Source organism: Clytia hemisphaerica, unplaced genomic scaffold (genome assembly GCF_902728285.1).
Source record: "Clytia hemisphaerica strain Z4C2 unplaced genomic scaffold, Clytia hemisphaerica genome assembly, whole genome shotgun sequence".
Classification (NCBI taxonomy): domain Eukaryota; kingdom Metazoa; phylum Cnidaria; class Hydrozoa; order Leptothecata; family Clytiidae; genus Clytia; species Clytia hemisphaerica.
The window spans coordinates 1,937,313-2,067,934 of NW_027103674.1; the positions used below are offsets into that span (position 1 = coordinate 1,937,313).

Sequence of the window (130,622 nt, forward strand, 5' to 3'; positions counted from 1 at the left end):
TAACATCAGGTTCGCCAGATCCATCAATTCCAATGTCAGACTCGACAGAACCATTATCTCTAAACGAAGATACAATAGAACTATCAAATCGTCAAGGAAAGTCATCAGATCCATCAACTCTAACATTGGGTCCGCCAAATCCATCAATGTCACTGTCAGATTCACCAGAACCATTGAATCCAATAGTATTATCCCCATCATCAGCTCCGTCAGATAAATCAATTCCACCAGTAGATTTGCCAGAGCTATCAAACTCAAAAGTAGATTCACCAGAACCATCGGTCCCACTAGAAAGTCAGCCAGAATCATCAATTCTATCAGCAGACCCTTCAAACCCAGCATCAGATTCACCAAAACCTTCAATTCCATCAGCCGATTCCCTAAAACACTCAATCCCACCATCAGATTCACCAGAGCCTTCAATCCCAGCATCAGATTCCCCAGATCCTTCAATACCATCAACAAAACTATCAATTCAACCAACAGATTCACCAGAAATGATGGATTCACAAACATCTTCTACTCAATACACCGAAGAGATAATGAAAGTAGTACTTAAATATAATCACGAAATGAATGTCCTTGATGTCAAAAAAGCAATCGAAGAAAAATATAGCATCAGATGGTTTCATATAGAATTGTCATTTAATGGAAAACTTATCAATGACAACGAAAATATGTTTGAATTGTTTGTCAAATCCAATCCAACGTCGCGAGATGATCTTCTTTGTTTACATGTGTCGGTTGTCAGGCGTCCGTTTCCAATTCGAGTCATGATGGATTATGAAGAAGATAGTGTTTTTGAAGTTGAAGTAGAAGAAGATGACACCATTGAAAAGGTTGGAATTTTTGACGGCTAAAAAATTGTTTTCGAACAATTATAAACGCCCCTCCCCCTATGAAAAATGCAAAATTTAGTTCCTCTACTTAATGACAAAACTCGTCAAAATTCTCACCGAAATTGAAATAATTGCTGCCTCGGGGGAATGCAGGATATAAATTTTTTTTTTAATTTACCCCGGGACGGCAGGTCTAACCCCCGGACAAGTATCAGTTGACCCCCCCCCTGAACATTTAAATTACCCTCAAACAAAGCAAAAATACCCCAAAGCAGAGCAAGTTTACCCCTCAGACAAGACATATGTAGATTTTCCACTACCCCGGACACCTGAAAGAGCCCAATGTCCTGAGGAGGGGAAAATAGGCAGACGGATTTTCTAGGCCATTAAGTTTGATGTCCCGAAGCGGCTAGTGACGAATCTGTTGGTTGGGTAATGAAGCTTTAAACTCGATGCGAATTAGATCATGTTCAGTCGTTACGATTCCGTTTTGCTCCGAAATTAAATGTTTTACCATGACAAACGATAGCCCTTGATCCAATAAGTATAAATAGCGGCAGTTGCATAAAGGTAGAGCATCCAGCTACGGTGTGCAAGGTTGAGGGTCATCAAAGATTCTCAGAATGGTACTTGATGCCTCTCTACTTGATGCTCAGCAACTAAAGAGACAGATCAAGTTAATGTGGAGAAATCCGGGGAAAGAAGTGGCGCCCTCCTCTACCTTCAGGTAGACAGCTAGAGAAAGGGGAGCCCTCGGTTTGCTATCGACTGTGGTGACAAACTTACTTACTTAACCCTATTTTTATCAGGGGGGGGTGTTTTCCACCAGGCTGGCACTCTTTTGTTAATAGCTCACTGAAAAATTTTTTTAACACTCTGAAAGTTCTTGACTTTTAATATAATCTTATTAGCAGCATGTATACCAAATTTTACAATTATACACCGACCAGATCAGGTTTTATGACTTTTTTGTGCAGGCATATCATAAAATCCAGCTAAAACCCTGTAAAATCCAAAAATCTTAAATTTAGCATAACTTTTGACCTAGTCATCCAACTGACTTCAAATTTTGACAGGTTTTAGGTATCAATAATAAAATCTAAAAAATATCAAAAAAATTTTCAAAAACTGCTGACGTCATCAAAAATGACGTCATTGTTTTTTGAAAAAATTTACTCATTTTCTGCATGGATTTTAAAGGTCAATTTTGTTAGTATGTTTAAAACCGGCAAATATGTTAAAGATATTTATTTTGGCTTTTAGAAATTCAAAACAGAATTGAAAAATCTCCATTTGTTCAACTTTAATTGCTGTTTTATTGAATAGTACTTTTTCATTAGTAAGCGATAAATGTGAAAGTTTGTGATGACGTCACCACCTTTAAGATGATGTCATCAACCCAAATTTTTTTCTATGAACTCCTTTTATGGTAGAGAACATTTATGCCAAATTTCAAGTCCATATCTTTTATAGATCAAAAGTTTTGCAAGGCTGGTGGAAAACACCCCCCCTTGAGAATACAAAATCCGAAAAAGCCTGATAATAATAGGGTTAAACATAAATATGGTAAAATATCAGATGATCAAAGCAAATTAGCTAGAATACTAAGTAATCCCAGGGCTGGCCCGAGAATTGTATTTTCTTCCATTTAAAACAGGTGAAGGAACGTATTACCAAATTGAAAGAGTTTGATTTCGAATTCGAGTTAGACATTGATATATGTGAGTATCTCAAAGACAGCAGTAAAGTTCAAGACTACAAGCTAGAACCACAAACAAGAAATCCGCTTAGAAAAGAAATATGAACTTCATTTCCATCTTATTTTCAAAGATGATCCAAGTAACAGGGAAGATATTGTACACCGTGAGATTTTTCCAGTCATAGTATCACTGGACTGTTTGCATAGGAATGTTGGTGATGTTGTTAAAGATATTCGACAAATATATAATATAGGTGATGAAATGGTGATTCAATTCTTACATGCTAAACATAAAGTCTCAAAAAGATCTATCATGAAAAGATTTATCTACGATAAAAATTGCCGATGCTTCACCATTGACTTTTGCTGTTATCCCGAAAGCTGGAGATGAAGAAATAGGAACTCAGGGATGTAATTTGCTATGATAAATACACGCTTTTTTTTATAAGAATGAGTATACCACAGATTTTTGCATATTTCCCTACGGGAAATATTGGACTATCTGTGCCTACCTTATTGGTATATATTTTGGCGTGTTACAAATTTTCGCGGGTACTTAATTTCGCGAGATTTTTGGTCAATTTTCGCGAAATTTAATACTGTTTAAATTTTTCAAAATTACAAAATCGTGAAATTAAATACACGCGAAAAAATTTTTCTTAGTATTTTGTTAGTATTTTTACATCAAAAACGTTGTGTTTCAAAAATACCTAGTTTAGTGAATCGCGAAATTTAATACACGCGAAAATTTTCCAGAAGTCGGCAATCGCAAAATTTAATACACGCGAAACACGTTTTTTCGAAAAAATTTCGCGATTCGCGAAAATTTGTAACACGCGAAAATATATACCAATAAGGTAAGTGATACCAGGCTCAAAACTATTTAACAAACAATCGTATCCCTGGATTTAATACTTTAATCGGATAAATTTTCTCTGGGATTAAATTTTCGCTGGGATTAAATTTCGTGGTTGAGCTCATTCGCGGGGTTTTATTTACGCTGGTGGCATGATATTGAGAGAGACAATATTTTCACAATTTGGTGCCATTACTTACTGCCAAAACATGCAGGTTTGTTGTTGAAATACGCATTATTAAGGTATCTTTGATGCCAGTAAATATTTAAAAGATGGTTTATTTAACATTTTTGAGTTTTGTATATATAATATAAAAAAATTTTGCGGATAAGGCCTTTCCAAATTTCCATTGGGACTAATTTCGCGGATGAACTCAAATCTGCGAAATTAAAACCCCGCAAAATGTTATCGCCATTAAAGTCAAGAAAATATTGACCGATCAATGATCAGTAAAAATGATATGGAAAAGTAATCGGAACCTAGATTTATTATACCCATGGACTTATAAGGTCATAGAAATCCATATGAATTAGGAGGATATTTATTTAAATGTATTACATTTTTTTATACAAGAACCAGTAAAATTTTGCTGAGCATCGGCTGTTTTTATTTTTTGGCACTTTGAACCTCAAATTGTTCTTATCCAATGGGATTTTATCGAAGGGGGGATCGGTACAAAAAGCTTGGACATCATGATTTTTAGTGACGTGGTGGTATACCCAAAAAAACTTAAAAATCCTTTGCCACGGGGTACCAAAAAGGTGGTATCCAGACTAAAATTGGAGAAAATTTTAGTACTTTGTACTAAAATTAGTGATTTCCATCATATTTTTGAATCTTTTCAGAATTTTTTGTGATTTTTCAGAATTTTTCAACAAAAAAAATTGAAATTTTTTCACTTCAAGAAAATTTCCTGAGTGCATTTATTTTTGCATTCATTCATTCAGCCAAAGTATCAATTTTTGCAAAAAGAATATTATGTTGCAAAAATCAGCACTTTTGAGAAAAATGGTCCCGAGAAAAAGACAAAATTTGTCATACTGAAAATACCAAAATTGGGTGATCTCTACTCTCGGGTACCTAATAGCCGTCCCCCCCCCGCTAATTAATTTTTCGAAAAGTTTCCACCCAGGACATTCTTATTCCAACCCCCCCGCTTATTGATTTTGGGGAAAATGTTTTTGAAAGTTCCCTCTTTTGTCCTAATTCTGCTGTATTAGCCTCATTTTCAAAAGTTTTCCACCCAGGACATTTTTATTCCAATCCCCCCCGCTTATTAAGTTTTGAGATTTTTTCCAACCCCCCCGCTTATTCCAAACCCCCCGGCTATTAGGTACCCGAGAGTAAGCAAAAAAGTCCCCAGAAATTTTAGTACATGGGTACTAAAAGACCATTTCTCTAAACTGGGTTGGTGTATGCAAAAAATTCTCGAAAGCCCTTTTGGTACTCATATATGTCCAAGATTTTAGTACCGACCCCTTTTAATTGAGGTATTTTAGGTTTTATATCCCAATTTTACTACTTTAACCCCTAAATTGCTTGAAGAATGACATTCTTCTATGGAATTATTAACAATTTAGCCGCTTCGTATTTACGTAACTACCTGCCAGTAAGACTTACAGCACCAGGTGGCCTTAGAACAAGAAATCCTATTTATCCTCCTTAATATACGAACTGAGCGCTTCCGTAACACTTTTTTTCCGTACTGCATATCTCAGTGGAATGTTCTGGTAGGTAATATACGAGATCTACCTTCAATTAAAACCTTCAAAAAAGCAATCTATGAATTTTTGAGACCCAAGCAATCTCATGTTTTTGATGTTCCTGACATTCAAGGAGTGATCTTTCTTAATCGACTTCGGGTCGGTTTCAGCCATCTCAACGAGCATAAATTTAGACATGGCTTCCACGACACTTTAGACCCTTTCTGTGGTTGCCAAACTAACTCTGTTGAAAACACTCAGCACTTTCTTCTGCACTGCTCTATATATTCCCATGCAAGACAATCTTTGTTCGACAAACTTCAGACCCTAGGCATTATTTTCATCCGCCACTTAACCCTCCTTTTTTCTGTCGGCTTTTATTATATGGGGATGAAAGTTTGACTTCAAATCTAAATAAATCTATTCTTTGTTCTGTTGTTGAATTTCTTAACGAAACTGGAAGGTTTAGCGGTGCTTTATTTTAGGCTTTTACATAACAATTGTAGCTTCCTTCTCCAAGATTTTTTTTTTTTTTCTTCTTTATTTTACTTATTTATTTATTTTTTAAATAGTCTAGTACCTCTGGCGATATAACGTTAGTTCCTAGCGGGGGGAGGGACTATATTTTATGTGTAAGTAATGTTTTGTAATATATGTTCGTAGTGTACACGTGTTTTTGTTTCAATAAAGAAAAAAAAAAAAATTGCTTGAAATCGAGGAATGAGGTCTTCCAAAAATATAAGCACAAAGTTTACGCATAATTCCACCCAAACCAAAGGAATCTCTTCATATCACGCTAATTATATAGATTTTTTTGATCGACAACAAAATAATCCATTAACCAAAATAAACGCCCTTAAGGGCACTGGACCTGGTCATGAAAAGCAGTATTTCCATTGTTTTCAAGAAGCTGTTTTTCTATCCCATTGCATTTCTCTGACCGGACTTAAGATGAAGAACTTGAAAAGAGCGATGCTGCCCACTAAATAAGTGCCACATTGTTAGAATAAAGTTTGATACACCATAATATTCTCGACTATGAAATCCTTAAAAAACAATGGTCATACAGTGTCTACTTAAAGAGGCCCCCGTGGTAACCGATCATACGCTACTTTAGGCGTACAAACTTTCGTGAGCAGAAAGTTTCGTGATTTTCGAGAATTTTAGCCCTTTTCGCAAAAGTAAATGTCTTTGAAAATTTTTGAAAGGGCAATTCGCGAAAGTTTATACTCGCGAAAAATAATCTGAAAAGAAAATTTACTCGAATTTTCCTCATTGCTGATAACAAGGGTTAAATTTAGTGTAGAAATTATGCAAAAGTCCATCAAATGTGGCTAGTTTTATCTACCGAAAACTTGAATTTTCTTCATCATTCGCCTCATTCGCGAAAGTTTATACAGATTGCTCGCGAAAAAAGTTTTTACGTTAAATTCGTGAAAGTAAATGTCGCAAATTTTGCGATTTTTCGACCTCGCGAAAGTTTCTGCTCGCGAAAGTTAGTAGTACCCAAGGTATCACGCAACTTTTTTCTTCAATCACGATCACTCAAATCAGCAAAAAACAAATGGACATTTCAAATCACGATCACGTTTTGACCTCTCATCACGGCAATCACGAGGTAAAAAATTTCCAAATCACGTACTCTTAGGTTCCAAATAAACTAGGGGGGGGACATTTTCGAGATTTTAATAAACGAGAGGGGGACCTAATTGCCGGAGGTTGAAAATTGTACTTCTGAAAACCCAAAAATAAGGTAAATATAGGCTAAAATCAGGCTATTTAGAGCAAAATAGGGGCCTTCTCGTTGCCAGCTGAAAGTATTCTTAAAAATCAATAAACGAGGGGTCATAATAATTAATAAGGTCCGGGCGGGAGGGGTTGGAAAATTTTCGAAAAATTAACAAGCGGGGGGGGGCGTATTGGAACCTAAGAGTAATCACGCTGCAGCAAAAAAGTCCATCACGTCATCACGAAAACCGCTTTGAGGGAAAGTTTCATTTTCTAAAAAATGTTACGTACGACTTTGTCCTTACCTTGTCTGTACACAGACCCGATATCTACGGCTAATTTCAAAATTCATTTCCGTAGAGGTAGAGAATGTACTACGAAGCGATAAACTGGTACAGTGTAGTCCTTACCTTGCCCTCTGGATTTTCAAGGTCCATAAGTAACGTAAATTAATAAAGCCTGGGATACAAGAGGGGGGACGAGGTAGGTTGGGTCTTCTTTGTCAAAATCGTATCTGTATCTTTGCGGCTCTTGTTGCTTTGTCGCACTTTCGTTTTCAATTTCTAAGAATTTTAGGAATAATGCTATTTTCCAGAACAAAAAGCGCCCATTGAATCTTCAAATTATCGTTGTTCCGTAATATACGAATCAAAACCAAAACATTCGAAACTTCAAAACAAAAACAAAGATTGCAGAATTTCTTGCACTGATCAACTCAACTGACTGTCGCCTCTCGTTCAGAAAGAAAAATTAATATACCAGTCCAGTCAGTACTCCACGCACAAGATGGGTTTAATTGCATCATCAATGAAAGAAACTATGGAGGATAATCTCAAAAAGCAGCAAGATTTCATGCTACAAACACAACAAATGCAGGTATTAATGATGTCAAAATTTACAGATTTCGCGGTATTTTATATGATTTTAACACCTGTGACCTGTTGACCTGTGACCTGTGTTTCGAACTGGACATTTTATTCCTAACCCTAAAGAAGGTGAGGCCGAATGCCTTCTTTATAGCACTTAGGGGCACCCGTACCCTGAGACCTAACTTAGGCAGCCTAGACTAATGTTAATTTTTCTTTCAGAAAAAAGACTATAAATAAATTGTTTACCTTTATTCCTGCAGCTTCCCAACATCCAAGCTCTCGAACATAACAAGCCGAATGAAATTACTTTCAATTTCCCGTAGAAATTATGCGATGAAAAATCCGGGGGTCGAAGAATGAAGATATTTTTATTTCCGAACAAGTTATCTTTGCTTATAGCGAAATATTACTTTTCAATATATTTGCTGAATATAATGTTTGATTACAAAAATACTTTACACTGTATTTAAAGTTTGAAAAAGTCGATTCTACTATTCTACTAAGCTCTTTGTTTTCATGTCAAACCCCCGTCTCAAAAGAAGTCCCAGAATAGACCTTTTCGCCTTTGCGTCCGCCATCTTGAATTGTATGCAAAAATACAGGAACGAAAATGCCGTGGTTGGATTTAGTTGGAATGTATGCAAAACATATGCAAGTTTAGACAAAGATTAAAAAGACAACAAAGCATCTTATAAATAAATATTATAATCATTAGAACAATAAAAGATGGAATTTCTTAATCCAAAAGGAAATATTTACAGAACAACAAAAGCCTTTTAGGAATTTGTTTTTAAAGACATTCCATATTCTGTTTTCATGCCATAAAGAAATTCCACGAAGACGGAGTACACACATCAAACTTTCAAAACACGCAAACTGAAAGCAGTAATTATGACGTCACACTTTCTCAATGTTTTGATTTGATCATTTGGCGGCTCTATTCCCAGGAGAATAATTTGCCGTCAGCCGAATAAGGATTGTTTTTTACCTTCGCGGGTGATTTTTCAGTTTGAGTTTCTGTCTAATGTTATGGTCTTTTGAAGTGCTTGTTCTAAGAGATGAGTGAATATAATTGTTTTTAGTTTTCAAGAGAAGCAAATTTAATCTTTCTTCTACAAGATTACACTTTAATATAATGCCAATTATGCATGTAAGTTTTTAATTCATACTTTCTTTTTGCATATGTTTTGCATACTTTCTAAGGGAATTTCACCACGGCAATTCGACCACCATAATTTTTGCATACAATTCAATATGGCGGATGGAAAGGCGAAAAGGTCTATCCCGAGATTTTTGCAGTCGGGCGTTCAAAACAAAAGCGTTTTTATTTTTCCGCCCACTTACGAATTTTTCTTTATAATAGGCATTTAAAATATCGAATTTAAAAATAGTAGTATAAAACCTTATTTTTTACCGTATAGTATTTCTTCTAAAACAAAAAAACAAAATACACTAGAAAAATAAAGAATTTACGAGTGTTATCAAGCCACCCAAAATGAACTTTCATTCGTCCGCGTCATCGAATTGTTGTATACGTCACGATCTATTGTCAACCATTGTCCAATCCCGTAAGCGATTGAAGTGCCGTCAGTAATAATCTGAGAAGAGAACAATAACATTATGACATCACACAAATAAATTACGCTGGGAAAGTCCGCGAGGACAACATGCGGTCTTAACATTTTTCCCTCGCAAGTTTGGGGGGAAAACGAAAGTACTCTATATTTTACATATGGGGAAGTGTAAGAAAGATTTACAAAATAGAAAAGTTTCGTTTTGGGGTAAAGAATCAGTATTGTGAATTTAAACGAGTTTCTATTTTGCAATTTTTATACAGAGCCAAATAAAGATTTTTTCTATTGTTCTTGCTCGATTGCCTCTAACGATAAGTTCCGTAGTTATGAGGTTATCGAGACAAAATGTGACGAATTTGCGCGGAAAAGAAATTTAACATTAGTCTAGGCTGTTAGGATCCCGTAGGGATCTTTGTAGGGCACCGGTACCGGTGGTAGGGTTGGGAGCCTTCTTAATTAATGAAGGTCTGTAAATTACACGCTATAAGTATTTGTGAATGACAGCTGTCTTCTGTCTCTTGTTGGCGCAAGCAGTTAGGCATTGGGTTCAAGCCTGGGTCGGAGACCAGCAGCCAGAATATCAACCAACCTAAATTTTGTCATTCAATTCTTGAGACTTTGATTTTGAAGGCCTTGTTTATACGCTAAAGTAAAAATGATTCCACACATGTAAATGGATTAGGCCGATGAAATTTACATATGAGTTTACCGTTGTGAACTTACCCAAAAATAGATGCGGCATGATTTCATTATTCATTATTCATTATTTTCCCAACAGCACCTTATCCACCATTTCTGCCAATCATGCTCTCTCAAAATAAAAAATTTTGCTTCGCTTCAACCCTTCGCATCTTTTGCGAATGAAAAATAAAGATCGATTGCTACAGTGGCGCTAGATTTTGCAAAAAACTAAAATGGCGGTCAGGGCGGTTTGGCAGATATATGGGCGGGACGCCCACTGCAGTTGTAGGATTGAGGGCGGCAGCATTTTCTGTAATAAATCTTCTTTGTTTACCCGTGTAAACATGCGTAGAGACGATTTTAACAAAGATAGAGGTTGTAGTTGTAAAGAAATATGGAAATAATGAAAAATTTATGAATTTTGAAAATAATGAAATTTTCACGTGGGTGCTTTTTAGAGATGTGGGCGGCCGACGGTAAACTCATATATAAATTTCATCGGCCTTAGTGTTTGAGGTCCAGCAAAATTTCTGGGAAATAGCCTATCCGGCGGTGCACGGTTCTGTCTCCCCCTCAGATCTTTTTCTTGGGAAGTTGATCTTCAAATTAGTTTTTAAGGTTGGCTTGCTAGGCTCAAATTTTTTTATCTATGGCTCAAATTTTAGGCAATTTCTCATAGTTTTCGAAAATATTCCACCCGTCGCGCGTCGGGGAGAGAGCGCAGATCTGAAAAGCCGAAGGGCTAGATAGGCAACTCAAAGCTTTCTCGAGCAAAAAAAATTGACTTTTTAAATTTCGTGCCGATGGATAGGATCTAGCATTTTAATTGTTTTCAGTGCGCAAGATCAAAAGAGTAGGCGGCAAACGCTATTTCACATCTTTCAAATTGGTGAAATTGCATGATTTTAGTCAAGTGTCTAGCCCCCATCAGGGGCTTTACAGGTCTGTGGAAGAGAAATGGAATGTCGCCCTTTGAAGTACAGCTATTAGTGAGGTAGATAACTCAGGACGACGGACGAAAAATGTAATAGGCTAGTGAAAATACGAAATCTGATTGGTTGAAATATTCTGATTGATTATTCTAGCTTTTCTAGCTTTAATTAAATTCAGAAAATAGCACAATATTTCCAAAATGTTTACAATTATTTTAAAAATAAAAGGTCTGTAATTTACTCAGTAAAGTTTCCCGCGTTTGCAGTTTCCCGCGTTTTAGCATTTTCCCGCCACTGAGTTTCCCGCGTGTTCGTCAGCGCCCTCTGCGCCCATGGGCGGAACGGACCACCTTGGTCGTTCTGGGTTGTTCCGGGTCGTTCTGGGTCGTTCCGGGTCGTTCCGGGTCATTCTGGGTTGCTCTGGCACGTTACGGGTCATTACTACTAGTTCCTACTTATACAAACGACCTGGTCAAATTTACTCTTGGAAGTGTACAAAAAACATTCCTAAGTCATATTTACAAAAAAATATGTCAAAACTGTTTCCTTTTAGTCCATTAACTTCAGTTTGGTAAAAGAATACAAACACAAAAGTAAATAAAAATAGACTTTATGACATCATGATTTCATTCAACTTGGAATAAATCCTCAATATCAAAAATAAGGCTAAAAAGTACACACTTTATCAACATTTTACTCATTTTCTTGACGATGTTACTTTTCTTGTTTAATATGTTTTCTGTAATGGACAGGGACCGCTAAACAATTTACAATGTTAAAAAAAGAACCTTGCACCTAAAAATGGTCATTGGAAATTCAGTACACACAGTGAACTTTTTATTGTATTTCTTGCTTTGGCGTTCGTTTTTTTTTCGGGGGAAAAAGCAATAGACGATATCGGCTTTCCGAATTCTCCCCAAATGATTACCCATGATGCATTGTGCAAAAAATTCACGGAAAGTCAATATCATCCGTGAATTTTTTGCACAATGCATCATGGGTAATCATTCGGGGAGAATTCGGAAAGCCAATATCGTCTATTGTTTTTTTCCCAAAAAAAAAACGAACGCCAAAGCAAGAAAAGTTTGTTTTGATTTAAGTTTGTATTTTAATGACCATCCAGGTCATTCATTTGAGGGCTATGCAAGTTTCCCTCCACTGGTGCAATTTACCCGATTTCACGGTACAGATTTGATAAAGTAGATAAATCTTATTATGAGAAGCAGATAAAATTCAGGGCACCGCAGGGGGGGGGGGGGTCAGTACTAAAATGTAAGACATACATGAGTACTAAAAGGATTTTCGCTAATTTTTGACATACCCCCACCTATTTTTCGAAAATGTTATTTTAGTACACATGTACTAAAGTTATTTTGAGCAATTTAACATAGACACCACCCATTTTTTGCCCTTTTACGGCTTTAAATTTACCAAAATGGGGTCATTGTTACAAACCTAGTCGAATTTAGTGCATCAATCTGCAAAATAATATAAGTTTATTACTAAACTGTGCTGAAATTGTACATAAAAATATTTTTAAAAAATTGGAAAAATTCTGAAAGATTTCTGAAGATTTTTTCGAAAATTCCTGAGAAAAAAAAATCAAATTTTTTCCAAAATTGTTAAAAAAATGCCCCATTTTGGCTGATTCTGGCTGATTTTAGAACAAAATACTAAGATTTTTCAAAAATTTCTTTAAGGGACCACCCTTTTTGGTATTTTAGTACACATGGTACTAAAATTATTTTTGAGCTTTTTTGCAGTACCACCACGTCACTAAATGTCATGATGTCTGAGATTTTAGTACCGACCCCCCCCCCCCCTGGGCACCGTGGTGCCTTTATGCTGTAATTTCGTTAGCTGAGATGAATGCTGATGCTGAGATGATTTCAATTCTCTATTATTCTTTTCAAAGCTTTTTCTAGACACTAATCAGGGCAAAATAATTAAGTTAAATTTCTCATGAAAATGGTTGAAGACTGTTTGAAGAGAAAATAAATTATAACCCTGGTAAAAGATTTAAATGCTACATAGAAAGGCGTCAGACATATGACTATTGGCAAATATTACTATTGTCAAATATTGTTCTCCAATATGCTGTTCTCTCCCTCGTACGGTTTAAGTAGATCTTAAGTCTGGAGTTTCTGAACCTTTAGGAAGTTTCTAAGTTCAACTGAGTCATTTCTAGAGTTGACATTTTTATATGTGAAATTTGATGAGTCCCGAGTGGGATTTGAACCCATACATGAAAAGTAACCTCGATTCAGAAACTCCGTACGCTACAATTACTCCACGAGGCCACGGCAATCAATTGAATTCACAAGCTACTTATAATGTGTATTTCAAAGACCCATATATATTATCCTGTTGGCCCCCATCCTACCGGTCCTACCAGGGCCCTTTGTTTCCCTACAAATGCCACTGTCCCAACCCTATTAGGACTCGAGCTCCAACCCTGACCCTATTTGATCCTGACTGATAAAAAACGAATTTCACCTGTATGGATTGAAAAATTGATCTGGAAAATTTGTTCTCTCGTTTGTGTTTGTTGCAAAGATTTGGAATAAGTGTGTATAGCTGCTATATAAGTCTCGATCAGAAATCCTATCTTTCCTATTTTATCTATCTTTGATAAATGGTTTACAAGGTTTAGTTTTTAAAGAAGATGTGAGATATCATTTGCTTACTCATCAATTTTTATTCACAAGCTTTATTTCATTGGATTGACACGTATGTGTAGCAAGATTAGTCAGAAAGAGAGAAAAACATTTTTTTGCTTATATTAGCATAATATAACAAAAGGCAGACACTGCCCTTATATGAAATATGTGTCTGATATGAAAAGGGAACACTTATGTAAAACTAAAATCTTTAAATGAACTAACGGGTTTTTTATCAAAACTTTCCCCTTTTTTCCACAGCTTGGGAGACAAATTGCAATGCAACATATGATGGCCAAGAAACAAATGTCAATTCAAATGGCTCGTCAACGAGAGATGTTCAATTGGATTGCAAGTTTCACTGGTACTGTTTCGTTTTTTGCTGTTGTTGCGTAAGTAGTAAAAAAAATAACCTTGTGCACTCACTTCAGTTCAACTAAAATGTCTGTCTGTACCCTAAAAACTTTGTGGCAGACTGAGGACTTCAAAAATGGTCAGATTTGGCTGAGATTTACAAAAATTTCAAGAAGTTGCACCATAAGAGTCGATTTTTCGCCCAAATTTACTCAAAGTCGGATAAGTTTTCTCTTCACTGTATGGGTCCAATTTTGAGACCCCATTTTTTAGCTCTCAGGCTAGTGTATCAGGCTATTCCACCAGAAATAGTCTGTACCAATGAAGTATAAGCCCGAAGGGCTAGAAGTCAATCTCCTTGGTAGGATTTGAAGCCAACAAATCCTACCAAAGTTGCGCGGCCTTGAGCGGCTCGCCTGGTTTTTACACAAATGACAGATTGAAACTAAAATTTACCGCTAAATTTCGAAAAATATATCAATCGTAAACAAAGGAATTGCTAGATTCAATCTGTCGTCAAAAATGCGGCGCATTTTTTAAGGCTTCACTTTTTCTTGCCTGAGAAAGGTTAGAGATAGAACTCTAGCCCTTCGGGCTTTAAACTCAATGGTCTGTACCCCCTATGTTGAGGAGTTGTGAAGTCCAGGGTGGTCTAGAGAATTAAAAAATCCATAGGGTCTGGTTTTTGTTTTTTTTTGTCAGTAAAATGAGGCTGAAAATCCAGGGTGGTCAGTAACACAAGGTACAGAAAATGGGAAAAAAATCTATGAGGCCTGAAAAATTGAAATAAGAAATTCCAGAAAAACCTTTCAGTAATAATCTAGCTTTGATATTTTATTTTTATTTTTTAGAGCAACAAAATCAAAGAATCCAAAATTATTAGCTCCCATTCTCCCGCTTGGATTCATCACCGCTTACCAATGGGATATGGCACATGGCGACAAAATGCAAAGGATAAAACGTTAGTAAAAAAGTTCCATGTAAAGTCAAAAATACCCTCATGAAATTGTTTTTCAGTGTATTTAATCGATAGCCAATATCTCTTGTGTTTATTGTCTATCTATCTGTGTACTCTTAGGTTCCAAATAAATTCTTGTTAATTTTTCGAAAATTTTTCAAATCCCCGCCCGGACCTGATTAGGACTCCCCGTTTATTAATTTTAAGGATATTTTCAGCAGTTGAAGAGAAGGTCCCATATTTTACTCTAAATAGCCTGATTTTAGCCTATATTTACCTTATTTTTGGGTTTTCAGAAGAACAATTTCCAACACCCCCCCCCCCGGCAATTAGGATTTATTAAAATTTCGATGTTCAAAAATGTTCTTTATTAACAAAAACACCTAATGAATTACCAGCATTGCGATCTTTGTGATTGATGATTTTTTTTTCAAATTATCAGAAAAATCTTTGTGCTTATTTGTCTCTTTGCTGGAATATTTGCTAAAAGTCATATTTTTTCTCATTAGGAGATGCTGAATTCATTCTTGACGAAACTGATCGTACAGAACTACCTCATGGAGATCTTAACCTTCAATTGATCGACCAGTATCGAACGAAGAAGTAGATTCGAGTTGATTAACAATTATGTGGATTCAGACAAATTAGACATTAAACCTTAGTACGGTTGCTTACCGAATCTTAACGTCATTTCGGGGTAATTTTCATAGGTTTGGGGTAACTTTCATTTGGTGAAATTTTCTATGACTCAATTTCGGATAAACCCTATGAAAAGTAATAAAATCAGTCATATGACTAACCAGGAATGATATGATATTTCGTGAAATTAGGATTAATACCCCTCGTATCATTTTGAAACACTTTGAAATAGCCCTCAAGTCAGAACATGACTTGTTTAAATAGCCCTCACTTCGATTCGTGCTATTTGAAACTATTTCAAAATTAAACTCGGCTATTAATCCCTGATTTCCCTCAATGTCATATCCTTACTATTAGTAAGTGTGAGGTATAAATTTCATAGCCTCAAGTCAGAACATGACTTGTTTAAATCCTTTTCTATCAAGCTAGTGTACCCAGAAGATTCTGCTATGAAAGTTACTTCCTACTTATGAAAGTAATCAAGATTCTAATCCCCAGACCTCTCTAGATACACATTGTACATTGTTATCCTCCTTGTCAAATACGATTGCCAATGTATTAGCTCAACAACGTAATAGTTTGTGTTGTGGACATTACACTGGTGCGTCCAGAAATATTGGATTTTCATTATTTACAATTTCCTTGAAAAGTTTTCTTTTAATTATTGACATCCTCTTTACATATTTATGTAGTTTTTAATTTGGATTAATGCATTATCACTTTAGAAAACCAGCCACGCCACACTTCACCACATCACATCACGCCACCCTTTAAGGCCGGTGTCCACTTTCTCGCGAAATGGGCAACAGTTTTTTTCTTAGCCTTTTTCACCTGAAGAAAAGATTACGTCATTAAAAAGTTTCGCGCGAACAAAAAAAAAGTTGAAGGAAATTCTACTTTTTTCACCCGTTACGTAAATTCCGACCAATGGAATTGCTTCATTTTTCAACCGACCAAACAAACCGACTTTACAAAAACGTCAAAAAAGTTTTCGCTCATGTCGCGCGAAGGTGAAGACCGGCCTTTACTAACCAGGTAACCGCTGGAAGCCTCTTAAGTCCTGAGTTATTTTCACCGAGTTAAAAAAAAAACAAATTACGAGAGGGCTCTTGATACCCCTTGATATATGTAAATTGAAATTAAATCCATTTTTTCGTTACTCGGTGAAAATAACAAGGGATTTCCGAGCTATCGCCCCTTCAGCATTTTTTAACGATTAATAACTATTCTTGAACTTGAAATCTCCTGCTTTTTTATCGGACCTGGAATCATTTATAATTTTTCATATAAAATTTTCAAAATATCTTCTTAATGTCGACTCGCCTTCCTATCATTTGATTGGAATTTCTTACAATATTTTGACCATTGCCATATTGCCGCGTTAAATAGTTAATTAAAGGATGAATAATTTTGAAATTTAAACTGATAAATAGTATAGAATTTAGAATATGCATGCAAATTTTATCTAAACTTAATGAAATTGTACTTTTATTAGATGAGACTATTTTTTTCAGTGTGTATTGTTTGTAATAAGGCGAAAATAAAAAAAATAAAAAAATGTTTCCAGAAACCGGCTAGGGCTTACTTTGTGGTGTTTGTATATAAAAGTTATCTTTAAAATTCTATTTCAATGATCTTAAGTTATCAAAAATAGCAAAACAAAATTTTTCCGGCCGGCCGCATGAGAGCTTTTTGCTTTCGCCCGCATTCTGGAAATACTACATTTTTTTAATTTTCGTCTAACGATATTTTTATTTTTAGGATATTATGCACTTTATTATTATTTTGAATGCAAAAGACATTTTAATGTTAAACCTATATTACTTGACACCTCTTGGAGTAAAGCAGCGAAATTGTCATGAAGTCAAATTTGATGAATAAAGAAACGTAAAATTTTCACTTAGGGTATAAAATTAAAATTCAAAACCTCAGGTGAAAATTTTATGTTTTTGCTTGATACAAATGTGTATATGTGAATAGAAAAAAATGAAAAATAGGGACGTTTCATTTTTAGTACAACCGGTATTTCCTGGACAGGGTTTACAATCAAGGTCGAAATCTATTGAGAATTAAGCTTATTTCTTCGTTTTTCGAAATTTCGAGTTCGGCGAGAAAGTCGATTTTGGGCCATCTCTCAATTTAATCGGACATTTCAATTTGGCTCGGGTTTATAGACCTCCAGGCTATGTAATGAGCCTTATTGGACCATTTTTGACCATTTGGATCCTCAGATCCTAAGGTCCTAAGTCCGGTATTTCCTAGACAGGGTTTAGTTTTAATTTAAGTGTATTTTTTTGTTTTTGAGCCTTTTGATGTTTACTGATTGAAATATTTGCAGACTTTGTTTTTAATTGGATTCTCATATCGTTTGAATGGCGTTAGGTAGGGCTTTGTAGAAGATTTGGGCCCCCAAGTACTTATTTTGAAGAAGAAGAAAGATTTTTCTATTCAATCGATTGAAAAAAGAATATTCATGAAAAATTGACTTTTAAAGCATAATACCTGAGCGACGGGTTAGAATAGATGCAAAAAAATCATAGAAAACAATCCTCAACGGCTTTAATCTGCGATTTGGTCTTCGAGTTGGCGTCATTAGCAGAATGTAAGTTGAGGGTTTTGTTCTGAAGTTGCTTTGTGAACTGTTTTGACTTCTCATGCTCAATGGGTGCAATTTCACTGGATATATTCTCGAGATTAAGTATATGAGGTAGTAACGCCAGCAATTTTTTCTTTCCTTGTTACCATTCAACTGGTTTTAACTCTTCCATTTCTGGAATTGTTGGTAAGAAACAAAAAACGATGTTGGTAGCCATCAACCTTGTTCCCTGCGCATTATCAGCTTTTTTATGCTTACTGATAGCGCTAGATAATACCCTGGCATTGGCTGGTTTTCGAACGCGCAAGATTACGTAATTCAAAAACAAAACGTCAGATTTCGTTCGTTACTGGGTTTGAAACCATTGCAATGCAGTGTAACTTTGTAACGTCAGATTTTTTTATGACGTATTGTTTTGAGAAGTTCCCCCTCTGAGAGGGGGAACTCGCATCAGCCAACGCCAGGGTATTCTCTGGCGTCAATCAGTAACGTAAATAAAGCCTGGGATACACGGGGACGAGGTTGGGTAGCCATCAGTGTAACACGCACAAGCTTCTTATGGTTGAGCTTACTGAGAGATTGTTAATTCTTGAATAATTTCCCAATACCATTTTTCCCAAAATCATTAAAATCGAAAATTGCCCTCTCAAGCAGTCACGATTTCTGGAAAAATTCGTCTAAATTTTTGACATAATATTTAAAAAGAAATTTTCTCAAAGGGTCGGAAAAATGTCAAAAGTTTTTCTCTCAAGGTCAAAGTCAAAGGGTCGATTTTCTGGACTTCCTCGAGATGAGCTTCTTTCACGATGAGCCACAATTTTGTCGGTTGTGGGAAATAGCCAAAATGGGGGGCCAATAGTCAGACTGTAAGCAGTATGGTCTGATCCCGATTGCATAAACTGCCATACCAATTGAATCACCGTGGGTAGTTTAGTTGCTTCATTTGGCGGTTCTTCTCTGTGATGCAGTGGCATTCTAAGTAGACGATGCTACCGTCCGTTTTGATTAGAGGGTCAGCAGTAAACGCGAGAAAGTATATGCGTAAAGTGCCCTGATTTTACCCCCCCCCCCCGGGCGTCGTCTATATTCAAAGTTGGTGACGAATGGGCGGAAAACTTTAGGCATAGGCGGCATATTGGCGTTTTTAATAATTTTGAGATATTATCTGCGAAAGTGATGTCCATTTCAGACGATCAATAAATGCCAAAAGACATGCTATAATAAAGACAGGTGTTCATCTTCACTTGAAAGATGTGAAATAATTCGAAATCGAAAGTTTTCTGTGCGGACCAAATGGACCAAGCAAACAAGAATTTAGACCATTTTCTCAACTAGTCAACTCAACTGCAGTGTTACACTTCATGCAAAGTCAAAAGGTTTCCAGAGGGTGCGAGACAAGACTGTCGAAGGATGCTATCAATTAGAGTGAAGGTAAAAGGACTTTTACCCATTTTACTTGTTTTCATTTTTGTGTGATGGCGTGATCAGTGACAGAGTGACTCTGCTGCACCAATGTTTAAGTGCTTAGGAGTAAAGTTTTGTCACCAAACAAGAGGGTGCTAGGCTAGGAGGAGCTAGGAGGAGCTATCGTCATCATTAAACAGTGTTATAAATGAAAATTATGGCGGAAGATGGATATCCAGGTAGGTGGTGTCAATCGAGAACAAGTTTGAACAAAAATCCCAAACGAACCAATCGAATGACACAACACATGCACATGTGTAGCACATGTGTACATGTACATTGACAAGTAATCCCTGAGAGAAGTTTATATCGAAATCTGCAATAAAAAACGAAAGTGGTCTCTTCTACTGATTGCTTCCCAGCGCTCCTTTGCAGCTGTTTATCAAATTTCCACTAATGAGGTTGCCACATTTCAAATGGTCCTTCTTTTGGCACCCACGTAGCCTCTCAGTGCCTTGCACGACGAAGAACAGGTGCAAAAAAGTGAAACATAGAAAAGTTTCATTTTCATTGCATTAATCGAAATGGGGGATTTGGAAATCTTTCTATGTTTAGTTTTTTGCACAAACTCCTGTAACTATGGGCGATCACCCTGTTGCTAAGATATTGACTTGAAATAAAAAATGAAACCACTCAAAACGAAAGTAAAATCGGCCCGTACGCGAAATCCTGTAATCTTGATATACGAGTTTGAGTCTATACTGATCGAACAGCAAATTCTTGGTAATATTCTATTACGATTCGATTGCATTATATTGATTTGGCATTCGATTGGTTTGATTGACACCGTCTGGGCTGGGGATGTACATGATGAAAATAGCTACTAGACCTTTTCAGTGTAGCTAGCTCTAACTCTTCATGCAAATTCTACAAGAAAGCGAGAAAGGAATATTTGGACTTGGTTCTTCAAACTTAAAAATGGAAATAGGGTGCTGTCAACTGCTCTAACTTGGAACGATTGGCAGTATAGACCTAACTCTTCGTACAAAAATTACGGGAAACGCATACACTTTGTACCCTATGCTGCACACAAACACTTTAAGGCCAAAGTCCCGCAAAGGCGAGACAAAAATCAGTTTTTGGAAGTTTGCAAAAAAACGCCACATAGAAGATCTTTCAAATTCAGTATGTGAATAGAGCAGTAAAAAATACAACTTTTCTATTTCTCCTTTTTTTTGCAAAAGTTCTAGGAATGAAAATAAGGGGATAATGATAATTGAATAATATCCACTGATGATCCGTGGCACTATCGTAAAGCTAGAATCGCTTCGCATACTCTTTGCTTGAGAAGTTGATTGACAGATTAAATTTTTCACCTGCGCGGGAGCTCGCTGGCATTCTGCGAGCGTTCTGCAAGTATTCTCGGCTCAATCCTCGAACCGTGATAAAAATGGTAGACTCAGCTGTGACAGATCATTTCGATGGAAGTTGTTGGAATTTTTACAAAACAGCAAGACTCTTGACAGAAAATCCTTTGTTTTATTGTCAATGTTGACAGTGTCGTTATTAATTTTGTTAGATCTGACATACAGTATTGATGTTTGTAAGTGCACTTTATAGTTTTGATTCCGATCAAAGAATGATTTTCTGGTTTTCATGTTATTAGATGCTGTTTTAGAGCTTTAGAGCAAGCCTGATTGGTCAAGGCATGGTACTGTTGATATCTGGCCTGTATTTTCACTTACTGTTAAATCTCTTTGACAACAAATTTGTTTTGATAACTTCACAAAGTTTATCAATCATACTTTCTATCATAACATGTCACGATAACTTTCACTGATAGCGCGCAAGCCCTTTTTAACTTTTTTGTTTTCATTCAAAATGACCAGACACTGATTGACACCGCCTAACCGCCTATCACCCGATGGGATTAACAAATAACAAGTGTGTAACTTGCCGCGCAAGTGACGTCAAACGCTCCATTGTTTGCCACTAATTTGTTCTTCTTTGTTCCAGACACTCGCGTACGACTCCACTATGGATTTTTTTGATATTTTGATTTAAAAGCCTACCGTAAGTTGGTCTAATATCGACATACCTCGTCTAATTCCGACACCCTTCTTTAAAGACAGGAATAATATGAAAGCTTGAATCACTGATTGAAAAAAGATTATTCCTCTTTGACCACTAAGCAAAGAAAAACGGTTTCAACCTTTCTATCAATTTCAGCTGATAAAAAGGTGTCAGAATTAGAGGAGGGGTGTGCGACATTCGACCAAGTTATGGTACTCGGTGGGAAAGAGAAATCGTGTATTTTTTAATACGCCATTCATTAACTCAAATAAAATTTGAAATGGTGAAATCAGTGAAATGGTGGCTAATTTGCCGTCCCATGTTTTGTCAGATAGTCCCAAGTTAGAGCAGTTGACGGTGCCTTTATAGCGTCAAATGATAAAAATAAAGGATGGGAAATATTGTTTATGTACGAGTTTCTGTGTTTCTTTGTGTTTGTTGGTTTGTTTGAAAGTTTGAAAGTTTAAAAGTTTGGCTGAAACTTGGCATCTTTGACAAATCTATGGGAAAAGTTTTTTCATTTCTTCAAAATTTTGATTTTAAAGGGGTTAAGAGGAGCTTTGGCCAAAATCAGGCCTTTCAAATATGTATTAATGTCAAAAAATATTTTTCTATTTTTTCAAAGTTTTTAATGTGGACTCAATCATTTGAAGATTAGGTAGATTTTAAAGCATAGACAAAACAGAAATTTTAGTCCGTAGCATGTGTAAACACCTCTTTAGTTAATAAATTTTTGGCCCCACTTGTTTGAAATCAAAGTGCTGACTGGTGCTGACCTTATCTAAGTTTGTTTGGTATGATTGTTCCATTATTCAAAAAAAATTAAAAAAAGCTTCTATAGGCTACGTCATATCTTCCTTCGTTTCGAGCTTAAAACTCCTTCGTTTCAGGATATGAGTACTGACACTCTTGTTTTGAATATTGAAATTCTCTGTATAAAATTTCAAAACCTAAGCCAACCAGTTGTGTTTTTTTTACATTCTTTTATTTAAAATCTCTATTATTGTTTATTGATAAACATCTTTTGCCCCTCCTTTGTGAAAGTTGTCTATTATGTTTAAACTTATTAATAAGCAATTCCCGGTGGGGGTTACTAGTAGCCGCCTATAGCAGTGCCTATAGACCAAGAGTAAGGCCTAAAAGCCTGGAGCTGTCTATTTTGTAGACTAAAGCTTCTATAGCTTTAAAAAAGATCATTGCAAAGTCTCTAATTCATGAATGAGCTCTTTGCTGTCTCCAGTGAGTAAATACTAGGATCAGTTAGGCAAATACACAAATTCCGAATCTGTACTTTACTTTTTATTTTTTCTTATAAGCATCAAGAATGCTAGAAAACTTTAATTTTGAAGTAACTTTCACTTTCTCTATTTTGTTGTAATGTTTCAACTTTCAAATGAAAACTTTGTTGTAGGTTTAAGAAAATATTAAGAAATTAAAAAGAATAGATTCGTTTTGTTTTTCTTTGTACAATTCTGTATTTTGTGGTTCAGGTAAAAATCATTTAATTGCTTTGTATTCCTGTTATTTGTTTTTAGTTTCTTAAGATAAAAAGAAATCAAAATAAAATCTTTATTTACTTTTTGCATCTTATTGTGTTTATTTAAAAGTAGTTGTTACTGATTTCATTTAAAATTTGTTTTTGTTGGAGATGGTGAATTTTAATGATGATGTTTAGGTGGCAAAATGTTATTGCCTTTGAAAAATAAATTATTTGTAATATCTAGAAGAGCAGCTATTATTTCTGTAACACTAATAGTTATTTTTATTGAATATGTTATTATATATATAATGTTTTTTTACTGTCGATCTTGTTTGAAACAAAAAAGATCTTATAGGTATAAAGATTTCACAGTTTCACTTGAAAGTTAAAAAACACTTTTTTTGTTGGTCCACTCAAAAAAGGCAAAATTATGTTAAAGTACAGGTACACGTTTTTTTAATAAGGAACACCTAGGAGCTCGAGGCTGAAAGTATTCCGAAACATAAGGAATTGTTAAGGAACTGCTCAGGCTAAGAATAAGAAAATAAGGAATAAAGAGTTAAACTTGAACTTGCACACATCTACAAAAACCTAAACAAAAAGATGACAAGATATTGAAAAAAAAAATTCGATAAATGTGTTTTTCTGTACTGTAGTCCATTGTTATACTTATAAAAACGTTTTATAGTAAGCAAATCCGATCTTAGCAGCTTAGTAAATAAGGAACTCAATAAGGAACTTTGAGGCTGAAATTCTCTGGAAAAAAAGGAACTCCAGGCTTGGAGCCAAGTTAAGGTTCCTTCTAAAACAATGTGTATTGATTTGGATAAAGGGTTAGATTGATGATATGAGCCCTTCCTCAGGGGTCACTTAAATTCTGCAACCTACCGTAGATGTGGCCCTTGAGAGTACATTTTTCAGGTTTCCCACAATGCACTATAAGGTTGCCTTGAAATGGACAAAGATTTCCGAGAAGATTCTCTGTAAGGTTCAATTTTCGCCTGAATTTACTCAAATGTGGCTAAATTTCGTCCGCATATACTGTATACCTTAGATTTCAGATTGAGTGCATCTTTTTTTTAGATTTTGGTTTACAATATTATTTTTAAATCTTATTAAAAATTGTCTTTGAAACAATGTAAACAGTTTTAAAATATAGACCCCCTGATCACTAAAACTTTACGTAAAAGTATGGCTACATACACTGCCATGCAGGGTAATCCTTCCTTTACGCTGTAGTTAGTATCTAATTAAGAAATTTTTTAATCTCTTTTTTTAAAATGTTTAAAACTGAAGAGAGAAATCAATTAGACTCTTTTAAAGGTGTTCTCCAGTACATTTTTTTATAAGATCAAGGTACATGAGAACATATGGCTTTGAGATCAGACAATTGTAGAATGTTGCAATAATGATTCTGAAGAACAATAAGAATTAAAAGGCCCAATTCTTTGGAAATTAAAATAAAATGCCGATAAATAAGAACAATTTAAGAACATTTTTAGAGAGGCCTAAAACCCCATAAGTTGAGAAAGCCCAAAGGCCTTAATAGGAACTTTTTGTTGTTCTAATGAAAAAAACAATGATGTTTTTTGGAAAATGAAAGTCGATTTTGATGTTTATAAAGTCGGATTGTAAAAATTTTGAATGATAGACATCATGGTCCTCCCTTTAACAGTTGTTTTTTGTTTGACTTATACTCAAACTGACTCAAATAGAAAGTATAACCGTTTTGTTTCTTAAGTAAGTGAAATGGCGTGCGTACAACCTTTTTCACATTGTGTTATAGGTTTATCTTTCAATACGTTGTGGTGTTTGATACGTTACAAAGGGATATCCCTTTCCAATAGCTCATGGTTTTATTATAGTGTCAAATACACGTTTTTTTATAAGAACATCCAAAAATTTTGAAGCCTTTGAATGTTCTTAATTTTTTCAGTTTCAAGCTTAGAAATATTTTAACATGTTCTTATTTTGACTATTTTCTTAAGAAATAATGGTGTTTTGAGTCCAAAAGCCTTAAAATGTTCTTAACTTGTTCTTAATATTTTGGCTTTCGAAGCCTTATGTTCTTATATAGTTTGTTCTTATAAAAAGCAACGTGTTTTGTAACTAATTTGAATACAGGAAAATATTACTCTACACTGTGTGATCAATTTGGTTTCAAAGTGTATTTTGTGCACCTCTAAAGAAGGCATTTTGTTTTCTGTTATTTTCTCTAAATAATTGTCAAAGTTTTTGAAGTATCAGAGAAAGGGGTAATAATTTGGGAAATGATTTTGGAGAATCCATTTAAATTTGGATTTTTTTTTTACATTGAAGAGTTTCCTGTTCATTACAGGCTGGTTGCCAACTATACATTGATAGCTTGTTCTACTCAACTGTGCCTAATTGGTACTACATATTTTGGTCTGATTTCAGACTTGTTGGACAACAATTTATTATTCTTTTTTTATACTTTTTAGAGTTGTGTACATGTTTATCATTTTTTGTAGTGTTTGTGACGTCTAACACTTTTTTGTCACTTTGTCACTTTTTTTGTCATTGTGTCACTTTTTGTCTTTGTTATTGCCGTTTTACTCTATAAGAACATATATACAATATTTTTGAAGCCTTCTGATGCTCTTAACTTTTTAAGTTTTAAGCCTAAAAATGTTCTTAAATTTTCACCATTTTTTGAGTATTTTTTACCATTCTCCTAAGAAATCTGGTGTTTTAGAGTCTGCAAAGCCTTAAATGTTTTGGCCATCAAAGCCTTATGTTCTTATAGTTTGTTCTAAAAAAAAACGTGTAGTTTCAAATAGAATTTTTTGTTTCTAGCAAGAACATTTGGACAGTACATACGTAGTTCCATGAATATAATGATATTGATGATAAAGAAATATAACTGATACTTAGATATATGATGACAATTCTGGACAATTACAGATCCCTTAATCTTTGCTCTGAAGATTCTATGTTGAAAGGTACGTGGAATATTGGTAGAATTTGAAGTATTTGTCTCTAAGTAAATTTATGAGGAACTGTGATATTCTCATTTTTATATAGGATGATGTCGTGTTAACGATACTGTGTCATTTAATACTGTAATTTTCATGTTTTCATAAAAGACATTTTAAAATTCAAAATTTATTTTGGTCTTAACTTAGAATGGTGGTAGATATAATATTCTCAATCATTGCAGTGCTACAGGAAAACGATATTATTCCTATCTGTTCCTATACACCTTTTTTATAAGAACACTCAAAATTTTTGAAGCCTTTGGACGTTCTTAACTTTTTGAGTTTTAAGCCTAAAAATGTTCTTAACTTGTTCTTGGCATTTTGGCCATCGAAGCCTTGTGTTCTTATATAGTTTGTTCTTATAAAAAAAACGTGTAAAAAACATTGTGAAGTTTTGTCAATGAAATTTGTCATCATTGTCACCCTATTGATAAAAACGGATGACGTTTCACAGACATGGCGAGAGGAGGTATTAAGAATGTTTTGTCATCGTCCTATGAGTCGATTGAAAGAGAAAAAAAGTTGTCATTTATAGCATTGATATGTTGTTTGAATTAAGAGAGAGTGAGAGTTCGTTAAAAAGCTTGTTTTATGATTTTGTTTTTTAATGATACGATGCTATATTATGATTTGTTTGTTTGTTAGGTAAGTAATTAAAAGTAAGTTTAATTTTCTGAGGATAAAATGTATGAAATATTTTTTCAAAGGTTTCTCCTGTCATCTTTCTAATGTTTGTGAGTAAATTTATATTTTGTTTGAATTTTTATTGTGTAGGTGTATTCGGAGTACGGTTCGTTTAATTCTTTTGACGATATTTTTTATGACTACATAGGTATTTAAAATGGAAGTTGTTGCATTATCTTAATAATGTTATATTGATAGGGCTGGTTTATATAGCCATCCGTATTGCTGTTTACTTTATTAAGAGACAGTACTTTAAGGTACTTGAAAAAGTGGTATCTGAGATCATGTTCGACTATTGTTGAAAGGCATTATTTATAGAATTGATGTTTGCAAATTTCTTTTGTGGTAGATCGGTGTAAAATTTTGACGCCAATTCTGTTATTCAAATTTGGAACTCGTTTGAACAAAAATCTTTGGAGGTGACTTATAGTCCAGTAGAGTTTCATCAAAAATAGGGCCAACCTCTAGGTTGTGTTCTAGAGAAACTATACACCGTTGGAAAGATAATTTTATCAGCTTTTGAATGTGGGGTAGAGTCAATTTTTTCGTCATGGACTTAACTGGAAAACTTATTTCACATGCTTCAAGAACACATGTCATAAGTGATGACTTTCAAGGGATGGATACTTTTTAAAGCTGTTTTTGTAGCTTTTTATAGAAACACTTATTGAACGTGGGTTTTTAAAGTGTGCACGGCTTGTCAATACCAGTTTTCTGCTGGTTCAGTTATATTAAAACATTTGGTTTGAATCGGGACAAAAAAGGACTGGAACGGACTTGTAGATGACTTTAGATACTTTGGACACTTTTATGTTTTACTATCAGCAAGCGACATTACATTTTAGAGGGGTCTTTTTCAAAGAAAGTCATAACTTTCTTCAATTAAACCCCTACTATTGTTTGAAATCTAAATAATCTATTACTAAATTTTAATGAATTTGATTTATGGATTGTTGGCTAGGGGTTTTCTTTTTTATTTTTTCCCATAGTGAATTGATTTTCTGAATGTTGGCAGAAAGTTTTTCTTTTCATTTTTCCCATGATGGATTCTATTTCGTTCGTTATGGCTTTCATTATTATTGGTTTAAAAAAGATTTTCTGCTACCTTCGCCCTTCTTATTGTTGATTTGTTGAAGTTAAGTTTAGACGCTTTCCATTTTAGAAATAAGAACAATATGTTTTCGGTATGGCCTATTCCCCCAGTAAAACGTGTCTTTTCTTATCTTTTTGTATTGGGTTTAACTCTGCTTTGGTTTTAAACACAACCACATAAGTCAATGAGCTCTTTTAACAAACTCTTTTTCTACGTGCAAAAAGAGTTTTTCTCCATTTTTCTCACCAACTTTTTTAGCGGTTTTAAAAGATCTTGTAAGAGATAACCTTGTCTCTAGTGTATCATTATCGAAATTGGTCAAGTTCATCTGACGTTGATAGCTTTGTAAAAGCTTCAAAGTTTGGGATATCTACTATGGAATGGAGAATTACTTTAGGTAGATAGCTTGCCGAATTTTTACCAACACATGGATTATGATCAGCTAAATTTAGAAGGTAGTTTAGTGTATAGAATAAGTTTACACACTTCACAACCGTTTTAGTTCCTGTGTGTTATTCTTTGGTGTGCTTTATCTATCCTACTCGTGCTTTGCCAATACACTTTTTTTTAGACGCCTAAAATTTTGCTGAGCCTGGGATGTGCTTATTTTTTTTAGCAATTTTCAGCCTAAAATGTTCTTAAATGCGTTCTTAATTTTTCAGACTACTCTAAATCGACAATATCATGCAAAATAAAGAGCACTTAGAATTGGTAAAATTTGGACAATATTTGTTAAAACTGCTTGAAAAGAGGAAAAAATTGTTTTTTTCCTTTTTCTTCCAAATTGACGCTGGACATGTTCTTACGATGTTCTTAATTTTTCAGCCTAAACGTTCTTATAAACTGGGTTCTAATTAAAGAAAAAACGTGTATGCGCTCACTAAACATAGCTCTATAAGTGACTTCACCCCTTTTTAAAACATTCAAAGTTTTGGTGAGTATAATATTCACCCATTTAGGATGTTTTGTTTTGTTTTTTGAGTCTCATTTGATATAGATTATATAATGGGCCCTTATGTAATGTGTTTTTAATTTGTCAAACCACTTTTGCTTTCATGCTATGAATATTAAGAATGGTTGCTAAAGTTGTATTTGATCCTTTTATGATGGATCGGTTGGCTGTTTAGTATGACACTACTGTACATAGCTCCTTTCGGCTAATATTCTTTGATTTCGCAAAAGAAAGGGTATACAGTTTACTCTCGCTAATTCGAACTCGAACGAGAAATGTTTTTTGTTCGAATTACAGAGAGAATCGAATTATAGAAGACATTTTAAAAGGGTTCCTTCTTGACGGGGACTGAAAATAAGTTCGAATTATAGAAAGATTCGAATAAGCGAAAGTTTACTGTATCTACCATTTCAGGTAGTTGATAATTCTAATAGGGTTTTTTAGTGAAAATTCTTATATCTTATTATATCTCATTTTTATAAGGTACTCATCAATCGATTGGATATGTAGTCGTTTCTCTTTATCCAATGATTTATAAAGGCAATCCAATAACCAGTCAAAGGAAGTCATCACCAATCTTGTTAATGTCTTCTATAGATGTTTCACCATCTTCATATTTGATAATGATGAGATTGGTCTTTTACTTTATAGCATAGAATATACATCTCTTAGTAATGAATCGCATTTCTAATGTGAATCGCTTAAATGAAGTACTATTCTATATAATCTACAGTTTTGTTTCTTATTTGGAGTGATGTCTTTCAATAAGCTAAACATTATACGATTTTTTAGTTTGAAAGTCTTAAATGGAGTCAATATTTCCCATGAATATCCAAGTGATCTAGGACTTTTGACACTCTTTCGATTGTTTCCACGGGGTCCACCACATGGATTTATAATGTCGTGCTTTAAGCCATCGCAGGCAAAAAAAAAAGTGAATATCGGAAAAAATATTGTTGCTATTGTTTTTCGAAAACCCGCGAAGCTTCTGATTGGTCAAGCGCTGAAATTCTATTGTAATGTCACGTGACTTAAGTAGATTTCCTGTAACCACGGCACACTTTTCAGCAAAAGTTTGACATCTAGCCCTTCGGGCTTTATAAATCTATGGGTCCACAACAAGCCGGCTCGGCTCTCTAAGAACGGAACGGACGGAACATGGAAGGAGTGAACCACGAAACCCTAGTTCAGTTGACCACTTAGCCATCACTTAAATAAAATGAACTACGAATATGTATGTTGTATCTCGCTGTCTCCATTTCATATCTACGAGGGAGGAGCTTAGCCTGTAAATTGTGAAGTCTTATAAAAATTTGATGTTAAAAAGGCAACTCAATTGCCTTTTTGTTACATCATAACCCTTTTTGTCTTTACATAAAGTTCATTTTGTAACTTTCGTGTTAAATCTTAACAGGTTATGCTTGAAGTGGGTGTTGTCTATTATAATGAAAATCACAAAACTCTCGATTTGTTTTCTCAATGCATCCCTTTACTGTGTATAAAGTTAATCCACTTCGGAAAACCGCTTACTGCTACAATTTTTAAAAAGCCGTCTCGACCGAGAGCTTTTCAACTGTACCCATGGACCATACGTAGGCATGTTTTCCAAATATTTACACCATTACCCCCTTTTACACAGAGAACAATAGACATACCGTTTGGCCAACCCTCTCTCCCCAAATCACTGTGCCCCCGGTGCAATTCGAAATGATTTTAGACTAGAATGATATGCGCTTTTTCTAGGAGATCAACTTTTGCCTGCTCAATTTTGTCAAAATTTTATCTATAAAAACTACTATTACTGAGAGGATGAGAGTTTTTCTCACGAAAAAAAAAAACGGTCTCAGAATGGTTCTCGCCATAATTAGATACTTTTAGATAACAATTAGAATTTTAGCGCTGGGATGCCTATTTACTAAACTGTCGAATTATTTTTAATCTTACTCATCAAACGAGTTGTCTCCATTCACGGTTTGACACGTTATTTTTTTTAAGAACAAAGGCTTCGATGGCCAAAATATTAAGAAGTAGCCAAGAACATAGTCTGAATCGCAGACCTCTACAAAACCGCAGGTAGTATAGAACACTGTAAGGTTTCGCGGATTCTGCAACACCCAATTTCTTAGGAAAATCTACAAAAAAGCTCACAAAGCGGTGAAAATAAGAACATGTAAAGAACATTTTTAAGCTTCAAACTCAAAAAGTTAAGAACATCTAAAGGCTTCAAAAAATTAAAAAAACGTGTATTCTTTTCCCATAGAAACCTTTTTTGACAGTTCTAAGTCTAAAAGGTTAAATAAAAATGCTACACTAATCTTAAATTGGCATAGTCAATTCAGTTGTCTCTCTCTAACTCGAAATGTAATTTGTTCGAATAACAGAGAGATTCGGATTCCAGAGACCCGACTATTTCGAATCATAGGAAAAAAAACGAATATGTTCAGTATTCTGGCTTTTTTAAAGAACTAAATACTCATTCTTCGAATTAGAAAAAACTTCGAATTTCTGAGAAAGTATCTCTTGTTTTAGCTCAAATTACAGAAATACTCTCGAATAACCCATTAAGGACATTTTTTGCAACATTTGATGAATAGGCAGGCTTTCTCAGAAAACACCAATGTTTTCAGCATTTTCTTACAAAATACACAATTTGGAATTGTTGCTTTCGTTCAAAGAATAGCAACAAAAAAAGTCATTAAAATTCTTTTTTTAATGACTTGTATCCTTCGCATCGTTAATTGGTTCAACTTCCTTTTCTTAATGTCTTTTCGCTGGTCATTAAGTAATTTCTTTCAGTTTTGTGTTTGTATAAGAACAGCTCCAAATAAGAATAATCTGGATTTGGAATACCTAAGAACATATTAAGAAGAATGTTCAGAACATTGTCTGCTTTATTTTTGGAGGTCAATCATGATTAATATTCTCATTGTAATATGCAAGTATCGCACAACAAAATCTTTCAAAATTCCTCAAATTCTCCGTATTAGAATGATACTAGAGAAAAAGAACAAAAAATGTTCTTTAGATAAGAAGAAACATTTCGTGAGCAAAAAATAACTCTAGTTTCGACATGCATTTTACATTGTGTTTCGTGTCATTTTGTTAATAAGACAATAATGATAAACATTGTAAAGACAAGACAAGGGTGTAGGTGGTTTTTCAGATAAAATTACAACAATGTGCATTGGTTTCTAAGAAATACTGGGTTTTGGCTTAAAAAGCCTATTTTCGATAACTAACACTTCGATTCCTAGTATAAACTTAAGCATCAGGTTGAAAAACTGTTCGTGTTTTTGAACACTTCTGCGCGCGCTGAATCTTTGAATTTCAGATCATTTCATCAAGTTGCGGGAACTTTCAGGAATAGAAGGGAAACTCAATGAAACTCAAAATTAGGCTATGATTTGAAATATACATTTGAATGACCGAGATTCGGTGACACCTTCCGAAAATTCCGAAATTTTCATGAAAAAAGGGGGTAGCAAGAAAGGGGGGGGGGTAGTTTAAGAAAGAGGGCTTACATATATATTGTAGATTATTTTCAAGCATTGTTATGAAATTTGGTCTTCATGAAAGGAAGTTTTCTGTTTTCTTCTGAGTCAAAAAGAAGAAAGAAGTTTATTATTTTGCTTTTCTCTCTCTAAGATATTTCACATATATTTGTTAGCTATTTTTGTCCAAAATCCTTGGTGGATAGGCATTCTTAAAGGTTAGGGGGGATGCCAAGAAGGGGGGATCATTTAAGAAGGGGGATCAGACCCCTTTCTGCACTATGCTGACCGAGAGAAATTTTCATTCATACTTCTCCATTGTGATAATCAATAATGTTGATGTTATCAATATGTGTACCTCTTCTTTTCAGCAAAAACTAATAAAAAACAACAAATAGATCACACATGCACGCTGGAATTATATCAAGCTAAAATGACTGGCTGATAAACCGTCCAATGGAACCTCTTGGAACCAATGAAATATATTTGACGTCACAACTGTAAATAATGTCCGAACGTGGACGTTCGTTTTCAGGTAACAGTTTTATCTTCTATATATATAATTATATTAAACACTAGGTAGAGCTACTCTTTCTTTTCCCAAGTAAGGACAGGTGAAGCAAAATAATCCGCCATCTTTGCTGAAAGTAGATCACAGTAGGCCACAGTTTGGTACCGGCAATTTGTTCAAACAAGCAAAAAAACCAAGTGGTGCGAAGCGACGAGGCGAAAGACAGGCTTGATCGATCAAATTACCGACACCGAACTATTGTCTACTTATCAAAGATGGCGGATTATTTCGCTTCAAATACGGACGGAGTAGCTCAATCTAATGTTTTATATAAGATATCTGTGGTATCTTCCCACTTGTCATTTTCTAACGTCTAATTTTATAAACGTTATACAGGCAGGAAGAAATATAAACGTTATTATGACGTTCTGTACCAGCTTGGTCTGAATTCGTGATCTAAAAATCTCACCGGGTAGAGGTTTTTTCACCTCGATTTTGACGAGGACAAGAACGAAACTTTCTATCACTCTTAACAAGTCTGCTTTGACTTTTTTTAATTCTTAGCTATAAAAATGTGAATTTAGTGTGTTTCTGGGTTATTCGATTGTTTCGCTTGTGTCAAAACTTAAGCAGTTCTCCTTACAAAGGTCCTATTTTTTAAGTATTGTCCCCTTTCTGCTACTCTCTGTGCATGCGACAGTAGCGTAGACAGGGGTGAAGGAACATTTGCTTAGGAGAGCAGATATCAACGTCAGAGTAATTATGTTTTTACGAAAATGTAAGTGTTTTGTTGTGAAAATCTGCTCTCCTACGCAGATCGTTCTTCACCTCTGTCTACGCTTCTGTGTGATACCACCAAAATTCAAGATTTTCACTAAAACTTAAGTTAGAGTAAATTGCTTATCGCAAAAAAATGAGAGCGCCACCGTACACAACAATATCTTTCATACTCTATTGCATTCTAAATAAACACTAGATATTGGTCAAATAGCGTTTTGTTCGCTCCCTGATCCGGAAGCCCTGCAAATTGCATCGAGGTAACATCTCGTGTCGTTAATTGCCATAGGCGATGGTTCCTCGTATTATAAAAGTAAACTCAGACCATAGATTTATAAAGCCCGGAGGGCTAGATGTCGTGCTTTACAAGCTTTCGCATGCAAAAAAAAGTGAATATCGGAAAAAATATTGTTGCAAAACACGAGAGCGCCACCGTACACAACAATATCTTTCACACTCTAGTGGATTCTAAATAAACACTAGATATTGGTATTGCTATTGTTTTCGAAAACCCGTGAAGCTTTTGATTGGTCAAGTGCTGAATTTCTATTGTAATATCACGTGACTTAGGTAGAATTTCCTACCTAACCACGGTACACTTTTCAGCAAAAGTACGCCAAAAGTGCCCCTCGGGCTTATAAATCTATGACTCAGACCTCTAAACGTGTTTTTATTTGATGTTTCAGGGGGTTGGAACCATAAAGATCGACCCAGACCACCACGTATTGCAACTGTAAAACCAGTCTCCAAAAGTTTCTCAGAAGCTGACCTCATGAAGTTGGACGTCAATGGCGAGCGGCCGAACATCTCACCGCGCGTCTTCAGTCGACTTAAAGTTCAAGATTTAGCGTGCCTCAAGAAAGATAATCTGATCAGTAAGTTTAATTTTTCCTAAACCCTTCATGAATAATTTAGTTGAAGATTAATGCCTACCGTATTCCACTGATTATGAATATTTCCCCTCAACAAGCCCAAGATTTAGATGCTAATCTATAGATTCCACAGGGGGTATTTTTTTGCAAGGTAATTTCTTTTTCCGTTTCTGAGTCGTCAATTACCTGTTTAATTCTTCTGATTTGGGATAATGACAACAGGAATGCCCAAAACATGAGAAACTCTCTAGCTCATCCAAAGTTTCCCTTCAACGATGAGGTGAAATGCTCAAGGGAAGAGATACCCACCACGGGGTTTATTTTGGCTCAATAACTCCAAAGTGTTAAAACTTCTTTCGTCTCATATGGATTTTCGTCTTAATGATGTAAATACCGAGTTTATGTATCGGAGGATATTGAGGGCGACGGTAAGTGAAATCGATACAAAACAAAGTCGATAGTTGATGTACGGCTCTATATCGCCTTTGCTCACCTAAAAAGACGACGGTATCTTGGTGTTTTTACCGTCGTCGAGCAAAGTGGACGGTGATTTCCGTCCCCTTCGATTTATCTCGAATACATAAACTCGCTAATGAAGAGGATTTCCCGTCTCCAAATTCTGCATGATTATCCGAAATCTCTGGAATATGTGCTATTTTTCTATGTAAAATCCATTTTCCGTGTCAAACGAGAAAATCCATTGGTTTGACCATTGTAACCATTGTAACATTGTAAGTCTTTTGTCTTCAAACCACCAGGTGAATTAGAGAAATGCTTAGGGGAAGAGATATCCACCATAGAGGAATTTATACTAACCTTGTTAAGTTTTTTTCAAACCACCTAAGTTTTTTTGTCTTCAAACCACCAGGTGAATTAGAGAAATGCTTAGGGGAATTGGAAGAAGAACATGACACGACGAACAAATTGGCGGAGGTTTACGATAAAGTGGAAGGTGAACGAAATCAACTGTTAGACGAATTGGATGTTGCTTTTCAAGATCTTCATGAGTACATGCAAAGACACGTAAGGGTAGCTCTCGGGTACCTAATAGCCGGGGGGGGGGCGCTAATTAATTTTTCGAACATTTTCCACCCAGGACATTCTTATTCCAACCCCCCCGCTTATTGAGTTTTGGGAAAATGTTTTTGAAAGTTCCCTCTTTTGCCCTAATTTTGCTGTATTAGCCTCCTTTTCGAACATTTCCACCCAGGACATTTTTATTCCAACCCCCCGATTATTAAATTTTGAGATTTTTTCCAACCCCCCTGCTTATTCCAAACCCCCTGGCTATTAGGTACCCGAGAGTAGCTCTTTTTGAATTTTTTTGGAGTCTAGTACGCTAGACGAAATATCAAATTCTGTAAAAACTTCAGTGAGTTAGTTTGCGACCGCAGTCGAGGTGTCTATTCGAAGGTAGTGGAGGGCGCTACTCCTTTCCCTGGATTTTTCACTTACCCTCCATTCTTTTAACTACTAAGCATCAACCAGAGTGGCATAAGGTACCATTTGTGGAATTTTTTAAGAAGGAGTCTCCATACATATGGTACTTATACCTACCTTTCTCTCTGTTAACTTTCTTATTTTCAATGAAAACCCCAGGCAGTAATGTCCAATTAGGGTTGGTTTGAGACTTCAGCCCAAGGTCACTACCGCAGTGGTGGTGAGTTGTAATGAGCTAAAAAGGTTTTAAAGTAATGATATTATAATTGAAATGTAAACAAAGCAGAATCGTTTTCTAAAAGGTCGCTTATCCATACTAATTGCTTTATAAATTGATCTTTTGATTGTAATTCAACTTAAAAGCATCGTCAATGGGTTGGTTTACCTTTTAAATAGACTTTTAAAAACATAGACATTTTTTTTATTAGAACAACTTTGCAGGGACGGCTCGCGAGGTTCGATTTAAAATAAAGCAAATGAATTTCAGAATGCATTAAAACAGGACATAGTTCGGAAGGGGGTCACTAACCCCTCTAGGTTCTACCCCGTTCTACCCCCATTCAAAGTTTGATGGAACCCCCACTCAAAATAGGGGTGTCAGAAAGATATACACTCTATTCGGAACTCTGAGTGATGTACTTTTTAGTTTTTTAATGAAAGACAACTTTTAAAATAGGGATTTCATCCCATTCCAAGACTACAAAACTAGAAAAATTTTGTCCAAGACTATAAAAAACTAGAAATTTAGAAAGATGGGTTCAAAGAACATTGTTAACGCGTTAACCCTCCCTCATCCTTTTTGAAAACTTCCCCCTTTCTACAAGAAATTCTCTTAATTATTATTACAATGAGCCAAACCCCATGTTTGATGATCCGTCCTTCACCTTGAACTTGTAATATTAAGGAATTTTTAAGAGGAATGCTTATAGAAAACTTGCGTTTTATGGTTCTGATTACTGTCTAAAGTTTTTTAATTTATTGATAATAGTCTAATCATGATTTGCGATGCTGATGCGTACACGTTTTTTTATAAGAACATCTAAAGTTTTTGAAGCCTTCGATTGTTCTTAGCTTTTTGAAATTAAAACGTTCGAATGTTCTTAAGATGTTCTTAATTTTACCATTTTGTGAGTATTTTTGTGCAATTTCATAAGAAATTGGGTGTTTTAGAGTCCACAAAGCCTTAAAATGTTCTTAACTTGTTCTTTAAATTTTGGCCATCGAAGCCTTATTTTCTTATATAGTTTGTTCTTATAAAAAACAACGTGTATTAAAAAACCTATGAATGAATTATGGACGTTTTTTCTCTTGTGTATTATAAGGAGATGTACTTTTATATCGTTGTATATGATTTTTTTCCTGTTGGCGAAAACGTATATTCTGCACGATAATTTGGATGTTTTTTGTCGTAATACAATATTTTTACGAATGTGTTTTATCGATAAAGGAGCCTTGCATCACCTTGCAGTTGGGTTTAATTCCCTTTTTTTACATTGCTAAATGTTTAAATGAATTTATTGTTGGAAGTTATTATTGAACGGTTTTGCATTGGAGCAGATAAATCGCACACTTGGCAACTATGAAACAGGCAAGACTGTTATTTATTAATTATTGCTCGTTAATTTTCAAGAAAATATTTTTAGAGCCAAGCCTTTTGCTTTGACACACGTATAATCGTTTCCAGTCCTTAGAATTTTCTTTAGAGTGAGCTGTGTGAAATTGGCTATGCATTTGATAAAAAGGTTGACAAAAATATTCCCCTTATTTCTGCAATTATGTTCTCAAAAAGTCAATGTAGAGTTTGGGCTCAATTTTTGAGCAAAATAATTATTCACGCTTAGCCCCTCTGCTTTCGCCATTCCTAAATATCCTGACTAGGTCGGGCACTACGTCCCTCAGGCGACCCTTACAACTATACCCATATGTCTACAGTAGACCCTCGTTATTTCGAACTTGTACTATTTGAATCTTTCTGTAATTCGAACTTATTCCTAGTACCTTAAGTGGATTAAATTTCGCGTGGATTAATTTTCGCGGTTTTCGCGATTTTTGGCCGTTTTCGCGAAATTTTGTCCACGCGAAATATTTAAAATCTAAAAATTGGCCAAAACCTCTAGGAAAATGAAAGAAATCGGATGAAAAAGAGGCTGATTCGCGAAATTTTGTCCACGCGAAATTTTTAGATTCTTGATTCGCGAAAAAAAGTCCACGTGAAAATTTATCCACTTAAGGTACCTGTCAAGGGGAAATATTGATCTCATCAGCTGGGGAGTGGTATGAAATACTCTCTGTAATTCGAATCTTTCTCTTATTCGAATAAAAGAATTTGGGTCCCTTAAAGATCGAATTAGTAAGAGTCAACTAGATATACGAGGAAATTCGTTTGATATGTTTTCGAGCGATTAAAGGATTTCATGATATCTTTTAATCTAGTATATGTAATCGTTCGATCAAATCAAAAAAAAAGTTTTTTCATAGTATTTTGAAAAAAGTTGACAACGTTATCACGTATGTAACCTTTAATGTTTTAATTATGATGAAATTTGTGTGTTGGAATCGTGAACTATTTTTGCATCGTGGCTTTATATAACTGAAACACACTAGATTGTTTTACATTGCCTCCATCATTATAATCTAAAGTCCCCGTTGCAAGTCAGCCTTACAAATTATCTTTAGCCTGTGGTTTTGGGTTCCAAACTTCACTTACGCATCGCACCAGGGATTTTTCACTTTGTGTTGGGGCCGTTTTTGTAAACTTAGATTAAATTTCTAATATGCCTGACAGGGAACTTGCTCGACGAAGCTGTATATTGATGAAGCTGGGGGTCTTGTGGGTGTTCAGAGGGCTAAGCTTAAGCTTAAGCTTAGAATTTAAAATCCTTAGCTGAATTTACCATCACGAAATTTGTCCCCGGAAATTGCTCCCTTCCTTCTAAGCGGAATTTGACCGAAAGAGAACCCCCGGTTTTGTTGCGCATGCGCTTTCAACCCCTTTGCTGTTGCACTCTTTAAAAACACTTTCTATATCACCATTGCTTCATGGTCACGCGCATGTCTCCTGTATTGACCACAAAATTTCCTTCAGCAATGTCTACAGTTTAATCTTTGGATGTGATGTAACCGCTTATCGCAAATACCCTTTTATAACAAACATAATAATGGGTTAACCTCGAGTTTATCTTTCCTTCCAACCCGTTCAAAAATCCTTGTTTGATGCTTTTGAATGAACCCAGCTTCATTGCTCAAAACTTAGCAGCAATACCAATTTTTAAGAAAACTAATTTGAGCCTCTGCTATTCGAATTTTCTATAATTCGAACTAAAATATTGGTCCCTCTAGCTAGAAGTCAGTTTAAATTGCTCTCTATAGTTCGAATTTTTCTCTAATTCGAAAAAAATTCTTGGTCCCTTGAAGATCGAATACATGATTTTCCTTATTAGCAGATTCATGTAACGAAGTCACGAATAAACGTCGAGTAAAGCACTCATTGGCTGAGACATGCAAAGATTACCTCCTACTTTGGATATCTTGATAAAAATATGTTTATATGTTAGCACTTTTTAGCCAATTAGAGCTTTGCTCGACGTTCTTTCGTGATTTTTACATGAATCTACCAATAGGAAATTTGCGTATTAGAGAGAGTCAACGGTATTTTCAAATTTTTACGTTTTTTTTTTTCTTCCTACAGAAAGAAATGGAAGAACAGACGAATGTCATTGAAACAGATCGCGACGAGCTCATCCGTGAAAATGAATACCTGAAAGCTGTGCTCTCCAATCGCACTGAAATCCATGATAGCAAGCTTGACGAAGAAAATCGTACGCTCAGCGAACGCGTTAAAGAGTTGGAAGAGAAAAATACGGAGCTTGTAGATGAGATCAATAATTTGTATGAAGACCGACAAACACTTATCTCCAGTCTCCTACATTTACGTTCTGAGGAGGTTAGTTTGTTACTTGGAAGTATTTTTAAATCACATGATATTTTTCTTCCAATTATATTAAAACATAAGCAATCTTCGCTAACAAGTTGACACAATATCTTTGTTTCAAACTCGGAGTTTCACTGTGCTCAGGCACCAATCTTCAGTGAAAAAATCATTTTATAATAATAATCATTTGTTGGTGACGACAAAAACAGTCATGTAGGTCCAACTTGCACAAGGCAATCGGTTGCCTACTTCACTGTCATTCTTCTTTATCCCTCTTTTCAAAACTCGTCGTTTCTCTGCAACCAAATCCAGTGACTTGCTTTCTCAGTTACCTCTTCTAATTCCTTTATCGACTTGTTGATTGTGCGTTTGAAGAGGCCGATGTTGATGAGCCACATCTTCAATCTATTGCCAACGAAACCTCTGCAGCCAACTTCTACTGAGTGATGAGTTGCGTCTCACCCTGCATCTTCGCACTTCTCTAGGAGCTCTTCGTAACGATCATCTTTTCGTACTTGAGCAGCATTGATATTGTCCTCGTGGGGAACGGTCAATTCAACTAGGAACACAACCTTCCTTTCTGTGCACCAAACAACGATGTCAGGTTTTTTCGTAGTCGGGATGACGAAGGAACTCTGCTGCCCTGGTAAATCTGCTGAGATATTCCAGGTCCCTGTCCATCTTTTGTCATCAATCATTTTCTCGGCAGGTCGAATGAAGTCTTTTTGCCCTGGTCGTACAAATTTGATTGAACCACCGATTTTGGTCTTTTGAGGTCTTTTGCCATTGTTTATTGCATCAAGCTGCTTTGCGGTCACATCGAACAAGATTTTGAGTACCTCGTTGTGCCTCCAGGTGTAACGGTTGAGGGCTAGAACACAGTTTGACAGAATATGTTTCATTGTTCCAGTTTTTCCGCATCGACATGTGTCATCAGTTGCCACTTTCCATCTGACAAGGTTTGCTCGGGATGATAACACGTCATAAGTCGAACGAACAAGGAAGCTTAGACGTGATGTGCACCAATTCCAGATTTCGTTCCAGCTGATTCTTCGTTCAACAACATTCTCCTCCCACTTGGTCATCTGACCTTGCTGTGCACATTGAATAATGTGTAGTTCTCTTTTTTCTGCTTCCACATCTTTGATTTGGTTGCAGACAGCAGCACGTCTTTCTTTTCTGTTCATTGAAGCAAAGGGCTTGAAGGCGTTAACTCCAAGACCTTTCATGTCCGATTGTGTCGATCGAACAATATTATAATGAGATTATATTATAATCTTCAATGAAATTTATCTGAAACTTGCTTGGAATTGTCCGTTTGGGGAATTATCGGTCGGTGAATTGTCCGGTCGGTGAATTTTCCGGCTAGATTGTCCGGTCAGCGAATTATCCTGTTTGGGAGTTGCCCTGTCAGGGAATCGTCCCGTCGGAGGATTGTTCTTTCGGGGGATTGTCCTTTCAGGGAATTGTTCAGTGTGAAAGTTGTCAGTCTGGAATTGTCGGTCGGGAAATTTTCCGGGGTTCCTCATACTCAGTGGCTAGATAAATTGATTACCACATGCAGGTAGAATGAATTTATTTAAACTTTTCACTTTGAATAAATTCTCAAAAGAGTGGTATATTGTGAGCTCCAGTTTTCTCCTTAAATTGCCAAATCATTTTTAACATCATATTAAACATTTGATTAACAGGTTGATGACGTCATCAAGCGGTCGCGTAACAGCTCGCTCGCATCGCGTGACAGCTCCAGTGACGCTGAACGGCTTCGCTTGTTGAGCGAGGGCGTGGACAATGATGTCGAAGCAGTGTTGGCGCTAGATGACGATCAAGTTAATGAACAGTGTAAAAAGGTAATCTTCACTTTTTATTAAGGGTAAATTGACTCACACTACGTACACGTTTTTTATTTAAGAACAAACTATAAGAATATGAGGATTCCATGGCCAAAATTTTAAGAATATTTTACGACTTCATGGACTCAAACACCCAAAAAAACTTTGGATGCTCTTATATAAATTTCATTTTAAACTAGTCCCCAGTCTTTGTCAAATAGCAAGAACAAAGAATGGACAAAGAATTTCTTTCGAATTACAGACGACGAGTTGATTATTTTGATGAGTTTTCCATATATTGGCTGGACTTCTGTTTCTACGATCAAAAGATTGGGACACATTGGAGTTTTTATAAGCTCTTTTTTAATTTGGTTGATCGTTAACCTGTGATAAAACAATTTGTTGCTTTTTCTAAAAAATGGTCGTCTCCATTAATTCAAATGGCCAATGAGTGAAGTATCTTATAAAAACTCCTGCTCATCCCAAAAGATTAAAAGCGTCTTGAAAACTTGGTCAAAAACTTGTTTCATGATACAGTACTTTCAATGTACTTGATCTTTAAACTGCTGCATCATTCGCTCTTTTGATTCTGCACAGGTATTTTATCCTTCTACATTTCGAGTTCGAGTTTCTTTTTTTTAATTTGAAAACTTTTGTTAATGATGGTCTTTAATAAGCTAAGTCTTTGGAGGGTCTCCAGGCCTGTTGAATGGTTCAATCTCAATGGTTCAATTTTTTATAGTGTTTAAGATTCACTTCTCTTTCTACACGTTTTTCTTTATAAGAACAAACTATATAAGAATATAAGGCTTCTATGGCCAAAATTTTAAGAACAAGTTAAGAACATTTTAAGGCTTTCCAGACCCTAAAAACATTAAATTTCTTAGGAAAATGGGTAAAAATACTTACAAAATTGTGAAAATAAGAACATGTTAAGAACATTTTTTAGGCTTAAAACTCAAAAAATTGAGAACATCCGAAGGCTTCCAAAATTTTGGATGTTCTTATAAAAAAACGTGTTTCTCCCTTTACTATTCCACACCATTTGATTGGCATACTCGGAGAAGAGGGTTTTTTTTACTTTGATGATTCAGTTGACTCACCAGTTCGAATTACAGAAAGATTCGATTTACAGAATTTCGAATTACAGAAAGATTCGATTTACAGAAGTTCGAATTAAAGAGAGTTAACTGTTATATTTTCAATCAAATATCCTTTTACATTTCTAGATCGTTTCTGAGTTGAACGCGGAACGCCACGAATTGAAAGAAGCTTTCCTACGTGTGAAGAAGGAAAGAGATTCAACGGAAAAAGAGTTGGATCAATGCAGAGAAGATAAAGACAAGTTGGAAAATCATTATGCTGATAAAATAAAAGAATGTAATGACCTGGCTGAGGTAAGTCAACTTCTGTAGGTCATCTGCTCAAACCACAGTAATTTCTTTAATAAACAGAGTGAACTTCTAAAGGTCATCGCTTCAAACCACAGTAACTTCTTTAATTAACGGAGTGAACTTCTAAAGGTCATTGCTTCAAACTACAGTAAATTCTACAGTTAACAGGCTTGTCCCTGTGAAAATATTGCTTACGACCCTAGGTTTTATGGAGAATTTTCGATGCTAGAATGATTTTAGTTTATCAAAATCTTCATCCAAAATAGGCAACTGATAAAGTTTTTGTACCACATTTTTTTTCTAAGATAGACATGGCATGTTTTTTGAGTTGGGCTTTTCGGACGACGGTAGACTAATTTTTTGAAAGAGAGAACCCCAAAAATTCCAAATTTTTAATTAAAATAAAAACATTGCTTCATTCTATTTTTACCTTCCAAAAACAACAAAAATCTGGCGAACTCCTTTTTTTACAGACCTCCTAAGCGAAAGCTCAAAATTGAGGAAAATACCATATACTACCGGGCCATTTAATTGGGCCATTTAATTGGGCCATCCAGTATACCAAAAAGCCTTAAGGGAACCCTTTATCTAGGTTTATATCTTGCTCACGTTTTTTAAAAAGCCAGTATATCTATTCATGAGTCTGTTTGCTTATTCTGCAAAAACATTCCACAGCTCCATTAAAAACGTAGACAATTCATTCCAGTTCTTATTGGACACTTTGCAGTCAAACATTTTGAACTATCTGGTCATTAAAATGCTATACTAAAGTGAAGACATTGTAGTGTTGAACATAATGTCAATCGGGCTTTAATCTTGATGTTTTGTAACATTACTTTATCAATTCTTTTGTTAGGAGAGAAACGAGAAGAATGTTACAATCTCGGAGTTGAAACTCGAAAAACGAACCATTCAGCGACAACTCGATCATATGAGAGAGAACAACCGCACCATAGCTTCTAAGCTAGAAAGCGTTGAAGAAGAGAACGACGATCTGAGAGCTAGTCTAACTGCGATGGGAGCACAAATGGCTACGGACAACTCGCAGGACGAGGAATTAATCCGAGTCAAAGAAGAATTAGAGGCTTTGAAAAAACAAACTGATAACCCACAAAATGATGAGTTGAACCGAGTTAAAGAAGAGTTGGAGAATACTCGGTTTGATTACGAAAAGGAGATAACTGCTTTACAAAATAGTGCCCTAGAGCGGGAACAACAGTTGACCGAACTGCGTGAACAAGCGGAAAAAGGAAACTTGGAGTCAGGTGATGTAGTCAAGGAGCGAGACTCCCTGAAAAAGAGCTTAGATGATTTGAAGGTGCAGAACGAAGCGGAATCTCTTGAAAAGGAACGATTATCTTCTGAGTCAATGAAAGAGAAAGAGAGACTTAATACTCAACTAGGAGAGCTTGAGAAGCTTGTTTCCAACTCTTTGAAAGAGAAAGATGAATTGAATTCCAAGCTAGACCAAGTGGTTTCAAGCACTGCCAAGGAGAAAGAGGAAGTCCGTATCAAATTCGATAACCTAGTTGCCAGCTCATCGAATGAGAAACGAGAGTTGAGTGACCAGCTAGAAGACACTAAAAATAAATTGAAACAAGAATCAACCAAAAGTAAAAAAGCGAGCGAAGAAAACTCAACACTGAAACAGCAAATGCTACAATTAACGAACGATGTCGAAATCTCAAATAAGCAGTCGAAAAACCGTATTAACAGTCTCGAAATCGAAGTCACAAAAGGCGTAGCTGCTAAGGAAGCAGTCGATAAATTGTTACGGCGTAAAGAGCAGGACGTTAAATCGTTGAAAAATGAAATCGAAAATTTACGAGGACAAATTTCGCAGAAAGAAAAGGATATACAAGCGGAATGTTTGAGTGCGAATCAAGAATTGATGCAGTCTGAGACGCGTAAATATGACGTTTTGAAGCTCGAAAATGAGAAATTATTACAGAAACATCGTAGCTTAGAAACTGACCATCAGAGTATAGTTAGCGGTAAAGATTTGTTGACACTTAAGAATCAATCTTTGGAGAACGAGCTGGCAAATTGTCGTAATAATTTCAATACGATGAAAATCGAGAATGAGAGACTGACGAAGAAAATACGGCAGTCTGAACGTACGGCTGGCGAAAATAAGGACTTTCAAATGGAAAACAAACGCTTAAAAGGTGCCAATGACGCTCTATCGCAGAGAGTTCGTGTTTTAGAGTCGGATGAAAACCCAACGATTGTTAAAGCACGTCAGGAGGAGCGTGAAAGATACTCCACCCTGTTGTCGAAACATGATTTGGTCAGCGCGCAGTTGAAATCAATAACGGCAGAAAACAACACCTTGAAGGAGAAGTTACGTCATCAAGATGGAGATCACCAACACGTGGAGGGTGTCAAACGTGAGCTCTCCATGGCGGAGAACACAATCGAACGTTTAAACAAAGAAATCGAATCTTTAAAACATTCGAAAATCAAAACAGAGATGGAGAGCACGAGAAAAGAACAAAGCAATACGGATGAGATTATCGCAAAATTAAATACCGAAATTGACACTTTAAAGAAAGGGAAACTGAAAATGGAACAAGATATTAAATATTTGGTTCAAAGCCGAAAAGAGGAAGCTGAGATTGTGTTTACGAATAAACGAACCGAGATTGAACACGAACGGGATACAATTAAAGCGAAATATGAACTTTTACGCGCAGAATGTGACAAAGCGTACAAGGAGAAAGACCATTACATAATGACGATTAATACTTTACGGGACGAAAACGGGAAACTGCACGGCCAGATACGTAAGCAACGGTTAATCTCGAATTCAACTCAAGATTTGATGATCCAACGACTACGAGACGAGAATCACACGCTTGAAAAACAATTGGAAGTCGTTCAAGACTCGTTAACGAAAACTGTCGCTGAGAAAAAAGAACTCGTTAGTCGGCTCGGTAAAACTGACGATTCTATTGTTACGAATATGAGAAGTTTGAAAGCGCGTAAAAACGAACTACAAATACGCGTCAATACTTTGGAACGAGAAAAAGAACAATTGAGCCGACAATTAACCGAATGCCGAGAAAACACGGGACAAGTCGCTAATTCACCAAAAATTAAAACTCGACTTGCGCATCTAGAAATGCGCGAAACTGATTTACAAGGACAGTTAGTTTCGACACATACGAAAATTGGCGTGCTGGAAGCCGACAATGGTGAATTCCGCAAAAAACTTGAAGAATCAGAGAGCTTGATATACGACTTACAACAAGCGCTGTCACAGGCTAACGATCTAGCCATGCAGAAGAGTCTAGAGGCTACCAAAATACGTAAACATTTAGAATTGAAAAACGATCGTTTACTACACGAGAATACAGATCTAAAACGAAAAGTCTTTTTCACCGGAAAAAGTGACGGAGAGATTTCACCAACTAGCCTGTTTCCTAAATCCAACACAACTCATTTACAAGCGGACACATCGAACTTTAAATCGCGGAAAGTCTCTTTACCAGCTTCAATGCATAAGAAAACTGCATTAATCCGTGATAAACCTTCATCAAGTTCAGTCAAAGATAGCCGTTCGTTCGAATACCCGCCCTTGGATCCGATTCCGTCCATTGGCGGAGGGCGGCGTTTGAATTCGTCATCTAGTTCAAGTCAAGTCGAGTTGGATTTATCACAACAGTTGAGAGAACTTTTAGATTTGACGAACGATCTCACTAAAACTGACGATGAAGGGGCGGGCGCCCAATCTTCTGATGAAACGTTGGCGCCCCCAGTTCCACCACCACCCGCTAACTATGAAACAGTTGACAGGTATGTTGTTTGTTTTATTTCTTTTCGGTTCTTTTTCTGACGAAGCAAGAGGGATTAGTTTGGAAACCTTTTTGAGGTAGGATGTGCTCATTTGACGCTACAAAAAAAACAGCACAGCAAACCTCTCATTCAGATTCACTTACAATTAACCGCTAGCTTTCATTAGCCGATCTCTCATATTAAAGAACTTGAGTCATCAGAAACTCCGAAAAGCTGGAATTTGGCCCCTACTTTGCTATTTCTAGAAACATCAGGCGTGAGATTCTTAAGTTGTTTCGGATAGGAAAATGACAAATCTCATACCTAGAGCCACCTGCATTACTCTTTTATTCTTCTAATAGACATGATACTTGGGAGCTACCAGAACCATAAAAAAGCAAACTAAGGAACTGGGCTCGAGTTTGAAAGATGCCTTATCTTGACTTATTGTTTATTTCTACAGGAAGAAGAGTTATGTGGAGCCGAAAATTCACGTGAGTAGTACTGATGATGACGATGATAAGAAACAAGAAGACTGGGTCTAATCACGTGATTAATATCGCGTCGTGTGATTGGTAGATAAGGATGAGTTCGATCAGCGTGGGTTTTGTCACGTGGTTAATACCTTGCGTCATATGGTTGGAAGATGAGAAGTTTGATCGGCAGAAAAAAGACCTGAATCTAGCGATATATCGTGGTCGAACCTGCTAATCGAATCTCATAATGTGATTGTCGAATTTAAGAGTAACACGGAGATTGATTCAAACCCAGCGACCAAGTCACTCTATGGTTGATTTGAAGGAGTTGTGAGAGAATTGGGTTCCATTGCTATCATTACCTGCGTTTCAAATCAGGTTACGCCTGTATGTAGGATTTCATTTCAATTTGATTGAACTTGACATGTTCTTTTATTGAATATCGTTCAGTTTTTGAGATGGTCTGTTTAAAACAGACCGTATGATAGTTTTTACAATTTTAACTTTCATGCATGAAGTCGAAAACGATATACGAGGGCTTTCTGCATTTGCCAAAAATAGATGAAATTAAATTTTATAAAGAACGACAAATTTCACTGTCCACAGCCCCGACCTGCGCATGCGTGTTATTAATGCAGGAATTACCAGTCGAACCCACTGTATTGTCGATAGTTGATTTCTTTTGGCACTGGAAAGTTTTTTAATAAGATTATATTGTTTCTGTTGAAGTTCTTAAAATTTCCAAATTTTAGGTATTTTAGGATATTTTGAATATATTCTTTAGGAAATACGTATATATTTATTATTTTTGGTTTCAATGAAAAATTTTAGAACTATTTTTTTTACTTAAAATTTAAGAATATTGATAGTAGTGAGAATTTTTTATTTTTCTTTGGTAACAGGAGGGTTTAGCAACTTTTTATATTTTTCCTATACCGGGTGCGGCAGAAAAAACTTTGGACGTTTGGCGAGCCACTGAGGCCGAACAAAGTCTTGTTTAGACTCAAAACCATTTTTATTAGAAAGAGGGTAGTCTAACTTAAATTTTGCGGTATAACTTTTTAAGTTTGGTCAAGTAGTTGTCAAGTTATAAGCTTTTGAAGGTAAAATTCACTTTTCGAAAAAAGGGTATTAAATTAAGCATTTTTAAGCGTTTTCGATAAGAATTTTTTTCAAATATTTCTAAAAACTGACTATTTACTAAAAACTGACTATGTTGTAAACGAAAACTGCTTTTAAAAGTATTTTAACAATTAATTATGTCGTAAAAGTCGTTAAATAAGTCAAATACTGAGCTATTTTTTCATTATTTGCATAAATTTAATACACCTTTTTTTACGTGTTTTTTACACTTTTCGAAAAGTGAATTTTGACTTCAAAAGCTTATAACTTGACAACTACTTGACCAAACTTAAAAAGTTATACCTCAAAATTTAAGTTAGACTATCCTCTTTCTAATAAAAATGGTTTTGAGTCTAAACAAGACTTTGTTCGGCCTCAGTGGCTCGCCAAACGTCCAAAGTTTTTTCTGCCGCACCCGGTAGATCTTTATCCCAAGGTTAATTTTTCTTGTAGGTTATAATCTTCCCTTTTTTCCCTTTTTTTGTGAAAAAATAGGACAAACCAAGATTGCGAAATGTGAGCATTCTTTTGAAAATTTAAAATCATGATTTTCATGATAAAAGTGAAAACAAGAAATTTAATTTTTTTCATTTTTTGACGTTTTGGTGTCTTCTTTGCACCATGATCACAAGTATACTAAAAAAATTAGAAGAATAAAATAGAATAAAATTAGGTAAACTAGATGCTGGTTCGCTTATTCTCTTCCATTTCAAATAGTATTTTACTTTGCGTATGTCTTTTCCAGACTTATTTATAATCCATATACATATACTCGTATGTTATTTTTTATATATACTTCAAATAAAATTTATTTTTCAGTTAATCGCTCTTGTTCGCCTTATCAATAAGGTCATATCTATACGGAAATCACCGAACTCTAAAATTAAGACTACAATTGATTTTGTCAGGGCAAAAATTACAAACAATCTTGAAAAATCGATGTGACAGCTACGGCTACCATTTTGAGATAGTGTTAATTCCTTCTATATACAAATTCCCACCATTTTGAAACATTTTCTTTTTTAGGTAAATTGTTAAGAAAATGTTCACTCCAGTATTTGTGTTTAGAGTTCGGTGATTTCAGAACAAAAACTATTCTTCTTACGAAAAAGTAATTTTCGCAGTTTTAACTGCGGAAAATGATCGAGCTGATAAATAGAATATTTGCGAAATTCCTCAAAAACTTCCCCAAAGTTTCGAATGGAAAGGGTGTAAATGCGAGAATTAGTTCTTTTAAAGATTTTGTTTTCTATTTTTGAAATTTCCGTTTTTTTGCATTTGATAATTTTGTATAAATAAATATAGCTTTCAAGTTATAATCTCTTATTTGAAAATTTATGAATTTGACATTTTAGTTATATTATTCACGTTTCAATTTTGTTTTTTTAAATTTCCTGGAAGTCAGCAGGGAAAAAAGATAATTGTATGGTAATTTTAAAATTACATTATTCTGTTTCTTTCGTTGCCTTTGATAGACCTTTTAATAAATTACGTCACGAACATCACTGGCCTCGTATTTAAGCAATTACCATGGTGATTATGTCCCTTGAGACAAAATGATTTTTTTATGAATAGAAAGTAGTTTTAATAAAATCCGCTTGGAGTTAATCGCCATGGCAATAATTTCAAAACGAGGCAAGTGATGTTTGTAACGTTATTTATGAAAAGGTCTATTGGCCATTGAAAAATCCGTCACAGATTCCGTACAGAATTTCGGTGAATATTTGAGGTTAACATCCCCTGACAACGTCATATTTCATGAGTTCGAGAAAAAGTTAAAACAAATAATTTAGAACTGAGTTTGCGAAAAAGTTTTCAAAAAAAAATTAAAAATGAATTTGGACAAAAATTCAGAAATAAATTTGAGAAATAGTTTTAAAGAAAAATTGAAAAAAAAATTCAGAAATGAGTTTGAGAAAAAGTTCGAGAAAAAGTTAAAAAAAAATTCAGAAATGAGTTTGAGAAAAAGTTTTGAAAAAAAATTCAGAAATGAGTTTGAGAAAAAGTTTAAAAAAAAAAATTCAGAAACAAGTTTGAGAAAAAGTTTTCATAAAAATTTAACAGTGAATTTGAAAGAAAAAAATTTGAACAAAAATTCAGAAATGAGTTTGAGAAAAAATTTTTTAAAAAAAAATTCAGAAATGAGTTTGAGAGAAAGTTTTAAAAAATATTCAGAAATGAGTTCGAAAAAAAGTTTTCAAAAAAATTTAGAAATCAGTTTGAGAAAAAGTTTGAGAAAAAAAGTTAAAAAAAATTCAGAAATGAGTTTGAGGAAAAGTTTTCAAATAAAATTCAGAAATGAATTCGAGAAAACGTTGTCAAAAAAAATTCAGAAATGAGTTCGAGAAAAAGTTTTCAAAAAAAATTTAACAGTGAATTTGAAAAAAAGTTTTCAAATAAAATTCAGAAATGAATTCGAATAAAAGTTTCAAAAAAAATTCAGAAATGAGTTGAGAAAAAGTTTTCAAAAAAAATTCAGAAATGAGTTAGAGAAAAAGTTTAAAAAAAAAAAATTCAGAAATGAGTTAGAGAAAAAGTTAAAAAAAAAAAATTCAGAAATGAGTTAGAGAAAAAGTTAGAGAAAAAAGTTTTAAAAAAATTAGAAATGAGTTTGAGAAAAAGTTTTCAAGAAAAATTCAGAAACAAGAAAAAGTTTTCAAAAAAATTTAAAAATGAATTTGAAAAAAAAGGTTTTGAAAATTAATTCAGAAATAAATTTGAGAACATTTCAGAAGACAAAAAATTCAGAAATGAGTTTGAGAAAAAGTTTTCAAATAAAATTCAGAAATGAATTCGAGAAAAAGTTTCAAAAAAATTCAGAAATAAGTTCGAAACAAAGTATTCAAAAAAATCCAGAAATGAGTTAGAGAAAAAGTTCGAGAAAAAAGTTTTAAAGAAATTAGAAATGAGTTTGAGAAAAAGTTAAAAAAAAAAAATTCAGAAATGAGTTCGATAAAAAAGTTTTAAAAAAATTAGAAATGAATTTGAGAAAAAGTTTTCAAGAAAAATTCAGAAACGAGTTTGAGAAAAAGTTTTCATAAAAATTTAAAAATTAATTAAAAAAAAAGGTTTTGAAAATTAATTCAGAAATAAATTTGAGAAAATTTTAGAAGACAAAAAATTCAGAAATGAGTTTGAGAAAAAGTTTTCAAAAAAAAATCAGAAATGAGTTCGAGAAAAAGTTTTCAAAAATTCAGAAATGAATTCGAAACAAAATTTTTAGAAAAAAAATTAGAAATGAGTTCGAGAAAAAGTTCTCAAAAAATTGTTTAGAAATGAACTTGCCAATCAGATGCACTCGCATCATATGCAGGGACAAATACCCCTGCAGACGAGTTAGTTGGACCAGATCGTAAACCAGAGACAAGATTATAAAAAGCTAGACGGTGAAATAGTTTACGGTCTGGATATCCAGGCTATGAAAACATCTTCTCGGCTTGCTAAGTTCTCGCTGACTTTAAAGAAAAATTTATGGAAAATTTGAAAAGTTTTGCCGAGGGAGGGGGGCCGAAAGTTTAAATTTTTGAAACCTTGAAAATACAAACCTGTATAGATGCCCCTTTTGGGTAAAATTCAACTACCATTGCTATTCAACGGCAAGTCAAAAAGATTTACGTTTATTTTGCATTTGCGCCCTCAAAATACTAGATTTTATCTTAGCAAGTGAGTCCATCTTTTGAATATTTGAGATTCTTCTGGAACTTTCTACACCGTGTTAGACACTTTCACTTTCTAATTTTTTTCCTCGCCGCCGATGAATGCCATTGACAGGCTAAATTACGAATGTTTTGATCACGTGTTCATTGCACCCGAACAAAACGCCCTATTTTCACCCGAAAAAATATTCCGAGGACTTAGGAACGTCGAAAAAATGAGCTTTATTAAGTAAGGTTTCAGGTAAGTTCTGACATTTCTCGAAATTTGAAAATTACCATAATTTTTCGATCGTATTAGTCAACAGAAAATGACCAAACAAACAACTGAACATGAAAGGTACTATGGTGTAGTTTCTTACCTGATTTGTAACCTAAATGTTGCTCATTTTCGCGAAAAACCGTAAAAACTTATTACCTTTTCGGCCAAAACTTAGTCGGCCTTAATTTTAGTCTGCCTTAATTACTAGTCGGCCCTAATTTTAGACACCTCGTCAAAATTCAGTCACTTCGGGCCGACTAAGTTTTGGTCTATAAGGTATAACGTTATTATCGATGACGTCATAAAAACTAAAAATTGAATCTCTCAAGACTGGTTCATCCAATTCCCTTCAAACGTTAACCAAAGATGTATCTCACCGAAGTCATCTTCCGTCGAATAATGCGATCTAAGAGGCAGCTTTCTTAGTAGATTTTTTGCACCTTTAAGAAGAAAAACTTTTCCAATCTCATGCCGAAACAGCGGAAATTTTCCGAAATAGTCACTAGAATCTTAGTCCAGGAAGTAGAATCTTTCCCTAAACGACGGTAATAAACTGTGCCTACTAAACTGTTTACAAGTCGTGTTTCAATTTTTAAACGCGCGGCGTTTCTTTCTTATCTCCCTCGACTTCTTGCGCTCCTCAATAGCACCAAGATAACCAATCTCCGACAAGTGGGCGCCTCGTTGTCGCCCTAACGCCCAATCCCGATTGAAAACATGGATAATAGATTGATAGATATGGTTATACTTCGAAAGAATGGTTTGTGAGACATGTAGAATATCACCTTCAGGTTTGACCGGGAATGTTTGGTTCTCTCTATTCCAGAGCTACAATCAGGGACAAAATACTTGGCACAAAAGGGAAATTCACCGGGGTGTTTTGAAACCACAATCGATTTGTAAGTGCTCTAAAGTAGGTTGGAAGGGTAGAGTTTTAACTCTGAGTTTTAACATGAGACTTAAGACTTAAGATCCAAAAGTTCAAAAATGGTCTAGTAGGGCTTGAAATATAGCCTAGAAACCCATAAATCTCTCCCAGATCGAAATACTCGATGAAATTAAGTTGAAGGCCTAAAAATTGACATTCTCGCTCGAACTTCAATTTTCGAAAAATTGTAAATTAGCCAAAAGTGCCAATATATTATGACACTGATTGTATGTTCAAAATCCATCAGCCTCGCTTTGAAGATTTTATCATCGTACGGTTTCTTTGACGCGTAACATTCATAAAGATATTTAGTAAACGAGGCCCACCTTCGCATGTAATAAGAACTGATCGCCCCGCCCAATTCTTATTGGCGTAATCTTCAATCTGCCCGTTAGGTCCCCATAACGTGATCTGGTTACGGGCGTTGAATTCGAGGTTTTTGTTTTCCGCCACATCGGCACCGTACTTTCAATCCAGTTACCTAGCAACGAATAACGATCAGCGGCGAGGACTTGATCCATGTCTTTTAGACCTTCAATAAGAGCGTTGCTATTAGATACCATTTCAATGTAATTCTTTTTTTGATAAGCATAAATGAACATTGCATTTGTACCGGGAAGCAAATCTTCAATGAAGGTACTTGCAATTTTAGCCAAATCATACCTGAAATGAAAATGACATTTCAAAAAAAATTGAAATTATACAAAACAAAATTTCGCATGACGTGTCTCCCTTCTCCCATGATTTGCTAAGAAAAGCCCGCTAAAGTTTAGGTACAAGCAAGGTCATAATATTTGAGAAAAAAGGGAAATTCCCAAGGAAGTTTTGAAACCACAATCGATTTGTAAGTGCTCTAGTAGGTTTGAAGGGTAGAGTTTTAACTCCATGGATCTTAAAATCCAAAAGTTCAAAAATAGTCCAATAAGGCTCAGAATATAGCCTGGAAGTCCCCCTAACAAATTGAAATATTCGATTAAATTAAAGAGATAGCCCAAAATCGACTTTCTCGTCAGAACATTAAATCTTGGAAAACGTTAAAATAACCAAAATCCTCAATATATTTCAACCATGATTGTATTAGGTAAGGTACCTTAAGAGAAGAAATTTTGGCGGGAATCTATTATGGCAGACGAAGGATAATTTTGGCTATTAAATAATGAAAAACCTGTTTTAAGGCCTGAAATAGCTGAGGGAATAAGTAAAATAATCTTAATTTGGCGGTTGAAGAAAAAGATTAATTTTGGCGGGAACTTAATTTGGCCGATTTGAGTTAAATCCGCCAAATTCTCTTTCAAAATTTTTCGGGTAAAGAAATCGGGAAGTCGGAAAAGATTTTGCCCTCAGATAATGTTTAACGAAAATAGTAATCTTTTTCCAATTTTATGACATTCATGATTAAAATAGCTGACTGGGAAAAAGGCTGACATATTTTAAGATTGACGCTCGAGTCCTAAGCAACGCAATGTCATAAGAAAAGGACAGACTGAACACAAAATACTCTTTTTTATAAGAACAATTTTTAAAACAATGAGGCACTAAAGTGCTGAAAATAAGAATAATTTAAGAACAATGTGGAATTACTGAACTTTTGGTAAATGGATAAATTCAGTGTCAAAGTTAGTATGAGTAGGGTAACATGTCTCCAATATCGCCCTAAAAATAAGAACATGATAAGAACAGCCGAGCTTAAACAAAAATTTAAGAAATCTTATAGAAGGGTATATGTAAATATTTGGAGAGTTTGTTATCTAACCATCCTTATGGTATTATACGCTTTTTTATAAGAATGCTGTTTTTTTTTTTCATTGCATGATGAATATTATCTTTTGGGTAAGTCATTCTGACACATTCTTACGGTATATTCTTAGGTTAGGATCCAAACCAGTCTCTGCTTGCATATACCTCGAGCAAAGATTTGACATTTTTGTGAATACTTTTAGCATAGCTGGGGGATAATTTGCAGTTTAAAGGTAAAATGCACTAAAAATTGGTATTCAGTTCAGTTGTCAAATTCCATGATGGTGTTATTCTTAGCATATTCTTATTTTTCTTTTCGCCAAATTCATCATGAATATTCTTATAGAAAAAAGATGTATATGAAATCCGATACGATTTTGAAATGTTTTGACTCCTGAGTGCATTTTTAACTTGTTTTGATACTTTATTTGAATACAGTGTATAGTATTGACAACAGTGTGTCTTATGTGTGTATCAATATGTTTTTTTTTGCATTTTAATGTGAGGCGTTCAAACTTTCACGAAAAAAGAGTTTTTGCGTTATTATTGGTTTATTCTCAAGATTACATTCTCAACTCTCAATAGAATGATTTGTACCAGGGGGGTGGCAAATGGAGGGTACGGTACGCGCCACCCTTAAGGGTACCCTTTTTGGATTTCCAAAGTCCCGCTAAGGGTCGGGAAAATCAGAAAATCAAACTTCAGTCCCACTACACGTTTTTTTTATTAAAACACCTAAAATTTGGCTGAGCCTGGATGTGCTTATTTTTTTTAGCAATTTTCAGCCTAAAATGTTCTTAAATGCGTTCCTAATTTTTCAGACTACTCTAAATCGACAATATGATACAAAATAAAGAGCACTTAAATTTGGCAAAATTTGGACAATATTTGACTCTCGATTTTTGAAGATCCACCCCTAAATTCGGTTAAAACTGCTTAAAAAGAGGAAAAAATTGTAGTTTCTTGTCATTTTTTCCAAACTGAGGCTGCGCATGTTCTTAAGATGTTCTTAATTTTTCGACGAATTTCAGCCTATACGTTCTTATAAACTAGGTTCTAATAAAAAAAACTTGTAAGGGTAGGATAAATAGAAAAATTTCAACTTTTTACCCCAAGAATGATCGAAATTTGGTCAAAATTGGTCACATTTGTCCCGGTAAGGGTCGTAAAGTTCACAACATTTTTCTTTGTTTTCTCATTTTTAGTCCCGGTAAGGGTCCGAGGGTCGAAAGTCGGGCGGCAACCCCCGTCAGCTCGCAACCCTAGTACCCCCCCCCCCGGGCATTTGTAAAACTTTGAACTTGCAAAGAATTCTTTACGAAAGTCTTTGAATTATTAGCATATCTTTAACCCTATCATGTTAAAGGCCACAAACGTTTTCATATTATCACAGTCAATATTGGTTTTAAACTTTTCGATTTTTTCCCAGATAAATCGCGAAAAATAATTTTTCTCTTCAATTTTTCGAAATTATAGTCATAAATCTTCTTTAGAATATAGCATCAGTCTTGTTATCACAAGTTAATTTTCTTAAAGGAATAACTGTTTTTTTAATTCTAATTTAACCGGTTTTTGGTTTGGCTTCTAGGCTCTATAAAATCTTCAATTCTTTTCATTTGTCTAACTATTTTCGAAATTCGAAATTATTTATATTCGCTAGAACAGTTCTTTAAATATTGTTCCATGTGATATCTCATATTTTGAAAATAGTTAGACTAGAATATAAATATAAATATGATGTTGGTATTTTTAGAAAGTCTTTGCCCATTGTGGATTACATAAGTGTGATATGTGAGTAAGTTTCTGTATCGAGCTTACTGAACCCTAAAATGGAGAATGTTTATGTTAATTGTAGTGGCAAGAGATGCTGTTCTATAAATAATGTTCTGTAATCAATGTAACATGGAGCATCGACAAGAAAAACACTAGAACGTGCTTTAGAAGGATTTGGAAGCAGAAAGTTTGTCTTGGAATTATGAAATGTTATAAACAAAAAGTGTACCTAGAATAGTTTCATAGCGAGTTTCAAACTATACCGCAGCAAATAGAAGGAATCTACGAGGCAAATAAAAGCATTAAACCATCTCATCCTAAAAGTTTTTTTTCTCCTTAGGACAAAATAAAAATGAATGAAGCACACAGCTCAGTTGATCGTGAACGAACGATTCACGAAGAAAACCGAAAACTGAAGCAAGAAAATGCTGAATTGAGAGCGAAAAATGAAAAAGAGACTTTGGAAAATAAAATCAAAACTCTTGAAATGCAGAACGAGATACAAACACTCGAACATGGCAATGAAATTGCTAAATTGAAGGCAAAACAGGAGAAAAACGAAGAGAAGGTCGTTGTAAGCTTGACCGAAAAAACTCTAAAAGAAGAAATCCAAGCTCTCAAGAACGAGATACAAACACTCAAACATGACAATGAAATTGCTAAATTGAAGGCGAAACAGGAGAAAAACGAAGAGAAGGTCGTTGTAAGCTTGACCGAAAAAACTCTAAAAGAAGAAATCCAAGCTCTCAAGAACGAGATACAAACACTCAAACATGACAATGAAATTGCTAAATTGAAGGCGCAGCAGGAAAATAAAAATAATGGAAGTCAAATGGTAAAAGAAATCGAAAGACTCAAAATTCAGAATCAAGCTCTCGAGAAAACAGTCGCTGAAGCTGATCTGAAAAATGAATTCGAAGACCTTAAACAGGAAATGGGCGGCTTGAAAGCTCAAAATGGCAAATTGGAAAATGACTTTCAAGCCCTCGAAAATGAGATGGGCGGCTTGAAAGCTCAAAATGGTAAATTAGAAAAGGAAGTTCAAGCCCTTGAAAATGGAATAGAAGGCTTGAAAGTTGAGTTGAAAGATCAAACCCAAACTCAAAAAGGCAAGCTGGAAAATGAATTGCAAGCCCTGAGAAATGATTTCGAACATTTGAAAACAGAAGTTAATCAAAAACAAGAAATTGAAGGTGCAGAAAAAGTCGTCCAAGAAAAAGTCCAGAAGCCTTTGGACAAAATACCTGACCGATTTTTCGAAGGAGCTGAAAAGTTTTTGTTGAATTACAATACAGGGAGAGGAGACTTTATCGGTGAAAACTACAAATTGTGGTATGAAGATATGTCAGGTTTGATGAAGAATCGAAAACAATATGTCAATGAAAAGTTTGTTTTGATTCGTAAAGACGTGAAAAAGTATCACGGACATTTGTATCTCAAAGAATTGTGTTTTGGATCAAAGGAAAAAGGCTCTAAATACAATGAAGAAGATCGTGATCTAATAGTTGAAGGATTGGAAGAAAGATTACCGAAAAATGTAAATGTGTTTCTTCTTCATCCAAATGATTCGAAGAAGTGTTCGAAGATAAAATTATACGGAAATCTTCGTAAGGTTAATTGGTGGATATATAGAAACGTTCCTCAAGATTATTATTTTGGTGGAGAATACTCTGTTATTATGCTCGCCCAATTTGAGTAAAGAATGACGTACCTTTTTCACATAAGATAAACCCTAGGGGTTACGCAAGATCAAAAATTTTTTGACTTAGATTTGACAAACGAGAAAACTCAAAATACATCGATATCATGGAAATAATGGTTTTACATCGGTTAGTGTAAAACGCAGGTCACAGGTCGCAGGTCACAGGTCACAGGTCACAGGTCGCAGGTCACAGGTCGCAGGTCACAGGTCAACAAAGTGCAGACCAGAAAAAAAAATAAGATCATAACATATACATAACATAACATCAATACATAGCGCATTAAATTACAAAAAAGTAATACATGCTATTTAGATATTATAAAATGACAATTGAGTAGAATATTTTGACATAGTGACACTTACTTACAAAAATAATGACAAAATCATAAAATACGATGCCTAGCAAGACAAAAGCACGAAAAATATTTATAATACAGAATGTGATGTAGATAGTGTGAATTGATATAAAACGGCACCAATCAGAAGCTTGTGAGGTCCCTAAGAGAGTGGTTTTAGAAGGATGAAACTAATTAATTATTCAATTGTCATTTTAATGACTTAATGACAATTTTTGACAAAAATGTTGACAGAATTACAAAATATCATGTCTTACAAGAAAAAAAAAACAAAAATATTCAGCATGCCGAATGTGATGATAACAATATGACTGGATATAAAATTACACCAATCAGAAGCTCGTGAGTTCTCTGAGAAGGTAGTTTTAGAGCGATTTGTTTTATTATATGTAACCATCATATAACATTACAAACATTACAATATGTAATATACCTGTTATACGTATAATATGGTTTCAAATATTTTCTGGTCTGCGTTATACACGGCGCAAACCGCGAAAGATCGATAAAAGCACATGGTTAAATTTTGATGTTTAAAATGGTTTTATATGGATGAAATTGCTTGAGAATTATGTTTTTGATAATTCTTTGTGTTTTCCAAACATTTTCCTCTGCAATGACATTGATTAGAGTTAACCTGTCATCACTGACCTGTGACCTGTGACCTGCGACCTGTGACCTGTGACCTGCGTTTTACACTAACCGGTTTTACATGGTGGAAAAGGTGCAAACATTTCATTTCAAGACAAAATTTCATACTTTTTCCAAAATCCAGATAATATATTTTTTAAGAATATTTATGATAAAATTGGCAAAAAAATAAAGAATAAGGTAAGAATAGCAACAATTTGGCCTAAGAATGCCATGAGCATCGGTATTTTTTAGTCGGATTTCATTCCATTTCTCCCGAACCATTTAGAGCTACACAACCAGTACTTATAACCTCTCAAAGTTAGGAGGAATTCAACTTTATCTTTTACCATTTTCTTAATTTCACTTAATTTTTTTATAGGTATTTTTAATTGATCAATGATACGAACTAAAATACTTAAAAAGGCTGCAAAGAAACTGACGTCTATAAGGACACCCCTGTCTCAGTGCCCCAGTGGAATTTTTTCCCTCAGTGGGGATGAAAATTTCTATCGAAATCCCAATGGGGATAGAAAATCTATTGTTTCCAGCTCAAAAATTCCAATGGAGATGGTTTTGGAGTCCAATTTTTTCCATTCAATTTTCAATGGGGATAGAATCATAGGCCAATTTCCCAGTGGGGTTGAAAATGTAGGGTATTTTTTCTCACCGGGGACGATCTTTTGGCCTATTTTTCCACCGGGGCGGGGGGTCCACCGGGTCTGTGACACAGGGGTGTATAAGGGTAAGAGAATGCTGCCGCTGAGCAGTATTTTTCGTTTGATTTGTTTTATGCTCCTTTTGTTTTATAGCATTTTCATTTTCTCTAGGTTAATTGGTTCATAATTGTATTTCATGTCTCTTTTGTTGTATATTAATTGTGTTAGAAATCATACATCATTTGAACATCATATTAATGTTTTCTTACTCTTGTGAGAGTTTTTGTCTTTTTGTTCTTACAAGTAATGCAATGTGTAGGAAATTAGAAAATGTCCAGTAGAACAAATTTTCATTGTTTTCTTCAATTTTCATCTTCATTTTCAAATTTTCAGGAAATTCAAAAAATATTATTTTATGAAGCCGCTCGAATTTGTCTGTCCAACGAGGTATTCTCTTTCATTTGATTTCTTTTTCCTCAAAAAGCAATGTTTGAAAAAGTACAGACTTGTATTGTTTTTGGAATAGCCTTTAGTAAGTAATATTTACATCTTACTCCACTCTGCGCCCTGGATTTCTCCACTTTCCCTTGATCAGTCTCTTCAGTTGTTGAGCATCTAGCAGAGAGAGGCATTAAGTACCAATTTGGGAATCTTCGGTTCAACCCAGCTGCTTGCATCCACTAACAGATTTGTGCCCCTCGTAGAGGATGCTTGATAAGCGATATTTCCTTTGTCTAGAAATTTGCCTCGAATATAAAGACATTTTTAGCTGGCGAGGGCTTATAAACTTAAGATTACGTATTGTTTAATTTCTCTGTGAAGCACCAAATCATAGATTGGAAAATATATTTGGATTTCAAAAAAATAAGTAGGCGATAAGAAGTTTTCTTGCTTTTTTCCTCCTTTTTAGTGTTGTATTGAGATTTTGTAAAAGATGACAAATATGAGATTTATTGAATTTAAGCGCCCTGATGTATCTTCTGTTGTGCACCAGCAAAAATTTTCTTCATTAAACTCCATTTTGGTGCTTTAATTTGGACATATGTGAGTGTATAATTCGAAATAAAAATCAGAACCGGAAAGCGGGTGATAGATAATTTGGACATATGTGAGTGTATAATTCGAAATAAAAATCAGAACCGGAAAGCGGGTGATAGATTATTGAGTAGATTGCCTTGATTGTCGAAAACAGAAAACAGAATTTAGTTGTCACATTTGATATCCCTGCGAAAACATTGTAATCGATGAATGCATTCATTTTACACATTAACGACACTTTTTTTACTGCGTTGTAGTTTCTTCTCCAAAATCGTCTGTGTTTGAAATTACAAACCTTTGCCCCATGGGGAAGGGGTACTTAGGCAAAATAGTTGTCGGGTATGTGTAAGCTATGAGGGTCCCATTTTTACACCCTTGAAAGTCTCTCTAAGGGTTACGAAAAACCAATTCACTCTCTGAAAGGGTCCAAAATTGACGGACAATCGGAATTTCTCCCTTCGTAATTTTCAAAAACTTGGACCAAAATCGAGTGACAATCGACAAAAATTTGTAAAGTCTCTCTAAGGCTCTGTCATCTTCTCTCTCTATAGTCGATTTTTAACTCGAAAATGCCTCGCAAACCTAGAACCCTCGGGTTCATTGCACACATTCTTTGTTTGCGCTTCTTTAATAAAATCTTTTGTTTTAAGGGAATCTCTACTCTCGCCTTAAGACAACAGAGGTTATGACCTTTGATGGAGGAAAATCGATTAAAAGTTATAATAATAATCGTCAGTCGTGCAAAGTTACTCGAACCTGATTGGTTTAGAGGAGTGCGTTTAATCGTTAATTGCACTCTACGGCGGGGGGGGGGGTATCAAAAAAAAGTATCGAGTTAAAACATGATTCTGAGTAGAAGGTTGTTGCGTGTATTTAACAAAATGTAAGAAAATACACCCTTTCGACCGTATTGTGAAAAAAGGACTGGGATGGTTTTAGTGGGATAAAGTGGACAAAAAAATGCCCGTGCAGCAATCGGCGGCTACGGTCGAAAAGGTGTATACATACCAAAACAATAATTGTTTTTACGACAGTCATTATGATTAAAAAGCATTAACTTTCTTTACAATTTTCATGACGTTACTATACTCATTAATCAAAGAAAGAGATTTGCACGCTCATAAAACAAACTTAATTTTAACTTTTTAAATATTTCAGTTCGTAGCATTGATTTATTTTATGTTTATCAATTAAAAACCCCGCTAAGGGTCGGAAAAATCAGAAAATCAAATGTCAGTCCCACTAAGGGTCGGAAAAATAAAGAAATTTCAATTTTTTACCCCCTGAAAGATCGAAATTTGGTCAAAATTGGTCGAATTTGTCCCGCTAAGGGTCGTAAAATTCCCTAAACTTTCATTTGTTTTCTCCTTTTTAGTCCCGGTAAGGGTCCAAAGTTTGAAAGTCGGGCGACACCCACCCCGTCAGCTCGCAACCCTAGTACCCCCCCCCGGGTCCAGGGGGTTTGTTCATGTTTGAATTTGTGGTCTATTATGCTAGAATACACTCACCTAAACTGACTCCTTTTTTGTCGTTATACCGTCTTTTGATATAATTATGCATCCAATCATATCGATCGATTTTCTCATTTCCTCGATACGTCATTTCGTATAATAATTCGAAGTTAATCGGGTTTTGATCGATTCCTTCGGGCGTTGAACCGATACCAACCATCTGGTCTGCATAATTGATGCGTGCCGATTGGATGCCTGTATTATTAAATAAATTGATATTATGTATAGCCATATATGCTACAGCAGTGTACCCGCTCTAATTCGAACCTCCATTAATCGAATCTTTCTGTAATTCGAACTCAAGTTTTAGTCCCCTAAGCTTGGAAGTCGTAAGAATTACTCTTTGTCATTCGAATCTTTCTCTTTTTTGAATACAATTTTTGATCCCTTGAAAATCGAATTAGAGAGGGTCGACTGTAGATTGTTACAGGAGTTTTATTCGCAAAGTTTTGAAATTTTAATGGACACGTCTTCACGGTCATAGCAAACTTCCAAATCCACTATTTCTTTACAAGATTGATAGATAACCATCCGCTATTCATATTATTTTTTGATTTCCAGGCTTTGATATTCAATAAAACACAGAACATTTACGTTGAAAGCGATATTCATCCTCTAGTTTTGTTCAAAGTACAGATCGTATGTGTTTCGTGGTTTCATTTTGAAGTTAAATCGAAACAAATTCATTAAGAAAGGAGTTCATTGGATTATCATCAAAACCGTTTTAGATTCTTTTCGTTTGATTAGTTTTATACTGTATTTTTTTATTTTGCTCGCTCATTGCCATATAAAACAAGTAGCTACAATACTGGCCATAATATTTGGCACAAAAGGAATTCTCTCCAAATTTTAAAACTGCAAGTGATATTCAGGTGCATTCAATTACGGTTGGAAAGTAAGAGTTTTAACATGAGACTTAACTTAAGACCTTATTATGATCTCAGGATTCAAAAGCCAAAATTGTTTCAATAAGGCTGGGAACGCCTATATATAGCCTTAATGCCATAATCGTCTCCAAAATCAAAATCCAACGGAATAAAGTGGAGTTACTAAAATCGCAATTCTCGCCCGAACTTTAAATTCTGAAAAACGTTAAAATACACTAAAATCACAATATCTCAGTGTTTTGACCACGATTGTAGAACTATCCAACTTACCATCAATAACATCTTGGGTTGATCCATACAACCGCGTATTGACGCCGAAATTCTCTATCATACGCCATAAGAACGGATGTCCGAAATAGCCTTTGGTACGCTTGTAAATCGGTGTGATTTTAGAGGCTAAATCAAGAAGCACTAAACAACCAAGTGGAACAGCTGAAATATGGAAAAAATCATAACAACAAATTTGATGTCGTTTAAGAGCGGTACCCTCTTTGGAGGGTCTTTGGTCAATCAATATTCATGTTTCAAGTAAAAACTTAATTTTCTTCATCTTATCTCTTAACCCTTGACTCCTACTCATTTAAAGTATTTTTAACCCCGAGTACGTCATGCATTCACTCTCAAGACCGTGGCTGTATAAGAAAAAATGCTTGGGTTAGCAGACAACATTGAGTGAATCAGTTGAACAACCATATCATTACATTCATCATAGTCCACCGTATAGCTCACAGAATGGATATCTGTCATAATATTAGAGTATTTCTATTTCATGGACACGTCCCAAAAAACTCGTTATAAAACAAAACCATGTTTCAAAGTTCATCTTATGTCCGTAAAGGTCCAAAATCTAACGCCCGAAAAACGTCTGTGAACATTAAAGATGAATGTTAGATGAACGTTGAAGCAACGTCGTGTTTCGGTTGGCAAATTAAACAATAAAAAATCAACACAAAATACCTGTTAACCAAGCTTCTATTAAATCGTCTTTCCAAAATCAAGACAAAAATTGCCATGCTTGCATCAACCAAATCGCATTTGGGTCTGCAGTTTTCATCGTATCATAAATGGCAGCACTAATACCGGACACATATTTAGGGTCGGAACTCGGTGGAGACATCTCGTTAAAGATGTTGCCGTTATAGACATGATCTGTACTGTCATATATCTCGATTTGTTTTTGAATGAAAGCGACGCCGACTTTCTAAAAACCAATCACATGATTCAAATCTTAAGACAACGATTTTTCCGTTCTGTATCTTATCTATTCTGAGTCCTGTGCTGTTTTAAACAGGTGACTTGTCCTGTATTTTTATTATCTGATGTATACAGGACAGGTACGAGCTGTGAGGCAGATTTATGCCTGAAAAAAGTTACAGTGGAAAATTCAAATTGACGCTGTCCTCACTTACTAAAATAAAAACCAAATTTCGGAATTTGTGTTTTCTCTAAGAAAGTGTGACCAGTAAAAGAATAACAAAATTTGATTGGCAATGTTTTCAACCGTTATTAGGATCTGGGAAATTCAAACTCTCAGCCCATACCATGCTATATATTTCGCCGTCAGTATATAAAATAAGAAATCACAGCATGTATCTCCAGGCTAGTGCTGTTTATGTGGGTTGTGTATTCAACTGAGTCACGACGTACTCAAAGGCTAGTTAAGATTTTCTGGCTTTGATTCAGGTGGTAGCAAACCCATGCCACTAGATCCAGTCCCTTGATCCAGTATCATGATCAATTGACCATTTTGTATTGTTTTGGTGGTTTTTTTTTTATACGATTGTTGAAAACGAAAGTGACAAAATTCCAGTATGAAAATATCCTCTAGTCTACCACACTGGACTCAGCGCCATCAAAAATTATCAGAAAGCAAAGTTCAGTCAGAAGTAGATTCTAGTCTACTCGAAACGCAGCTTATAAGTCTCGTAATTCAAACAGTGACCTTTATATATCCCTGGACCAAGCTTTATCCGCCATCTTTAATCGGAGTTTTTTTGAATTGGTACCCGTAAAGAAGCCATTGCAGTGTTAAAAATTAACGTCTAACGGCGCTACATCATTAAAATCTTCTTTCTAGGGAAAGAAGATCTAGCGCTATCGATGCATTTACACCACTATTGAGTAGTGCCGCCATTAGGTTACCACTTAAAAAAAACGAATTTCGATGATTAGTAATTTATGGGAAAAAATTCCGTAAATTTAAAGGTATGGTTGTAGTATTTGAGAAAAAAGGGTAGAGTTTTAACATGAGACCTAAGACTTACAACCTGAAGATCTGAGGATCCAAAAGTTCAAAAACGGTCCAATAAGGCTCAGAATATAGCCTGGAAGTCTATAAACCCGTGCCAAATTGAAATATCCGATTAAATTTAAGAGATGGCCCAAAATCTCCCCCGAACTCCAAATTTCGAAAAACACGAAGAAATAAGCTAAATTCTCAATAGATTTTGACCATGATTGTATCAGCCATTATTACATAGAAGTTTTACTAAATAGAAGTTTGAAATGGAAAAACAGTCATTCTTACCAAGCGAAAAAGGCTGCTCCGCTAAAATGTTCAGGTAGTTCAGGTTCTGTCATATACCATCTCCCATATGGCTTCTTGTCTGTGAAAGCCAATGGAAGATTGATTCCTTGCAGCGCCATCCAATCGATTTCTAAAAAATAAAAATTGATATAGATTTAGCGAAATCTGGAAATAAAATTGATGTAGATTTAGCGAAATCTGGAAATACAATTGACATAGATTTGATCCTTTTGGGACATTTTTTTTTGCGTTAGACGGTGTATCTGTATTTGAACTAAAAAAAGATTTTCAGAAAATTTTTGTAAAAGCTTTGCGGACAATTTAAAGAAAATTGAAACAAAAAGGTTAATTACCCATTAAAGCGTCATTTTTGTGATTAAATTTTTTATCATTCTGAACTGAATAAATAAACAAACTTGACTTGTAATGGCAGATTTTTGTTAAAAGTGTCAAGGAACCTTTAACAAAACCAAATCAGTTAACCAATTTTCTGATTATGGTCAGAGCCCTTAAGATTTATAAAAAGATCGGATTATCCATCTTTCTCTTACAAAAAAATTAGTACAAAAAATAAATAGCAGGTTGCTTAGGGTAAAAAAAAAACTGAAAACATAATTTATAAAATAACAAACAAACACCTAGAGAGTACAAAAAATAAATAATTTATAAGATGTCGTAAAAATGGCACAGTTAACGCTCTATTGCTCTTGAAAATCGAATTAGAGGGCCACCGTTAACAAGAAATTCCATAAACAGTTTAAAAATCATTGTTCTAGGAATTTATTTTAGAGATAAATTCAAACCGAAATTAATCTATGTTAACTATCGCCGATACTGTAATATTCTTAGAGCGTTTCTAATTTTGAAATAATCTCGAGCACGTGAAGGAACGAGAACCCTTTTTTTCGAGAAAACAGAGCACTTCTGTACCATAGCATAAAAAACGAGAAAACTAAAAAAATGTTCTAAAATGTGCACTTCAAAAAAGTCAATGTGAAAATTTAGAAAATTAAAATCAATTAACAAGCTAAAAAATATACGCCATATAAAAATATAACTAAATATATATTTTACCAAATCTTTTAAATTAAATTCAAAGGACCTGACAGTTCATATGAGTCGTATCGAATTTGATTTGAATTGAATTGATGAAGCTGAAGTAGTAATTTATTCTCATAAATGCTTATCTCATTATAACTGGGAGTGGGAGCAAGGAGAGCTGTCACTTTTGTTTGTTCCAGTTTGGGAATATTAAAAAGATATTTTTGAACAGAATATTATCCAAAAATCAAAACTATGCTAAGTATGGAAGGGCAAACCATATCGAAAGCCCGGATCGAGAGCTTGCTCAAGAACTTGAAATTCAGAGAAATATATAGTTTATCAATTCTACTAGCAGCCTACATATGATCTTTGTTGAGTACGGCCCAGTAAATAATTTTAGTCTTCACTATATCGTATCTAATTTCAATCACATCTTCTCTGGATGTGTCTTGAAGGTCTTTAATTATAATGCAGTTTTACCGTCCAAATGATAATTGCATTATGATTGCATTTTCTTAGGATATTTTAGTCTTTACAATGTTCCAATTAGTTCCAATATGTCCAATGTGATTTCAGTTAGATCTTCTTAGGGTGTATTAGTCTTTTCAATACAGTTCTTCTAGTTCCAATATGATTCCATTTAAATCTTCTTAGGATGTGGCAAGGAAACAATTTCATCACCTTCTCCCTCATCGTCATGCTCATGTTGAGCATCAGAGGTCGATCCAGCGCTCAACAAATGTTCCGACCGTTTGTAATACACCGCTGCAAGTAAAAGGTAAATAATATTGGAGACAGAAAATATACAGTAGTATAGTAAGTATACTCATCTGGTGGCTGTCGGCGGAGCCGGGAGTGAGGGAGTTTATCCCCTTTTCTATTTGCGCTAGACATGGGAGATCGGATGCTGAGGTGGAGCACCACACCTACTACTCCCTCTAACTTACCGCCTAGATCAAATTACCCAATCTAAGCTACTCATTCTGCTGAGCTGGCAGTGACCGGGGATCGAACCCACAAACCTTGGATTGTAAGGCGAATGCTCTACCGACTGAGCTACCCGGCCACAATATATAGTGGAGTCTCCTTAACTCGAACACACACGGGGGGAAACACATTTGTTCGAGTTATGGAAATCTCGAGTGGTGGAGTAAGGTTAATAAGGCATTGTTAAATGAAGGGGCAAAAAGTCTTGTTCGAGTTAAGGAGAAATTCGAGTTATAGAGGTTCGAGTTTACTAGGTGAGGGGGGCTTTTACCAAAGCCTTCAACAAAGTCAAATTCATGTTTAAAGGGGAATTAATATGTGTGATTTTCAATGAAACTTATGATTATATTCTTAAAGAGTTCATTAAAACGATTCCAAAAATATATAATTCATAGTTGTTTACTTTTTCTATACCGAATAATAGACAATTTAAAATTCCCTTATATCACCATGGCAACAAAATTTGTGACGTATAATGCGCGTGAGTAGCCGAAAAAGATCAATCTTTAAAGCTAAATATTTAAGTAGATAAACAAGATTTTTAATTAGTTTTTTTTATCAAACTCCATTTTTAATTTTCTTCCTGTCCAGGCAAAAAAATGGAATGCCTAATCTCAAACATTAATTCTCCTTTAAGGGAGTTAGAAAAATAAAGAAAGTTTACTGAAATTTGAGAACTAGAAAACATTTTCTGCAAGTGAAACACATCCACAGAATGAAATAATCGCTTACCGTTCCCAGAAGTATTAGATTTGCCATCAGGTGAGTAAAGAATGAGAACGGCGAAAACATATGTGCCCCACATACCAAATACACCGAAATGCATTGCACCTAAAAATGAAAAGAATGGAGGAAATTTCAGCAATGTCTCAAATTTAGTTACCAGATTTTATAAAATACTGTTCAGAATCTGTCAAAACAAATTTTATTATCTTAGACCGAAAATGGAGTTTACACAACAAAGAGGCCCGTATTTATTATTGAATTTTGCTCAGTCTTAAAACGGAAATTTTAAAATATCTTTTCTATGATATGTGAGTCCGTTTGATACGGAAGAAATTTCAACACAGACTGTTTTAAAAAAATATCTTGGTCACATTGTATATATACTTACTCGACACAATGATGTAATCATTCATGGAGTTGTCTTGAAATTTCCACGTTGTCTCATTGACTTGGTCCATGATGAAACAAATTATTGTTATGACAACCGTGGATAGGGTGGCGTAAAGCAAAACACGAAATCTGTAGATCTTGTTCTAAAATGAACAAAAGTTTAGGGGTTGGATAAAGGAAAAGAGAACAGTAAAACTTTTAATATTTAGAAATCCAAAGCCTTTAAGATATCATTTGATATTATATGGAAAGAAGGTGACAAAGCATACTGACAAAGCATAATTAAAAAAATTTCCAAAAATTAATGCTCGCATCGCGGGAGGAGGAGAAAGTTGTTCTCTTTTTATTTAAAATGTTGTGTAAGCAAATTTTAGGAGATACGTTTCCTTTAAGCCTCACTTCTTTTAAAAGCCCATCTGCACAAAAATAACGATCATTCCATATCAAAGTGAATAGAACACTGTAATCTTTATGCTAAATTCGTCAGAGGGACTTGTTCCAAACTTCACAATAAAGCTCAATAGGAGTAGGCGAGAAATTTTATTAAAACGATTTGGAGCATCAAGATCTGAGTAAAGAGTTGTATCACATTCAAGAAATAAGTAATAGATATCACACGGTACAGAGTACAATATAGGATATATTTTTCTCGCTAAGAGTTAGAGTTTTCTATATTTTCCTCGCCTAAGTGTGATAAATGGTTTATCATCAACTTGAAAAATATCAACAAACTTTCTCTCTCCATTTGTCTTTCTCTGTGTTTTGTTTTTTCATTTCTTGCATTTTGGTGAAATCACCATCAAAATATTCCAAAATGATTCGAATGCTCATTAAAATATCAAAACACTCTGATTTAACTTTTTTGTGATTTGAGAGGAAAACTGGGAATAAATTTCGGTAAAAGATACAATAAGAAAGTTGAAAATACGATCTCTCGTTTACCAAACCCATTTTTGAACGCGGTCTTGTATTTGTACGGTACAATATGAAATACAGCATTTATGTACGCGTTTTTAGCCAATCAGATTGCTTATATTGGGCTTTTCCAGATGAACTCCGTATCCCCCATGTTGAGGATATCGGACATCCAGGGGGTTCTAAATTTTCAAGTGAGTCCGGACATCCAGGGGGTTTCTAGATTTCATGGGTCCGGACATCCAGGGGGTTTCTAGATTTCATGGGTCCGGACATCCAGCTGGACACCCGGGACCCTCAACTTCCATGTTGAGGATATCGGACATCCAGCATCCAGGGGGTTTCTAGATTTCATGGGTCCGGACATCCAGCTGGACACCCGGGACCCTCAACTTCCATGTTGAGGATATCGGACATCCAGCATCCAGGGGGTTTCTAGATCTCATGGAGACCCGGACATCCGGGGGCCCCCCGTTTGAGGATCTCGGACATCCAGGGGGTTCAGGGCCAAATATTTGAATGGAGTAGATTTTGCTATTTGGTAAATTAAGAGTTGCGGTACGGTAAGAGTGTGAGAGGTGGAGAATATTGGTCTATTGGATATCCAAACCCCTAAAAGAGTTCCGTTTATTTTATTTTTTTTTAATTTGACAGTTGTCAAGAGTTGCTACTTTATTTCCCATAAAATATTGTGGTTTTAGCTTATATTTGATCTATTTTATAATGTCTTCAGAAGCATAATTTGCAACCGCATATCCTGACAAATACTTTAGCCGTACAAACTTTTGCGAGTAGAAATTTCGCGTTTTTCGTCAAGTCAAAGAGCGACCGTTTTTATCGGATTTAAGGAAAATTTTTCACTTTTAAGCCAGTTTTCGTTCGAAATATTCTCACTTTTACCCTTTGATGTCAAATCAACATCTTATCTTTTCTTCCCTGGTTCTCCAAATCTCAGACACTCTCTTTCGAAGATGTTTTTTCTTTTTTTCGTTTTGTGTACTTTTTGCAAAAAAAACAAGAACAGCCGAAGCTAAAAAAATTGAAAAAGAAAATATCGATTGCGCAATACTACACGGGAAATTAGTTAGTTTTACTTTTGCACTTCAATGAAAAAAAGGGAAGTACCGTCGGCAAGATTCTTGGCCCGGCGGGGGGGGGTGCACTTGGACAAAACAGGTGACGGGCCATGGGTACCCTTTTTCATACCTCAAAAGTCTCTCAAAGGGGTACAAATTCATAAGTTAGTCTCTGAAAGGGTCCCAAAATCACGAAAAGATTTCCCTCTCGCCAAGGGTCACATTTTTAGAAAATTTGACCAAAATTTGGCGAAATTTTGCCAAAATTTGGAAGAAATTTTTTGGTAAAATCTACCAAAACTTAGGGAAAAGTCTGTCTAAGGTTCCCAAAAATATCAAAATTTTGTCTCTCAAAGGGTCGATTTTCGATTTTCGGCTCGGACATACCTGTCACCTCGCAAACCTAGTACACCCCCCCCCCATTGGGATTCTTGGATATAAAAATTTATATATAAAAATTCTATTTTCACAGTGCGTGGATCCTGGGAAAGGTACGTTTACCTTATCGGAGAAAAACATTCGGGGTTATAAGAGACTAATTATTCAGCTAATGCTTGTTTCATTTGCTACTTGTGTTAAAAAAATGACCAAATTGGAAACTTAAGTCGGGAAAAACGACTAATTTCGAAATATTGACCGAGGACAAGTAATTAAAAAAAATTTGGTCGGTCAGATGAAAGTGACGAAACAAAGTAAGTGACAATATTTTCCCCAGACTAAAGCTAAAGGCTACACTAGAGCTATTTTCTGCAATCCTTGCATTGCAGCCGCCAGGAGTGTAAAATAGTGTAGCCACATAAAACAGAAATTGCTTTATTTTGCAAATATTGCCAAAAGAAGAAAATTCGTTAAAAAATTCGATTGCTCGCATTCATTTTTTTCTTTCCGGAAGTAATTTCGAACAAACTATCAAAACATTCGAATATATATTTTTAACAATGGAACAAAAGAAAAAAAACAAATTCGAAGAAAAAAAATCCTATTTTTTTTTTTAATTTCAATCTCTTTTATCACCCAGAACTGGTATAACTATCTATATATAAAAATTTGTCCTCTAGATATATGGATTATCTACAAGTTTTCGTTTTTCATAAAAAAAAAAGAATGATTGAAATTGCAGACATGCTGCAATATTTTTGGGGTTTTCTCAGAGTGTTTTAAAAAAAAAATTGCATTGCAGCATTGCAGAAAATGCTCTAGTGTAGCCTTAGCTTAAATAATCAAAACTTTTTTTCCCGATCAGGTATGGATTTACAAGATCACAAGCATGTTCAACCACAAAAAAACCCTTTCGGTTTTTGATATGAAATATAATAATACACAGTATAGTCAAGAAGCTGACAGCCATTTTTAGGAAAAAAGTTCAGCTAAAAATATTAACTGCACGCTCTGGATTTTCTTATGCGCTGTCTCATGATTGCCTTTAATAAAAACAAGTAGCCTAGAGGCTTGAAGGCCCAGCATAAAGTGTAATGAGAATCTGTGCATTTATTATCAATAATCGAAAGTAGCCAGCGAGGCGATCCAGACACATTTTTTGTTGACTCAAAGTTTAAGTCAGTTTTTTTCAACGGCCCCTAGAACGGAAGTTTAGAATTTTAGCAATTTCTCATGATCTACGGTAGATATCAAAATGAAATTTTTACCGTAGTTTTGAATTGTGATTTCGAATATGATGCGGATAAATTAATTCGGTAGAATTTTTACTGATATACTAATGGTCGTTAGAATGGAGGTTTGTGGCCCCTAGAATGGAGGTTTTGTTGAAAAAACCCTGAAGGAACTAAAGAGAAGTAAAAAACAGAAACTATAGACATTTTTCTCATTGGCTGATAAATGTAATAGCTGATTGTAATGAAAGTTGTCAATTTTTCTGAAAGATTTTATGATTTTGTATGATACAAATTTAAAATTGGAAATTCCGAAATTTAATAAAACCGATTTTTTAAATAATGACGTCATTATCTATATTTAAAGAATTTTTTTCTAAATAAACTATGAAATTCAGCTATGGAGTATAATGTCAAAACTTTATGACGAAAGCTCAAGTCAATTCGAAGAAATACGAGTTTAAAGTTATTTTTCCTTACATCTTCTACACTGAATTAGGTATTTTTGCCGTTTCTGCTGATTCAGCAACGATTTATTGATTTCCTGATGATTTTCTTCGTCAAACTAGCCAAGAGATTTTAGTGGTATTTTGAAATTTCGACTTCTAGATTATTTGGTCGCTCATATGCTGGTTTTGGGCCCTTAAAACCAAAATACAAAAATTGCCTATGGACAGAGCCCTTAGTAAGCTGTTTTTGGCGCATATTCGAGGTTGGAATCTTCAAGGGAATCTTGACGTGTTCTGTATTAGGCGAGACCAATTTAGTTAGTTGTTCTACGGGCAGATCGTTGACAAAATAAGATTTTCAATAATCAAGGAAGGAAATTAGGCTTTAAAAAAGTAATATTTTCAAATAATCTTGGTTAGAAATTCATCATTCATCTTTGATGGAGTTTGTAATAAAATCTTTCGTGCATAGAATTCATGATTTTAGATTCGTTTCAACTTTTTTTAAGTGTAAATGTTTTTAATGACTAGTATTAGAAATTTGTGGCATAGGAAATTCAATACTTTTTTTTTCGTTTGCAGCAAATGCTGAGTCGGTCGCGCCCGTAGAACAACAAATTAAATTGGTCTCGCCTTAAGAGCTCTGACCATAAGTGAAAAAATCGGTTTTGAAATTTTATTGAAATACGTTTGTTTTTTGTTCCTAGACATATTCAACAAAAGAATTTATCATTAAACTGCATTTTGATCCATTACCTAATGAGTAATTAGGATTTTAATGACAAGAAACGCAACATGAACCACAAAATAACGTTGATAAAACGTTAATTACCCCTTATTTACAAAAAATGCTATGTTTCAATGAGGAAAAAATATTTTTTCTTCGCAGTACCAAAAAGTGGAATATTTCCTAAACCAAAATTGACCCAAAGTCAAAATTTGTCATGAACATTTCTCTGACAATGAGAAACCATGTATTCCTGAGATAAGACGCGACTATTTATATTTCGTCAGAAATCGAGGTTTTTATCGATTTTCGGCTAAATAGCCTATGATAGGCTAATTTGAAGGTGTCCTTGACTGACAGCCTTACAATACACCTTTCCCGTAATGCCGGAACTCCGGAATTCTTCCGGCTTTTTTGCTCTCCACCGTTTCTTTTTTGGGAGGTAAACAAACCCGTTTTCGCTTTAATTTGCTTAGCGAAAGGTGTTTCTTTAACTTTTGTCAGCTTCTGTCGTATAGAAATTTTTCAAACTTTTGTATTTTCTTACTTTTCATGATACGAAACCCTGTAAATTTCATTTTAAACAAAATTGGGCATCAAAAGTTAGAACACGAAAACTGACTTTTCTTAAGCAATCTCAAACAAAACGAAATTTTTACCTCCCAAAATTTTTAAACACAACGGTGGAGCACACACCTTCCCGGGCGATATTTGAATTACGGGAAAGGTGTAATTTCTGTGAAATTGACAAAATATAAATCATAAAAAACTATGAAATAAAAATTACTTCTCGAGAGTCCAGTTTAATGCAGATAGGAAAACCAATTTTGTTTCTAAATATATTTTTCATGATCAAAATAGTCAAAAATAAGAACAGAAGATTGAAAAGAAAATAATACAACCGGTACAACTATACCAGACTATACTCCTTTTTGTAAAAAACAATTTTACAAGAAGTTCAAACTAGAATAATTCAAGAACAAGCCCAAGGCGGGGCTGTCTAATGTTTGTCCAATAAAATAGGTCCAAATCACAAATCTGTAAAAGCTCGAGGGGGCTAGATTTGAAACCTTTGGCTGAAAGTGAAGCGAAAGCTTGGAAGGATTTTCTACAAAGGTCAAGTGACTACGATATAATTTCTCCCTTTTGAGAGATGAGAAATAACTTTTCACGGTTCTTACAAAAAACAGGGTGTAATAAGGCTCAGTCTTTTGGAAAAAATACAGTTTCCACCTTTTTTCCGTCATTTTAAAATTTTTTAACTAAATATGTACAGTCTAGTCGGATTTCAGAAACGGAAGTTTTTTTGCATTCAAAAAGGTTGCCGATAATTTTCAAAAAACTGTACCTCTTGAGATTTTCTAATACATAGGGTGATGGAAGAAAGATGAAATTTTACGATAGCATTTGTAAAAAAATATCTATCGGGCAAAATTTTCATATTTTTCAATTGAAATCACCCAAAATTGGCCACAATATTGACGTCAAAACAGAAAAAATTAAATTTTTGGATGCAAAAAAAACTTCTATTTTCGGAAGCCGACTAGACTGACGTATACAAACACTCAAAAATATCGTTTTTAAAAACACTATTACTATTTTAAACGCACTATTACAATATTGTTGTTAAGTAGTGGGATAATCGCAAGTAGCGTGTTCCAAGCTATCATAATCACCATGGACAAGATGTGAAAAAATTATTTCAGGGGCAGGAGTATTTGCCACAAAAATCCTATGACGAGACTGATAAAGGTCTGCTGTAGCACAAAACGGGTCGATGCCAAACTGTGGATCACGAGTAAGCTGACCTCCCCGGTTCTTTCGGGTACATTCGAACAAGCTCAGGGGTCGAGGAAACCAAAAATTCTACAACTTGTGCCATGTGCATAGATTGCTGCATGTTCACCATTAAAACCTGGTACTCGATGATGGTTCCATGAATTGAGCAAATGTTCCACTGCGTCTTTTGAAATATACAACGTAAGCCAGGATAAACAAAACTTGAATACGGGATCACTTCCATCAAGAGTGTCCGTGATGTCATTAGCTATGATAGTGTTCAATGCACGTTTAAGAGGGTAGTTCACGCGCGTATTCATCTCGGGCCAAAAGCGTTCAATAACGTTGTTTTTCGTCGAAGTTGTCATGCGAAAAGGTTCAGAAGTACCAACAAGCCTATGGTGTGACATAATAGTTTGAGCGAAACTGACAAGACAGAATTCTTGACCATGGTCCATACGCACTTGTTCCCATACACCATAAGTTAACATAGCTGGTCGAAAAATAAATTCGTAAATTATTGGGTTTTTTAACGGCATTGAAGCGTACTGAGCGTAGCCTATTATAAAACGAGAACATCATCATCACCATCAATAATTGCAATCGTGCATCCGTATCTTTGACCAATTTTCTCGTTTTGGTCGAAATGACATTTGAAACCAAAGTAAGGCGCAAAGTACCGATACAGTTACTGAAGTTTAAGGTATATTGTATTTGTCATCTAAAAAATCAATTTTTACATTTCAGGTTATTTCAAGTTTTGGTTCTCTCAAACAAATGAATTCTTTGTGTTTTTTTCAAACCACATCTCGGCTACACTTTTTTTTATAAGAACAATTTTACAAGAACAATGAGGCTCAAAATGGCCAAAAATTAAGAACAATTCAAGAATATAAGCCCAAGGCTGAGTTGTCTGTTTTTTGTCGAAAATGGGTCCAAATTAGGTAAAATACGGAAAAAATAGGAAAATTAACCTAAAATACCTAAAAAAATAAGAACCATACTAACTTAGAGGCTGAAAGTGCTAAAAATTAAGAACAGCTTGAGCCTCATGTAGGGCTAGCCCTATGTAGTAACTGGAGAAATACAAAAATATCATCAGTATACTCCGGTAAAAAAATAATGAAACCCCTCAACCACCAACACACCAAAAGATCTTTAAAACTATTTTAATATTTTTTGATTTTTCTTCTCTCATGGTGAAATCGTGAAATGACCTCAAACGAAAAATATGTAAATAATAGAAATATGTGCCTCATGCAAATAGTAGACTTATTGTTACTTTCGGAAAGTTATAAATAGACTTAACCATCTCTTTGACTCTATGGAGGAGAGTGTCTATGAGTTTCATATTTCCTTTTCAAATCACGAAGATTGACATACAAAAGATATTGTAAAATAATAATAAAACCATATTTGGCAAAACCAACTTTGATCTTTCGAAACGTAGTGTAAGATAGCAAAACGCAGTGCAATGTAGCAAAACGTAGTGTAATGTACCAAAACGCAGTGCAATTAAGTAATTCGACCCTTTGAGAGGGAAAATTTTGTCCATTTTTCCATTTTGGTTTGATTTTCACCAAATTTTGGTCAAAATTTTTGGAAATCGTGACCCTTTGAGAGAGAAATTTTTGATTTTCGTGATTATGGGACCCTTTCAGAGACTAACTTTTGAATTTGTACCCCTTTGAGAGACTTTTGAGGAATGAGAAAAGGTACCCTTATGGCTCGCACATACCCGGCACCCATTTTGCCTAAGTACCCCCCCCCCGGGTGTCTAGAACACAAAAACTTCATTGGCCGCAAAGGTACACTCATGGATACCCTGCCTCGAAGTTGAGAGAAAGGAAAGAGGCAAAAAAAGGGTTTTCGAAAATAAAGTTGAAGTTCTTTTATTATTGCAGAGGTAGACAAGAGTAAAAGGTTTTACAACTCACACAAAACTACTGTTTACACAATTTCTCACTTGATTTTATGTTAAAAACAGAAAACACGTATTTAAAAATAATTATTTTGTGAAAAGTATTGATAACAAAAGTCACTTTCTATAACAAAAGATAAAGATTTTCATTTGAATAGAAGAAACAAATCAAAAAGAGCTCTGGTTGGTCAGTTATCAAAGAAATGTTCCGATTGGCTAAATTTTCTCAAAAAGAATTTTTAAACAGATGACTCTGATTGGCTTAGACAGGGCAAAACTTGATTAGATTTTATTGAAGACATTGTTACCATTGTTATGAAACGAGACAGAGGGACCTTTGTAATAAATGAAAAGCCACAACTATAAACAAAAGAAACCGGCTTGGATTGTCTAGAGTTATAACCCCTCCCCTTATCTAAATGTACCCTCGAATAAACATTAACATAGTAAAAACGAATTTAAAACATCCCTTGTAAAAGTCATTCGAGAAAATAAAGACCCCTTAGAAAAGGGCTAAACTTCGTTTCAAGCGGTCCACCCCACCTTAGAAAATCTTTTTCTCTGATAACAATTTTTGTCGTTCTTTTTATCAAATGGATCAGAGGCTCAAAAGACTAAAAAACATTGAATTTAAGCCGAAGGCTAGAAGTGAATCTTTAATCTTTCCCGGGCAAGAGAAAGTGTTCCCTTAACAATTTTCGCTGACAATGAATGGAGGATTGAATTTAGTGATATCATTGTTTCCGAGCAGTCATTTTTTCGAAATCTAGCGATAAATGTTATTTTCAATCTGGCGTTTGTATGAAAACCACGCGGGCCGCGCAACTTTGGTAGGATTTAACTTGCTTCAAATCCTACCACGCAGATTCACTTCTAGCCTTCGGCTTTACTTCATTGACTAAAAATCAAGAATTTTTTAAGAATAGCGCTCAGCCTCAAATTCTGGCCGGAATATGCTTGTTCTGTTGAGAAAATTTTGATTTCGTGCCTCTCATTTTGGTTCTATGTTTGTGAGCGTTTGAGAAGAAGTATATCGCAGGAAAAAATCTTAATTTTTGAGATGAATTCCAAGGCGAATTCAGGTTAAATGTAGGCTGCACACATCCCATCTCGATTATGTAATTTTTTAAAACAGTGTACCAGTTTTTGGATTTTGTTTACGATAAAAGGGGCCAAAATTAGTGATTTTTGGTGTTTTCTTCTCTCAAAAAAGGTATACGAGATTTTTTTGAGTGACTCGAAAAAGTAAAAACTGCTCAAAGTCATCTGGAAATACTTGATAATTTTTTTTCGTCATTTTTTCTGACGAATTATTTACCGTTGACCCATATTTTGCAGAAATATCGTGACTTGACAGAAAAATATCGTGACAATGGAAGCGGTACAAAAAAGAAGTTTAAAATGTTCGAAATGGATTACTTGGTTATTGCATTGCCGACAGACAGAAAAATCGTGACATGAACGAAAAAATATCGAGATAATAGACTTTTTGGAAGACACGAACATCTAAGCAGCGTGTTTTTAAAAACGTTTTGCAGTCAAAAAGTTTTTGGACCGAGACTAATTTTCTAATTTGAAGTTTTTTACAAATTTGAGCTGAAAGTTCCCTTAAAAACACTCCCCTAAACACAAAATATGAGAAGCAAACAAAAGTCAAAATACCATCTTACTCAAACAGGTTTATTTAGGATTCTTCAATAGCTTGACAGTTTGATACTCGTGACCTAAAAACTCCCTTTTCCATTTCAAGCAACCGCCATTTTATTTTTGCAAAACAAACAAAAAGGCATGGACGAGACTTTATCTGATATTCCGATGGCGTATTGGCGGCCGACTACGCTTTGCTCTACTAAAGGAGCGGGCCAATATCCCATCGGAGAGGGATAGTAGTCATCCATTGATGTGCCGACAAGCTGTGATTGGTTATTTGTCTTGGTTATGGACGAAAAATGCATAATATTCCGTTTTAGGCCTAAAAATGTTCGTTAAATGTTTCTTATTTTCAGCATTTGTGAGTATTTATTTTTGGTGCAATTTCTTAAGAATTTTAGATCTCGAAGCCTTCTGTTCTTATGTGTGTTCATTTATGCCTTATGCGTTTTTGCATTATGGACGTTTTACCAGTTGTATTGCGTTATGTACTATATATTATATGCATTATGGGTTATGTATTATACATACATAATGTGTTTTTGATATTGTGCGATGAGGTTAGTAGAAACCCCCCACCCCAAAAACAAAGTTTTGGTGCCGGCATTTCCCGACTCATTCAAGAATCCGACTCTCGACTCAAGATTTCCGCGACTCATGACTCAAGCTTTCTGACTCGTGACTCGTGAGTCATACTGGTCATACCTAGACTTAGCCGGAATGGAGTTTTGAAAACCCGAGAGTAAAGTAGACCCGAGGGTACTAAGGTTGGCGGATAAGAGGTATGTGCGGACATGACCTTCGAAAATCGACCCTTAGAGAGCATTGACGTAATAATAAACACTGGGTAGCTTTTTAGAGAGAGACCAAATTTTACAAGATTTTAGAAAATCGTAAATTTTCCGACCCTAGAGAGACTTACCGTGAAAATCACAGCTCAAAATCATATTTAGCCTATACTAGACGTTACGGCTTTTTGTTACGCAGTTTTTGGTGAGGTGCTCGCTAAATCATATTCTGACCTGTGATGACAAATCGCAATTCTATTCATTGCGCATCAACACAAACAATAAGTATGTTCTGAAAAATGTCATTTTATAGAAATATGTCATCAACGCTTTTAAAAAAGAGTCAGCGAGAATCATAGCATAAAGAGCTTTCTATTATTAAATTTCGATTCCATTGAAGTAAATTACCATTATTGATAGTTTAGTAAGTACTATTATACACTTGGGAATCATGTAGAAGATTTCTTTTGAACGAAACTCATTTCAATTACACTTGGAGGTTTCTGGGGAATTCATCATGTGTACTGATACAATCTGCTAGACATTAATATGGTAATATTTTCTCTTCATCTTTGATTCTTTCTATAGTGATTAGATTGACACATGCGCCATAAAATTTCTACACTCGGTGGTCAGAAGTCAGATATTTTCTTTGAAAACTCGGCATCTGATACTCAGGGTAAGAGAGACTAATTTGAACATTTCTGTTTTTTGTAACAAATATTTAAAAAACCTTCATAGAAGTTTGTTTACTTTGCGGGTGTTCGATTGTTCCCACCAGATTCCCGTACGCGGCTTTTTTCTTCTTTTCCACTTTAAGGCAAAATTGCTCCTATGTTTTGCGTTAAAAGAATAGTGATTTGGAAATCGAGACTGATTTACGATACTTTAATCGGATTTGATTTTTGCGAGATTAAATTTCGCGATCTCGCGAATTTTTCATTTTGCCATTATCGCGAAATTAAAACTCGCGAAGTTAAAACTCGCGAAAACGCGTGAGATTGCTGAGTCGCGAAATTAAGGGCTCTGACCATAGTCAGAAAATTGATTTTAGTATCTGAACATAAAAGTTATGTTTTAGATTCTTTAACACTTTTAACAAAGAATTGCCTTTATAAATTGCTTTTTAATCAAATCCCTTAAGAGTAATTAAGAACTTAATTGCTAAAATGACGTTATGAACTTTAAAAAGACGTTAATAATATGTTGCATCACCTTCTTTTATAAAAAGTGCTAAGTTTTAATGGGTAATTAACCTTTTTGTTTCGAACTTTTTTCAAACTGTCCGCAAAGAATTGAACTATTTTAAATTTTGCGGAAAATTTTTCTAAAAAAATGTGTCAAAAGTTATGACTGTTTTTTTAAGCAAAATCCAGATGAAAAATTGATGAAAAACCACTTTTTTGAAGATTTCGAGACAAAGAAGCATTTACAAAAATTTTCCGCAAAAATCTTTATTGTTCGGTAAAAGATACACCATCTACTGTGAAAAAATTTTCAAAATGTTTTTTCTTCGCCGAAACTAAGCTCTTCAAAGTTGAAATACTCTTCCTCGCAAAAGTCTTCATTTTCTTCTTCATCAAAATTTTTCAATGCAATTTTTGAATTTTCAGATTCAGGAATAGTTTGTCTAACAGAAAATGTATAACATGCCATAGTCTTGTTGGTTACATCAGTCAGAAAACACATTTTAAACACGGCAATTATGAAAAATTCACTATGGTCAGAGCCCTTAAATCCATCACGAAATTTTTGAAAACAAATTTTCGGCAGAGAATCCAGACAAAACTCTCTATTTGTGGTAAAAATGGCCATTTTCAGCTGCTCTGCGGCTCCTCTTTGCGAAGTTAAATCCACGTAAAATTTTTCAAAACTCTGACTCACGAAATTAAATCCAAAAAATTTCGCGCGAGATTTAATCCGATTAAAGTAAATGATTTTCCGGCAACACACTTACCCGACGTTTGCGACGAAGGAGACGTCTAGTATCTTCTATTTTCGGATGTAAACTTGGAAATTCATAAATAAATCTTGATAAATCTTTGCACTACGAATTGATATAAAATTCTATAGCGTTTCTAATAGCATTTCAATTGACCGTCCTAACTGAGTAGTTGAACCATTCAATTCATACCTACGTAACTATGATTGACGAAAATGGATCCGACTTGCGACTCATTATTTGGAAAATCTTGCCAACATTTTCTAATTTGGTATTTTCTCAACCCTACCGGGACCCGTGGCGATGAATGAAAAGAAACCTGTCCAGCGGAACATCCGCGTATCGATTTTTACCCAAATCTCGTAGGAATAAGACACTTTCCCGTTAACAAAACGAACTTATGTCTTCAAAAGATCCGCATGGGCTGGAAAAAAACGAAAAATTAACAACGGGCATTTATTAGGAACCTCAGACTGAATAAGTTGATTCAGGTATCCTCTTAGAATCACTCACTGTTTCCAGTACCTAAATCAAATATATATGCGTTAAAATATGTCCTTTACAACCGGCACGCGGGCACGTCAAATTTTGGAGGGCACGCGGGCACGTCGAGGCATGCGGGCACGTCAAGGCACGTGGGCAAGTCAAAAAAGTAGGGCACGTGGGCACGCAGGGCACGTCATTTATCAGACTCCTGGTGTAAACAGTGGAAACATAAAAATAAGGATGCGTGTCCACGGGGAATCAAAGTTACGAAAATTGCACTTGTCCGCAAGGGTCACAGAAGACGTGTGTCCGTTGTCCAGGGGGTCAAAAGCAGACACCAGAAAAAAAAACGTACACCCACAAAAAAAATTTCAGCCATAATCCAAGGGGTAATATGGTAAATATAATGTATAGCCTATAGCTAAAACTATGTTGAGGACATACACAAGGAAGGGGTTCAGATTCCTTCCGGGAAAAATCATTGGCGTTATTAAGTAAGAGAGGTAAGGCCCTATCCATGTTGAGGATATAGGACATCCAGGGGGGTAATGTTTTTTCTTTCACAAGAGACGTCCTAGGGGATGGGGAAAATTTAACCTTGAAATCCAAGGGGTTGGAGAAAAATAGGGCTTGGACATCCCGGGGTTTAACAATTTTGAAAATGGATATCCTCAACGTGGGGGGTACGGATTTTAACTGGAAAAGCCCATTTTTCATGTTGATGATAATATATTTTAATGGAAGCTCTATCACTGATATTTAGCAATTTATGTATCAAATACCGGGTGCACCAAAAAAAAGTATACATGTTTGTCAAGATATTGTGAGCTTCAGGATTTATATTTTTTGTTCATTCTTTTTTTATTGTATAGAGGATGCTCTAACTTGAATTTTGAGCTATTATACATTAAATTTGAAAAAGTAGTTCGAAAGTTATTTCCAAAAAACTGACTTTTTTTCCATGTCGAAATTTCAAAAAATCATTAGAAACAGCAATCACGCTATAAATAAGACAAAATGACAAAAACACAATTACATTGTCTTTTTGATTTTTTTTTTCCTATCTTATATTTTGCCAACGGTTTGTCCATCTTATTTACACGTCATGAAGATTTCCAACACCAGCAAACTCAATGCAGACCCAAGTTCTTTGAGCAACTAGCTGAGGAATGGTGATTTATTTTTTCAAAAACTTTCTCCCGTAACACACCACACCTCTCTTGGAGATTTTCAAAAAAAATTTCAGCTTTACCAAAAATATTTTTCCACATGGAAAAAGCTTGTTTTACCATAATCTTAAATTCCGTAACGAGTTTTGATGAACACAGTTGCATTTTTTGGTATTTTTATGTGTAAAGAAGAAAAGTGCCAAGAGAAAAGTTTGCTCGCTGTTTCTGATGATTCTTTGAAATTTCGACATTAAAAAAAAGTCAGTTTTTTGGAAATAACTTTCGAACTACTTTTTCAAATTTAATGTATAATAGCTCAAAATTCAAGTTAGAGCATCTTCTATACAATAAAAAAAGAATGAACAAAAAATATAAATCCTGAAGCTCACAATATCTCGACAAAGTTGTATACTTTTTTTTGGTGCACCCGGTAGTTCACAGATTAGTAAATACCTCATAGAAAAGTCTTCTTTCAGTTTGCATAGCAGGCAACGCAGCAGATTTCATGCTGATGTTTTTACGAACAAAATACAGTAGTCGCATGAAGAATAAACAGTATATGATTGAAGCGATTGCTGCTAGAGCTATGAAGGCTTTCTATTGTTTTTAAAGAAGCCGGAGTTAAGGAAGAGCAGTTCATAAAGCATGATATGAAGTTTCCTTGACAATCGAGAGTTTAGAGGAAGGATGACTCAAGACCATTTTAGATATTATGTGCCACCCTCTAATATAGAGTGACACTTATTTCACATTTCAGCAATTTGAGTTTGGTTTTAGAGGAAAAGTTCCGTTTATTACAAAGATTTTTCCGCCCCCCCCCCCCCAATTTATTCCGGGGGGGGGCACCCGAGAGTATCGAAAGGTAAAATAATTATAATGGTAGGTTAGAAAAGGATACAGCTGCTTTTTCACCAGAATCGCGCTTCCAAATTGTGTGAAATGGATTTTTCATTTGAACGCCTCTGTAAGAAAAGAAAGAAAAACGAGGAGATAATATTTAATCATCGAATTTTGCAGTTAAATCCCTGATTTGATTTAAAATTGAAGAATTAATTTATTTGCTCAAAAAAAATCTATTTTCATACAAACCATTTTGACTCACAACACTTTTTTTCCTACAGTTAAAAACCTAAAGTATGAATGAATTATCTTACCTCTCAACCGTATCGAATAAGAACAAACTAACACAGCCTATAACAATAGATCCTATCTCGTATTTGTAGGATGAAAGTTGATTCCTCTCTTCTTGATCCTGAAACAAATGTATGCAAAATGGCTGAGTCCTCAATATCGGTTTGAGATTTTTTTGAATAAACTATGTTGGCGAATGAGCCCATTCACCAATTTTGGCGGAATTTATTTTAGCGATTTAATAAAATTTCTAAATTTGGCGAGAATTAATTTTGGCGAATGACCCATTTTTGTTCAATATTTTAGCTGAAAAAAGAGGGAAAAAAGGGTTTTTAGGAGAAATAGAGACTAAATCGAAAGAAAATTAAATTTGGCAAGAATTTATTTTGGCGAATGACCTATAAGTTTAAATTTCTTTCCGCCAAAATTTCTTCCCTTAAGGTAGGTCGTGGGGAAAGAAACAATTTGTGTAACGTTGTAACGTATAAGAAATGGACTTACATAATGTGTAGCATACTATGAGTTGATTTACAATATGATATTGTCAACAGCAAATTTACTTTTCTACATACCTACATTAGGGTCTATTTACACTTACCAAGATGTGTTCACCAGCAAATAAACACCAAAAGACTAAGAGACAGGCGTAGAAGAATCCTTGACGGAGGTCAGAGAAGAACAACATGTAGGGCATGTCTGTCACCAAAGTGAACCAATCGATCGGTACTATAGAAGGAGACATTGTAGATATAATTAAAAGTACTATAATAAAGTCTGAAAATAAACCTACGAACCCTTAAAGTGCAAGTGGTGCTAACAGTTTATTAGGTAGGATTTCTGAAGCTGTTTTGTTGATTCTCTCGTATACACACATGCGCCGTTTAACTTACTTAACTCGACCCCTTTGTAGCATTCAGGGTCAATATCATGTACAAAATAGATTTATAAAGACAGGAACCACCAAGAAGTAGTTGTCAAGTAGTTTTTTTCTTATTTCTCGATGTTACGTTTGTTCGAACTTTGCTTGATAACTTTAACTTTATAACTATAATACAGGTCATAATAGCTTTGTTTATTTCAATATAAGCATACTTAAAACCATGTTTACGTCATTATGTCAGTAATGGACATTTTCAGCTAAAAGTTAAAGATATAGTTCTTTAAAAAACAACTTACAAAGCAAAATAGAAGTAGCACTTCCAAGCCACAAAATACACCTGAAAAGAAAAGTAAATTATTCTCGTTATTAGTGATTAGCTGACCTCACCTTCGATCAACCAAGCCGATGAATGTTCGACAATGTACATCCGAAAAAACTTTTTATGATTTTTGAGGATCGGCCATTGCTAAGAGTTGAACAAAAGAAATCAATCAATCGATTGCATTATTTCAGAAAAGAAATACCTTTAATCATAGCACTGATGATCTGTTTGAAGAAAATGAAAAGCTTTTACTGAAGGATATTTTGTTGAAACGACTTACAGTAGTTTCAAACTCATACCACCTGCATTATAATGTTTATACATATACCTTTCGAGCAGTAACCATTGTCTAGATTCCCTCTTGATTCGACGCACAAAGAACAACAGAGCACCAATGATAAAAGGAAACATAACAGTCTTTGAGACGAACAATGAGATTGTGTATCCCCCATTCTGGTGGATTTCCTATAAAGTGACAAAACATGATAATTTATAAAATGTAATACATAATTACAGTCCCTGGAAATGAAAACAAAATCTTTCTTAAGAAAGTATGTTTTACCAATTGGAAATATTTCGATATCGTTCAAGATTTTTGAAATATTTCTTCGGTCAATAATGCAACGATGTCATTAAATTTGACCATGATCAACTAGAGTCTTCTTTTCCCAAGGCTATAAAAACCAAAGCCACAAAAGCCTTTGATTAGAAATAAGAAAACTGGGCCCAAAAGATCAGTAACCAAAATGGGCTTCTCAAGAAAAAAACCGTATACCCCCTGTTGAGGAAGTCCATTTCCGTAAGGTAAGGTTTGATATGTGGAGGAATTCCATAGGGAGATCTGTATCTGTAAAAAATAACTGGAGTTCCATGGGGGTAGCTTTTTAAATCCTACTAAAATTCAGAATTCCAGAGGGGTTTAAACCTGAAATTGCTTGGGGGTTTACAGCATTTCAAGTCACATAGGGATGGACCTCTTCAACAGGGGGTATATGGTTTTTTTGCTGGAAAAGCCCGATGGACTTACAACAAAATCCATTCCGCTAAGGAAATGTCTTCCACCAGCTAAGCATTCTTTATTTTGTCCATCACCAGGCAAATGAACATTCACTAAATAGTGTTTGTGAGGAACACTACCTAGCTCAAAGAAATGTTGATCTTGGCATGTGTAATGATTCCATTGCTGGTATTTTTGTTTCCCTTCAGGAGTCTTTTCTTCCTTTATTCAAAAAATTGAAAGAGGATTGTAATCAAAATCTTATAGCAAAAACTGGTTAAAAGGTCAAAAGCTAAAACGGAAAATATATTTTAATGTTCTAATGGAGTTTCATAAAATTGCTATTAGCTGTTTAAGTGTTTGCACCTCAATTAGAACATATAAAAGTATTATTCCTTGAGTTTTTGACATTTTGACCAGTTTTCCCTATTCAGATTTTAATAGTGATGAAAGAATCCAAAATAAAGTTTTAAGAAAGGCCATTAGAACTAGCATTTCTCTGCAAATTTTGGAGTCGTCTTTGGAGTTCTATAAAATTTACGTACTCCGTCTTCCCGTGACTGCATACCGGAGAAAGTGCAAATCAGTGGTCTCGATTGATTATGAACACGTTGCAAGAATGTCCAATGTTTCTCCTCGGTTGGATTTTCCACATCACTGTATGCTAGCTTTGCATTGAACTCCATGTCACAATCTAAATAAATTGGGATCTATCTAATGATTTGAGCTGTAGTTTCTGTAGAACATCTGTTATTTGTACTCAAAGAATGACGAACAATTTCATGTTTACATACAGCAGACACACATTAGTCACATAATGGCTGGTAACTGTTGAAAAAAAGAAAATTACTAAAACAGAAACTAAAGTTATACCAATATTCATGGCTCTTCCCATTCCCTGTTGCATGTAATCCACTCGAATGTTCATTATCACCAGCATAAATTGGTAAGCTGGATGCATTTGTGCTCCTGGGTGAGGGATCTTCGAAGAAAATACTAAAAGACATTGAGAATGTTTTGTTATATTGCTGTATTGTTTGTTTAATTTGATACCCCATTTTAAGATAATTTTGACTTTTTTCAAAAGTGAATTTTGACTTCAGAAGCTTATAACTTGAGAACCACTGAACCAAATCTAAAAAGTATTATTTCGGACACATTTACCCCCAAACCCTTATACTTTTTTCTGTGTCACCTGGTCACCTCGGTTAAATAAAGTTCAAGCTTGTTGAATCACTTTCTGTTTAGCTTAAGGAATACTCACTTAAAAATGGGAATCTTAATGGGATCTTGAGTTTCCAGAACAAATTTCCTTACTCAAATTTGTAGATGCACTGAGTGGATTTTTTTGCATTTCTTCAAAAATGCTTCCTTCAATTGCTGTCGGATTTCCCTTTGGACCTTTTTCAACTCTATAAAATTCCCATCTATTATCATCACCAAAAGCTGTTACATCTTTTTGATGGAAGAGGTTCGCAATATGGACATTTGCAGAAGCAGGATCAGCACCTATTAAAATTTGGTCATATAAATAACTTTTAGACTTCGGACAAAGCGTGATGCAAGCCAGGGGATCAGCTAGGCAAAAGAAGGGCACCGGTATGTGCCGCAAGGGTCCCTTTTTTGGATCTTCAAAATCCAACTAAGGGTCGCAAAAATCAAATAATCTAATTTCCAGTCCTCCTAAGCAGGCCATTTTTCATGTCCTTTAAGTGTCCAGTTATTGGAAGCTGTCCCTCCTGAAATTACTAAAATATTGGTAAAAACAGCCTTTTTAGTGGAAAAACACTGGAAAAGCTGCCCTTTTTGACCTCCAACATACGCTGCCTTGCCTTTCTAAAATATGACCTACTAAGGGTTGTAAAACAGCTCAAATTCTATATCATGACCCTCAAAAGCCTAAATTTCTATAAAATAGTCCCAATAAGGGTCACAAAGTTCGACTTATTTCTCCATCAAGTCCCTCTAAGGGTCTGTTTTGGTCCCTGTAACAGCTCGACCGCCAAAAGTCGGGCGGCACATACGTGTCATCCCGTAAATAGTGAATTTAAAATCATACGAGTTTAGCTTAGAAAAAGCAACTAACCTTTTGTACCACCAATGACAAAAAAAGCTGTCAAAAATAAAAACAAGGTAGCCCCAAACAAACATAATTGTTTTGTTGTCAAGCTCTCTAACAATACTTGTCCCATTATTTGTTTTATCTTATAGTTTTCTATTGTCTGAAAAAAACAAAAAAACAACAAGTTATACTTTTATGAACCCTAAGCGAAAAATCATGAAAATCTGTTGAATGTAGCTAAAAAACAATATGAAGAAAACTAGCTTTACGTCAGTTTTTGGATGCTCCGGTAATCAATAAGATCTAAACAATGCAAAGCTTTAGGCTTCGCCATGAAATTAATCTTCCCGTTAAGAATTCAAATTAAAATCTATAAAAAAGTCTCAAATGTAAAAAATAAAAATAAATGCATTTTTATGTACAGAAAATTGTTAAACAATGATGATAAAATCTCAAGAAATCCGTTAAACCCTTTTTTCTTGACATTTCCTGATCTGGAAACAGAAATCCTTCAGATTTCTACTATTCTTGTGCCAAAAATTAGAAAAAGTGAATGATCTAATGCCAAGCCACCACCTAAAAGTGTCATCTTAGCCATAACATTCCTCTTTTTTAAATTTCATCTAATTACGAAAAAAACATGATACTTTAAAGGATAAAAAAACAGTATCTCATTTTTCCCAAATAATCAAAATTCCATTACTGGGGATTTTAGATTTAAAGCTCCATTTAGCTTACTGTACCTTAGTAGAGCAAAACATTTTTTGACTCAAAACATTAGTGCTATTATGAGCACCGGCCATTGAAGAGGGCTGAACCTGAAATAGAAAACTTGAAAAAAAAAAAAACTTGATGCAAATAACTTGTAAGCTATAAACAAATAACTTGTATAAAAGTATAAACAAAGGAAAGTAAAAGCTATCAAAAGAAAATAATGTATAATTATTTTTATCAAGCTTTAAAATCATAAAAGTCATAAAACCAAGACAGTGTGGTAGTGAAATAATAGTTTGTCTACTTTCACTTTAAGTTATAAAAATAAAATGTCCAAGGGTTTTTTTGCCAATTTTGAAAAAATTCGTCCGCCCACCTCTGTATTGAAATTTAATGGAATAGCCCAATCTTTGGAGCAAATATTTCAAATTTTGAAAAGAGCACCACCGCACATTCAAACTTCACCTTCAACTTTGAAAATAAAAAGATCTTTGTAGTGCTTATTTTATGGAAGTACAGTATACCATACACGTTTGTTTTTTTATAAGCAGGTGGTGTCTTACCCTATGTCTGGCTCGCATTATGCTTATACTTACATTATTCTTAAACAATAGAGCCATTGTTTAGGTACCAAAACTGAGCCTGCATATGCTGATAAATGTTATGCTTATAGAAAATTATGTTTATTAAAGCCTAAATAATGGATTGCAGGAATGACTTTTTTCCAAAATGATACACAAAATATAAAATGTTTGATACAATTTTCCTTTTGCCACATCGCTGCTGGAGAATCAAATTGTCCATACTCCATTTTTTGCTGTTTTAAGATAATTGACCAACCAACCCCACAAGAACCCAACCCCAAAAGAAGCTGTAATTTCCATTACTGGAATTACAGGTTTTTTTTATACAAAGATTTGACTTTTACAATCCACTGCATCCTTTTCCAGGAAAAAAAATGTAGATATCAGCTAATGGATGCTACAGCTGTCTTCTTGGATTTCGCTAAAATTTGCTATAAAATCAATTAGAAAAGTGATGCAACATTGAAGATACAAAGGTAATGAAGCCAACTTCAGGTTTAAAGAGAAAGCTTTTTTTTTTTTTTTTGGGGGGGGGGGTTGAAAATTGTACTGAATTGAAAAGGAGGGGCTTGTGAAAATTTCAAATAAAAGTGGTCGCTTGGACAAAAAAAGGGGGTTAATTTTTTAAGGGGGGGTTCATGGAAGAATTGGTATCTTAAATATCTTACTGTAGGTGTATCTGTTTAAAAATTTCTACCATCAGATTCATATTATTGTATTCTTCATTTTAATAACCTTGGAATATACAGTAGTAAGAGTTTGTGCGTAAAAGGTCGAAAAAGAGGGGGGGTTGAACTTAAACCTGGGAAAAAGAGGGGGTTTAGGAATTTTCATTTTTAAGAGGGGGGTTGAGCTAAAAGAGGGGGTGCCATTTTTAAGGAGGGGGGGGCTTGATATAACTTGTTTTGGCAAGAGAACTAATTCTGACGATTTCTACCAATAAGTTGACTGTAAAAGACTTTGGTAAAAAACAAAACATTTTCTGAAAATCTAAACGATCCATGAGAGTAACTATTAAGAGGCTAAATTCTAGCATCCACAACAGATCGAACGAAAAATATAATCGCTTACCGTTCCCAGAAGTATTAGATTTGCCATCAGGTGAGTAAAGAATGAGAACAGCAAAAACATATGTGCCCCATATACCAAATTTGCCAAATTGTATTGCACCTTAAAAGAAAATGATATTTTTAAATAAAAGTTATTATTTTGTGAAAATTGATCATTGTAGAGTAAATTTAATCTTACAAAAGTACTACGTAATACTACCTTCATAGTAGGAAACATGTGTTGGAAAAATGTCTTGGACTTACTCATAAAGTTGTCTTGAAATTTCCACGTATCTGTGCTTTGCTCCACAAAGAAACAAATAAATGTGATGAAAACCGTTGATAGGCTGAGGTAAAGCAACACGCGAAATCTGCAGATCTTGTTTGAAAAAAAGATTTGTTTGGATTATTGAGAAATAATGCACAGATGTCTGATATAACACTGGATAGAGCTACTCGTCCCTAGCTGAAGCAAAATGAAACACCATTTTGAATGAAGTGACGTCACAATTAAGCTTGGGCAATCCTTGAAATTTTGAAGTCATTCTTTGTATACCAAGGTTTCTACTGTGGTCTACTTGCAGCAAAGATTATTTTGCTTTACTTGCCTTGGCTTGGAAAAGATAGTGTAGCTCTATCTAGTGGTTAAGAAAATTGAAAAACAACAAAGCCAGTAATGATATTGAGCCAGAGCTACTGAAACGATGCACTCACCCTATTATGCTTGAAGTGATCCACAGAATCACCAATAACTTGTGGTCTGGGCATGATCTGCCTATCTCTTGGTGTCAATCTCTTCTCAGAACATTATGGAAGGGCAAAGGATCAAAGAAGGATCCCTCAAAATACAGGGGACTCAGTATCGGGTCCACTGTCTGCAAACTTGTGGTTAATATCATTCTCAACAGACTTCGTGAATGGTATGAGAAACAGCTTTCAGACGAGCAAAATGGGTTTCGTTCAAATCGTGGTACGACAGACGGGATCTATACCGTTAAAAGGGTACATCAAATCAGCCACCGTAAGAAACAGCTTGTATTCCTATTATTCGTTGACTTGTCTGCTGCGTTCGATCATATCCCACGTAAATGGTTATTTGATTCAATAAGCTTACGATTTTGCAACAGTCAATCTCCAATATTGCTCAAAATTCTTGAAAAATTGTATCACCATACATCTCTATTATACGAGGGAAAAGTTTTCGCAACCACATTCGGTGTTCGTCAGGGTGGCCCAGAAAGCCCTTTTCTCTTCAATCTGTACATAGACTTTGTTATGCGCCTGATGATCGAGAAAAGCCGTAACGATCCATTAATCCAGTTCTTTGTCCACAAGTATCGCATAAATAGTCATTCAATCTCAAGAAATGAAAGGGTGATAATGCGTGAGAAAGGCTTGAGTTCATCAGGAACATCGTTGTTACCTTGGTGTGGCTATGCTGATGACTTAGTTTTATTTCTACAATCAAAAACTGGTCTCCAGAGCGCTACTGTTCTGCTTAATGAAGTCTTTACAAAATTTGGTTTATCCATTAACTCTCAAAAAAGCGAAACGATGATACTCAACCATCCAGATGAAATACCCTACCCATCCTCAATTATTGATCTCGGTGAAAGTCAACTGTCAAACGTGTCAGATTTTAAATATCTTGGTGCTTATCTCAATTCGAATCAGCCTAATACTGGTGAAAAGGAGATCACTCACCGTATTCAATTAGCATCTGCAAAATTTTCACAAATGTCAAATCTTTTACAAAACTTTCATTTAAAGCTGAAAACGAGAGTTTTGTTTTTGAATTGTTTTGTTCGAAGTCGTCTTGTGTATGCCTGTCAGAATTGGAACCTTAATCAAGAACAGTTTAATCGTCTTGACGTGGCGTATCGGAAATTTCTGCGTCGAATGGTACGTGGTGGTTTCAGATTTGTGAATGAGAATCAAAATGATTACAGATTTTCAATAAACAATGCGCAGCTCCACAGGATCTGTGGAACCTCTGATGTTAGCTATTTTATTCAATCACAGCAGCATCACTATGCTGCACACGTCCTTCGTATGCCCTCTTCTCGTTCTTTGAAATTATTAACATTTAATGATGACCAATACACGAGAAGAGGTCGCCCTGCCAAGTCTTTGTTGGATCAAGTTGTTGGTCATAAAATGATTTCTATTAGTCAATTTTGTTCTCTTGCCTTAAGCAAGAAGTAATGATGTGAATTTGAATTTAATTAGTTCGACATGGGAAAATACCTCTAAGTGAATAGGCCTCACGGTGAGATACCTTCCCATGTCCAACCATGTCCAGTAATGGGCGGTTGTAGAATTTTATTATATTATTATTATAAGATATCTGTGAGAGAAAAGTTGCTACAAAAAGCATGTTTGAAGAACGGTATCATGCACCCCCAATCCCAGGGCTAACATTGTCATGTTTTTACTTGGATTATTTTGATGAATTTTAGCACTGGTTTTGTCTCTTAAAAAAATGGTTACGTTATCTCAAAAGGCTCAGGTGCTTCTTTAAAATTCAACCTTCACAAACGAGCTCCTTTCAATTGACAAACTGTTTTCTTAAAATAAATTATTGAAAATGTATCAAAAGGAAAGATTCCATTCCCTTTTTGAATTGAAGAAACAAACAAGGACTTATCGCTCGCCTGATGTAAGCAATAAATTTTTTTGCCAATTGTCTAACTTCACATTGCATAATGCAAGGAGGTATGTCCCAAAACAACAATCTGGTGATTATAATTGTACGCAGTCTTTGACGAGGATCAAAATTCAATACCTCAAAGGAAAGTCGTCTTCCTTTAGTTTGCATAGCAACAAAATACAGTAGTCGCATGAAATATAAACAGTATATGATTGAAGCAATCGCTGCAAGAGCTATGAAGGCTTTCTGTTGTTTTTAGAGAAGAATAATCGGAGAAGGCGTAGTTAAGGAAAGAGAAGTTCATAAGACATGATATAAAGGTTCAGCACCAATCAAGAGTTTTGCGGATACAAAAAGCTTGAAAAACGTGGCAACAAATCTGGACCAGTTGCTCTTTATTCCCTATGGATTAATATTAGAAAGTTTGCCAAAGATAAATTTGAGTTTGGAAACGAGGAAATTTTATCAAAGTTACCCTTGGGCCTTGAATAAGGTTTCTAATTTTAAGCAACACTTTCAAGCCCAATTTTTCTGCAATCATTGCCTATGGTTCCGCCAGACCCCCTCGTTACACTCAAAAAATTACCGGCCAACTGAAGTTTCCCTATTTGCAGCACTGTGCCTCTACGACGAAAATCTTTCTTCTACAAGATTACACTTTAATATAATGCCAATTATGCATGTAAGTTTTATATTAATACTTTTCTTTTCTTTTGCATATGTTTCGCATACTTCCTAGGGGAATTTCACCACGGCAATTCGACCACCATAATTTTTGCATACAATTCAATATGGCGGATGGAAAGGCGAAAAGGTCTATTGTTGAAAGTTGGAGAAGTTTCTACCGACGCAGAAACTTTTAACAGCCAATTAAAGGCTTAGGCAAGGGGAATTTGATGTTCTCCTGTTTACCGTTGACCACGCTCTTGAGCCGCCACTCAAAAAAGTTCATTATTTCTTAAAAACTCATTATTTTCTTCTTTTCCTGTGCCAAGCTATGGGCAGTGGGCGGCTACAAGGGCATTTTAGAAATTCGTGTTTTAGACGTGTTTCGAACGCGTTTGAATTTTCGCACATATCATTTTGATTCCGAAAGTGAAAGCAGCTCGATTTCACGGTGGAATTCAACTTCGTTGGAGATGGGAAGAACTAGGTAGGAATAATGAATAATGAAATTTTGACCGCATCAAATATTTTTTGCAACGCGACGGTAAACAGAACATCAAAATCCCCTCGCCTTATAATGATTATGTTTGCTATATCGTCTAGGCAAAAAAACGGTTAAAAAAGACGCAAACATAATTTTTTTGTGAGTGCGGTTATGATTTTTTTGATTGCGGCCCCGTACAGGAACTCGCCAAATGTTCCTAACTGATTTTAAATGTTTATTTTGCTGTTAAATCCAGACGGTGTCAATCGAACGAATCGAACGCTGAGTCAATTGAACGCAATTGAACGCAATCAAATCGCAATGGAATATTACCCAGGATTTGCTGTTAGGTTGCTTCGATTACGTTCGATTGTATTCGACTACGTTCGATTGATTGATTCAATTATATTAGATTTTATTCGCTTTGGTACGGTACTTAAACATTCGGCAGCCCGCTAAAAAGTCCTAAAACGAAGTGATGCAATTTAATTTAATCAAACTCATCAAACATAATCCGAAGGAAATCAAAGATTATTTGAATGCAAATGACAATCGAACATAGTTCAACTATCAATCGAACCAATCTAACCTTACTCAAACGCAATCAAACACAATAGAATATTACCCAGGAATCGGTCGTTCGATTGAGATTCGATTACGTTCAACAATCGAATGGCAATTATTCAATTGCGTTTGATTACGTTTGATTGCGATTTTTGTTCGAAGTTGTTCGATTGACACCGTCTAGTTAAATGGAAAAAAAAATAGTTTGAACGGTGTGACAGAAAGGATCTTCATCATTCCTTGACTTTTAAACAGCAAGTATAGTATCAAATAAGGTCAATGAATGAGAGGTTTTTGCAAATCGCGCAGGCAGGAGGAAGTGCTCATTTTAGTGAACTAAACTTACCTTGTAAAACCAAGTGGATATTCAATGATAAAGAGGTACCTATAATCAAATTTGTTGAACATGTCAAGAAAACATCACAAATCAAAACTGGCCGATATTCAAGAACCAACAAGCTATCATTCTGTCTTTGAAGATTTTTGTTTTTTGTTTTGCTTTGATTTCAACATAATTCGGATAAAAATGTTTGAATGTTCGATGAATATTGTTCGGTTTTTTAAGGCACCATTTACATTTGAAAAACTAGGAGGAAACAAAGGGTGGGTGTTGTGGGCTGTGGGTGTTGTGGCCGCCGTGGTTTGGGTGGTGTTTTTGGTGATTATAAGGCTTACAACCCTGTCTCTTTTGGGGTTTTATCAGAGTGTCTCTTAATTTACTAACTTGCAAATTGAGGTGGAATCTGGATCACTTCTTCTCAACCTTACACCAGACGTTCGCGCTCGATAGGATCGATCATTGGAACGGCTCGATGACGGACCGATATGTGATCGATGGATTACTTAACGATCCGGACAGTTACATCAAAATGCCTCGAAAATGCCAATATGAAAATTGCGTAATCAGAGAACGTATGTCTCGCTCATTATAAAAAGGCCGAGACAAACTTTCAATAATTGGATTGTAACATCGAGTTAAGTCTCTTTTGTTAAGTCACCAGGGGGTAAATAAAACAGACCTTGATACATTTATCGTTCATTTCAACTTGACCATTTGTTTAAAACTCAGCCTCCTAAATATTTGGGGTAGGTAAAATATGTACAAAGAAATTCATACTTTTCCAACCCGGCAAATCTTTAAAAAAGAAGCAAACAATAAAATATAATTACCCTTTCCAAATAAACCTCTTCGGTGGCGAGCGTAGTCTACTCTGACGTAATTGTAAAATTTATGTAATGGGAGTTTGACATAGTAATGTAATGTCGTTTGGGGAATTATGAAGTTCTCTGGGATTTCGATTGCATTTATTCAGGTTGATTTTTTGACTTCTAATGGTACTTTTTCTAACGAGTTTGATTACTCTGTTCTCACACTTATGTCTTTTTTTTTCGCGTCCTTTTCCGTGATTACTTTTATTTATATTTTTAAAGACAGGTAAGAAGGCATATTGATGTAACTGCCGGATAGACCTTTTTTCAAAGAGGACGTCCTGTTGAATAATTATGTAGTCCAGCCATAAAAACAATGATAAAGCCATGCATAATTACTGTATCATGCATATTGTAATAATAATGCATGGTTTTATCATTGTTTTTCTGCTGGACTACATAATTATTCAACAGGGTGGCCTCTTTGAAAAAAGGTCTATAGGAGATCGATGGAAGATTCAGTCATTAAAAAGTCTTGAGTATCGATCCTTCGTTGATCCATTATCGAGCTAGTATTTCAATCGAGTATACCGATTCGTCATCGATCGTTAATCGATTTGTCATCGATCGTTAATTGATTTGTTATGGATCGTAAATCGAGTATGAATCGATAAAAGATCGATGATAGATCGATAAATAATCGATAGCTAATCATAAGCTTAAAAAAATCTTGAGTATCGATCCTCTATCGATCTCCGATCCGGATCGTTAAGTAATCCATCGATCACATATTGATCCGTCATCGAGCTGTTCCGATGATCGATCCTATCGAGCGCGGACGTCTGGCTTACAAATAATACGGCTAGTTCAATCAATATTTATGTAAATGAAATCAATGATTCTATCTCACCCATCATATCAGGCTTTAAAATGCAGAGCAACTATTGAAAAACCCCTGCAAGAAATATTTTGAACAGTTGGCTAGCCAACCAGCCAAACTTCACCCAAAAAACTACCTTCTTGTACGCACTTAAAACTTAGCCTAAGTTAGCCTTGCACCTCGCAACAGCAACAGCTGCCAACACAACAACTAGAATAGACCTTTTTTTTCAAAGAGGCCACCCTGTTGAAAAATTATGTAGTCCAGCAGAAAAGCAATGATAAAACCATGCATAATTATTACAATATGCATGATACAGTAATTATGCATGGCTTTATCATTGTTTTTATGGCTGGACTACATAATTATTCAACAGGACGTCCTCTTTGAAAAAAGGTCTATATCATCATCATCAACCACAACTACTAGTACGTATACCAACAACTAACCACACCACAGTCTAGCCTAAAAAATGCAAATTTTGATGTCGTCCATCGATCTTTATGTCCATATTTTTCATTGTCACTCTGAAACTCTCTCCCTCTACTACCATGCTTCAACACTGCTCGACTCTACCATTTTGATTTTGCTAGAGGTTTATATTTCCGCGGCGGTCTCGTCTATGACGTCAGACCCTTTCCCTTTGATGATTTTAAGAAAGTTGTGGTCCCGATTTGAGTAAATCAAACAATATTAACGTTGGAGGGTGTAGAGGAATTTGTCAAGGTTTGTCTATGATATTTAACCGGTATTCTTTATCTTATTAATGAAATGACGTGAAAGAATATAGAAAAACGAAAGTATCAGTTCTATGTTAATTACTGTAATTATATGATTAATGGCTGTGTGTCACTGAACACTCACGCTTGACTTAAAAATGACAGATCTCACAAATATGAGACATGTTTTTAATTTTAGATTAGAATTTCAGCCCGACTTCACTAACCTTCCCGTCTTCCCGGAAAAAAATTAACAAAAATTTCCCGTTTATCGTTCACTGGATACGGTTCAAACTTCTTCGCAATATTTCACTGTATGCATTATTCACTGATATTCCATTCAAAATGGTAGCCTTTGTTTTGTAAATAAAATGTAAACATAACGACGAAAAAGATAAATCAGGAAGCTCAACAAATCAGTGTCCAGTGTCTTGCAGTCTTTTTTCTACCAGTTCAACTTATCATCATCGATGTAGTAATTGTAAGTCCTTATTTGTTTTCCATTGATTCCAAAAGTCTTAGCTAATTTCCTTTTACTTAGCTAGCTAGGTACCTCTACTATGACTGATTCGGCAAAATCCAATCTTCTTGTTTGGCTGGAGAAGTACATAGATATGTACCAAAGCTCACCAGACAGTTAGTCACACTAGCGCCCCGCCAAAATGTGTATCAAAGATTAATGCTGCGAAAGCGCTATATCTTTTACTTGACTCTCAAGCAAAAAAATGCGTCGCAAAACTTCTAAAGGGATTCATGAAAAAATAACCCGGCGCTTTTTAATGAAATTAACATTTTCAAAATTTTTGAGAAACTGCCTAAAATTTGAGCCATAGATGAAAAAATTTGAGCCAAGCCAACCTTGAAAACTAATTTGAAGACCAACTTCACAAGAAAAAGATCTACAGAGGAGGCGGAACCCACCTAGATCAGCGCACTGCCGGATAGGCTATTTCCCGGAAATTTTGCCAGACCTCAAACAATGACCCATTTACATGTGCGGAATTATTTTTACTTTAGCGTATAAACAAGGCCTTAAAAATCAAAGTGCTGTCTCGGGAATTGAATGACAAAATTTGGTTGGCTGCTGCACGTTTTATTTTGTTTCAAACTTTCAAGTTTTAATTAATTGTCTTGCGAACTTGATTCAGGTAACTCTCATCCTTGTTGTGCAAATACATCCTGTAGATGACTGATGTTGTTTTTTCTGAAAGCTAGATTTCCTAGTGTGACTAACTGCCAGAAGAGATGTTTCTTACAGCAAACACTGTGATGCCAGCGGTCATTGTTCAAAGAAAGCATAAGTTCAAGCTTACAAGACGTATGTTCTGCCAATGATAATGTCAGTATAGACCTAACTCTTCACACAAAAATTACGGGAAACGCATGTTTGGACTTTGTACCCTATGCTGCACTCAAGCACTTAAGCCAAAGTTCCGCAAAGGCGGGAGAAAAATCAGTTTTTTGAAGTTTGCAAAAAAAAGCCACATAGAAGATCTTTCAAATTCAGTATGTGAATAGAGCAGTAAAAAATACAACTTTTCTATTTTTCCTTTTTTTTGCAAAAGTTCTAGGAATGAAAATAAAGGGATAATGATAATTGAATACTATCCATTGATGACCCGCGGCACTATCGTAAAGCTAGAATCGCTTCGCGTACTCTTCGCTTGAGAAAATGATTGACAGATTGAAGTTTTTCACCCGCGCAGGAGTTTGCGGAGCATTCTTGGCTCAATCCTCGGACCGCGCTAAAAATGGTAGACTGAGCTGTGATAGATCATTTCAATGGAAGTTGTTGGAATGTTTACAAGGCTCTTGACAGAAAATTGTTTGTTTTATTGTCAATGATGACAGTGGGGTTATTAATTTTGTTAGATCCGACAAATTGATGTTTGTAAGTGCACTTTATAGTTTTGATTCCCATTGAAGAATCATATTCTGGTTCTCATGTTATTAGATGCTGTTTTAGAGCTTTAGGTCTACACTAAATGTACGCATCTAGTGTATGGAATCCTACAGGTCCATCCAACTCTGGTCTGCGAGAGGAGCTTGAATCAGTCCAAAGAAAAGCAGCTCTTTTTGTGAATAGTGATTGGTCCTACGAGTCCAGCCCTACAGCAATGATCAAAAAACTTGAATGGATATCAACTGAACAACATTGCAAAATTGCCAGCATTATGACAGTTAGCTGCAGTTAGTCACATTAGGAAATTAAGCTTTCAGAAAAAACAACATCAGTCATCTACAGGATACCGTAAGTTGGTCTAATGTCGACACCCGTCTTCTAATTTCGACACCCTTCTTTAGAGATAGGAACAATAGAAACTGGGGAAGGTTGGAATCGCTGATTGACTTTGATTAGCGCGATTAGAAGAAAAATCTTTAGTCTATCAGTGATTTCGACTTTCTTAATTATTCCTATCTATATATAAAGAAGGATGTCAAAATTAGAAGACGGATGTCGACATTAGACCAACTTACGGTACATTTCAACAACAAGGATTAGAGTTACCGTGAGAGGTCCTAAATCCGACACCACTGCCTAAATCCGATGGGGTCTTTCAAAGATACAAACTAAAATAAATACAAACCTTTCGCTGTGACGCAACAAAGATACCAAAGTGTTAACTAAACTGAGAGATTTGATACACTGAACCAATTGAACCAAATAACAATAATTGCTTCTTATAACAAAACATATTCTTTTATTACAAAATGACAACAGTAGTAACAGCATCATAAAAAGTAATGAGATGTTTTGATTTTCCAAAGCACACGAAAATATAAAAGAGGTCTGTGTACGAGCGTGCTCATTTTGAAACGTTACGTAATCAAGCCTGATTTTTATTACTTTACACTGGCACTTGGCTTGATTGCGGGCCTTCTGTAAATAAACATCCGGAATTATGGGTGGTAAAGAGGGCGTTGATAGTTGCCGCCTCATTGATTCAATGTTTGTTATTCAAATTAAGTGCTACCGCATCCGCCCTTTTTTCAACTTTGCGCCATTTTTGCAATTTAGTCTGTTGTTTCTTGATGGAAACCAGCCCAAGTTTCGTATTTTTCCCGCGCAAGTCACTTTTATTACAAAAATGTCATCGTTTTAAACATGAGCAACTGATCCAGAATAAAAGGTAATTAATTTTACACTTTTTAATTACATTAATTGACATCTTGACATTACAGCTATCTTGTTAGATGTTTTTTTCGAGAGTTCTAGCAATAGTTTATCATTCAACTTGGAGAGGGAATGTTTGTAAACATAGAATTTTTTTTCAAAACAGTTATTTGGGGGGTCGGAATTAGGCAGTGGTGTCGGATTTAGGACCTCTCATGGTACCTGAATCAAGTTCGCAAGACAATATTAATTAAAACTTGAAAGTTGGAAACAAAATAAAATGTGCAGCAGCCAAAATCAACCAACCAAGATTTGTCATTCAATTCCTGAGACAGCGCTTCGATTTTTAAGGCCTTGTTTATACGCTAAAGTAAAAACAATTCCGCACATGTAAATGGGTCAATGTTTAAGGTCCGGCAAAATTTCCGGGAGATAGCCTATCCGGCAGTACGCAGATCTAGGTGGGTTCCGCCTCCCCGTAGATCTTTTTCTTGGGCAGTTACATCAAAATGCCTTGAAAATGTCAATATGAAAATTGTGTAATCAGAGAACGCATGTCTCGCTCATTATAAAAAGGCCGAGACAAACTTTCAATAATTGGATTGTAACATCGAGTTAAGTCTCTTTTGTTAAGTCACCAGGAGGTAAATAAAACAGACCTTGATACATTTATCATTCTTTTCAACTTGACAATTCGTTTAAAACTCAGCCTCCTAAATATTTGGGGTAGGTAAAATATGAACAAAGAAATTCTTACTTTTCCAACCCGGCGAATCTTTAAAAAAGAAGCGAACAATAAAATATAATTACCCTTTTCCAAATAAACCTCTTCGGTGGCGAGCGTAGTCTACTCTGACGTAATTGTAAAATTTATGTGATGGGAGTTTGACATAGTAATGTAATGTTGTTTGGGGAATTATGAAGTTCTCTGGAATTTCGATTGCATTTATTCAGGTTGATTTTTTATGACTTCTAATGGTACTTTTTCTAACGAGTTTGATTACTCTGTTCTCACACTTATGTCTTTTTTTTTCGCGTCCTTTTCCGTGATTACTTTTATTTATATTTTTAATGACAGGTAAGAAGGCATATTGATGTAACTGTTGGGAAGTTGATCTTCAAATTAGTTTTCAAGGTTGGCTTGGCTCAAATTTTTTCATCTAAGGCTCAAATTTTAGGCAATTTCTCAAAGTTTTTGAAAATGTTAATTTCATTAAAAAGCACCGGGCTATTTTTTCATGAATCCCTTTAGAAGTTTTGCGGCGCATTTTTTTGCTTGAGAGTCAAGTAAACGATATAGCGCTTTCGCAGCATTAATCTTTGATACGCATTTCGGCGGGACGCTAGTGTGACTAACTGTATGATGCTTCACAAAATTATCAACAAAAACATTGCAATTCCGCCTATGACAATTTTGTCAAAGCATTCAAGAGATGGAAACAAGTTCCAACAAAAATTAGGAAGAATTCTTGCTTACTCAAACTCATTTGTTCCCATTGTGACCAAATATTGGAATAAATTACCAAAACAAATTCAAACTATAAAATTTAAAGATTCATTTAAAACAAAATTGTAGAAGAATTGTTGAAAAAATAAATTTTAATTGTATAATGCTAAAAATAAATTATTTAATATTTCTAATAACGTTAATTGATGAAGATAAATTATAATATTTTATAGTATTTTATTGTATTTTATCATTTACCCACCTAAAATTCACAACTAATCTTACTTCTTATAGCTTTCAAATTCAACCAAACTCATAAATAATGTCATAACTTTAATCTCTTAGTCTTAAATCTTACACTTTCCAAGCTTGGACACACTTATCACCCCCTTTTCTTTTTAGCCCTTTGACTTTTAGAATTATTTTAATATTTTTTGATATTTATGAATAAACAATCTCACATTTTACATGTAGCGAAAATGGGCCTTCGGGCCTGATGTTACTTAAATATATAGATAGAGATAGATACTGATGTATATATACTAATACAGAACTAGAAAAGCGAGATATATGACTACTGAAGCTGAAATAAAGACAGAACCAGTATCAACATTCATTTAGTCTTTCCATCTTTTTGGCTAGAGGTCTTCCACACCATGTGGTCTCTGGGGTTTGTGCGGAGTCGTCTTTGAAGGCAATTTTAACTGGATTAACCAGGTCTCTGCGAATGAAATAAACAAACCAGGAGAGACGTCTCTTCCTAACAATGTCAACGATGGTGGTGGTGACTCCAAGCCGGTTTCTGATTTCAAGAACGAACACGGGATCCATTAATGTGAGGCCGAGAAGTGATCTGAAACATCTCATTTCCAAGGCATAAATTGCTATGGGGATGATGAGCGCGTTGTAAAGTCGTAATTTCAGCTTTAGACTTATGTCTTTGTTACGCCATATTTTATTACTTAGCTCTTAGGCGTCCAAAACTGGAAGATGCAAGATGCTAGGCCCAGTCTCCGTTTGTTGTCGTTTGTAGTGCCTGGAACTTTACTTCCCAGGAAAACAAAGTCTCAACTTTCTCATTGTTGATTTGAATTGGTGAACTGGTGAGTCACTGATGGTTTTGCATTTAGATGCATTGATCCTAATCCCCCATTTGGAACAAGCGGTCTCAAGTTCAGCTGTCGATATTTCTAATTTTTCAAAGATTGCGGCCACAAGTGTAGTGTCATCAGCATACCACAGCTTTGTGGGACATGTTTTCATTTTGTTCAAGATGGTCATTGAGGCTCTTCAGCTCATCCATAATTATTATAATGTAACAAAGTTCTAGGCGCACGAGGGCCTCTGGAACTGTATTTTACAATTGTCTTGTGTTGAATCTTATCGGGTGTTTACTCCATGCAGTGTTGAGTCTTTCTTTGAAGACTTTGACTGTCTTTGCTTCAGCGACATCTTTTGGCAATTTATTCCAGGTTGGTATAGTTCGATAAAAGAAGGAATTCGTTTGTACACCACGGAGTCCATCGCTTCCAAAGTTTGGAATCATCTCAAAGTTGTGCCTTCTGTTTGGTCGCGTTCGACGGGCTATCTTGTTTGGGATGGTATCTTTTTGTAATAGTTGATGTGCTTGTAAAGTTGGACCATGTCACAAAAGTGTCTTCTAAACTCGAGCGTAGGAAGATCTAATTCACGCAATCGTTCTTCATAAGACATATTACGACATTTTTGAACAAGTTTTGTTGCCCGTCTTTGTACTCCTTCAATCAGATTTACGTGTTTACGTAGAAACGGAGACCATACTGACTGCGGGCGAACAAACGTACAATACAATGTTTTAAATGTACTTGTACTCATGTTTACAAATCCTCGATTGATTATGCCAAGTATCGCGTTTGCTTTTTTGACTTGCTTTGCAATGTGTTCTTCAAATGTAAGTTCTGAGTCAATGAGGATTCCAAGATCTTTTTCTTCAAAGACGTGTTCCAATTGGCGTCCATCTAGGGAATATGGATGAGCATGTTTGATGTTTCCAAACTTTCCTAGCGTCAGAACGTGACACTTTTCAGGATGGAATAGCCAGTCTTTCGACCATTCTACAAGTGTGTCTATATCATTCTGAAGGGAAACACAGTCTTCGATGCAGTTGACTTCTTTGAAGATTTTGGTATCATCAGCAAACAGTAGGATTAATGAGATGACCTTTTCAGGAAGATCATTGATGTATAGCACGAACAGTATTGGTCCCAGTACACTACCCTGTGGAATACCACTCACTACAGGGTCTGTAGTCGAGAAGGACTGGTTCACTTTTACTGATTGTGTTCGACCTGTTAGAAATGACGTTATCCATTTTAAGATTGAACCGTTGATGCCGTATGCTGATAGTTTCTTGCATAGTCGACGGTGGGGTACAGTGTCGAAAGCCTTAGCAAAATCGAAGTAGATACTATCAACAACGTTTCCTTTCGAGATGCTCTCATAACATTTATCCAGATAGTACAAAAGCTGTGTCACAGTTGAACGGTTGTTAATGAAGCCATATTGTTTGTTCGATAAAAGATTATGATCGGAAAGGTGCTTCATGATGTGTTTCCTCAGTATTGATTCCATTAATTTGCACACTACCGATGTCAAACTAACAGGTCGATAATTGACTGCCAAATTCTGAGGTCCCTTGTTTTTGTAGATAGGTGTGACATGTGCCACCTTCCAATCTCGTGGTAATGAGCCTTCAACTAAAGATTTGTTCATGATTACATCTAAGGGTAGAGACAGATAGTCAGATAATTCCGCTAGTATCCTAGGGTGTATTTCGTCTGGACCGAATGACTTATTATGGTTGAGCTCTTTCAATTGATTCTGTACCATCTCCTCAGAGATATGAATATCTCTGATGGATGAATCAGTTCTCTTTTCAAATGCAGGAAGCTCACCGACTGCTTCTTTTGTGAATACACTGCAGAACTGTCGTTGAAGTATATTGGCTTTTTCGTGATCTTCATGCTTTAACGATGTTTTGACATTTGGTGATTCAAGTAGTGATGAAACTGTACTAGAAGATTTCATCTTGTTACGCACATGTGACCAGAAGATCTTCGGTTTGGTCTTTGCGTTATCACAAATTCTTTGTTCGTAGTTCCTGTGAGCTTGTCTCATCAATTTGTTCACTCTGTTTCTTACAGGGGTGTATTTTGCTCGATTGTATTCTTTTTCTTCGGACGGTGATTTCATCCATTTCCGATGGAGGCGTCTCTTCTCTGCTATTTCTTTCCGAAGTTGAACTCCAATAGGTATTTTACCTTTCTTCTTCCAGTTTTGACCACCAATGATCTTTATGGGTACAAAACGGTTTCGTATATCCAAAATCTTCTTTCGGAAAAGCTGCCAAAGCTCCTCGGTTGACTTAGAATTAGCCATCTCGGGAAATTGCTTGTACCAATCATCAGAGTTGAGATCTTGTTTCATTGCTTCAAAGTCTGCGTCCTCGTACTTGTATCTTTCTGATTTAGGTTTCAATACAGCATCACATTTGATACTGAAGGTCAAGCAACTATGATCGCTTAATGAATTGAATTCCAGGAATATGTTAAATAGGACTGGAGATAGCAGACAGCCTTGTCATACACCAACCTTGACCTTGAACCAAATGGTGATTTGTTTGTTAACAGCTACAGCACATTCAGCATTTGAGTAGATTTTTTGATAAGGATAGGATTAGCACTGCGTTTGTCTTCCAGTTCTCTGACTGTTTTAAAAAGGTTGAACAAATTATTACGCTAAAAGTCATTTTCCATTTGAACAACTTTTTTCTCAAGATTTTCTTTCTTATGTTTGTTGATGGATTGTTTTACGTCTTTACTAAGCTCTCTATATCTTGCTATGTTTACGGCATTACCATCTTTCAGCAGGGCTAAACGGGCCTTGCGTCTTTCCTCGCACGCGTTTTCAACTTCTTGTGGGAGACCATCAACTTTTCTGTGCTTAACACGTCCGATCAGTTCTTCAGTTGCTTCATTGGTGACTTGCTTAAAATCATTATAGACGGTATCAATACCGTTTGATTCAACAAGCTGAAGTAAGGTTTCAAAATATCCGCCGTTTCTTTGTTGGAAAGCATGGACCACGTCAGGGTCTTTCAATTTTTTAACATTGAAGCGTTTGGGTAGTGAGCATGAATTTCGGTGGGGAAAGGTTCAGTTTTGCTCCAACTAAGGAATGATCAGATCCTGAATCAGCAGAGTGACTGGCTGTTTTTGAAAATACTTTTGATGCAAACATCGGTAATAATATAGTCTATCTGGTTTTTGTGGGTTCCATTAGGTGAGACCCAGGTAAATCCACGTTTTTCAGGGTGTTTGAATAACGTGTTGGTAATGACAAGATTATTGATGACACAAAACTCTAGTAGTTTCCAGCCATGTTCATTGCTGACTCCTAAACCAAAATAACCAACATTATCACTGAAGTTTTCGTGTTGGTCTTTTCCAACTATAGCATTGAAATCACCAAGAAGAATTGTGTGACTATTGCGAGGTTTTCTATCTAATTGCGACTGTAGACCGTCATAGAATGTGTTGACTTCTTCATGGGTATAGTTGGAGTCTGGTGCATAGATTTGAAAAACGTTGAAGAGTCTCTTTCCGATTTCCAGGCTCAAACTGATGATTCTAGGACTAACAATATCATACGACCTCACGCAAGGTAGGATTTCTTTCTTTATGGCGATTGCGACACCTTGTCTGTGGATACCCTCCTCTCTACACGAATGGAAAATGGTTAAGTCATTATAGTCAAAGACTTCATCCAGGTCTTTATCCCAGTGGGTTTCAGATATCCCTACTATACTTAGATTTAGCCCATGAGTTGTCTTTTGTAGCAGTTTCATTTTATGTTCATGGTTTTGCCACATAGTCCTGGTGTTCCAGGTTGCGCTGTTGCAAGGTTTCTTCAGAGAGATTATTGTGCCCTCTTCCTTGCGGGTGCTCTGGACTGAGGAACCATTTCTTTTCAAACTTGACATGAGGGTAGATAAATAAAGGGTAATCAGGAGCTTTCTTAAGGATATCCTGATAGTGATTTTACAGAGTCACCCTGTCATCAGAGCCCTCGATTTGCGTTATCCAGTGAACACTGAGGAGGAAGGAGAGGGTTGACTTCTGAGTTGAGAGGCTTTTTGAGACACTGGACATCTATGTACTTTCAAACATGTCTATTCACTCAGCTTGAACACCAAAAACTTTTAGATAACATAAAATGATTTCTTAAGATTAAATATCAAACTCGCATAAGGCAATGACTCTATCAAAAGTTATTCCCATTTGAATTTTTAAGACATCGTCATATACTGCATCAAATAGTGTGATATTGAATTTTTTTGTGAAAAAAGAGCCCTTTTTCCTCCTTTTTTTTAAGTTGTATTTTTTGACTGAATTAAAATTTTTCACGGTTTTTTGCCATTTTCGCGAAATTTAAACTCGCGAATATGCATGAGATTCCTTACTCGCGATATTAAATCCACCACAAAATTGTTTAATTCAACAAGGAAACTAGTCCAAAGTCTCCATTTGTGGCAGCTGTTTTCAGGCTTATTCCCAAAATTAAGTCCACGTGAAATTTTTCAAAACTCTAACTCGCGAAATTAAATCCAGAAAATTTAGCCTTTTTTTTTGCTCGCAAAATTTAATCTCGCAAAATTTATCCGATCTTTTTATTGAGCGCAAAGCCTCTATCTAATTCAAATTCTATCACAATTTGTAGCTTTTTTTTGTTTTCACCGCAGATTATATGAGAGAGACTTTAGTTTAAAACTCCAACATAAGTTGTGATAACTGTACATCTCAATGGATGCGTGGGAAACAATATCAATATCAATCAATTTTACAAACCAGTTGTAATGGCAATTAATCCTATCAAATTGTTGAGATTTTATATTTCGCTTTTTTTAGATTCTGAAGTATAAAATGAGCTAGTGGTCACCAAGATCTGTATCCAGAATAAACAAAATGTCTCGTAAAAGAACGCCAGTAAGGTCAACAGGACCTGTCAAAGGTATGTCTGGCTCTGCCACTAAAAACATTAAACCTGCTTGGTCAAAAATGCTTGAACCGCAAGATACAAATGATTTAAAATTCAACAACAAATCAAGTTTTGCTGCATACAATGATTATTCTGATGATTCTGATGAAGATGAAGGAGATGGACTATATCATAAAGGATTTACACAAAACATTGGAGATGATCGTAATAAACAAGGATTCTCTTTACGTGATACTATGAGCAATTTGAATGTCAGTAGCAGATCTAAACAATCAGTAAATGATTTTTTTGATAATACACAACAGCAAATGCTTCAAAAACCAACATCAAAATACACTAGGAATCCACAACATGTTTCGAATAGTCAACAGCATCAACGTCCACATAAAAAGAGACATCAAAACATAGGACCTTTTGAGCCAAACATTCCGCCAGACCTTGAAAAACATATCATTTCTGGTGAATATATTGATTTTGCTGAAATTGTAATGTTGCTTGGATATCAAAAGACAGTAGAAGATGCTTTTGCATTAATGGCAAAGGACATTCTAGTATGGTTAGATTGTTTTATGTACTATACTTCAATTGTTGGGAGTGTGGCTCCAGGGAGAATAGCAGGACTTATGAGATATTCTCGTATAATTATGTGGATTTATAAAGAATCTCAAGACGTGACATCATGGTGGCGCTATGATAAAGCTTATAGAAGACTAGCTGCCTTAAAACGTAAGTAATATATATTAAAGGACTTCAAGGATGGCTAAGCAAAGAATGGGCCAATAGGCTTGACGTCAACAGCTTAGAAAAGCTGTAGATAAAGAACAATAAACTTGATAAACATGATTCATTATCAGGATAGAGCTATTACAGTGCTTCAATCACTGACCTTTATATATCCCTGGACCAAGCTGTATCCAACATCTTTAATCGAAGTTTTTTTTAAATTGGTACCAGTAAAGAAGCTATTGCAGTGTTCAGAATTAACGTCTACCGGCGCTACATCATCAAAAGTTTTCGAGGGAAAGTAGATCTAGCGCTCTCTATGCATTTACACTGCTATTGAGTAGTGCCACTATTAGGGTACCACTTTTCAAAAAACTCTGATCAAAGAATTTTTTGGCCGGGATTGAGAAACTTGCTCCAAAGTATATAAAGGTTAGTGGCCTCAATGAAGATTGACGCTGACTTGTGCTACAATGGACTGTGCTCAAACTCCAGGAACACTTCCAGGCAAAGTGTTAGGGATGCATGGTGTAGATTTCTTACCTCGATGATGTATTGAAATTCTGTTGTTTTTGTTCTCAAAATAACCTTATACATTTTAGATTTACAAAATTGGAGTGAAATAGATGAGGAATTATTTGGAGGTGCTACTTCAGAAGTGTTTCGGCAGAGTTTACACTGTGATGAGTGTTTAACTCAAGACCATGTGAAAAATAAATGTCCATTCAAAAAATCAAATCAGGATAATGGAAGAGCACGTGGTCCACTGTCACATGGTATGGACAATTCTTTTAGGCTGTTTCTGTTGCCCGCTAGAAAACCTTGTTTCAACTTTAATATTGTTATGTGAGCTTCTAGAGTTGAAAATAATCAGAGGCAGTTTAATTGTATTTTTATTTTTGAAAATTGAGTAAATTTCATAAAAAATGGGTACTACCACTAAGTATCCTATCAAGTTTTCTATGTCATTGGATGTGTAAAGTTTATTTTTGTTTTACAATGATTGGAATCTGATCATAATTAAAATTACTGACCTTTTTACCTTGACTGTGGTTGCAACTTACTATCAGTCGCAGCACTACCATAAGTTGGTCTAATGTGAAAATGCCCCATCTAATTCCCTATCCTTTCTTTAGAGATAGGAATAAAAGGAAGGTCGGAATCACTGATTGACACTATATTTCTTTGAGAGGGGAAATGTCTTTTTTTAATAAGCGGTTCCGACCTTACGGTATTTAATTGATACTTTTCATCTCTTTTTGTGTATTCTCCAGGTGCTAAACCAGAGGGAGCTGTTTCACCTCGAAGAATGGATGTTGTTGAACAAGCGCTTGCAAATCCTGAGAAAAGTGCCCGTAGACCTGCTGAAGGGCTTCAACTAAAATTTGCATTTGGGTAATTTAATGATTTATAATGCTAACAGAAAGGAACAAACAATAACAAATTGATGGATATTAAATTACATGATATCTGTACACTGTGAAGGTAGTCTCACAGTATACAGTGTCACAGGAAAAAATCATTAAATCACACTCGTATGAATACTGATTTCCTAAGGTGGGATTCGGTTCGTTTTTCACACCGGTGTGAAATCGTAAATAGCATCCTTAGTGTTTACACCATGATGGATTGAGTATCAGATTAAAACACCTCAATTTAAAACAAGTCAGACTGGGATTGCAGATTGAGAGTTTAGTTTGATAATGGATTCAATCCACCATGGTGTAAACACGCAGGGTCTTAACTTACCTTTCCACACCTGTGTGAAAAACGAACCCGGTCACACACTGGGAAATCAGTTTTCACACGAGTTTAATTCAACGATTTTTTCTGTGTTTGTTCGAAAAAATGCTGAGCAGAATTTATATGAAAAGAAATCCTCATAATCTATATGACCTAATAAATATGAACTAAATTTTAAAATGCTGATTTGCAAAAAATAAATCTAGTAAAATTTGCGATATTTTTGGCTCGCAAGAATTGATCTAATAGACCTTATCGAAGATTTTTATTTTTTCTAAAACAGCGGTGCATTGTGGGGTTGTTTCGAGGGTATTACAATAGAATTCCCTCGAGGAATTCCTAATGAGATTTGTACTAGTAATAACATGGTTTGGAGGGTGATTTGGGAATAATAGTCCCGAGGTTCATTAAAAACATTTCAAAATAGCCTGAACGTAGTGAGAATGAAACAAGGGGCTATTATATTGTAATACCCCCGAAACAATCCCACAATGCATCGATTTTTTAGAAAAATCAAAAACTTCGATAAGATCTGATTAAAGAAGATGACACCAAAAGCTCAAACAATCGAAGAAAGCAAGAAACTAAAAAAGAAACAAATGCTTTTTTCTTTCAGATATCATGGATACAATGCATGCAACAATGTTTTCTATACACAATCCAATGAAATTGTTTTCCACACAGCTGCTATTGGAATCGTATACAACCAAGAAACGCACGAGCAACGGTTTTACTTGGGGCATGATGATGATATCTTATGTTTGACTGTACATGATGAGGAGGATTTTATTGCTACAGGCCAGGTACAATGTTTTTTATAAGAACAAAACTATATAGGAATATGAGGTTTTGATGGTCAGAATATTAAGAACAAGTTGATGAAAACATTTTTAAGCACTTTGCTGACTCTAGAACATCCAATTTCTCAGGAAAATGGACAAAAATATTCACAAAATGGTGAAAACAAGATTATGTTGAGAATATTTTTAGCCTTAAAGCTCAAGAAGAACATCCGGAGGCTTCAGAAATCTTAGATGTTTTTATGAAAACGTGTATGAGTCAAAGAGTTTATAGACCGGATACTCTAGCTTGATGAAAATTTTCGTCTTACTGCCCTTGGCAAAATCTCTACATTTTAATAAAGGCTTGTTTTTAAAGTCAGGGTATTCTTTTAGTTCTTGAGATAAGAATTGTACTAAAAAATGAATGATAAAATTCCCCCAAGGCTTGTAGATGTAGAGATAGTGTATTGCAGTGATACTCAGATCACTATAATATGTTAGCTTCAAAATGTTAGTTTGTATAAAAATCTTACTCGGCCGGCACACAACGTTGTTTCAACGTTCATTTGACAGTTGTATTGAAGTTTTTACAAGATGCTCACATAATTGGTTATTCAAAACAATAGAGATGACGCGTTCTTTAGAAAAATACAGTAAAAGTTTTTGTTTGAATAGTTAACGACCAATCCAATGACAAAAATTCTTGTAAATGTTCAATCATTTGACGTTATATGGACGTTGTGAACATTAGATAAACATTCAAGTCCACGGAGGGGATAATTATAGTTCGTACCTACTTTCATAAGGGGAGGGGGTGACATCCTCCATAATATCGAAGAAAAAAAGTGTTGGGATAAGAAGAAGCTGGGAGTTTAAGAAGAGGATCCATTTGGCAGCTTTTTTAAGATCAAAATCAAAAGTTGAAATTGCATTTACTAATTCTTTTCTCTGATTCTCTTTGAGAACTTTCTTTGAGTAAAGTTTCATCTTATGCCTTTATCATCATTTTCAAACGATTCTAAGTCGACATTTGTAAATTTCTTTCTAGATTGGGAGAAATCCTTGTACACAAGTATGGGATATTGTTTCATTGAAATGTGTGGCAGTTTTAAAAGGTTTCCACAAACGGGGTATCATCTGTGTCGATTTCTCAGGTAAAAATCCTTTTTATTCTTAACTAAAGGGGTGAGCTAGAATAGGGTCTGAGTCTGTTGGTTTACAAGTTATTAGATAAGTATATCAAGTCAATAGAGCCTAAAAAAAAATTTAAAAAAAGATAATATCTGGGAAGTCTTAGGAACCAAAAAATTGTTAGCTATTCTGCGAACTTGCATACACCGGAAAAATATACCAACCTAATTTCCCATGCTGGAAGTGTATTACCAATGTGTTAGGGATAACGGATTTCCACACGTGGAAAACTAATATTTTTAACTTCCCTCGCAGTGACTAGACATGCTATCTTTTAAGAAACTTTCATTAGACCATGAGGCGAAAGCCTAGCACTATATTCCTAAAATTGGAAAGTTTATGGAAAAATTAACAAAATAACTTTAAATTTTATTTTCATAGGAGATGGAGATAAATTAGCAGATGTGGGATTGGACGATGATCATTGTATTTGCATATGGAATTGGAGAAAAGAAGAAAAGTTAGCTAGTACAAGGTTCGTTTACTTAGGTTAAAAGTCATTGAAGAAGTTTGAAAACTAGTCTATGTTATGGACATATCCAGGCCATATACTTTTACGTTCGGAGTAAATAAGATACGACGTTACTTATCTGACAGACTTTTTGAATGAACAAGAAATAATACAACAATCAAAGCTGGTAACAACATTGTTCCAACGTTCTGCTAACGTTCATGTTGGTATTATAGATATTAGAATGACGCTGTTTTACCGTATTCTATAGTTGAGTTGCTTTAGTCAAACAATTGAAGCTATTTCTGTTAATGGTCGATAAATTGTCCTTGAAGACTCCTATCAAGAGATTTTAACATAATGTGAATCTGAAGAAATAAAATAAGCTAGAGGAAGGGTTCTAATTTTCTTTCTGGTGCTTTTTACGAAACCAATTCATTCTCTCACCCTCAGAGGTCATAAAGATGTCATCTACAATTTGGAATGGAACCCATATGATGTCAACAAGCTGGTTTCAGTTGGAGTGAAACATATCAAATTCTGGACATTGAATGGTAAACATTTTCTTACTCGATATTCAGGGAGGTTTTTTTACAAGTGGTTTATCTGGACAGTTGGAACTCATCGACTGTGACAGTTTATTTAACATTTAAGAGAAGTCGAGGTCAAGGAAGTTAGTCAACATCGGTCGATTTGGCCGTAGCCGGAATGCCCCAGGAGTCATTTTATCATGTGTAGATTTTCATTTTTATGTGTTGATTCCTGAAAGTTTGTGTCGTCAATCCTGCGATTTTTCGGCCTTGCGAAATTGTGTACGCCTGAAGTACTTTTTGTATGATAGCAAAGATTATTTCTTCAATCATCACCATCCCCCTGTCACACATATCTTATGCGGGGGGCTACTGAAATGTATGTAAACAAGCAGGTTGTAGTGTGATCTCGGTCTTTCCTTCCTTTTCAGGCAATAAAATCGAGAAACGTACAACAACTTTTGGTAAAGCAGGCGAGTTAACAGACATGCTTTGCATCTGTCACTCACCTCTTGAAGATGTCGTGTACACAGGAGCTGCGTCAGGAGAAATTTATGTCTGGCAAGGCAGTACTTATCGGAAGTCGATTCCAGCTCACAAAGGACCTGTTTATGCAATGTTTGCTTTGCTTCAATCAGAAGAAAAGGTAAAAATTTATGTGCTCCTGGACAGTACACATGTGGTGGAAGATATACACGCTTTTTGTTTTGTTATAAGAATATCTTCTATAAGAATATCAGTGTGAAAATTGGCCCAATCGTAAGAATACCCTCTAGGGTGAATTTCACAGAATTTGATAAGAATACAGTCATTTTGTATTTGGTCAACAGAAAAAACTGCTTCCTTTATTAGAGATAAATTGAAGCTTTGAAGAACAAATGTAATTTTAAAAGTTCAAAAGTCTCAAATTGATCATTTTGTATAAAAGTCAAGTCTAAAAAGTAATGATACGTTAAGAATATTTCACCCTCAATTTTTGGCACTTTCTTACGAATTTATTGACCCTCATTCAAAGTACACTATTCTTATTAAAAAAAGCGTGTATATGGTATTCAAAAACCCTCATATAACTTAGGGTAAATTTGCAATGTCCAATGGGTAGATTGTTGAAAAATTTATCCTCAACCCCCTCCCCCCTATGAAGGGTTTTTTCTAAAAGCTTGAATGTTGATCTTTTTCATAGATGCTGATGATAGATTTTTAAAAATGCATGAAAATGTAAGCCTTGATGAAGCAGGACTTTAGAAATTGTCATCTGTCTCTAATTAATGTGACCAAATATTTAAATTTTTACATTTTTAGTACCTTTTTTTGAAATTTGCTTATATTTTCAATTTTGTTTGTTTTTTTTCCCCAGGGTTTTGTGACAGGCGGAAATGACGGAGTTGTCATGGTATGGGATCAGTCATTCATGGCTCCTCTACGTGCTTTCAAAGTAGAATCAAGTCGTTTCCCATCGGGCACCATTTTACTTCACGACTGCCCACCAATCAGATCCATCCATACGGACGAAGGAAATATTCTGGTTGGTACAGGCCATAATGACGTCATTCAAATACACTATAATGGATCCATGGAAATGATTATTCAGGTAAGGAGATTTTACATTTTAATCATGAAAATTCCCGGACAAGATCAGGTAAAGGGAGTTTAGGTACAGTGTAAGTTTATGAATGTCTAAAACTCTCCAGTCTCAGCACTTTATAAAGCTTTCAATTATTGTTAAAAAAGAACAAATTTTTCTGATAAAATAGCAGGACACTGTGTATTCTTTTTGGCAGCACCTACCATAGTTCTGGTCTGGAAGCCTATTGTAATAACTTTTTATTAGCTTTTTCCTTTGTTATTATCAAAGGACGAAAATCGATTTGCTCAGTTTTTGATCACGTTACCAAGTATTCCTCCTCTACGGACTATGCACCTACTAATAACTTTCACACCTTTTTTACACTATTGATGCTTTTATGTAATTTCTCTTGAGATATAAAGTTTTTACAAATCTGATAAATGAGAGTCAGTGATAATAATAAGAGAAGTTTCGAACAGAAAATTTATTTCAGCGATGTTTAATATCATTTAAAGTTGTTCTTTGAAAAGTAAAAAGTTTATATCTGCGGTTTTAGGGACACGGTGAAGGAGAACTATGGGGTTTGGCACTCCACCCTGATGCTTTAGAATGTGCGACAGTCAGTGATGACAAGACTCTACGCATTTGGAACATCGTCGAACACAGGCTAAAGAAAGTGGCCGTTTTAAAACGGGGTGGACGGTGTGTCGCATATAGTCCTGATGGAGCATCCATTGCTGTAGGCTTGAACGATGGTAAGACTTTTTACGTGTTTTTTTATAAGAACATCCAGAATTTTTTAAGCCTTTGGCTGTTCTTAACTTTTTAAGTTTTAAGCCTAAAAATGTTCTTAATCTGTCTTAATATATTCTTATTTTCGCCATTTCGTGAGTGTGTTTTCTTAAAAATTGGGTGCTTTGGAAGGTTTTCATGGAATCCATCTACTTTAAGAAACTTGAATTGAAATAATAGTAAGGCTCTGAAGATTCTTCTTTCATTTTATGCTTATAGGAAGTTTTATGATCGTGGACGCAAAAACATTAAAAACCAGTGTCCTCACGAAGGATCGGACAGAAGAGATATCGGACATCAAATTCTCCCCAGGTAAGTATCGAATAAATACAGTCGACTCTCTCTCTAATTCGATCTTCAAGCCAGACTAAAATTTTAATCAAGATTTTATTCAAGATTCAAATTACAGAGAGTAAATTTAACCACTTTCCACCTGAGGGAACCAATATTTTAGTTCGAATTACAGAAAGATTCGAATAATAGAAGTTCGAATTAGAGAGAGTATACTGTACCACAATTTAACACCATTTACTCACTGATCTTTTTATCAAAACTCTACTAAAGCTGGGAGCAAACCATCAAACATGGTTCTTCAAACATTTTAACTTTTTTGTTGAATGGTTTGCGCGGCATTTTCCAACATTGTCTCAAACATTTATTTTGTTGCATTACAACAGCTTCTTTCTTTTGTTTACTTTTCAAATCACGCGTTCGAAATCATATTCAATGTTCGATTAGCAATGCAATGTCTTCCTTCTTGGGAAACTCCGAGTTGAATGTTTGAAAAGATTATGAACTTGTTCAAACATTGTTTCAAACATATTTTTAGTTTTTTTTGTTGAAAAGATACGATTTTTGACTCCGCAAACCGTCAAACATCGATTTCAAACATGAAACGTCACGATGTTTGAAGAACAATGTTTGACGGTTTGCTCCCAGCTTAAGCTGTGTTCATCTGATGTTCCGATGGCGGATTGGCGGCCGCCCACGCTAAAGCTCTAAAGAAACGAGCCAATTTCCCATCGGAGGTTGAAAATCTAGTATCAATTCTTTCGAGAAACTACCAACTATGGTTTTTACAAATGTTTTTTTAGTGCATTCAGAAGGTTGCCAGCAAGCATAATTGATTCTAATATTTTCCTTTTTTGACTTTCTTCTTTTTCCTTACCTACGTACAGATGGTACTTATCTCGGTGTTGCATCTCACGATAACATGTTAGACATCTACAATGTGAAACGTGGAAAGAAGAGAGCAGTATGCAGGGGAAATTCGAGTTATCTGACTCACTTTGATTGGGATACAAAAAGTAAGCAGGTTGATCTGTGAAATGTTTGTTTCTTCTAAAAACAATGTAGATCTTGCCCATTTCCAACCCTCAGGTTTTTTATGCTTACTGGTAGGGCATCCTCTGGCGTAAATAAAACCTACATGCCAAGCTGGCACACAACGTTGTTTCAACGTTTATCTAACGTTCACAACGTCTATATAACGTTATATGAACGTTGAAACAACGTTGTGTGCCAGCTGGGTGGAGTTGGTGAACAAACGTCTTACTCGTTTCCAACCTCGCTCCCTGAATATTATCAGTTTTTTTATGGTATTCTCTGGGGTCTATCAATTACGTAAACAAAGCCTAGGTTACACGGGGGACGAGATTTGCTCATTTCCAGAGCCGAACGAACGTCAAATTCTACCGGTCCAAAAGTCTGGTTACAGAACATAACATAAGACTACTGCTATGAAATAGTTCAATCCAAATTTGTAACTTTAAAGTCAAATTATTTATAGGTCGTTTAATTCAAACGAATTCTGGAGCACGTGAACATTTACTGTTCGAGGTTCCAGCAGGGACACGGAAAACGATGGGTACAGATGCTGTGATTCGCACGGACTGGTCCTCCTTCAGTGCTGTGATTGGACCAACTGTCAAAGGTTTGTTTACCTTTTATCCAACCTTGTTCCTAATCCTAATCTCTCTTTTTTATTGTTGGCAATCTTTCCCCACACCCAAGACCAGGGCTAGAACTTATCAAAATAATATCCAAATAAAAATGTCAATGATGTTCGTCCTGGGATCGAAGGTGCCTCTTATCTTATAACTTCGTGTTGTTATTTTATAATAAAAGTTTCCGTAAATAAAGGCTACGGCGTTACTTTCAACAAACAGTAATGGTGGCCTGCCAATGGCCAAGTTTGAATATCTTACAGACCCTTTGGTGTTAATTTTTCGTCGACACCGTTATAGTTTCGAGGTGTTACTGTTACCAAGGTTACTGTATCAAAGGCAATTAAACTTATCTGGTTGACTCTCTCTCTCTAATTCGATTTTTAAAGGACCAAAATTTGTATTCGAATTAGAGAAAATCGAATTACAGAGAGTAATCTAAGCCTCTTTCCAGCGGAGGGGATCAATATTTTAGTTTAAATTACAGAAAGGCTCGAATAATAGAAATTTGAATTAGAAAGAGTTGACTTTAATTATTTGACCCAAACCACCAATACACGCTTTTTTATAAATATGCTTTTTGAAAATTTTTGAAGCTTTCTGATGTTCTTAACATTTCAACGTTTTGTGAGTATTTTTGTGCAATTTCCTTAGAAATTGGGTTTCAGAACTCCCCTAAACCTCAAATGTCTTTTAACTCGTTGGTTCTTATAATATTTAATTTCTTATATAGTTTGTTCTTTAACAAAACGTACAAGACTTACTAGTGGTAATTAAAGATTTTAGGGAGGTTTTCGAAAATAAGGAATTATTTTAGGCCTCATCCTCACTTAACTCACAAGTTTTATGAATTTTTTTTCTTCAGGCATCTACCCACCCTCGTCTGACGTCACAGATGTCAACGCATCAAACCGGACTTCTGATTATGAACTCATTGCTACTGGAGATGATTTCGGACAAGTCAAATTATTCCGATATCCCGTTCTGGTAATAACATTCCCATCTGAATTCCCCGATTTTATTTTTGAAAAATAAACACTATAAATTCTACAATGTGATTTATATGAATTGCAGAATTTAAATAACTAAATCCTCAGTCTCGATATTTTTTGCCATCTTTAATTTTGGTGTACCTTTTCAATTTGAAATAATTTTGAAACAATGTTTTCTTTCTAAAAGTAAAAAACAACTTACTCAAGTGAGTTTCTCGACTTGAGAAAATAGTGTTGGAAAAAAAAAGTATCAAGAGAATACTCTCAGGACCGTATAAGGAATAGGGCTCATTCCATTAAATATCCATACATGGGGGGTGGACGAACCATTTCAGTCAAAAAAGAATTCTTAGAAATGTTTGAATACCCGCTGAAAAATTGCAAAATTAGCAAAAAAATCTTTTAGAAAAATTCTTTCCGTACCATTAAAGTGACGGTGAATGAACTAAAGTCTGTCTGTTACTCTCTGGAAATTTTGAAATAAAAATTTTTAACCCCTTGAATGGCTCACCCACAAGCCCAATATCTTAAACTATCGTCACTTTAACAAAAAAATTTTCTATTGGTATTTATACTTTTTTCTCTTCTTCAAGGTCCGTGGTGCGAAATTCCGTTCATACAAAGGACATTGTAGTCACGTGACAAACGTTCGTTGGAGCTGTGATGATAAATATTTATTATCTGTTGGAGGAATGGACGCTACCTTGTTACTATGGGAACGAGTACCTGCAGGACAAGACTTCCAAGAAGGTTATTATCAAAATTAAAAATTAAGAAATTTTTTTTTGGAAAATCGAAAAGGTTTTTCATGGAATTTCATGCACCTTCAGGTTGAAAACCCTTCGGGATTCTAAACTTTTACAGTTTTTAAAAATTAACCTCCATGGAATATCAATTATCTTTACTGGTTATTCGTATGCCCCCTATGGAATTCCACAACATGTCAAACCTTGCACCTTTAGAAGGGAAACGGACCTTCTAAATAAAGTTCATTCCTAGTAGCAGACTCGTCCAGAAAAAAATTGTATACGGGGGTTGGAGGATACAAAAATTACTGGATTACAAAAATTACCGGACAAGCATCATTTGACCCGCCGTACAACCCAAATTACCCCCGGAAAGAGCAAATTTACCCCATGGACAAAGTAAATTTTGATAATTTTTCGCTACCCCCGGATATTATATCCTCCACCCGGGGTTACGAACCTTTTCTGGAAGAGCCCAATTCCTGCTTGTTTGCAGTAATTCTTTTTGAGAAATAGCTTCTTCATTTTTATGACTGATTGAAATTAATAATCTCTTTTACTTTATAGATGACACTAGCAAAGGTCCGAATTTCAAGCAACCTATATTCAAACCGTCTGGAAAGATCAAGTCTGCCTTGACTAAAGGACGACCTATGTGGGATGAATGAACGAATGAATGAATGAATGAATGAATGAATGAATGAATGAATGAATGAATGAATGAATGAATGAATGAATGAATGAATGAATGAATGAATGAATGAATGAATGAATGAATGAATGAAAATATATAGAAAAACTGCCCACAATGCAGACAATAACACTGACCTACAGAAAGACTTAGATATTATGTTTAGATACAGGTTCATGCTTACTCATACTTACTTACTTCTTAAATCGTGAATGACTATATTAAGTACTGTTATTTCCATAGTAACCCACTGGGATTGAAGATATAAAAGTCTGCAAATTGACAATTAATCTTAGCGAGAATCAATGAATTCTTGCAAAAACACTCATTTTATTGTTTTTCAAAATGACCCCTTTTATCACCTAAGATATCATCTTAACCTTGTTATTCACCGTAAGGAGTTCTCTTCCTAGTTAAAATTTTGCAGGATTTTTTTGCTGCGATTTTTTTAGCCAAAATAAGTTCTTGTCATGGTAAATTTTTAATAATTCACCAACACATGGAATGGTTGGTCCCCTTAATTTTACTGTTTTCAAGTTTTTGATACTGGAAGAGGCAAATTTATGATTTTTTATTATCAACATATTATTTTGCACATTTTGGCTCTAATTTTTAATGCACTAACTATCTATATATTCATGATTTATAATCTAAGAATTTTACACCGATTTTATGTTAATTTTTATTGTTATAAGATTTTTTTTCAGATTTTTTAGGGTTTTGTATATATAATTTGTATTATAAATTAGAATAGTAATATCACCATAATATAACATTTTTTAAAGTTATCCTATTATAGAAATATTGTATTTAATCAAAATTTATATAAAGGGGTAATATTGCATGATAATATAAAGCATATTAAATGAACTTTTCATGCAAAATTTTTCTATAGTAGAATAATAACGTAGCTCTAAAATTTTACTACAAAAACATAAATAAGTTTCTAATAATGCTTCCTGAATAGTTTCCAAAAATATTTTTTTAAGAAATTTACTGCATTTTTTTCATTTTTGCTTTCATCTCGATCCTGGTTTTCTCCATCATACAAAGAATTACCTCTATAATATTTTCCTTCATTATTATCTCCATCATATTTCTTTGATAGGATCTCGTGGTAGAATTTCTCGAACCTATTACCTCCATCATACTGCAGCAAGGTTTCATCATTATCTCCACCATATTTTGGCGAGGTTTCATCTTCAATATCGCTGTTATCAGTTTCCATATATTTGTCAAGTGAATCGATTATCTCCGTAATGTCTTGTTCAGTTGATCCATAAGTATCACCTCTGAAGTTGAGCCCACTTTTACGCCCACCCCCTCCGCCAATTCTCTGTAAATAAAAAGATGCGTCATTAAAATTTTTTACATATGTTTTGGGGTGTATTAAATCGGTTGAAGTAAAAAGAAAACATTCTTATTAATAAACAGGCACAAAATCAGGTTAGTAGAGTACCGCAGCTGCGATTAACAATCCAAAAGCTCGCTCAACAAAATAGTGCTGCGGTACAGCTAGCCCGGGGGCAACCTATAGCTTTTTGATAACTGGACTCGGCACCATCAAAATCATCAGAAAGCAAATTTCAGTCAGAAGTAGTCCGGTGCTTTATTGACAAAGTCTTTTTTTAAGTGGTCAGCTTGGTTCATATCTCGAATTATTCGGAAAATTTTATGTTTTAAATTAATTGTTGAGCCATCTTTTGAATTGTTAACGGTAATTACGGTTTGCGAAACTATCGATCTAAATTGATTTCCGAGGGGGTATTGTTTCGTCGTCAATGAAATGAGCATGCATACATTTCTGCTGTTTGAATTTTCAGATTCAAAGTATTAAATGAAAAATAGCCGATTTTCCACGCGAAAATTTTAGATCTTCGATTCACAAAATGTACACGTTAAATTAATCCACTTAAGGTACTTACCCTATTTTTACATCTATGTTGCCACCGCACTCCAGCACAACCTTGTGTTTTGGTTTCATGTAAAATACACATGAAAATCATTAAAAACAAACACCAAAGTTGTTCAGTCATTTCTGTCTTCCAGTAACACTAATGTCTGAATTAAATTGATTGATCCTCCTGAATATTTTGAAAAATTTCGGAATTCCAACCTTACAGAATCCTATAAAAGTTCTGCAACAAACTGTTTTTCACATATCCAAAATTCATGTTTCGGAGGTGTTATATACCAACCCTCACCAATCACACAAAAGGAGGCCGGCAGCTTTTCCTGAATGTATTCTGGATCTCTATTTGACGTTCTATTTCTTATCTTTATTACTTACATCCTTAACTTTTAAAAGTCTTTCTGCTATTGGTCAAACTTTTTTAGGCTTGACCTATAAAATAAATTCTTGTTTAGGGATCGTTTTTTGAAGTGCTGCGGTGGAGAGTATCGTACACTTTTCTCACACCTAATATGGTTTCTACCACCCTCCCTCGTGCCCTTAAGTGTTTATTCACCCTTCCGTAACAAATACACGTTATTATAAGATTATATAAGAACATAAGTGTTCGATGGCCAAAATATTAAGAACAAGTTAAAAACTTTTAGGCTTTGCAGTCTTTAAAACACCCGAATTCCTGAGAAATTGTACAAAAATACTTACAAAATGGTGAAAATAAGAATGTTTATAGCCGCAAAACTCAAGAGTTAAGAGCATCCGAAGACATTAAAAATTTTGAAAGTTGCTTATAACAAACGAAAACCGGGTGTCACAAAACATCAGGAAGAAGTTTTGAAACTTTTATTTCTTGCTTTTTTACCAAATCTTTCCTACCAAGAAACCAAGCTTGTGAAAATAAGGAGGATCAACCGCATCTATTTAAGTGATGAATAAATTAAACAACAAAAAGTTTGTGGAGACTACACGTCTTTTATAAGAACACCTTTGGATGTTCTTAACTTTAGTTTGGATTTCAAGCCTAAAAATGTTCTTAACATGTTCTTATTTTCTACATTTCGAGAGTATTTTAGTCCATTAGAATTTTTAGAGAATACAAAGCATTAAAATGTTCTTAACTTGTTCTTAATATTTCGGCCATCGAAGCCTTATATTCTTATATAGTTTGTTCTCATATAAAAACATATATAACTTTCTTTTGAAACTTACGATGTTTCCTTATCTCGTTCTTGATATGTTTATATGTTTTATCTAAACGATACAAGATGTTACTTTAACTAAGGGAAGGAACTTTCATAAGAAGAAATACTTTAATCGTAGAAATTTTAGCGAGACTAATTTTAGCGTGTATTACCTAGTCAGGAAAATCTTGTTTTTTTTGGATTCATTTAAGCAAATCACGATTTCAAAAAATTTCGCGTGGATAAATTTTAGCGAATATTCGTATTACATTATTGACTGACATCGTTTTCTAGCATTTCTTTGCACTGAAACCCTTCCTATTGATAAAAATGTATCAAGGCAATATAACCAGAAATTTCGCGCGGATAAATTTTAGCGATCTGGATCTGTCGATTCGGCGTGTTTTAGCGAGATTTATTTTAGCGAGAATAGGGAAAGCTCGCTAAAACGCTAAAATTAGTCTCGCTAAAATTTCTACGATTAAAATAACATGTTTTTCTGATAAGAACGTCCAAAATATTCCCAAAATATTCTAAGCCTTCAGAGATGTCATTAACGTTTTGAGTTTGAAATCTAGGTTTTGAAAGTGATCTATTCGCACTCTATAAAGAGGACGAATCCGTTGGTGAATGCCAGCAGCCTAGAGTATACCACCACCACCACCACCACCAACTTAAGAAATTAATATATAATTCAACAATTTCTGCCCCAGAACTGAAACGTTCAACTTCTTTATTGAGTATCTCAAAAAAAAGAAGGTTCATAAAACTGCTTCGACGTGAAATCTGTGCGCGATATTTGAATAATATAATCAACGGTCATGCTCGGAATGTTTTTTCGTTATCAAAGCCATAAATTTTAACAGCTTCTTGCGTTTTGAAAGCTGTGAAGGCTGGGTTCAAGTCACCAGTTGCGCCTGTTATAATAATGTAGACGATGTTATCGTCTGTTACAGTGAGGAGTGTAAGGGTGAGAAAATAAATTGTGTGCAGTGTTTACAGCCGTTATGGCGGTAGATGGAAAAATCGGCAGTAGAGTTTCAAAGAAAACTCTACCAGCTGCAAACTCTTTTCGGCAAAAAAAACTGTCTGCGAACATTTTCTTCGGCTTTGGGCTTTTATCTTAGATTATGATTTGTCTTATATAGTATAGTCTATAATAATGTTTATCATTTTACTATCAAAGACGGCGTTCGTCAGTTGATTCCCTAAAACTCTTCCTCGATAGAGGGATTATGCTTTTGACACAAGCAAGACTTTCCTTGCATTGTTTTCGGATGTAGATTGTTGTTTTTCTGCATGTCTCTTCTTCACCCTATAGCCGGCCTAATATCATCAAAATTGAAGGTTCGAAAAATCATACCTGACATGTCTATGGACTTAAACTTGAAAACCAGTGGTATGTATGTAGCTCTATCAGGATTTTCCACACGAGTCACGTGGTGTATCTTGACGTTTAATGAAACACTGGTCAACCGCAAAGTGTCATTTAAGCTCTCAATAAAATCAAACACTTTCCTAACGTCAATTCCATCTTTGAAATCACTTGACGCTTCTTTAGTGATTACTAAATTGATTATTAAATTGATTTTTCTCCAAAAAAATTTGTATTTAAACAAATTGAATTTTTCGTTATCCCTAGTTCAGTTCCTTTGTAGTCAGAATTACGTAATATGTTTCGTACGTCATCAAATTTTTCCATATGCCTGTCAAGATGGTACCACAAGTTTCGGCGCTGGGTTGAAAGCCAAGTGAAGTTTGCACCATAAATAACCATTGGCAATAGGATGATTGCATATTTTTTTCCAGATTGTCAACAATTCGCATGATAGCGTGATTGGGGTTATTTCAAGCGTGATTGCGTGATTGAACGTATTTTTTGAGTCATGGGGAAAAAAACATTTGGCGCTGTGGCGTGATCAGGGGTGCTGCTGGGAGGCTCATCTTTCCCGAGGGGGGGGTACCACCCTTGCCGACCGACAGGGGTGCTCCGCTGAGGTTTGAAAAATGGACTCTACAACGGACTCTTTTTTTCAAGAATTTTGCTGAAATTTGGGGAAAAAGTGACCCTTAATGGGACTGAAATTTCAAAATTTTCTACTTTATCCCCAAATTTTCCAACAACGGCACCCTACGAGGGACTTTTTTTTATTTTGGTGTTCTTTCGACCCTACCTGGGACTTGTGGAGGTTAAAAATGTACCCTGACCAGCGGCACGTCCCCGGAGCCCATGTTGCCCTAGTACTCCTCTGGCATCGTCTTTATACAACTAACAGGAAAAACTTTTACGAATTGTTCTGTAATTTTCAACCTAAAGGATTAATTATGTGACTAATCACCTTGTTCTTTTTGGTCATCAAATTTAAAGTAATTTCCGGTTATTTTGATATTAATGATATCTGCACAATTTAGGAAAACAATTAAAAGGTTAACCTCGTTCATTTCGATCAGAGAATTTCCTCACTGAAAAGACTAGTTCAAATAAAAAAATCGGTTCGAGATGAAAGTTTCATTGGCAATACTACCATTGCTTTTATTGATCATTAGAAATGGCACTTTTTCACTTGCAGAAAACTTTTCATTTTGTGTAGACAAGACTCGCATCATTGTTGTTTGGCAGCCACTCGTAATGTATAAAGTGTTGGTCCGCGCTGACAATGTTAATCCTGTCGAAGTTCATCCTAGAAATGAGTGGCTTAAATTCTTTGACATGTTATTGAGAGATTTCTACACTGATGAATGTTATGAAATCTGTTTTTATGATCAGCTGGAACAGAAAGTTACGAACTTCCGAGATTCTAAAGATTTGGTTCCAAAGGTTCTCAATCAATATTACAATGACCTCATCACGATTAATCTGGACGAACCTAACCAATTCATCCAACAACGTCCTGAGGTGAAGGATCCTATTAAGGCTCCTGTCTACCCTATTGGCTCTCACAAATTCTTTGAGGAAGAACTGAGAAGAAACACTAAGGGAACGCGTAATGTCGTCTTGTATATCGCTGGTCACTCAATCGACGATAAAACAACAGATGCTTTATCAAAGCTTCAAATCAAAAAAAAAATGCAATCATCCTATTGTCAATGGTTATGTATGCTCCAAAGTTCACTTGGCTTTCAACCCAGCGCCGAAACTTGTGGTACCATCTTGGCAGGAATATGGAACAATTCGATGACGTAAGAAACATATTACGTAATCCTGACTACAAAGGAACTGAACTAGGGATAACAGAAAATTCGATAAATACGACTTGTTTGGAGAAAAATCAACTTAATGTCAGTTTCATAATCACCGAAGGAGCGTCGAGTGATTTCAAAGATGGAATTGACGTTAGGAAAGTGTTTGATTTTATTGAGAGCTTAAATGAAACTTTTTGGTCGACCGGTGTTTCGTTAAACGTCAAGATACACCACGTGACTCGTGTGGAAAATCCTTATAAAGCTATGTATCATTTATACCGCTGGGTTGTGAAGCAAAACAAACGACATATTAATTACGATATTCAAACTTTCAATTTCGACAATATTAAGCCAGCTGATGTATCTAGAAAAATGGTTTGTAAAATAGTAACTTCTTGTAGAAGTAAGAGGTCTTTTCGACCTATTATCGACAAACTTTGTGAAGATAAACGAGTGTGCTTTAACATTAACATAAGTCTGAATGAGAGAGAATTGCTCAGAGTAATAGAAGAAAAAGCTTTAAAATCGAATCAACTGAAGAACGCCGTCTTTGATGATAAAATGATCAACATTATTATAACAGACGCGAATGATGACTCGAACCCAGCCTTCACAGCTCTCAAAACGCAAGAAGCTGTTAAAATTCACGTCGTCGATAACGAGAAATTCATTCCTAGTATGACCGATAACGATGTTATTCAAACACCGCGCACAGATTTCACATCGAAGCAGTTTAATGGTCTCTTTTTTGAGCTACTCAATGAAGAAGTTGAACGGTTAAATTCTGAAAAAAATCATTGTGTCAGACAAGGCAAGTAAATGATAAATACTCCACGATATATAAAGTATCATCTTCAAATCTAAATAAACCAGCTGCGCTGGAAGGTCAGCCCTAAAGGATAAGATGGATCAAAGGATAAGCTGGATCAAGAGAGAGTAGCAAATAGGATGTGATCACAAGATAAAGATAAACTACTCTTGGAGGTGGCTTAGGCAAAATGGGTGCAAAAATCGTCAACATTTTGTCAGGGTCGATAACACATTCTTTTTATAAGCAACCGAGTTGCTAAGGGCTCAGGCCTCAATATGGCCCAAAAAATAAGGACCTTGCTTAGCAACCCTGAGGCCTCAAATCCAAATTAGCAAATTTTTCCTCAGCAATAAAAAACAACTTTGACACAACTTAGAAAGAAAGAAAAAAAATCTTCGAAAAATGCCTCTACTGCCCATTCAAAATTTAAAAATTGTTGAAAAATGCAAAAATGTGCTTGAAAATCTTTAAGCAACCTTACAAGTAACTTTGAGCCTGGATTTCGAAAAACCCTTAGCAACTCCAGGCCTGACCCGAAAAATGGAGTTGCTTATAAAAAAGATGTGTCACAAGGTTTGAAAAAATTTCATTTTTAACATAAATTTTGAACGATGTTGTTTTAGATAATCATATAATTGTCTATAAATATTAACAATATTACTATTGTACAATATTAATTGGTCAGCCCCGGTGACCCCTCAAATCGGTTCCGCGATTTTTCTTCCATCCGCAGCGCATTTGGACTTGTTTTTTAAATCCGATTTCGGATTATTTTTGGAAAACAAGTTATCGGTAAAACTTTGGCGCGAAAAATATTTTCTATTGGAAGAGAAAAGAAACACGTCACTTCATTTATTAAGATTTGCGCATAATATCAGAATAATAAAAGAATACTATATAAAAGAAGAAAGTAGTAGATTGAAAGAAGCTATTGCATTGAAAATTATGGAAGCCGAGAAGGGTGATTTGGCGATTTCTTTCAAAATCTGTCGAGATTTCTTTCAAGTTGTCGAGAATTCTTTCAAACTGTCGAGAATTCTTTCAAACTGTCGAGATTTCTTTCAAACTGTCGAGATTTCTTTCAAACTGTCGAGATTTCTTTCAAACTGTCGGATTTTCGATTCTTTCAAACTGTCGAGATTTCTTTCAAACTGTCGAGATTTCTTTCAAACTGTCGAGATTTCCTTTAAACTGTCGAGCTTCCTGTTGCGGCCATGATAACATTGGCCCCAAGAGACTTGTGTATAAAGTATGACGTATGTTGTTTTGGTAGCTATATTCCCATTTGGGAATTAGCGTATGATATCGCGTTTTAATGTTTAATTTAATTAGTTTTTAATGCTCCAATCACAGATCTGTAAAGCCCGAAGGGCTAGATTTGCGGCTTTTATCGAAAAGTGAAGCCTAGGTTTGGAAGGATTTCCTACCAAAGTCACGTAACTAAAATATGCAATTTCACCGGTTTGAGAGATGTGAAATAGCGTTTGCCGCCTACTTTTTTTGATCTCGCGCTCCGAAAACAATTAAAATGCTAGATCCTATCGGCACGAAATTTAAAAAGTCAAATTTTTGCTTCACTTTTTTTTGCTGGAGAAAGCTTAAAGTTGCCTATCTAGCCCTTCGGGCTTTACAGATATCTGTGGCTCCAATGCACAATTTCACCATTTTTATCTCGCCCTTTTTGCTTTTGAATTCAATCTAGAAATTGTTATGAGAGCGTGTAGACGTTTTGAGGAGTTTGTAGAAACTCCATTTTCACTTCTCGTTGGAGAAAATTCACACAGTTAACACTTTATAGTTAATTGAATTGATTTCATTTTGGATTTACTTGAGAATTTAATTTTGGTATTTCCTGTGGAGCCATCTATACCAGTGGATACCCCTTAAAACCACATACCCCTTAAAACCCACAATGTTGCATTTTTGGCTTTCATAACTACCAGATTTAATTTTATGTGGTATGTTTCACTTTTTTACAACCTCTTATAAATGTTCTTTCATAAAATACCAAATTTTAAGGATTTTAAAGATGCTAAAGTATCTTAAAATTCGAAGTTATTCAAAATTTTATCAAAAATCCCCTCAAAAAATCAGGTTTTTTGGACCTAGAAATTACACAATTGAATTTAAGGTCATAAAACCTATACTTTTTAGATACCTATACTTATGGTAGGTATGAAAAAATCATTTTCATCTTCGTGAATAGACCCCAACGA

The 130,622-nt window shown here is 35.1% G+C and overlaps 7 protein-coding genes and 1 long non-coding RNA gene across 9 annotated transcripts in view; 6 read left to right on the plus strand and 2 right to left on the minus strand.

The window, feature by feature from the left end:
- LOC136803479 (cation channel sperm-associated targeting subunit tau-like) overlaps nt 1-3,924 on the plus strand; it is a 5,822-nt gene extending 1,898 nt beyond the window's left edge. The window contains exons 2-3 of the mRNA XM_067060220.1: nt 1-839; nt 2,497-3,924. The exon at nt 1-839 is cut by the window's left edge and continues 410 nt beyond it. Coding sequence (XP_066916321.1) covers nt 1-839; nt 2,497-2,643 — 986 coding nt within the window. The 3' untranslated portion in view covers nt 2,644-3,924. The remainder of the gene's footprint in view (nt 840-2,496) is intronic.
- A 3,590-nt stretch (nt 3,925-7,514) lies between these two features.
- Nucleotides 7,515-15,733, plus strand: LOC136803483 (plasminogen receptor (KT)-like). Its single transcript, XM_067060223.1, has 4 exons — nt 7,515-7,702; nt 13,804-13,934; nt 14,748-14,857; nt 15,364-15,733. Exons 1-4 carry the CDS (start codon nt 7,613-7,615, stop codon nt 15,459-15,461), a joined length of 429 nt encoding a protein of 142 aa, XP_066916324.1. The 5' UTR covers nt 7,515-7,612; the 3' UTR covers nt 15,462-15,733.
- A 16,901-nt stretch (nt 15,734-32,634) lies between these two features.
- LOC136803484 (uncharacterized) lies at nt 32,635-48,204 on the plus strand. Of its 2 annotated transcripts, XM_067060224.1 has the most exons (8): nt 32,635-32,800; nt 34,240-34,428; nt 35,294-35,448; nt 39,554-39,808; nt 41,488-41,646; nt 42,858-43,025; nt 43,879-46,820; nt 47,263-48,204. In XM_067060224.1, the coding sequence occupies exons 1-8, from the start codon at nt 32,773-32,775 to the stop codon at nt 47,342-47,344; spliced, it is 3,978 nt and encodes a 1,325-aa protein (XP_066916325.1). In that variant the 5' UTR covers nt 32,635-32,772; the 3' UTR covers nt 47,345-48,204. The 2 variants fall into 2 exon arrangements, with proteins under 2 accessions (XP_066916325.1, XP_066916326.1); XM_067060225.1 differs by lacking the exons at nt 32,635-32,800; nt 34,240-34,428; nt 35,294-35,448 and adding an exon at nt 37,363-37,453 and having other exon boundaries at nt 47,263-47,465.
- Nucleotides 48,205-50,574: 2,370 nt separating this feature from the next.
- On the plus strand, nt 50,575-51,264 carry LOC136803534 (uncharacterized). The gene is made up of 2 exons (XM_067060277.1): nt 50,575-50,711; nt 51,183-51,264. The coding sequence occupies exons 1-2, from the start codon at nt 50,575-50,577 to the stop codon at nt 51,262-51,264; spliced, it is 219 nt and encodes a 72-aa protein (XP_066916378.1).
- Nucleotides 51,265-57,094: 5,830 nt separating this feature from the next.
- LOC136803536 (M protein, serotype 2.1-like) lies at nt 57,095-58,449 on the plus strand. Its single transcript, XM_067060278.1, has one exon. It carries the CDS (start codon nt 57,103-57,105, stop codon nt 58,447-58,449), a length of 1,347 nt encoding a protein of 448 aa, XP_066916379.1. The 5' UTR covers nt 57,095-57,102.
- An 8,032-nt stretch (nt 58,450-66,481) lies between these two features.
- On the minus strand, nt 66,482-89,267 carry LOC136803486 (protein wntless homolog). The gene is made up of 14 exons (XM_067060226.1): nt 89,136-89,267; nt 88,367-88,558; nt 87,923-88,045; nt 87,595-87,743; nt 87,080-87,271; nt 86,381-86,517; nt 86,027-86,067; nt 85,449-85,576; nt 84,874-84,971; nt 84,618-84,681; nt 84,173-84,316; nt 69,206-69,350; nt 68,824-68,922; nt 66,482-67,869 (listed from the first exon to the last, which is right to left on the minus strand). Exons 1-14 carry the CDS (start codon nt 89,239-89,241, stop codon nt 67,745-67,747), a joined length of 1,743 nt encoding a protein of 580 aa, XP_066916327.1. The 5' UTR covers nt 89,242-89,267; the 3' UTR covers nt 66,482-67,744.
- Nucleotides 89,268-90,664: 1,397 nt separating this feature from the next.
- LOC136803487 (uncharacterized) lies at nt 90,665-95,122 on the minus strand. The gene is made up of 5 exons (XR_010846153.1): nt 94,731-95,122; nt 94,244-94,652; nt 91,723-91,837; nt 91,481-91,579; nt 90,665-90,840 (listed from the first exon to the last, which is right to left on the minus strand). It is a non-coding gene; the product is annotated as an uncharacterized lncRNA (long non-coding RNA).
- Nucleotides 95,123-98,959: 3,837 nt separating this feature from the next.
- Nucleotides 98,960-121,393, plus strand: LOC136803488 (echinoderm microtubule-associated protein-like 6; the record flags this gene model as incomplete). The annotated part of the gene is given in 17 exon segments (XM_067060227.1): nt 98,960-99,051; nt 109,078-109,894; nt 110,494-110,667; nt 111,166-111,286; nt 112,251-112,437; nt 113,465-113,570; nt 113,989-114,082; nt 114,512-114,612; nt 115,020-115,234; nt 115,946-116,179; nt 116,712-116,910; nt 117,167-117,259; nt 118,126-118,254; nt 118,737-118,880; nt 119,759-119,880; nt 120,479-120,635; nt 121,199-121,393. Coding segments are annotated over 16 exon segments (2,937 nt in total). The 5' UTR covers nt 98,960-99,051; nt 109,078-109,134.
- Nucleotides 121,394-130,622: the final 9,229 nt, after the last annotated feature.

Bases quoted from the DNA above. Each gene is read 5' to 3' on its own strand.
- LOC136803483 (XM_067060223.1), top strand. From the start codon at position 7,613: ATGGGTTTAATTGCATCATCAATGAAAGAAACTATGGAGGATAATCTC. The intron at 7,703-13,803 runs GTATTAATGATG...TTTTTTCCACAG, and splicing joins TACAAACACAACAAATGCAG to CTTGGGAGACAAATTGCAAT. The intron at 13,935-14,747 runs GTAAGTAGTAAA...TTTATTTTTTAG, and splicing joins TCGTTTTTTGCTGTTGTTGC to AGCAACAAAATCAAAGAATC.
- LOC136803484 (XM_067060224.1), top strand. From the start codon at position 32,773: ATGTCCGAACGTGGACGTTCGTTTTCAG. The intron at 39,809-41,487 runs GTTAGTTTGTTA...TTTGATTAACAG, and splicing joins TACATTTACGTTCTGAGGAG to GTTGATGACGTCATCAAGCG. The intron at 46,821-47,262 runs GTATGTTGTTTG...TTATTTCTACAG, and splicing joins AACTATGAAACAGTTGACAG to GAAGAAGAGTTATGTGGAGC.
- LOC136803534 (XM_067060277.1), top strand. From the start codon at position 50,575: ATGAGTTCGAAAAAAAGTTTTCAAAAAAATTTAGAAATCAGTTTGAGA. The intron at 50,712-51,182 runs GTTGTCAAAAAA...AATAAAATTCAG, and splicing joins AGAAATGAATTCGAGAAAAC to AAATGAATTCGAGAAAAAGT.
- LOC136803536 (XM_067060278.1), top strand. From the start codon at position 57,103: ATGAATGAAGCACACAGCTCAGTTGATCGTGAACGAACGATTCACGAA.
- LOC136803486 (XM_067060226.1), bottom strand. From the start codon at position 89,241: ATGGGACAAGTATTGTTAGAGAGCTTGACAACAAAACAATTATGTTTG. The intron at 84,682-84,873 runs GTAAGATAATTC...CTTTTCTTACAG, and splicing joins TTATTCGATACGGTTGAGAG to AGGCGTTCAAATGAAAAATC. The intron at 84,317-84,617 runs GTATCCTTTTCT...TAAAAACAATAG, and splicing joins ATTCTGGTGAAAAAGCAGCT to AAAGCCTTCATAGCTCTAGC.